Genomic DNA, 144,179 nt, shown 5'->3' on the forward strand with positions numbered 1-144,179 from the left:
AGTAACAGTGGAGGAAGGGCTCTCTGCTTCATGAATCCTAGGGTCCTGGATAGGATGATAGGATGAAAACCACTCTGTTATGTAATGCAAAGCGTTTTTTGTTTGTTTGTTTGTTTTTTATGGGGGGGTGCCATCCCATATATTGAAGCGGTAAGCTTTATAAGAGCGTGTTCTTTGTGAAAAGTTCGTTGTTTTAATTTCAGGTCGGGGTATTTCCACCTGCTGGCTTGGCATCCTAAGATTCAGGCTACAGTGTTCAGGTCCTTCTGACGGCACTCATTGTCACCGTTACTGCCCTACGGCCACACGAGCACTGCACATCGTGCAAAAGCGCTTGGAGACCACTGTTTTAAACCTACAGGGGAGATCATCACCTTCTCCTCAGTGGCTTCCAGCTACAACCCCACGGTTTAATCACGCGGGGCGGAAGGCAGGCGACGAGCCGGGCTCTGGCCGCGAACCTGCCGCCACCTTGACCCGCGGGCTGCCCTCCCCCCAGCAACGGCTCAGCCAACGGCCGCAACCGCCGCGCGCGCACGTGACCCCCCATTTCGAACAGCCGCCCGCCCGTCACACCGAGCATGCGCCATACGAGAGGCGGCGGTCGGGCGAGGGGCGCATGCGCGCTGTCGCAGAGCCAGGGGGACGGTGTCCGCCTGGTGCCTCGGCGCGCGGCTCGCCGCCTTCCCGCAGGCACAAAATGGCGGCGACGGCCGCCTGAGGCTGGGCGGCGGCGTCGGGAAGCCCGGCAGGGGGATGCTGAGCGGGGTCCGGAGCCCGAAAGGCCGCGAGCAGGCTCTGACAGCCACCCGCAGCAGCCTCGGCCCCGTAGCGAGCGTCGCTCCCCGCGAGGGGAGGCGTCCAGGGGGTAAGTGGCGGCACCGTCCCCTGTGTCTGGCCCGCGAGAGAAGGCGCGGGTTTCCCGCAGGGCGTAGGGCAGGATCGGTCTGAAAAAGTGCCGCTCTCCCCGCCCCAACACCCAAACGAGGCCGTGTTTGCTGGGAGGGTGCTGCCGGGCAGCCCCCGGGGTCTCACGGACACACATAGCGTTGCGAAGGGCGGGCGGCGCCTTGGGGAGGGCAGTACCGGCGGTTGGGGGAAGTGCGAGCTGCCGTTAACGGCTGGGGGAAGGGAGGAAAGGACGGACCTCCCTGGTGCGGCTGCAGGACTCCTGGCGAGGGAGCCAGAGGGACCGCGCGTGCTGCGGCAGGAGGCTGCGCTAAAATGGAGCAGTGCCTCGGGAAGGGGGAAACTCGGCTCTGCGCCCGCCTGGTCTCGGGGCTTTTGGCACTGCCAGGAGCCCCGGGTGCGTCCTGCCTTGGAGCAGGAGTTAAAAAGTGGCTGCAGTGCACATGGCATCTTCACGTGGCGTGGCTGAAGGCTCCTCAGCGTGGATGAGGGACTAATGACTTCTTTTGCTCCCCGGTTTTAGGTCGTGCATTCCAGATTCCAGTAGGGCAGGTTTTTAAGCCTTACAGTAGGTAAACTGTTCTGTGGAATGCAGATGTTAAAATTCAGACTTGTCATAATGTTACATGAAGTAAGATGTAGTAAATAACTTACTAGATGGGTTGCAGTAGCTCAACAAAACCTCTCTGTTGTGCTTCTTGAGTAAAAAGCTGTTGCTCAAAGTACTCCCATCTCGACCTGTTCAGAACACTTGGTACAAAAACTTCTTGAAGGTTGTCCTGTATATGTAGAAAACATCAAATAGAGATGGCTTTGTGTTGCTTCTTTCACAGGTTAGAAATGTCTAGAATTCTCTTGCTGCTGTCTTTGTGTATGTTAGGCACTCTTGTCTGCTCCTATTTTCAGTACTGATCTAGAGAAATGTAAACAGAGGTAGGTGTAAAGAACCTGGAGCCTAGGCCAATTTGGTTAGTGCTTTTTCCTTTTAGTTGAGAATATGCTTTCTGGTAAACATAGTGCTTGTAATGCTTTAGTGGCTAGCGTCAAGAGTGGTAATTTGATTTTCTGTGGGGTCTGATGGAGTAATTCTAGGTTACAGTCTCACAAGCCTTTGAGCTGTGGCTGCTGCCAAAGAGATGCAGTCTTGCCTTCCTCTGATGTGTTTGTATATACTCTTGTGGGAAGCTATATCACAGAACCAATTTAAAAAAAAAAAAAAAAAAAGTATTTTTAGTTTTTTCATTGGCTTAGATTTAAACAGCCAGTCTGCAGAGAATCATGAGTTGCATAGTAGGACACCTGCTTTATGTATGGTGTGGGTTATGCCATTTAAAACCATTTATATAAACCAGTCTTTGTCACTGCCCTTATGAAAGATCCTAATAACTTTGCTTGCGAAATTTGTGTGTCAGACCAAAACTCACTGCTTTGACTTATGACCTTTGTAAGACTGCTGTGCAGATTTACTGTTCTGTTTAAAAATATTTAATTGGCTAAGCAAGATGTTCTGTAATCATGTATTGTCATTTTTGGCTCTGAAATTCAACTATTTGTGGATTTATCTTCTGTCCAGGTCTCAGTCATAAACCTAAGATTTATTTATATATTTTTTTAGGAATTTTAATTCTTGCACTTGCTTAAGACTTGTGTTGCTATAAAACTACATCTTCTGAAAAAAAGAATGTAGATAAAACTATGTTCTCTGAAAAGCTTTCATATTAATGTCAGATGATAAAATCATAGTCAAAATAACTTCTTTCCATTTAAAACTTTAGTAATTGTTTGCCAAGTCTTTCAGATAAAATAACATAGCTGGATTCGTTCTTGTGTTTTGAGCACAGCTAATGAATTGTACTTTACTAAAATGGAAGTTGGAAGTTAAAACTACAAGCATTACTTCTCCAGAGTTGCTTTTGCTTTACATTGCAGAGTTACAACTCTGTAAGTAATGCAAGCAACAGTTAGCTGCTTACATTAGTTAATCTAAAACCAGTAACACATCTTAGGTGTCTTTTAGAGGAAAAGTCACCTATTCATTTGCAATAGATTTTTTTTTTTTCCAACATTCTCATTAATGTCCTAGCAACCCTGTTTTTCATAGCAGAATATGTTAATCTTTAACCAAAGTAAGCTGGCTGGCAGTTGCTTCAGTAGGTCCTTACCAGTATTCATTTTAGGTGCTGTCAAGCAACTTTACTCTTGCAAGACTCTTGGTGTTTACCTTGGGTATCCTGAAGGAAGATGGACTGGGATATGGAATCTTTTAACCAGATCCTTTTTTATGTGTTCAGTGGTTTTTTTTGTTTGTTTTTGTTTTTTTTTTTTTTTTTTTTGTTTTTTCCCCAGCCCTTTAGAGTAAGCAGTGACAAGGAATAGGTCATAGGACTGAAAGGATGTTTTTTTAGACAGCTCAGCTGCTAAACAGTTAACCTGTAGTTGAACTGCATGTTTCTATTGTTGCTTAAATTTAATATCAAGTTTGGCTAATAACCACAACTCCAGTTTTTGTCCAGTATTGTCCAGTGCTATTTATTGTTTTTAAAAACACTCGGTTTTCAATGGTCATTCCAATTTTGACTGATTTCTGTATGAACTCTGATTCTCGTTACTTGCTCTGAATAATGCAAATCAGGGTTGCTTAGAATTTAATTCCTGTGTAGTTGATTCTCTGCATTTCTGATTGTTTTTATACACAGGCGTGGAAGAATGGCAAAGAGAATTGCAGAAAAGGAACTGACTGACAGAAACTGGGATCAGGAGGATGAAGCTGAGGAGGTAAACGATACATTTTGATTTTTTTTTTTTTTTTTTTCCCTGCAGCAGGTAGCAGGATAGTTATTTACGTGCGCTATTCATCTTGTGGGTGAAATCTACAGTGAAATTGGTTGAAAGTGTATTAAAGATTATTTTATATAACTTAGTTATTTTTAATAAAGCTTCCAGTATATGCAGACCATGTGGCAAAGCAGCTTTTAACAGTTAAAACGACATTAGTGGCTTAAAGGAAAGCAACTTTACATTTTTAAAGGGAAACCCAGTCATGTTAGAATGTATAGTACTTTTGAACCCTCCAGCTGTGTGATGGACATTTATTCAGTTCACAAGAAAAGTGGTTTCTTGAAATTTCTTGAAATAGTTGATTTTAAGTTTCACTGACATAATCCAGTCTGGATATTTTTCTTCATATCTCTACCAGCTGTTTTATAGGTCAGTAGTAGTTAATTTCAGAAGTATGTTAGTTTGGAGTGCTTAGCAGAATGCCCCTACACAGCCAGGGAGCTTAAGTAAACAGTCAAATGAGACGCTTCATCTGGTTTTAAACAGACTTTCATGTTAGTGTCTCGTATTTATTTAAGACCTGTGTTTCATCTCTAAACAAATTATGCTAGCTTCTATGCTACTAAAAATATTGAATGCTTAGGCTTATAGAATGTATGAAAGAAAACTGATAGTACTCTTTCAGAAATATGAATATAAAGAAACTTAATTTCCTCATTTATTTTGGGGGTAGGAATTAATAATGATCTACCTTCCCTAATAACTGAACTTCCAAGATTGTGGAATATTGTCAATATATCTCAATATGCCTCCTCCAAGCTGAATATTGTTTGTAACAGTGCAATACTGACAGATTACCTTCAGCAGAGATACTATTTTCTTGTTTAAAAAAAAACACACAAAATTTCTTGAATGATTTGTCTTAGAAAAATTGCAGTCTGTATGAAAGGAAATTAGATGTAGAACAGGGAAGACAGAACTGTGACAGTATCAACAGTACTATAATATTTTTATATTTTACTAATCTCAGTACTGTAATTTTTTTCATTCCTCAGTTGTTAGTTTTTGAACACATCTGTAACACTTTTCCCTACCTCAGCATCTCAGCCATTTCTTCAGACTGATACTTTTATGCATTCTGAGAATTTCACTAATGATTTCATAACTTCTTCTCAAAGGTGGGAACCTTCTCACTGGCTAGTGAGGAAGTCCTGAAGAACAGAGCTATTAAAAAAGCAAAGCGCCGAAATGTTGGATCAGAGGTAATGTAATCACTGAACATGATTGTCATAGTTTGACTCAATTGCAAAATATGTCATAAGTGTTCAAATTTTTTACTTTGGGCCTGTAACAGTACTACATAAAATTATAATTTAAAGGGTATATGCAACTATTCAACTCCCTTCGCTTCCAGTCTTTGCAGAGGTAAAAGCCTGGAAGTCAAAAGATACTAGTTAACCATACTGGAGGGCTGGAGGATGTCCAAGGCAGGCATTAAACAAGTAAAAGCCAAATTGTTACATTGACGCGAGAGTGAAAGAGATGTTTCTTTTAAAGAATGATAATGTTCTTTCCCACTGAAGAGCTTTAGTGCCTCCTACTCTTTGCAATAACAAATGAACACAGAAAGGAAGTTGGACTTTGTTGTGGGTCCTTTCAAAAATCCTCGACAGATGCTTTGTCATATATATCTTTCTGTGCTCTCTCAAGAGTGCATGTTCCGTGTTAGAAACAGGGCAGAAATTTTACCTGTCATCATGACTTGCTTTTCAATAGAATCATTAAGGTTGGAACAGACCTTCAAGATCATCTGGTCCAACCATCACCCTACCGCCAACATCACCCACTAAACCATGTCCATAAGCACCACATCCAACCTTTCCTTTAGATAGAACAGGACTAGGCACAGTTACAGGTTAGGTTACTTTCTCTTGTGCTCTTCACTTTCCTTCTGTTCTAGCCAATATAAATTGTGTCGCATCCCACTTCTGCCTATGGTAGTTTTAGCCACGGAGGTGGTAGAGGACTCTGATGTAAGGAAAAAAAAAACAAAACAAAAACCAAAAACCAGAACTTGAACAGGAGAGATTCAGGGACAATAGCAAATGGAAAAACAATTGGTTGAGAAAGGGGACTAGATGATTGCAAAAGAAATAGTCAGAAGGCTGGGAGTTAACTGTTATGGATCAGAGCTGGAAGAAAAGGTAGGGTAGGCTAGACAAAGTCTAAAAAGCAGAAGAGATGGCAGAACAGCTGAGTCTGCATGATAAATCTGTGAAACATTTACAAAAACGAACTTGAAATTTACTGAAGTTCCTAAATGAAGCAAGCAGAATGCTACAGAGACTGCTGTTTAACTGGAATGTCCAGAGAGAGAGGTAGGACTGAACAAAGACAAAAATAAAAATAGCTAACTAGAAATGAGGAATTGAGGACTTAATTGGAAAAAGTAAAGCACGAAGGGAAGCAGAGCCCAGACCCGTGAGGCCAGATACTGGAAATGAACCTACAGTTGCGAAGTTCTGCTATTTCTAAGTAACAAAAGCAGATGAAACTTGGAAATGATTCTCCTTTTCCTCTGACTGCTGTCTAAAGACATTGGAAGTAGAGAATTTCTACTCCAGTAATATGTATGTCCTCACTACCTCAAAAGATGTTATATGTAGTAGCTAAAAGTAGCAGTACCTGTTTGGATGCTAATCGTGCTGTATGACCCTATTCTAAAAACATGTAAGAAACTACACCATAAAATATTATGGTCATAAAGATCATGTTCAGAACTAGGTAATGAAAAAGTCGCAGAAAGCATACGTGTTACTTTATCAAGTTTTCCCATCAGTGACATAGGAATATTTTTTGTAAGTCACTTATGTTACACAGGTGACTATAAAATACACTGTTTTGATGAGTGGTTTGAAGTGTTGGACTCTTAACTGTGGTTGTAAATGTTAAAAGTTCCTGAAAATAAGCCTACAATTATATATTGCTAGGTAATTATTTAAAGAAAACAAAATGCTTTGAATCTCTAAATAGGTAATCAGACACATCCACTGCTCTAAACAGCTTCTAGGTATCCACTTCCTATAACTAGTTTATTTTCATTCCAAACATCTGAGTCTTTTAAAAATAGCAGCAGTATGTGTCATAAGGAAGCTATTAACTCTGTTTACATAGCTGACTTAGAGTAAGGGACATGAAATGACACACTGAACAAGGGTAAAATAAATGGAATATCAAGTGAGGATAGAAGTATAGAGGTGTATGTAACTGGTTGTCTTTTTCTCTTTTCTCCCCAGCCTGAAGGTGGAGGAGCATTTAAAGGGTTTAAAGGCTTTATGTTGCCTTCTGGAAAAGGAGGCAGTGGCTTCAGTGGGTTTGGTAATGGTGCAGGAATAAAGCCCTTAGAAGGCCTGTCTAATGGAAGCAGTAGTATCTCTAGTACTCCTCTGTTCAGCAGTTTGAAGACAACCTCTGAAACGCAATCTGTATTTGGTAAGTTTTAAATAAGCATGTGTATTCATCAGAAAATTCAGCCATAAATTCTGTAGGGTAAGGTAATGATGGAATTTGATTTTTCACTAGCCCTGTAGTTCTGCTTTAATATTTCAAGACTTGATCTTTGTAAAATTTCCTAGAGATTTTTATACTAGTGGAGAGACAAGGTATCAAATACATGCAGTTTTAAGAGGTGGAAACTGAAGTCATTCTTGATGTAATACTGGAGATAAAACCTTTTTAGAGGTAAAGGTGATGGAACACATTTGCTATCGCACACTTTGAAACTGTGCTATCTAGCATACAGTGTCATGATGCAACACACTACACTGTAATAACTGAACAGAACTAATAGATATAATACAGAAGTAATGGAAATATTAGCTTAGGGTTTCATGAGAAATGCAGTTTGTAGGAGAAAAAAAAAAAAACACAACTCTAAACCATGTTTTTCTTTTAATAGGATCAACCATATCAAATGGTCCGGCTACTACTGCATTTACTGAAAAGAAGGCTGCAAGCCCAAAAGCTAATGGTGGCAGCCAACCATCATCTTCTGACTATACTCAGAGTAAAGTCTGCAGCTCTAGTGTTTATCACAAACAGTTAGCAGCTTTAAACTGTTCTGTGCGTGACTGGATAGTTAAGCATGTAAACACAAACCCCTTGTGTGATCTGACACCCATCTTTAGAGACTATGAGAAGTATTTAGCAACTATTGAACAACAACATGGAAGCAGTAGTGATAGTGGATCTGAAAATGAAAGCAGCAAGACACCTGGCACTCAGTCTATTTCCACATTTGGGAATTCAAAGCTACAGCAAGGATCAACATTTTTGTTTAACAACAAAACTGAGAATACCTCGGACAAAAAACCTGAAGTTACAGCAGAAAAAAGAGGCCCATCATTAGGAGCTACATCAACTGTCTCATTTAATTTTGGCAAGAGTGTCGACAGTTCTGTTTTGGGTTCCCTTGGCTCAGGAACACTTAGTAGTTTCTCATTCTCTCCTGGAAATTCAGGTTTGTTTGGAAAAGACACAAACCCAACAAAGTCTCTAACTGCAGCATCCACCAATGTGTTAGAAGCTCAGACAGAAAGTGGGAATAGTGATGATAAAGGTAAAATCTATTTTCAAAAACCATTTTAATGGTAAATGGTGAATGATTGTGACTGTTATTTCATCTGCAAAGATGAAATAACACTAAGTTGAACTAAGTTACTGAATTTGAAAACTGCAAAATTTTACTAGCAATGTGGAATTCTAAGTATTGCATGCTGCTTAAGTAACACTCAAAGTATGATTACCAAGACCTGTGCATGTCTGTCAAATTTATACTCTCTGTAATAGAATGTTTTTTTTTTAGCTGAATATAAGACTTGAAACAATGAAAACTTAAAACAACTGGTATGTTCAGCTTTGAGCCTGTGGGACACTTCATACCTGGTGCCTTTCCCCAATAGATTAATTAAAAGATCCCTCGTGATTTCATATATCTTATTTACCAGACCACAAGAGACAATAAAATTGCATGCTACTTGAAAGTTTTTAGCTAATTTGGGTATAGTCAGCTATAGAAATGCTATAGCAGCTGTAGGGACTGGAAAGGCATAATCCTGTCCCTGTTTCTTGGCTGTCACTCCTGCACCTGATTACCCTTCCCCCAAGTTAAACTTAGTCTCTGGGGGTATGTATAATTTGTAAAGGCTACTCTTGGAAATTTTACAACTGTTTTTCCCTATCAAGAGGCTTTAACTTAAATTTTACTCATTTAACTTTGTATTTTAATTTGTTTTTTGATTGTTTAATGGCTGGGTATTTTCATTCAGTTTAAATTGAAGGTGAGCATGAAGTTGTTTGAGGCATGCGGCTGAATGAAAATAAGGACTTTTTCTGTAGGTAAAGCTTCTTTAGAGCCCACATTGACTTAAAGGTATTTTGGCAATTACTGACAGGCTCTGCATGCTTATGTAACATACAGCATGCATAAACTAGTTCTAATTAACAAGCCAAAACACCTTCCAGATTATATGCTTATGACATTAACATATGGGATGTATTAAAACTTTTTATTTAAAAGATGGAGAAGAGAAGGAAGAAGAGCCACCAAAAGTCATTGTTAATGAAATAAAAGAGGATGATGCTTTCTACTCAAAGAAGTAAGTGACGTTACCTTAGAATAGCAAATTGAAAATATAATTCATATCTATGTTTTGCTATTAACCACTGCAGGGTAAAAATTAATGACATGTTCTTGACTTCCTAGTTAATAAAGTTTCTTAGGAAGCTATGTAGAACAGGAAGTTCCACTTGTAAAAAGGTACTTACAAAGATAAGTAGGATCTTAGTAATATTGTGTCTTGGACACAGCTGTGATCACCATTTGTGATCATTTTTTTTTAAGTGATCGAAAAAATTTCTGCCTTCATCAGCTTTTGTAAGCTTAAATTGTAGGGCATGTACTACAGAAATAACTTACAGTACTTTCAAAACCAGTTGGATGCTTAGTTATTTGTGTAGCCTAAACTACAGCTCTTCAGCTGGAAAATACAAACTGTTGTATGAAGGAGTTAATAAGTTGTACTTCTAATGTTAAAGTGAGATTAACTCCACCTCAAACAGTTTTTCAAATCACGTTTAGTAGTCCAAGTAATTGTATGTCTGCTTAACACTTGGCAGAGAATTTTCATGTACAAAAGCGGTTTAATTTATCTATGAGAAGTTGCAAACCAATTTATTAAGAATGGTGTTAGGTTTGTTGTTTTAAGACAAGCTCCAGTGTTTTCAAATCTTATGTAGAGGTCCTATTATAAGTCCAGATAATACAGTAAGTTTGTAGTGTTTTGCAATCACTGTTTTAAAATAGTGCCTAACAGTAATTACAGCTGCTACTCCTTAATTATTCCTGATAGATCCTGAATACAAGTCGCTGTATGTTGTCTTTTTTTCACCTGAAAGTAACATCTTTCATTTCAGTACTGAAAGACTGACCTTCCTTTTTCTGAACTGATAAGTACCATTGTACCGCATCTTGGGGTGCATTAAACACAGCATAGTCAGCTGATCAAAAGAGATGATTCCCCCACTATATATAGTGTTGGTGTGGCCTCATTTTGAATCTTGTGTGCAGTTCAGGGCTTCACAATATAAAAAGGATGTTAAGGTCCTTTAAAGTGTCCTGGGGATGTCAACAAAGCTGGTAGGAGGGCTGGTAGGCACGTCCTGTGAGGAGAGGCTTAGGACACTTGGGTTGCCCAGTCTGGCATAAAGGAGCCAAGAGGTAACCTTCCTGCTCTCTGCAGCTCCCTGAGGAGGGGAAATGGAATTGGTTGCTGCTGACAGGATGGTAGGCCGTGTCATAAAGCTGCACTAGGGCGGGTTCAGACTGGATATTAGGAAAAATCGTTACTGCAAGTGTGGTCAGACACTGGAAAAGGCTTCCTAGAAAGGTGGTTGATACCCCAGGGCTGTTGGTGCTCCAGACACTGGGATAATGCCCTCAGTAACAGGCTTTAACTTTTGGTTAGCTCTGAAGAGGTCAGGCAGTTGGATTGAATCTTTGAAAGTCCCTTCCAACTGAACTGTTCTAGTGCATCTGTTAGGCAATGAAACAGTCAAGATCAGGAAGAATAAATGTTTATGCTACTCACAGCATGTTAACTGATTATTAAATGGCTTACTGGGAGTCAGGTACATGCATATATCTACATATGTATATATTTGGAGATGTTTGTATTTTATCTCTGCATATCTACACGAACTAGGTTTGCTTTTTTTGTGCACAGATGCAAACTGTTCTACAAAAAGGATAATGAGTTTAAAGAAAAAGGTGTAGGAACATTACACTTGAAACCAGCAGGAAATGAAAAAACGCAGCTCCTAGTCCGTGCAGATACCAATTTAGGTAAGTAAATTCAATCTACTAATAAGTCCTGATGTAAAATTCCCTGCAAAAAATCCCCTGATTTTGTTACACAGTGTAAGTGATAAGGTTAATGAAAAACTTCTTTCTTCTGAATAATCTCAAGCAATTGTATGCCTCCAACAAGTATTCTGAAATAACACACTTTAAGCAGTGCAAGGAAGAAATAGGTTATGATTTCTGTTTGGATACTTTTTTCCCCTTTATGTTTTAGTGGCTGTTCTCTATTCCTGATTTGTTTAAAGGCTTTGAAGCTTGGCTTTAAGATGCCACAATCATGTATAACCGTATCAGAGGTGTGAAGAATGAAGATCAACATATTTCCTGCTAAGATGCAGGCAAACTGTCACATGTTTTGATATTAATTGTTGAGAAAATTTATTGCCTCTTAGTACCTCGCTTCAGCAAATGTGAATATGGAGTTCACAAGTACTTCACAACTTCAGCAAAACAGAATAAATTATGCATATAAAAGATGTGAGAACTTAAGCCATGGTGTACCTGTAGGTCACTGATAAAATCTCAGTTTCACTTTCTATAGTGTTCCGGTAAGCCTATAAAAACCTTCTGCAGACCCATTAGGTGAAGCTTTCAAATGTCTGGTGAGATTGGGATTCCTGTGTCAGTCACTTCTAAATCATTTACTTGTTTTGATGGAGACAAGGTTCCATCAAGGCAGTTCTTCTTAGCAATAAAACTGAAGGCAGATGTATGGCAGAGCTGTCATTGCTCTCAGCATTTCTTTAGGGGTTTGAATGAGTAGAGCAGGGGAAAACTTGTTTTTTCCAACTTGCATGCCCTATAACAGAAGTCTTTGTTTTTACTCAGCTGATACTAATCTTCATTATGTTGATTTAATTCCCTCTACTTTCATCTAAGGTGATGTATCAGGAAATCCCTTTTAAGCTCATACACTTTTAAGACATGTTAGTTTGGTGTCTTCAAGCATTGGTTTGTACAAGCTGCTACAGTCATAGTGGTGCACACTTTCCTTTTTTACTATCTTCACACAGTGCTGTAATCATTTCCTAAAATCTGTGTTTGAAAAACTGAACAGGAAAGGAAGGCAAAGACTGACTTTCCTAAATGCTACTACCATGTTCTGAACTACTTACCAGGCTTACAGAATGGGTCCATCTTCTGTTGAAGTAGATTTTGAGCTTCTTTTCAATTGTTTTAATACACCACTAATACTGAGTGTCTCATACTCATGACAGAATTTAAGAAGTTGACATAAAGCTGTTATTAGTAACTTGGTGGTATCAACAGCAGTTGTGGTGTATGATTTGAGGATACAAAGTACTTATTCTACAGTGGTTTGTCCATTTTTTGTCTGTATGTGTGTTAAAGCTAACTTTTTGCTTCTGCTTATGGTCTATGCTTAAGAATGAATAACTTGAGTAAGCATAAACTAAGTACTGTGACTTAATTCCTTATTTGCTGATTCTCCCTTTTTTCATTTCCTCTTCCTCGAGTGGCCCTGCTATCATCTGATATTCTTCAGATTCCTCCCTTTAAAAAGGGTGGATATAGTATAGAGATTCCTCATTACTACTAAGGAAACAAATCAGGAACAGTGGCTTTGCACAGATCTTTAGAAAAGAATAAGACAAGTTTATATGGCACTTGTCAATTGCCTTCCTTCAAAACAAACTTAAATTGCTATTTAGTAAGTATACTAACATCCATATTACAGTAAAAGATGGATTTTTTTTAACTTTAATTTTTTCTTCTTGCCTATGCAGGAAACATACTGTTGAATGTTCTAATTCCATCCAAGATGCCGTGTACAAGAACCGGAAAAAACAATGTTCTTATAGTTTGTGTTCCTAATCCACCAGTTGATGAGAACAATCCAGCTGTTCCTGTCACTATGTTAATAAGGGTGAAAACAAGTGAAGACGCAGATGAGTTGCACAAAATCTTACTGGAGAAGAAGGAGGCTTAAGTATATTGCAGTCAGTGATTTCAGAAATTATTGCCAAACTGCTGCTGTTCTTTGTTTTTCTTCCATAACTTCACTTGAACACTTAAATCTTACTCTGATGTTAAGAACTGTTAGAGAAACTCTGGAAAAATCTGTGAGGAAAATCTAAACTAGCTAATAAAAGCTTTAATAGAACACAAGTGTTGGACTGTGCTCCCTTCTTTCAACATCCAAATACAGGACCTCTTCTGGATAAACCACATCGATTTAAATTAAAGCATGTTTTTAACACTGGCCAACTTGACTGAACGGACTGAAATCAGAATAGAAAATTATGGTACCAGAGATTCTTCATAGACTGTGGTGCAATGCAAAACCCTCCTGTTTTGAGAGAATGTTCAAATGTAATTGTTTAAATGGTTTCTGTACTCTGATTTTTAACTTTAACATATTATGTTGAGACTAATTTTTTAAACTGTCACTGATGACAATGTACCCAAACAATAATGATATATATTGTACTGTTTTAACTCTTACAGACTTGTGTGATTTTGGGGGACTTGGAGACTGCATCTCCAGCCATTTAAAACAAAGTTTGCTTGCATAGTCTTGTTGACAGTAGTGTTTCTTAGAGAAGAACTGTCTGTTCTGTTCTTTCTGTAGCAACAAGCTAACACTGTGCAATATTATAAGCAGACAACTGGAAGACTGTTTATCTTGGACCAGAAGCACAGATGGCATTTATCTGACAAGTCAGAGGCAAAGGCTTCTGTCTCCGTTATGGTCACTCAGAGGAATTCTTCCCTAATCTGTTTGGCTAAAACTGAAACACAGCAGAGGCAGAGCTGTAAGTGTATGTGTTGTGCTACTTAATTGAAGATAGCTTTTCACAGACAAAATTCAGGATTTTTATAAAACCTTGTCTTGGGCTGCTACTAAGACCGTGTGCACAATTGTATTTCAGTAATTACCCTTCCCCTGTGCTAAAAATACAGTGTGTTACTGTAGTACCTAACACAGAGCAGTAGTTTGCAGCTCTAGAACAAGTTTTCCCTCACAAATAGGGAGCACTTGATATGTAACTGTGTTCAGTAGAGTTAAACCATGTGGCAATAATTCACAGATCAGAAAATTGTTCTGTTCCGAGTTTCCATCTGGGCTTTAGCAGACTTTTTTTTTTTTTTTTTTTTTTTTATCCTTTTCTTTTCAAACCTTGTCCTAGTTGGCTGAAAACTCCTTCCCTATTAAATATTTTTTTTCTGCTTCATTTCCAGCTCTAGAAAATATCAAAGAGCTAGAGGCTAATGGTTAACTTAAACTGTCCTCGTATTTGTCTCACTGACCAGATTTGGGGTGGTGAAAGAAACATGCCAACCTGCCTCTGGCTAATGGGGCATGGGGAACGCAGGTGAAAGCAGCAGCATGATGCAATTCTCACAGGGACTCTGCAATGCCGAATGGTAGGGAAAAAGCAGCAGTACTTCTTGATGAGATGCAGCACACCTGCTTTCTGCTGCTCTCCATGGGAGAACAAATGGCAGCCTGGATTCCTAATTTACTGCATGCTTCAGGTTAAGGCCTTCTACCCCTTAACTAAAGTAGAAGACCTATAGCCTGCTAGACCAAAGTTAAAAAACAAAGGCCTTTGCTCCCCTTTTAGCTATGCTGAGGTCACAGGAATTGCATTTTCAATATTCAAGTGCAAAAGGAGTGGAGATACCATTTGAAGTATTATTTGAAAATGGTGCCTTTTGCCTTTTTTTTCTTTTCATCCAGCTTAGTGTTTAACCATTGCAAATAAGTGAGACTTTTTTTTTGGTCTTTCTGATACCTTGATTGGAGGCACAAAAGCTGACAGCTTGCATGTTAATTGTGTATGAATGAAAAACAGAACATTGCCTGAAAGTTTACTATAGGCTCAGATTTAACGTCCAAGGGCTCAGTTAATAGTGTATTTGTCTTTTGACTGTAGTGTTCTAAACATGCTTCCATGAAGAGGTGTCTTTAGATTAGGTTGCTGGATGGGGTAAGCGGATTTTTTTTATATATATCTCACTTTAAGAACAACTCAGTATGGAGTGTTTCAGGGGCCTTAGTTTTGTGTTTGTTTACTTCCTCAATCTGATGGCTATATAGATTTAATATATTTATTGAGGTGTGGACCAATTAACTGAAACCACTTAGAGACAAACTGAACTTTCTATGTATCCTTAGTGACTTGCCTCCAAATTGAGGCAGACTTGGTGTTTTGCATGCACATCTTTGGCCTGGTTCTAAAACTGGCAAGTGCATCTTTGTTGTATTCAAGGGTGGCCATTCTGAGCATGAGCACAGAATATTAAAGAAAGATAAATAGAGTAATAAATGTGTTGGAAAACAACATCCATGTCAGCAAGTACTATTTTCTATTAGCTGTGCAAAAGACTAATTGAGATGAGAAATCAAGATTCTTTAGCAATTTACATATTTATCAGTAAAGCCTAACGGAAAGTCATAGGAATCCTGTGTTAATAAGAATGTCAGATATATGTATAAACATATGGTTTTAAAACTTTTAAAGGGGGAAGTTGCCACTAAGAGTAGGAAAGAGTTTTACTGCAAATAAGAGATTGAATCAAAACCATTCATAGTGACTGCAATTACCTGGACTACGAAGCAAGAGAAGGAAGTCAAGCTGCACTTGGTCAGGTATAAAGCACAATCCTTCTCTAGGACTGTTAAAAAAAAAAAAAAAATCACAAATCTTTGATGCTTCAGTTTCTAGTTAAATATTGAAATACATTGTTATTGCAAAAAGCCAGGGATTATTTCATAGGGGGAAAAAAAAAGGCCTAAAAGGAGTTAAAAGCAAGTTATTATAGCACAGAAATCAATTAATGCCTTCATAACAAAGTGGCATATGCTATACAAGGAAGGAATTTTGATTGGGATTTCAACTCAATGAAGCATTCCTGGTTGGTGCATATTATATTTAACAGCTGGACATCAAATGCCTGATGTTAAAGATGTAAGGGTCCTCCCTAATTTGAGTTAATGCCTTGACTGCTAAAACTGTACGTAGGTGTTGAAGCATCTAATGGATACTATGCATTCTTCCTTTTGCTGTGATTGTGAAATTTCAGCATCTTAGAGATCTTTTCACTCCCACTTTTGTACTCCCCAAAAAAAGTAAATCAAGATTTCAGTTTCTTTTAATTTTCAGAGTCATCACTACGGGAAATTATTATAGTTGGTGTGAATTTTATTTTAAAATACCACATTGCTATATGTATTTTATTTTTTTGTAGTATACTTAAATGATCGATTTGGGAACACAACAGTGAGTGTCTTCCAATAATCTCTGGCTGATGGACATGAAAGTTCAAGTGAAATTTAAAATTCCATATGTTGTGGAACATAAAACAATTAAGAGGTAGGCTTTAGTAACAACTCCCGTTCAGCTCCCTTTGCAGCACCGTAACACTTAAAATGTCCTTAAAATCTTTCTAATGCCTTATTTGTATTTGCTAAAACTTTGTAACTGGTGCCTGTAGGCAAGAAATAACTGACATTAAACAATTTAAAGTGGCATGAGCTAGTATAAATTCAATTAAAATGTTGAATGTGACGATCTGGTAGAGTTTAATAGATTTCAAACTGCTCTGAATTTTTCAGTGGATATTTAATTTTCACATAACTTGTCATGTAATAATGTTTTCATTAGTTCTAACACATTGAGGAAGTGTACAAAAATCCATGGAAAATGTGAATAAACGAATGGGAGAAATGTCTTGTGTGTATTCCTTTCACTTTGACTTTAAACACTATATGAATAAAATGAATTTTACATTCAGTTGCTTGCAGGTGAACTCCAGCCTTGGAAATCCTGCACATGGCTTTACTGCTGCTGGCACATCAGTAACAGCCAGTTCAACAAAACGCTTTCCTGTTGCAAGGAGAGTGAGCTGAATCAGCTCAGAGGGGAGAGCTTGGGTGACCTTTTACTAGACAGAGAAAAACTGGTTCTTGAACATTAGGAGAATTACTGTGGGGGCTGACAGCTAAAAATCCCTGCAACTTAAACATTAAAAGACTCCAGATTAAAAACACTTTGCCTGTGTTTGCCTGACAAAGTATCCAGAACACGAGGTTTTTAGATCTAGCCTAAAAGCACTACCCAAAAGCTAGGCCATAAGGTGATTCTTCTCTGGTTTTGTAACAGTATGATAAATAGCAAAAATAAATAAAATCAACAACTGTGTCAAGAAGAGTCAAGCGTGGATGATCAGCTTTCCACTGCACTCTGACCTGCTCAGACCACAAGAAAATGGCTGCTGTCTAACTCATGTTAGCCACTATTGTGCTATGTCCACATCTTGGACGTACCTTACTGCCCTCTGCTTAAAAAAGAAAGCACTGCTTCTCCCTAGATTTGGGCAACCATAAAGAAAGGTAACACTAGTTCTCAAGAGCAAAGATGAGGCTCTTATTAGCTTTTATTGCAAATAACAAAGTATAAGTGACACACCGTTAGAACTAATGCTGGGACATGATTTTCCTAAACCAGCACAGAATTTCATGCTAATTTTTCCAAGTTATCTGATGGTAGTTTTTTAAAAAAATCATAAAACACAATTTCCTATTTTTTTTTCCTGATCCTCCCACCCCAGATGTTGCTGAGAACTCAAATCAAGATTATATGACACCAACTATAATCACAAATATTGCAACATGCCACAATGGGAAAAAAAAAAAACAAAGCCACAAACTTTCAGATAATTTAGTGATAAGAAAGCAAAAGTAATATAGTATCTGCTCAAGGTGAAATTATTAGGTTTCTACTACTGTTTCGTTTCCAGTTGAAAGCGTGTAATGTTAGAATAAAATGGTTGCATGAAAATACAAATAGTACATGTAATATTAACACATAATATTCACAAATGTAAGAAATAGAAGATGAAAGATGACAGTATCCTTGCATTTAAAAAAAAATATGTGGCTGCAGAAACTCTAATCAAACCAAGGATTTTACCACTTGCAAAACAGAAAAAGCAAATATAATCTTCCAGAAGACAGCAACTCCTGAATGTCCAGACTACAAATGCAGCACTTCAGGAACAGCGCGTATTAATCAAAATCAGTCGCTTTCCTACTCCAGCAAGAAAATGCTGCTCTTCACAGACTAGTTGCAGTAACTGAGACATATAGAAGTCTGATTCATCCAAAAAGCACATTAAGTATAAGCTAAATGCTATGTACATGACCTAGGCTATAAAAACGAGTGAAGATGAGAAGATAACTTTACCACGATCCTAACAATGCATCACCAGATGACTGGCTCTAAATGATCTAGTGCTAAAGATGGAATTGAAGGCCAAGTGAAGAGCAACAGCCAGCCAAGTAGTTTTGCTTAATGTAGCCTTCCAGATGACACAAGGTTTGAAGCTGTGTATGAATTCAGACTCAAAGTTTAGTAAACTGCTTGCTTTGGTAAAACGCTTACTTCACACAACTGTTGTAACACAGACAGACAAGTAAAGCTCAGGCACAGAAGAGCAACAAACTTCCTTGAATATTCAGTAGCTGCTGACTGGGTTACAAACCTCTGCACTGCTCCACAAGTTATGATACGGAGCTGCATGAAACACAGGAGTGGCACACAAGAATCCACAGAAAGGATGGTGGTGCAACACAAGATGAGTAAAGAGCTATAAGAAAATTAGACTGCTTGACGTAGTCATTGATACACTTTTCCAAGTTCTGGCAGCCTTCTGTTAGGGTAGCACACGGTCATTCTTTAAAGATATACTCATTTAGAAATTCTTATTTGCACCCAAACATCCTGAATATTATTAGTAAGCATTATAATCCAAGTAAGTAGTCATTATCACCAGTTTTGTGAGTATTACTGTTAGGAATGTAACAACCTTTACTGAGAGGTAGCGTAGTAATTTGATCATCTCTGGAAATCTGCATAGGCTTCAAAGACATGATTAGAATTTGTCTGCTCAGGCAGTTACCTCTGTGTAGAAGTTTCTAACTTTGGTTTGTTATCTTCTATCACAAATGACATAATACAGTACAAATTTCTGTCTCAGTTACAGCTAGCTTTGTAGCCCCACCCTAATTGGTGGGTACTCAATGCATTCTTCTTACCTGCGAACGGTAACTCTGTCAACTCCAGTCCCAGGAAAAACTTACAGGGAGTTTCTCCATTGTGAAAAGTAAGTTCCTAACACTGAAGAGAAAACCATAGGTCATATACCAAATTCAGCAATATTGACAGTTTATGACATCAGTGTTTCCTTACCTTTAAAACAAAGTCAGAAATGATCACTGTGAATTACCACCTATGATGACCATATCTATGAGGCAGGTTAACTATGGGAGTACTTACCGGGAAGCACGTGATTCAGAATTCCTCTTGCTGGGAACGGGACTTGCACAATAACTCTTCATGCTCCTTGACACAGCATCTATCACTCAACCATTTTCAAGCATAATCTAATTTGACACTTGCATGGAAAAGCAGGGATGGAAGAGTGGGCTCTGCCAACCTTTTCCTTCAAGAGCAAAGGAATGCCTCTAGATGTAGTGCAGGCATAAGGCAGTCAGTCTACTTCTAAGTGGCATAAGGTTTTGATGAACACATTGGTTGCATCTGAATTAAAGTGTGCATATGAGATTTTGAAGAATTTGGAGACCAGTAGAACTGCTTGCACTGGACTTCCCCAGTAATACTGCTCCGGCAGAAGAAGCAGAGCCAGACATAAACATCCTTTTATGCTGTGAGGAGATGGAAGGAGAAGAGAATGGATCAAGCAATTGCATATTGTGAAATACTGTTATGAATCACCAGACCCAACTGAATGTTGGCATAAACTGATGACAGGGAAAACATTAAAGCAGCTGGAATTAACACTTCAAGAAAAAGCTCTTTTAAAAGTAGAAGCTCTACCCAGATTTGCATAGGGTAACCTGGTCTTTTTGAAAATTTTACTCCTTTGCTTTCTACAAACTTTTTATTACAAGTTTCAGAAACATTTCTGACAGGAGTAAGCAAGCATGGTAACCATTTGTTAGCAAAGATTTTTCTTATTTTTCATATTTTTCTTCAGTCTGCCATGTGTGATTTTACTTTGTACTGATCTTTGGGTATTATAGGACATCAGCCCTTGATGATAAACTTGCATGCCAAGCAATGTTACGGTATTTCTTGGGAGCATTGCTCCAGATGAGGGCAGACAACAGAAACTACATCAGGATGAAAGGAAGCAAGTTAACTTGCCTCTCCAGAGCAGGGACTCTGCTGAACAAGATATACTGGCACGTTGTTAAAACAATCTTCTTCTTTCAACATTTAGGGAAGTTATTAATGAAAGTCATGAACACTTTTCAAAGACGCATGCATCAGTCTTCTGTCCCTACAGCATTTTGATTAAAAGGAAACAAACAAACAAGGCACACCTTTTCCTTCCACAAACTGATGTTGAAAGGCCTACTAAAACAAACAGGTGAGCTTTCTTACCATGATTTGTAACCTTCCACTGTCTTAGTCTTTTGTACTATTTCACCTAATGCATTCTCTTAGTCTGGCTGCCTTCAAAAGCTTTCAATGTAGAGCATTCAAGGAAAGTCTTTGTTAGTTTTCAAGATGTATTTTAGCATTTTCTAACCAGTTAAGATTCCACTTGCACGTGCACACACAGAATGACACTGCCAACAGTCTACTCAAATGTCTATAGTGAAAAACCTAAAAGAACCTAAGTGCCCTGTTCTCTTTCTCCCTAACCTCTATTTTTAATTTTTGCCTCACCTATCGCTGATTACCAAGCTAGCATGCATATCTTAGAAGAGATGTTACACCACACAGTTTGTGAAACAGTCTTGGTCTCTGTTTCTTTGAAATGGAACCATCACCAGGTCCACTTTATAACTGGTGTGTTTGGTATTTCTTTTTCTATATTTTTATATAGAAAAATCCCCTCAAAAAGCCTACTGTGAAATGTTAGTCACATAAATCAGGTGGAGAGGGAAGATGTAGTGCCTTGCAAGTCTTTAAACCAAAACTGATTCAATGTTGGTAAGTACAAGTTATGGTAGTATAAACATGGAAGTGCTAAAAAGTAATCAAATTTTAACAATACTATACAAATCCATATTGAAGTTTTTTCCTGAATTTATCATGAAGAAATCATTATAGCCAACAGTCTCAATATTCCACTCTACACAAACCTAAATACTAATGGTTATATAACTTAATTTGAAAGAAAACACACCTGTTTAGAAGGACCTTTTTTTTTTTTTTTTTTTTTTTTTTTTTTTTTAATGCCAGCATCTAATGGGAACATCAAAAAGCCTTTTAAAACAAATTCAGAAGTACACTGACTTTTACCTTCTTCCCCTATTATACAATGTGAAGTTGCCAGAGGCTGTTCATTGAAAGATTCAGCAAGCAGTCAGAAAGTTAAGTTTTGCCCAAGTGGAAAAAAAAAAATAAAAAAGAAGAGTAAACAGACTACTTTTTCTCATGAGTGTCTATTTGGCAATGCTTATTATGAGTACCACAGAGTGTTATTCCACTGTTCATGCTTGCCACCAGTAAAGAATACATTCAAACTCAAATCCCACCAGGCACAGTAGAGAGTAAAAACTGCTAACAAAATTCATGGTCATTTAAGAGGTCTGTTTATTGGCTGCAGGGTCCAACGCTTTCTTCACTGCTGCCATATGCAAAATCAACTCCGTTTTTGGTGCACAAAGGTTCTCCTTGCTCTTTGTTCAAAGGGCTCAATACAGTGCCAGCATCATTTCCAACCCATCATCGTTTTATCAACACTAATCATCAATGAGGCAAAAAAACATACCATGCAACAAGTGTTAGTTTGATGAAATTAGGTTGAGAGTATTTATATATTTACACATTCAACATTCTATCCTGCTTGCGGTCTTGTATTATTTCGATCAAAGGTCAAAACAGCTACATTCTGGTGTAAAATACTGTTTCATTTAAGGTTTGGTGTAAAAGCTACTTATTTAACAATGCCTTTTACTGGATCCTGCTGCACCTATTTTTGACACAGAATTTCTATATACCAACACCACACACTTTCAGTCACACCTCAAAAAACAAGATAAGGCATTGGCAGATAACTGACTGCTGTGACCAGAAGAAATCCAATTTCTAGAGCTTTCAGTCATAACCTTTGGAGACCATGAGAACCTAACATGAAGGGTGAGTGTGTAGGAGATGGCCAGTTCTTCCAAGAACTATAAACTTGTGATTTTTTGACACTGCTACTCACCACACAGAATTTAAGAGTACTAACTTCCTAAATTAAAAAAAAAAGTTCTTAAACCCCATTGGATTAACAACAGGACCTAGGCACTTTTGAAGACTGTGTCTTATATCTACCTTTAATATGGGGAATCTTTAGACTGCAAAATACAGCACAAGTAATCATCTGGAAAGTCAAAAAAAAACAACACATGATTGGCAAGCAGCAGTTCAACAATCTTAAAGTGCAGACTATTTATGTGGTCTCCATGTCCAACCTCTGTGACTAGAATGGGATTCTGTGCATGAGGATCTGCCAGAAAAGTGTGTTTGCAGAGCCAAGGACCTGACTATTTAAATTAAAACATGGTAAAATAACATACTTTGCGCAAACCATTTTACTGTGAAAACTCATCCTTACAAACAACTCTTTTTAGGAAACCAACCACACCAACTGTGATGAGAAATGCAAAACCAAGTGATCCACATCCCCAACATGCTCAAGCCTTATAAACAATGAGGACTGGGAGAACAAAAAGAGAAGGAACATGAACCCATACAAACTGGGATTTTCAGCTGCCTGCATTAGCCGAGACAGCTGAAAGATTTGTTACATTTTTTAAAAAAGCTTCTTTTAAAAGCAGACTTGGAACCCATCCTGCACTGGCTGGCAATAAGAACATGATTTCACATATGCTGTGGTCTCTAAGGCAAAGCAATAATACGCTAATACAAAATAAGTGATTTAAGAGCTTTCTTTAAAAACCGAAGGCTTTCTACTTGCTAAATTGATAACAGAAAAACCTGTGTAGGGTGAAAAAATTTACAGTCTTGCATTTGACATCTGTCAACATATATCATCGGTGAAGAGTTGAAGTGATAAGCCCCAGGTCTCCAGAGGGAGCAAATGGGTAGAGCGAGGGAAGAAGTTAACTCGGAATGAGGTATGGTGGGATTCTGTAAATAAATAAAAAGGTTCTGCAAAGCTTCCCAAATCTGTTAACTGTGCTGCTTTCTCATACAGAGCTGATGTCAAGTATCAACATCAATATAACTAATGAAAACCGCTGCACTCCAACAGCCAGGATGTGGACAGCTGCACTTTCCTGCACTCTTTATGGTATGTAGAACATTCCGGTTCATTCCTCAGCAACGTAAATGGTCAACAGAGGCTCAAATCTAATGGTTTACTGCTTCGGAGCTACAGAATTAAAACCCCCTCCAAATTAAAAGCGTGAGAGGTTTCTATCTAACATTCCCTTTTCTTTTTTTAGTATAGTGCAATAGCAAGTTAAGGAACCAGCCGTGCCACCTTGACCCAGGCAAAACTTGGATCACCTTCTCTGTTAATCTGTCTGTATGAGGACAATAAATTATAAGGGTTTAAAAGCAAAACAAAATATGCATTTTTTCCCTCCTACCTGATAACAAACTAAGAAAACATGTGCGACACATAGGAACTGCACATCAGTTGTTTAGAGAGGAAATAGTTGAGAGTCTTGTACATCTAACTTGTTTCCAAAAAGCACTACTGACATTCAGTAGACTTTTTCGTTTCCATTTTCCATGGATGTCCATCTGGGCATACCTGTAGCCCTTTTCTACTAAAAAAGTTGTCTTCAATACAGACATAGGATACCTGCTAGCAGGATAAAATAAGCCAATTAGGTTTTTTTTATAGGAATTTTATATTCATCCCTTCAAAAACCAGACATCAGAACTCATCTGTGTACATATAACAAAGCAGACAATATTTCTCATATAATAGACAAGGGATCTGTGCTGTCTTTTCTGTAACATTGCCTTTCTACTACTGTACTACTTTAGAATCTTTCTTCATTTGTTATTTCCTCTGAAATCTTATGTAAGATCTGTTCCAGTCTTTCAGAATGCATGAAATTAAGCTACCTAAATTTAATATACCAATGTCAGAAAAGCATTAAAAATTACTGTCAACTAGGCAGTACTCAGGCACCCATGACTCAGGTTCCGATCTGGATCCGCTTCCTTTCCATGTCTGCTATTTCTCTGTTTAACTAAAAGGTATCAATTGCCACTAGTACGACAAATATTAGATCTCTCTCCCTTCCATCCCTGATGAATATTTGAAGGAAAACAGCACTGCTTTTGCCCAGGCCCATATGAAAATATAGAAAAAATAAAACATCTTCAGAGGCTTCAGAGTAGGACTGGTGTTCTAATTGAAGAGTGGTTTAACTGTTGCCATGGACATTGGGAAGGAGAATCTTTGTGCTGTCTGGCACTAGGCACACTACCCAGGGATCTCAGGTAAGCACCTGGACTGCCTTTGAAGTTCCTAGAGAGAGCTTTTCAGCTGCTCATTTAGGAGTCAGTCTCTCTCCTTGGGATTAGGTAGGAAACCTAGGCACCTGAGTTGCATGCCTCAGGTTAGACAGCGTGAACACCCTCACACACACACAAGCACATACTCCCATGGAACAAGACTCAAAGTCTGCAACATGAGAAGTGGCTGTGCTGGCAATGACCATGTGAACTTTTTTGTAATGCTGTTGCAAAACATACGAAATGAACTAACTACTGGTCAGCTGTCCCTGTTATGCAGTCATGCTGCCAGTATTAGAAATGCCATCACTCTGGACTATGGTGACTACTTCCAGGGCTAGCCTCAAAAACAAACAAACAAAAAAGACCTCCTTACTATACTGGATTCATCATGTAGGGCTGAATGATAAAGTTAGTCTACCTTTAACACTGAAGTGGAGCTATTCCCATGGAACATGGCCTGAGGAAAAAAGGCAGAGTCCTATTTGAGAGGTTAAGTCATCACAGGCTATTAAGAAAGTAACAAAGTACTTTAGGAAGGGCTGGGTGTGAGGGAGACAAAGGTCCAGGCTCAGAGCACATGTAAGTGTGGCAACAGCATTAGAGAGGTTAGGTGCTCAGACTCTGAATAGTGACAAAAAAAAGACACCTTCACTCTTCATAGATTTCTTTGTGCATGTATCAGTGTCACTTGCCATAAGTGACAAGCTACCCCACCCTTTGCTATGCCTGTTAGGTGGCTGTAAATAATGTGAAGTATGACTAGTTCTCACATTGAAGCAATGAATCAAACTGCAGTAGTCTCAGTATTTTATCATTTAGATTTCATGTGTCAAGGAGTGCAAACTTTTTCTGTTTTAAGAAAGCGGCATTTTACCTGTAAACATAAGGCTTTTTTTTTTCCTGAGACCTCCCAAAACACAAATTTCAAACCTCCCACTAATGCTATTTTTAGTCACTTTTCAGAGCAGAATTACATTTAAAACATTTGTCTCAAAACAAAACTTGTTGTGCTTCAGCATGTAACAGTACAGCAAAACAACAGGAAAAGATGAATCTGGGAAAGCTGCCAAAACATTAATCAGCTCTCATGCCCTCCTTGGCCTTGAACACTATCACTAAGGACAACTTTACCTACTTTGGTCCAGTGTGTGCAGGAGTGTGTTGGTTACTGGTAAGGTTTTCAGTTTTTGGAGTCCATTTGTGGCCTCCTATTTTTCCATTTCAGCCTCAAACTAAAACTGAATCAACTAACAGAGATAAGCAGCATTAGTAGTGGATATTAACCTCAGCTTTAGTATAGCAGCACATTTTAGCCTTCTTTTCACTGGCTCAGTTTCTTTGCCAGGTCTTGAGGATGAAAATGTTGCTGTTCTTTGGTAGATACAGAAATTTGTCAGCAGAGTTCTCCTGTCCTAACACTGACACATGAACAAATGGGAACATCTTAAGCCTCTTTTTAAGCTCTGACCTATCCGACTGCACATATCCAAATGGCAATGTATCTTTATGATATCATTTTCCTTTTCCTCCCTCAGCAGGAAATTTTTCTCATCCCTTCAATCCCAACATGCACAGACGCACTCACACAAATTAAGTCAATCCAACAAGGAGAGTATGGGCGAGAGTCCATAATGAACAACGTTCATTAGCACATCATTATGAAATTCTCAAATTGTTTCTCTCAAAGAATATAAAGTTTAACACATTCTGTCCATATTATTGGTTTCTTAGTTATAAAGTAAACACAGTAATAAACTGTTCATAAAGCATTGACTCCTTTTAAACGCAGCCCCTTCTTGTTTTATCTTGCTGAAAGTCCACTTCCAATCGGAAACACTCAAGTGATGTACTGCAAATGTGCATACGGCGTATGACAGCAGAGGAAGGAAGAAAGAGGCACTTTTGATCGGCTGGTATTCTTTGACTTCCCTTTTTCCAGTGGAGGTTTATGTTCCTGACACTAGATGGTAGTGTTAGCACAGAAAACCACTGTGGTTAGGCACTTGGCAACAAGGCTCCAAGGCTGTGCCCACTCTGCTATATCATCAGAATTGGTTTCTGACGCACTTCCAGGATATCTGGGGAAGGGAAAGAAACAAAAAGGAACAGCAAATTTAGGAGGTTCCTGAAAGTAGCCACTGCACAAGGAAGTAAGAACTGAAGATTCATTTCTAGACTGCTGCATAGACCCCTGGTTACAACACTAAAGGAATTTAAATCACAAATAGCAATGAGACTTTGCCTATTAATGAAATCTATTCTAATCCCTCCCAAGGTGCATCCTAGTTGAAGGATGGTAAACTGCAAGTATAACCATCATATAGAAATGAGAGCTGATTTAAGTATCATTAATAGTGGCATGAAACAACATGAGTCAGGCATGGAGATGGTGGCAATCTTCAGAGAAACAAGTGTAAGAAACATTATGCTAAAGGTTTTTTTCCTTCCCGAAAGGAACCATCCCCAAGTCCCTTACAGAGGTTTTTGGCTCAGAAGATGTTGGCGCAAACAATTCAACAGTTTCATCTATTTTATAGCCTGAAGCCTACATTTCTGCACTCAAAAGGCTGCAATAAGAACATTCGTTTTGTTAGCTCCTCAGCCCCATATTGCCCAAATGTGACAGAATATGAACCTGCCAGATAGCTATCATAATGGGCATCTTTCCAAATGTGGATAATAAAACTAGCGCACTGGCACAGCAGTCTGCAGAAGTATCTGGAAACTGGGCTGCTAGGTCTTTTTCCAGGCTACACAAAGAATAAAGAATGTCGGAAAAGGGAGCATATGCTTAATTAACCAGCAGGTCACACATAGCTGCACACAAAGGGCATGACCTGAGTAAAAATTGATCCACACCTTCAGAGGGTTCTAGACATGCTTGTAAAGAATGAAACATAGAGTGAATCCAGTGAAGGGCCATAAAGATGATTAAAAGGGATAGGACCATCTGACACGCAAGGAAAGGCTGAGACCTGCGTCATTTAGCATGGAGAAAGACAAAACTCACAGCAGAGGAAATCTTCTCAATATGTACAAACTCCAGATATTTTTGAATATTTTGATCAGTATCCCTAGCATTTTAATTTTGTAGTACAGACTTGCCTAAACTACTCAAAGGAGATGAATGTCTTTCCCACTGCGTCCTGCCCCATGTGTAATGCTCCTTTCTGCTGGAAAGCTGCCACTGGCACAAATGCATTAATTACAAAAAGGCACTGGAAATGGGTTCTATCCGAAGCACCAAGCTAAAGCAGATAATGAAAAAACTGCAGATTAAAATTCTGCCTTACAGCCCAGACATTTTATGTCTCTTTTCACTGTGTCTCAATAAATACACTGACTCCTGCAATTGTATGTTAAACAAATTAAGTCTCAGAAAGTGCATTCAAGCTAAAAGCAAATATTTGAGCATGGAGGCATTTATGCTACCCACTTGAGCAAGTATTAAATGCCAGCAGGAACAATGTATCTTCTGTGAACTCCAAAATGCCTGTGGTGAGCTCTAGCTAACCAGCTCTAATGGTATCAACGGAATTGTTGTAAGGAGTAATTGTATATTTTGTTGGAACTTTGTTCAAAATCCACCCTTAATTATAGAGGATCAATTCTGACTGGAATTTGTAATTTCTTCTAAACTGAAATCAATTTCTACATAGAGTGAAAGGCCAAATGGTGTAGAAACATCTCTCTGCTAAGTATGTTTTTGCATCTTATCAGCTACAGTTTTCCTTATCTGTAGGGAAGGAGCCAGCTTACTTTTGCAACACGGTCTGAGATCGCAGCCTGCAAAGGAGGACAAGACTGTAGCTATTACTGTTACACTAGCACAGTACAACTAATGACATGAAGAATACACCCATGCTATCTTCCTATCTCTTCTAGCAGTAGATTAATCTGTTTAACAACAGATTTCTCAATTCCTGTCCTGTTAGCTACTTTTTGGGAACAATCTGGAAATAACCACTGAGTTCTCTTTTCAGACCCAGACAAGAAAAAGCTGGCGCTGATCAGAAGTCCACAATCTAGACAAAGCTATTCGTAAGTCATCTGATCTGGTAGATGAAAAGAAAAAAGATTAAGTTCTTAGGTAAATTAAAAGGATCTTCAAAGGTTAGAGACAGGACTTCAAAAATTGCTCTGCGATCATAACTTTATTCCATGTGATGATAACTTTATTCCAGTATAGAATTTGGAGTTGAGCAACAGCTTTGCCTGAGATACTATCATGCACCTGGACCAAACTTTCTTTGTACCTGAGACAATCAATATGTATTTTCAGAGGGAATACATTTCAGGATGTCACTTTCCACAGTAACACTAGTAATGGCTATATGAAAGAAACCGCCACTGTATTTAGACAGAGAAGAGAAACCACTACTTCTTTCCCAATTTTCCTAAGTATCTCAGAGTCCCATGAGCTACCTCATACCATGAACTATACCATTGAAAGGCTAGCATTCCTGCTGATGCAGGCATCTGTTCAAACTAGCCCACCTATATTTGCAGGCAGACAAGGGTTACATGGATGTCATATTTGATACTTCAGTACTTGCCTGCTGTAAGATGTAATTTATTGTGATATTGTAGCCCAGCTGAACAAATGCAGAGTTGGCCATCATCAATGTAGTAACTGGCATAGCTAGACAACAACATGGGACTGACTGCTCCTGGTGCGACATAACCACTACTTAGTTTGATTAAAGAAATTGGGCACCTGAGAGATTTATAGCTATCAGTGTGGGCACTTTGATCAATCCAAGCAATTCATGTGGATAATAAATCTAGGACTCAAAATTGGCAAAGGAGATCATTCCAAATCCAAAACTGCATAAAAAAAAAACACATAACCCTCTTCAGTCACAGGTCTCTGCTACAACTATTGCTGTCAGTGGGCAGGCTCACAATGAGTTGCCCTCCACTCAGGAGATGGATGAACTTTATATTCCAGTATTAAAGCCACTAACACTCTTCCAGAAACAAAACCTACCAGCTTGTTTGAACTCTCACCAAGCAAAATTAGCCCAAAGCCAGAGAACAGTTAGACATCATTCCACTTACTCAAACTGATTTGCTACTACAGTCAGCAAATAAGGTTTGAAGTCATGTTTGCTTTCAGAGAAAGGCTTGTTCCTCTATCTTAATAGCAAAATCCCACAACATTGAAGGCTGCCTGGGAACCAAATGACTCTGTTTATGGGTAATGGACATTAAAATCCACCTGTTAAAATTCGATGCAATGGCAAAGTGATGTAAGTTAAGTGTGCATAGAGTAGAAAATTTTCATCTGTTCTGTTCAGCTTCAGCCACGAGCCCACCAGAGACCGTCCTGTTCCAGATAAGGACCGTGACCTCAGATTTGTTGCACTGTGTAGATCTGTAAGGGTAAAAGACAGCATGTTTAAAATGATTGTACTTTCTGCATTTTACTGAAAGATTCAACGAAAGCTTCTGAAAATAATATATATATATATACACGTGTGTGTGTGTATATATATATATAAAAAACAGAAAGCCATCTATTAATTTTATAGAGAAAAATTGCACACATGTTGCTTATTACTACTATTATTATTTTTTAAATCAGTCAGATCATGCCCAGTACAGAATTCACCATTTACATTGAAACTGATGAGTTATATCAACAACTGGCAGTAGTAGTAAATCAAATCATCATCTACTATCAACCAGCCAGGAGAGGAAATGAAGCACTTGCACAAGCAAAATCTTAACCCAGCCTTCCCTTATATACAAAATATATCATTCTTGAATAAATTAAACTTCCTAGTGTAAGCTATTAATATATATATATATTAAAATAATATTATTTTTTAAATAAGGTCCAGGAACAATAAAGTCAAAACATTTATAACCATAAATATTTATAACCATAAATAAAACCACACTTCTCAGTATTTTATATGTATATTATATTATATGTATGCTATAAAACATTTGGAAAACCTGGAATTTGTTCACTCACATAAATAAAAGAAAATGGAAAATAATAAGGATGTTCTTAATTATGACTAAGTATGCTAGGATCTGATATTGCAAAACTATTGAGTAGACACTACCACCACCAATGAGGGCTTCTGGATGAATGCTTAGAACTCCATTCTATCCTGCACAGCCTCCAGTAGAAATACATCAAAGACAGAAGATTCCATCTGGGAAAGCAGTTCTTCTCACTACGCTGCATAGTAACTGACCCAAGCTCTAGCCTTTTTATAACTAAACATGGAGGCACGCTGGTCTCCAGCTTTCAGAGGGATGCTTTGAAAAAATAACCCCAGTTTCAGAGTGGCACCAGAGATGGACTGGTTGAGACACACCATCAGAGGAGTTTCTGTGGAGCTAGATTTTTCACACTGTAAACCTTTTGGAAAATCCAGCACTGGATTTTCGCTTTCCACAAATGTGTTCCCCCTCCACTCTGAAAGTCTGCTTAGCTGGTGTTATTTCTCTCACCTCCACCATCATCATCTCTGAAGAACTCCTCACTGTCATTTGCTGAATGGGATTTTTTCATCTCAGCAATTCGATTTCGGGGCACTTTTCTCTTGAGGGATGGGGAGAAAAAGGATGGGCGATTGTTGCGTTCTGGTGTTGGTGGTGTACTGAAAGAAGTGACCTGAAAGGAAAAATAAAGGAAATGCTAGGGAAAGTTTTGTTTAAGAAGTTCTGTGCTTCTTGTAGGAAATAAACAGTTTCAGATATGCACCATAAGGTAATCACATGTGAAAATCAGAATCACAACTGGTGCTCAGCTGCAAGTTTTATCAGAGTGGTCTGATAAACTGACTGTGTCAACTGCACAGTCATCTCAAGACACTCATCAAGATGAAAGTATTTTGGTGCATCAGTACCCTCAACTATTATGTAAATAATGAAAAGAACTCTAGAGCTGTCATGTGATCACTTTTCAAAGGGATTTATAATTACAAAGGAATAAAAATGCAGATTAATAATTTATTTAGGCACCAAGAATGTCAGTATTATTTTTATATGTTGAAATTCAGAAGACTTAATAGGCTAAGAATGTACTGTATTGGACACGAAACTGTGCATCTTCATTTCTTTGGTAAAGATTAGGTAGCTGTTTGCCTGGTTAAACAGATGCCACAAGAGATCACTGTGTCTGTGAAGCAGGGTCACAAGACAATAACTCAAGATGCTGATGCAAAAGACAAGTCAATGAGCAACTCTATGTATATTATTTCTCTATAGGACGGACAAAACCAAGCTGAAAGGCCAGTGATGATTTGGTTACAACAAGTGATGACAAATATAGGGATATAATTGTCTATGGTGAAATGCAGGTTAGGCACAGAACTACAGAGACACCGTTCCTTCAGAGCAGCAGTTGCTGTTGGGTAAACCACAATTATAGTCAGCCATACCTACTTCAGAAACAATTTCAATTTCAGTAATTGTGGACTGGTTTTGCTGGTAATATTTTAACCGTTTCCTTTCAAATTAAAAAAAAGGATAACTACTAGGCTAACAGAGGTGATCAACTTTTATCTCATTCTTACTTTTTCACACCGTTAATTTAATGATCCCATAATGCTTCCTGAGACGAGATCACTGCTCAGATCTGTCCTTACAAATAAGGAGGGAGGTGATGTGTGAGTGAGGATGACAGCCAAGCCAAGCTGATGTTGCACTGCAGAAACCCGCTATGTCATCCCTCTATCATTAACATAAAAAAAACAGAAGCATTCTACCACGCAACTGATCCTCTTTTGAGTGCACTTGATCTCTAACCTATGCTTGTCTCAATTTATTTTTAATTCTGTAGCCATTTCATATCACACCTGCAGGGAAAACCAGACACAGACAAATTACCATTAAAGCCATTAGCAAAGAGCAATGATAATACATTATCAAACAGAGGCACTGGAAGTCTTGGAGTCAAAAGCTCAGGAAGTCCCTCCAGGCCTGGTTTCTTCAGGCTGTACCTCTACAGCACAGAGCTTGCACAGAGTTAATGAGCTCTGTGCTGACAGCTCATTTCGCCTTTTAGGAAGAAAGAGAAATCCCATTACTTCCATGGACACCACTGGAAGCAGACATGCTGGCCTTTAAACTCCACAGGTTACTGATGTTACACAGGAAACCAGGCTGGAATCAGTAATCACTCTGCCTGAGTCAGGACACATCTGTATAGGTATTTTAAAGACACATTGCCTAATTCCCAATAACTAGGTAAAATGCTTTAACTGAAATCAATGCTCAAAACTGAAAAAGGGCCAAATCAGGATCTTTGGACAGACTCTTGGTATTTTACTGCACTTGTATTAACATTAAGCATAAGCATAAATATGGTCGTACATCTTGATCCACAGTCTTTGCTTTAATATTATACAGGCTTTGCACTGCTGGTATTCACTCCTCAAAATCTGTGAAGTTTAGTTAGCAACCTACACCACATACAAATTCCCCGTTTCTAGGTAACACCCATCTTGTACAGAAATGGGATCTATTAATTTTCATAAAAATAGGCAGAACCATAATTTTCCTTGGCATCAACATCACCGTTGTTTCAGCAAAACACTCCTCCAGGAGTATGAATCATGCTCTCATCTCTGTACTCATTATTTGATCAATGGAAACTGCGACAAAAATCCATCTGCATATATTGAATAGCTCTGAAATCTATACAAGCAAAACTAAGTTCAGAACCATGATGTGGGTGAATGCCAGCTTCAGTTCATCCACTGGAATTAAACAAAACATCCATGCTTAACCTTAAGTCAGTATTTCTGTCTACTACTTACTCTCTCATGCACTGGGGAATCTGGATTTGAGTCCTCTTCTGTACCATATGGTGAAGTGTCACCAGTAGAAACTCTACTCACTGCCATTTCCGCATGTCCTTTCCCTTGTGGCCCTTTCATTCGGACAAACTCCATGTTGTTATATTTATAGAAGCCAAAAGACATTTTTTGAGCCATCTTTGCTGCAACACTCACCTACAATGCACCAAGACAGGAGAGAAATACATAAAATATCACCTTCAAATATAAAACAATGTTCTCTGAAAGCAGTTATCTAAGTATAAGTCAAAAACATAGCAGATAATAGTCATTATCTTGATTCTTAGGAAACTTTAAGCCAAAGCCTGAAGTGATTTCCAAAGGGGAAGCAATTTTACAGATACAAAAATAGACGCTCAGAGGAGAATCAACTCCTTCAGCTATCCAAAAACCAGTTATCCAATAACAATCTGATATAAAACAAAAGCTTTTTTCAGACCCACACAACGTGGCACACTGAAGCACAGGAAAGCACACACATAACTCAACACAACCCACACAAGGACAATTGTTTGAGCCCAAAAAGTAACAGACACATACAAAAACCAGCAAGGCACACAGCCCAATTCCAGCACTACTGTGTGGCAAGTACAATTCAGACATTTGTGTTCACATTGTCAAACCCAAAGCAAAAAGACAGAGCTCCCATGCACAACTAACCTGTATCACATTGCTCACCACAGAACCCTGACATCTTTTGAACCCTCTCAACAGAGAAAAGGGTTCAATTTCCAGTGAACACAACTGAACTGAGAACTGAACTGAGAACTAGAAAAAGGAACAGACCAATATGAAAACAGTCGAGGTTTTGACAAGTGAAATAAGGAGGACTTACGCATAAGCTTAAGTGGTTTATCACAACTTTCAGCAGTTTATCCCATCAAAGGCCCAGGTTTGTTTATAAGGTAACAATTTATATTGCACTAAGAATTAATACAGACAACTGAAATCAAGTAACCTTCAGAAGTACAGAGAGCTTGCTTCTCTTCTCTTAAGAAGAGTGAAAATACAAGCAGATCAGATTTCAAGTTTTGCCTTTGGCTATAATCAAGTGTTTAAACAAACAATTCTATTCCATCTAACTAAACAATACGAAGCAGAATTTTTATATTCCTGTTCTTTGGAAAAACGACTATAGGAGTATAAACTACTCACATGTGAAAAAATGGAGAAGGTAATTATTCAGGCCCTCTATTGAAGAGGGTAGGAACAAAGGGAAATGAAGGAGTTTACAGTCACAGTAGGTAGTGACTGGCATTCTTTTCTTTTTTTAATCCTTCAGCACTGTCTTCACAGTAAATATTTTGTGAAGTTTATTGGCTCATGCATAATCTTGACTAAATACTGAATTTGAAGCTACAAGTGAACGCATTTCATGTTTCTATAGGAAAGCAATGAAAGCTTCCTTCCAATGCAGTGAAACTACAGTGGCCTTTTGAAAATATCCACAAGTTCAGAACACACTAAACACAAACACATTTTACATTTAACAAGATAGTTATCAGAGTTTAAGATCTCCATGTAAAACATGCCTTCACTGAAGTAACTAGAAAAATCCATGAGTTTTCAGAAAAATGAAAGGGTTCCCAGAATTCTGTTACTCAGATCCATTCTGATGTCATGCTCTTGCATCTTCATCAGCTTCACTCCTTTTGGCAAACACAAGAGCAACAAAACCTGATCTGAGCAACCTCAGCTGCAACCTCAGTGCACCCAAAAGCACTAACTTTGGAGCAGCTTTCAAAACCAAAAAGGATAGGTCATGATGCAGATATCTAACACGACAAAAAGCCAACAGCCTCACAGTAGCACAGAAACACTGTAGTCAGTATCATTGTTACAAAAGACATTGTCTTTCAGAAGCACCCTACCCTGTTGTCATAGACCTTCTTGAGTGCTTCATAGCGGATGGACCCCTGAAAAATCACTCCTTGGAAGGTGTTGCTTTTGTCACTGGCAACCAGCTCCACACAGACCATTTCTCCTTCTCCTACAGTCATGTCACTGAAAACCTGCAAAGTGCAAGACAAAACACTTCAGGGAAAACTGCAGCTGGTAAAAATCAAAAATACACTGAGATTCCCGTGATTCTCCTCAGGCCCAATGTAGGTTTAATGTAAAATGGGGAAAAGTAATAGAGATGTAGGCTCTATCACAGCTTTTCCAAAAACCACAGACTCCAGGAAATGTCCACTGCACGTCGTGTTTGGGTAAGCAGCTCTTACAATCAGATTCTCTTGCTTCAGCCCATCATAAAAATGCGTGCCAAAATCCAGCTCTAAATCCTGATTTCAAACATATTAAAAAATGAGGAATATCAAATAAATCATCATGGACTTGCCCCATAAAACCCCCTGGAATATAACCCTCCAAAAACATTTGTTCAAAAGGTGCCAGAAAACAACCACTCTGGACATAAGACAGGGACAAAACCCTGCTGCAGCAAGGAACTCACCTCTTCAAAACTGTCGATCATGAAAAATATGTTGGGATAGCTGATCTTTGACTCCTCTCCTTTGCTGTCCATTGGGTGTTTGCTAGGAGACGCAAACACTTGCTGAGAAAAATATTGAAAAAGAAAATTATATATATATATATATAGGTTTTAGATTTTATCATTCCAACAATATTAAACAGTTAAAGAGGGAGAAGAATTCATACTGAGTAGCTTTCTTTGCTTCTACCTCTATTTGCAAAGCTTTGAATTAAAGTAACGTGATGAAACTCAACACATTCACCATGGGCTAATTTAATTACGTTAGAAAGTAATGTGACTTGTCAATGTTTCAGGCTTGCCTGAAACAAGGACATCTTCCAGGCACCCTTGTTCTTATGCCATCCAACGTAAATCCAGAAAAAAACACCCCAAACTCATCTCCAGTCACATACACGAAAGGAAAATACAGTTGGTAGAGATCTTATTGTTGAGCCAACAGAAAACTGATATAGTCTGAAAAATAATTTAGGGGAAAGTTAGCCTGTTTTTACACTGGTTTCATGCCCTAGGTACTCTCCTGGTATGAGCACAGTAGCTCTGTCACAGCTCTGGAGTAGTATAGCATGTCATAATCCTGCACAGGATTTCTCCCTATTCAATATCTGGTTGTGCATGGATAGGGTAATATACGCTTTCTAAAGCAAGAATAGAGTAATAAAGATCTTAAAATGTTGGCTTTTCTTCATTTAAAATGAATGGCCTCAATGGTGCATGTTCCAATGAAATGCCTTAATGCAAATATGCTTTCCACAGTACCTAGAATTGCCTTTTTCCTCTCTTCATATAACAGCTAGAAATGTTATTTGTATCTACTGATAAATTCTAATGTGGGTTTCTCCTAGAAAAGGAGAGACAAATAAAAATTTGTAAGCAGCTTCACAGCATAAGCCTCTAAAAATGAGGAACAAAAAACCTTCTCCTTATTCTGAATACTGCTCACATGCTTCGCACAGGCCTCTTATCCTCATTTTCCTAGTTTTCAAACGGGCGTGCAATATTTAGAGATTTCTTTTTCTAAAAAGAACTGTGCAGAAGTTCTCTGGGTGAAATTTGGACTTTTACACAGCAGAAACAGCAATGAGAAATAAAAGGATTGTTGTCAGTGATCTAACATGGTATAACAGAAATGGCAGAAGGGAATAGTGTGCTCAACATACTAATTACAAATAAGATAATCAGCATTGCTGGTTTTCTTTGTAGGCAAAACAACAACTGAGTTCAGTATGGTAAAACAATATTAAAGGATTAAAAAATATTGGCTTATTTTAGGCAAAGCCACACAAGCAGCTGAGTGAGCTAAAGGAATGGAAATGCCTGAGATAAACAGCAACAGAAGCCTTTTGATGTAGAATTTTTGCCAGCTAGGAAAAGTTGTTGCAAGATCTGCTGGAAACTGAAGAACTCTAGCATTTCTTATTCCTACCCATGCTTAATTATTCAGTCTCCTCCACTACGCTAAAACTTGGATTAACTCTATACTGCACACAAATAAGTAATAAAGCCTTCTGTGTAGTGATGGAAGGAAAGAGCAGTTGAAGGGAGAAAACAAGAATCACATAAAACAATAGAAAAAGTGGTAATCAGTAAGTAGTCTATCATTTAATATCCCTACCTTACAGATTAACTCTGAAGGTTTCTTGTAACTCATGTCTAGTACAATTTTGGGTTTACCCTCAGGTTATTTTTAACACTTAGACATACTCCCTCCAGCACACTCTCCCCAAATGCAGTAAGCAATGACACAAATCTTGAGAGCACAGAGAGGTCTTTATGGCTTTCTGCGAGGGGCTATAAAGTGCATTTAGCTGACTGGCAGGAAATGTTAGCAGACAGGCTCGAGATGCTTGACAACGGTGAATCTGTGACAGAACACAGCATGAGAACTGCCGTCCTGGTGTTGATACAGTTTTTAGGATCAGGTAATACTGGATGCTCTTACCCACAGTAAATGTAGGCTAGTCTCACCTGAGATTTCTTTTTGTGAATGTGAATGTCTCCTCCATCGGAGCGTGTGCACACAGCACACGTCACCACATAATCCAGCTAAAACAGCACACCAGATAGACAAATGAAGATTTAGAGTTAGAAAAAATAAAAACCACACATGTGGACGAAGCAGAACACATTCTGCCTTCATTTTTTTCAGCTCTAACTAAAAGTAAACTGTTTTGGTATTGCTGTTTCCTTCATTCTCATTACTATCCCCAAACTCCTTCAATTCTCTTAGTAGTCCACAATATTTTTGTTTATTTACTATATGAGCAGTACTGAAATCTTTTACAAATATACATGAAGGAGTGCACAAGCTATGGGTAAAGTAACTCCTATCAGCATTGTTTACCATTAAGCTTACTGGTCAGCTGTGGAATACGCATGCCACACAGAAGAACGCTTTAAGGTAGGAATGGAAGATATATCCTCCCTTCCAAAAGAAAGAAATTGAAGCAATAATAAACACAAGCAATACACTAGAGAGATCAGAAACCATTAACGTAGCCTGCCAAACAACTTGAAAAAACTTAAAAGGTGCATGTGTTACAACTCTGGACTGCAATGCCAGCTGTAACATTATCTTCTGAATTCTGACTGTAGCAAACAGATTCTGTTTTAATTCATCATTAAATAAGTGCAGAAACTGCTCTCTACAGAGAAGGCTTGCAATGAGAATTTTGGGAGGAAGGGGACAGAATAAAAACAAGTTATTCTCTAGAATGTATGCAATGAGCCAGCAGTCTCTCATTTTGGAATCATAATCAACAAAACTTTTCAGAGATCTAGAATGACTATCATATTGTTCACCTTCCCTAAGAACCAATGTAACGTATGTAATAACTGAAGAACACGTAAGTTAATTAAAAAAAATAAATATAACATGCTAGTTTAATCTTCCCATCAACAAAGAGAAAAGGCTTACTAAAGCTCTGATGTCAAGAACAGCAAACTCCCAGTGCAATACATAACACCTTTACTGTATTTTCACTTCACAGTTTCCTCTCTTAGCTGTACTGGTGTTGTGAACTCTAATGAAAACATTGCTAGTCTAACAGTCTCATTCACTTTCAAACTATTATACTTGGCAAAGCCTTCCATTTTGTAAAACTTTAAGAGAATAAAATTCAGTTCTGCTTCACTGGGTGTACTTAAAGGTTTTGAAGAAAGCTATCAGGACTCTACTAAAAACTATCTCAGGTTTTGTTCAGTTAGACTCTGAAAGGCAAAATAAAAAACATGCTTTGTTTCTGTTCTCCAGAGGTGTTCAGATCCCCAAAGCTACAGAGGAAATAGGTCAGATCAAAGCCTTCCACAAAATCTCTCTAGCATAAATAGCTCATAAAAATTAAATAAGCATCACTGTTACCTTCTGTAGAATGAGGTTCAAGTAGACGCTCTCTTCCCAATCAATGTCAGGGTCTCCCAGCCCAGGAAGCTTCTTAGAATCTCTCCGGTAAACTTCCACTTCAACCTGCTAAGAAAATATCACATCTTGAAAAATATTATCTGAAGGTACCTACATGTATACATAATATTGACATCAGAAATCGCACATTGTGTAGCTTCCTGATATATTTTTCTGTCAGGATCAGATTTTGCTGACCATGCAAGGCCAACTCTTGTGGAAGACTTTGCATAAAAGTGAAGTTTCATTTATTCCTTATGATGGCTATGTTTTAGAGTAAGTGAAATAAATAAAATTTCCCTTCCACACACACACATTTCTGTTAACATAATCCCATGGAATCAAACATGTCACTAGACTAACACCATTGTCAGCTGGTAGCTGTTTGAAGAAAAACACAATGCAGAGGGAAATGGGATCCAAAGCCATCTTATCAGCAATAAGAAACCTTCATCCCAAGGAGCCCATAGATGAAGAATCCCCTTTACCCAAAGCCAGCTGAATGTCACCAGGGATAAGATGAAAATGAAACAGATCTGCACATCACTGTGGAGGCAGGAGGAAAGAACTGAGCTTGTTCACAAGTGCAGTGGAAGACTCTGGGATGATGAAGTTCACAGAAATCATTTAGGTAATCCCTCTTCTACAAGTTACACACTGACAGTACTAACTGGACCCAGTTACGGGCCCAGTATGAAATTTTCATTTGTACTAAAAAAGAAGCAAAAACCAAAAGGCCCAAGTAATCTCAGAAAGCAGGAACAACCCCACAAATGCTAATAAATTGAAGCAACTAAGACAATAACTAACACTTAATGTAGTGTGCAGAGTTAAAGAGCAGTTTTAAGATGCTTTAAAGCATCTTTAACTGCTTTAAAGACACTTTACAAAAAATCTGCAGGACAGCTTACCCTCTGAAATAGTGAGTAAAACAAAATAGGGGAATAGGTAGGTAGTACACTTTTTAGATGCCAAAGCTATGTACTGTCTTGATAAACCTGGAAAAACATTTGTTTCTCTTTGTCAAAAATCTTTTTGGTTAACATTAACATTTCTTAGATATATGTTAAAACATCTGGAATACTGTGACCAGTTAACATAGCTGCAAACAGGGCAATTCCTGAACCTTTTGTTTTGAATAGGGCGGAGAAAAAAGGGTAGAAATAGTTTATTAGAAAACAGATTGTCACAGAAGCCTGAATACATGAATGAAATCAAACAGAGTAGGATTATGTCCTATAGTAAACACGTATTTATTTCAAGTCCTCTGGGAAGGACAAAATTACCAGGCTGAAGTACAGTGAAGATGAACAAAACACCACATTTCAGGCTGATACCATCACTGGATAGCATGAAAGCTGAATGCATTGTTTGTTATGATTTTTTTTCCCACTTACAAATATCTTTTAAAAACATTACAGACACATACAGATGTCATTCCTGTATTTCTAAAACTCCTAACCATGAGTTTTTCTACTGGCAGCATGATTGCACAAAGTATTGAGAGTTACTGTAAAAAAAACGAGACTAAGGTAGGAGCAGCTGAGGGCAATAATCTCATCTAAATTCATCTCCAAATAAACTTCAGGTGATTTTTGCATTTTCTTATCTAACAGCACAGAAACACATAGTCACAGGATTCCAGAAATACCTTGTGAGACAGTCAGGCTGTCTAGAAATGAAGGATTGGATGGAAGCAAGCGTAACTGAGCAATTAAAGGGTACAACTCCAGGTTTAGCTAATACCAGGTTAAATGAGATGAAGCGCACAGCAGGCACTACCTCAGTCCTTTTTCACCTAACACACCTCCCATCCTGTTACAGATAACAACAAGGAACAGCCTCTCTCTAATCAACTGACATTTTTCCCTAGGTTAGGGAAGTTTCTCCACTAACTTAGGGTCTGATTCCCAGGCAGAACAACACACAGGTTAGGGCACCATTTGCTCATAGCAAATCTCTGCCTCAAGTGCCAAGCACTCAAACTGTACTGTAATTCAAAAGGAGATGGATGGTTCTTTTGCCAGACTAGAAACTGCAGGAGGCACAGACCTTAGTTTGACAGGTCACACCAGCCAGGACATGGACGGTCTCTTCCCAGAGAGAAAGCTGGCATCAGAAGGCAGAGGCTACAGAAGCAGTGCTAATTCAAACAGAGAAATGCAGAAAATGGACTTCTGAATGCTCTCCACAATGTGGGCCTGGCTAGCCATCACCTGCCGTGGCAGCCTGTGGTTTCAGGCACCACTGTAGAAGGGATCTGAGGAACAAAATGCAATGAGCTCTTGTCCTTGTGACAAACAGCACCACCACTCCCCACTGGCCAGCTGACGTGCTACATAGTGAAGACACCCAAATTACAAGTCACTTTTGGAAAATCTCATCTGGTATCCTATAACCACAGTATCTGCAACATCTGTCTCACATTCATTTCCAAACAATCACCTTCCAGAAATAGCCAAAAGACATCTTAGGATAGAACAACGTGCTAAATCTGGATCAGCCAACCCAAATGGCAGCTTCCAGGGGCTTAGTTTCCTGTGCAAGTGCCATTGCTCCCAAAATAATTTCATCTCCCTCTTCTGCCATGGAGCCATGTGATGGTGGCCTTTTGATATTATATGAAATAAATCAGAAGGCTTGGTTCAACTTGTAGTAAATGATCCCACTGCCACTGGCACACTGTGTAGTTCCAGGCAGGGCCAAAGATGTAAGGAAGACTGGGGCTGACCCCACATGGAGCCTACAACCATTTGCTTAGTGTTAGCTACTAAAGGAGGCATCTAAATCAATCATTCACAAGAAAATGTTCATTTAAAAAATACACAAGGAACTTTAAACACAATTTCTGTTCAAAATAACTGTTTCATACATGTTAATTACTACTGTTTAAAATCAGCAATCTAAATTCTTTGGCAGGATGACCTAATTTGTTCACTTTCCTGGCAAGCTCATTCAGTATCTGTATGCTTGTTATCCTGGTACTATATAGAAGCAGCATATATGCCAAGAATGTAAAATCAAAACCTGAAGCCCCTATTCCTTTCTCAGGTTACTTATGTGCAAAAGAATAGCAGTTAAGAGATCTCAAATACGGTGCATTTAGCTGTCTTTCAACTGGCATCATGGGATTTTCTTAATTTCATGCAAAAATCTAAAAATCAAGGGTAGGTACTAACCTTCTATATTTAAGTACCTGCAGCACTGCTAGAAGACACTTGGGATTGGCAGTACAGAAAACAGAAGACCAACACATTCCCTGTTCTGACCTGTAAGTGTTCAGACACCAACAAATAGGAGAGCTGCCAAAAATCTCAACTGGTTCCCACATAACAGAAACCATTACATGAATTTAGGTAAGCCAATGCTGACAATGCTGAGCACAGTGTTTCCTGACTGAAGAGAAACACCTGAAGAGGAACACAGAAGTGTTGCCCTATATTTACATACATGTAGAAATCATGCAGTAAATCTTTTGTTGTTGTTGTTTGGTTTAACATTATACCTTTATAGAAATATATAATACATGATATATATGTCATAAATATAACAAAAAATATATTATATTAAACGACTATATAATATATAAACATGTATTTTGTATGCATACAATTTGATTAGGATCTCATGCTTTTCAGTACACAGTTTTGTGATTTTCTGGGCTTTATTCACATTGTCATGTTTGGCTTTCCAGAATTAAGAAATGATACAGACTGAAGAACACACTGGATTTCAGGGACAGCTGAGTCCTCCCATGAAAACATGCCTGTCTCAGACTGGGTCTTTTTCCAGGTCGGCTGCTGATTCACTTGGTCATATCTCACCTTGATGCCTGTTTATTTGGCTTTAGATTAGAGGCACCTTCCTGCACATGTGAAAAAAAATATTAATAGAAAGAATTGCATAAATACTAATTATTTATTACCAACAACATCCAAAAGCTAACCTAGATTTCCCCATTCAAGTCAAGATAATGACCCTTCTACAGTTTCAGCAAGCTGAAATCCATTATGACACCTTTATACAGTTTTCACAGAGTTAGCAAGCTAAGGCTAGGAAGGAGAATTAAATCAGCCAGGATGACCTCCTATGCATCACAGACATTTTGCTCTGACAGATATTTTCTCCATAAAGCCAAGTAAATCACAATTGACTACATAGTGCCTAGGAAAATACCTTGTTTTGAGAACTTGTTCCAATGATTAATCATCCTCTTGGCTAAAAATGTGCAACTTCATTTAATTCAGCTGCTTTCATTTTTCAGCCTCTGGTTCTTGCCATGTGTATTTCCACTATATTAGGAAGCTTTTTAATATTCAATGTGTGTGTGTGTGTGTGTATATCTATATCTCTGTGTGTGTGCGCTTTTTTTTTTTCCATGAAGGAGCGTGCCTACTTTAAATTTGTTTTTCATTAACATTTCTGATTGGATTGTGCAAAATTCTGTTAGGAGGTCTCTGTGCCTCCCACAGCAGGGCAGCTCTGCAGATTGTGCTTTTTTTCTGACTCTCAGTATTTCCCCAGTAATGCAGTTTCCTGGTACTGGCACAGCACTGGCACACATTCCTACTACTCCCCTGTTTACACACCTCAGGATTGCTTCCTTTCTGCACAGAGGATCAATGATCTCATGCTAAATAACTTGTGCATCTTTTCTAGAGCCTGCATGCACTCCTAACACTGACGTGTTGTAACATTAACAAACAGATCCACACTTCTCAGGGATCAGATCACGCAGCCCTATGGTGCTGCCCTCCCTGTAATTCTTGTGCCACCAATCTGTGTCACCCACACATCTGAATCTGCTGTGATGTTACCGTCCCTGCCACTCGTCCCTGCAGAGGTCCCTTACAAACACCTCCACCTGGTGTCATTCCCCTGATTTTGCCTGCTCCGTTCTGCCACTTCAGCTAGCCAGGACACCCTCCTCCATCATCCTGCCATTCCTTACCCCATTTCTTTTCCATGACTGGCAAATATTCTGGCTACCTTCTTGCACAGCTCTTGTATACTAGGCAAGCTATGGACTGTCTCAAGGATTTCACGTCCTTCTGCACTGCAATGTCTGTGCCTGCACCGGTGTGACACCAGAGGCACTGAAGTGAGCGTGGCAGGGCCAGCATGAGCTTATTGCAGCAGAGAACGTGTGTTATTACTGGAGCTGTTGTCAGGAGTGATCACCTGCACAGAAATAACACCCTAAGTGAGAAGGAACAAAGCATCTATTGCAGACAAACACTGATGAGTTTTATTCACAGAAATATGCCTTTCAGAGGGATGTATTACAGGCTGATTATGCTTGCTGAACAACTCCAGTGATAGAAAATCACAGATTTTATACTGGAAACCAATATACTACATTCATTAGTTATATACTTACAGACAGCTGAAACATTTAATCAGAGAAAAAAACAACAACATTTAATCAGAGAAAAAAAAAACTGAGAAAAATCCATCTGAGACTCTAGTCTAGGTTTAAAATATTTGTGATAAAATGGTTACTTTTTCACTATCATGACCATTTGCTCCCCAAAGCTTACAAGAACATGACAAATCTTTTAAATTGATATTAATAATATGAACACTAGGATATTAAGCAACCCCTTTGCTTTCAGCCCCCCCCCCAAAACCCCTCCTGCAAGACAGGATTAATCCCATGTAGTTCCCAATACATTAGAGCTATTTGGTGATACCTGTGCGAATTGAGAATCGCCCTGTTTGCACAGCTTAGCTCATAAGCCCTTGAAAAACTCATCAGAAGAAATCTGTAATCAATACAGGCTGTCAGTTGGGCAGCAGGGAAAGAATGAGATAATAAGAACACAGTTTACAAGAAGCTATTTTGTTGGTATTAAGAAGCCATCGAAAAAGAGCAGATTCTGGTTTTCTTTTAAGAGAAATCCAATAGGATTACAAGCCTAGCTAGTAATAGTACCACTTTTCAGCTTCCTAGACCACATTTACTAAAAAACAGTTGAAGGGGAGGGAGGCAAGCATGAAGAGAGGAGGATGAGACAGTAAACAACACCCAAGATTATTATTATTATTATTTATTTTTATTTATTTATTTATTTATTTACAGAACAACTTACAAGTTCAGCTAGGAAACCCTCATACCATCTTCAGACCCAGCTACCATACAGAGACTGAAGCTTGATTTATAGGATTTTACACTACCAAACTTCGGGGTTCAAAAGATTGGGAAAACCAGCAAAAGAGAAAAGCTTATTTCAAAAACTGCTCCTCCTTCTACACAGTATTATTCACCAGCACATTCACTAGAGCAGTTTTAAAAGGTCCATCACATGGTGCATTCGTCTATTGCAAAGCCCAGAGGCTTTCAACCTTCAAGCATCTTTCTCACATTTATCCCTTTACTAGTTTGTCTCTTTACTATTTTTCCCTGTAATACACAGGTACGATTCAGAAGTGGTTTCTTAAAAATATTAATCAAATTAAATAATTTTCTAAATTCACCAAAGGAACTAATGTCCTCTGCCATGCCTCAGATTCCCTCCTCCCCACCCCACAAGCACATTTCTAGTTTGTTCTGTTCTCTCCTTATGCGCTACCTTCCAAGACTGTGAAGGATGAATAAATTTTACCAGTGTAAACAAACTACAACAATTTTTTTTCATTTAGGAGAATGAAAGATCTCTTAAAAAAAATAAATCAGAGAAAACAAAGTGCAATAAAAAAGTGGTGCCAAATGATAAAATCAAGCAATGCCAAGGAAAAAAAATTACATTAATGTTGCAGTTAGTCCAGTTGGTTAACTATAAATTCAGTTATATTTACAAGCTGTGCAGAAAACTCATTTTCCTTCTGGATCCTTTGAACATTTATGTTAAAAGTAACTTGAAACGCTTCATACAGCACCAATAGTGCTACTGTAGTAAAGCAGTTTATGGATGCAAGAGAGACAGAATTTATTATTACAGCGGCTTTTTATTAGAACCAATTGGTCAGAACAACCTTTGGAGCATAAACAGTCCTCTTTAGCTCCTTCCACCGAAAAATCTATTTTTAATCTATTTTTCCCCCAACATACTCAGAGACATCAATTCTCACTCCCACTACTTCAGCATGTTCTCAAAAACCAATACAGGTTTAGACTTCCACATCACCTCAATGACTAACTTACACAGGGTTATCATAGATATAAATACACTTTGGAGGCAGCACTCAAGCTGTGATGAGGTATTCCAATGCTTAGATGGGTCCAGAAAAGGCATTAAGGACAAAATTCAAGCCCAAGTTCTCTGATAGAAATTCTCTGACTTTATGCAAGAAGGAAAACCCATGGACTTCGATGAGAACATAAAGGGCATGCACTTTTCTATTTGACTTTCACTGTACCCCCTGAAAGACTTCAAATCCCAGTAGACACGGTCCTTACAGTTTTAACAAAACGAACAAAATATGTGCACACATGCTTTAACTGTCAGAATACTATCAAATTTAAAGATGTAACAACCCTAAGTTTTGAATCAGCCTCATAAAAAGTTTCAAGCTCATTTAATATACTGGTGATGGGAAGATAAAGGGGTTATATCAATTTCTGCATCTAAAAAACACAACAACAGAAGTCAATAAGCTCAAGGACCCTGATTCAATGCAGAACATTGTACAGTGGTCAGAACATACCATGGTATTTTTACCAGTAAGTGTCCAGTGTCAGATTAGCAGATATCAGGAGGTAAATTCAGTCTGAACCAAAGTTACACAGTATCAGAAGAGAGGGTTTGTGTGCTGTGAGTCCAGCTCATCTGGCTCTTGGGAAGGGAGTGGAAGTAATTCACACAGATAAAAACAACATGGGAGATGAGACTGTTACCTGAAACCCAGTGGCAACACAGATCTGTGTGACAATGCCAAAATCTTGCAGTGGCTCTGGCTTTATCTCTTCCTCATCAGACCCAAGGCTGGCTGCACAGAAGCCGACCTGCCAAAAATCTTTTAAAGTGTATGCAAACTTTCTCTAGCATCTGGAGTTGCCTTTACAGCAGTGTTTGCCTCTTTGGGCAAAAATTCCTCACCTTCAAAGCACAAAGATACAGGTCACTCTTTGGCTTCTTTGCCCATGCACTATAACAAATCAACAACATGGTACAATTTGAAGGGAAATGACAGTAGTAGAATGATGGGAGCTTCTGGGACTCTTTGGCACAGAAATATGGGATTTTTGTAGAACACGAAATCTCCGACTGTGGCAAGGTCTACTCCAACCTCCAAAGACTTTGGCTTCTTACCTATTTACCAAGCAATTAGTTGTAGTAATACAGACATGTATATGAGGCAGTTTATGTGTTTTGTATCAGGCTGCCAAGCATCGTTGTGGAATATATACCCAATAAGACAGCATGAACTGATCTGAACTAGTCACCCATGAAAATCCATCTGCTCACTCATCTGCTCGGCACCGACAGACCCGTCTCTGTTAAATGGGAAGAAAATCAAAGAAGTCAGGCATTTTCTGGAGCATACAGAGAAGCCCTGTGGGAATGGTGCATCCCTAGTCCTGTCATATAGAGACGCTGCAGAAGGGACAACAACATTAGTAACAGATTACATTATTAGACTTGCCTAAAATATTCATATTCAAAATAATATTTAAAAGGGGACAAGTGTATTTAACAATGCAATTGTACTAAAAAGAAAAAGATTTTTTTCAGATATAATATAGTCTTTAGGATTATTGGCTACTGTAATTTTCATTGGCATTAACTCCACAGGACAATGGTAAGAAAAAGTCCTCCAACACAAAATTCCAATTCCCTTTTCCCAAATACTATTAATTTTTTACAATTAGTACCTGCTACTCCTAGAACACATTCTGGAGCCCACATAAAAGGCAGCATAGTCCAGTACCTATGACAACTAGACAGGCACCGTGGCTGTAAAGCTGAAACAAAGCCCACTGCAATAAAGGAACTATGTACAGTTTTGTGCAAGAGACAAAGTTCAGCTACAGACAGAAAAAATCAAATTAAAACAAAACAAAACTTGTTGCAATGTTACTTAGAATTGTCTTGCCATAACCATTTCGGTATAATCAAAAGCCGTATCAACGGCTTCAAGAAAGAACAGTAAACAATCTAAAAAGCTGACTTTACTTGCCACTGTATCTAGATAAATCAGAACAGCAAAAAGGTATTTCAGTCTCCAGTATCTTTCAGAAGTTCCTTCATATGTCCAAATGGGACAAGTTGCATGCCAACATCAGTTTCTCATCTTTCTGTGATTACCCCAGAGAATCTGTTCATGGCTTTGGACTCTCTCTTCCATTTGTTGGCATGAGAAACATTGAGTGATTAACCTCTCCTACTCACTCATGACCTGCAAGTGAGAAACTTTGCAGCCCACATCATCCCAAAGGACAAGATTTATGACCTTCCTCTGACAACACTGTGTTGACATTTAGCTTTATCATCAACTTGGTTGATTTACTTCAAATAAATGCTACCTGAATTCATAGGCAAAGACATGGGAGGGTGTTTGCAGATGGAATAAGAACCTTAGAGCAGCAGTGGATTGCCCTTCTCTTTCATCACACAAGTTGCAGACTGGCTGATGACAGACAAAAGGTGCTGCTGTCACAGACACCATTCCTACTCCAGCCTGTACTCATCAGGAGCATAGGGTTCAAAGTGGGCTACCAATTTACATGCTTTTAAAATTGGAATGTAAACAAACAATGTTTTGGTACATTTATCTGTAAATGGGAGACCCACTCATGTCAAAGTCATTCAGACTATATTGCAAGAATAGCTCCTGTATTTCCTGTCCTGAAGAAGCTCTGCTGCCTTGAACAAGCAGTTGAACTTCTTGCAGAACATCCTCTCCCTTTAATTTTCTTGCATGTATTTAGGACTTCAGGATAACAGCAATCACCTCATGTGAACATGGGATCACCCGACAGATTCCATCTTAGAGCAAACTAGCTACATGCATAAAAAGGTGTAGGGTTACTGATATAATACTGCATATAATGGGTGGAAAAAATTCAACATTTAGTTTAAGGAGATGGGACTTGCAGAACACATCAACTTCCTTCCTACTCCCACCCATCTTTCAAATGATTGGCCAACTTCAAACAAATTTGACAGAGGTCTCAAGGATTATCTCATCACAACAATCAGCAGTGAGATAACCCCATGTTTTTAGTATTGGTGCAGAAGGGCCAGGGAAACTCAGTCTTTTTCTAACTTTTTGGCAGCCATTTGCTGTGAACCACCAAGAAAAGGTGAAGACTACCTTTTGCTCTGGTAGCAACCAAGAAAAACATATAGAAAAAGGACATACACAGGTAAGAGGCAGGGGACCTTGCTGGTGGGATGCTGGGGGCAGAGATCAACTCTACTCTGGAGACTGGAGGGGCCCAGGGAAGGGACAAGAGGAGAAACAAGTGCAGCTGAGGAGGATTTTTTTGACACCAAATATATGGTGACCCAGCTATATAATTCTGCAGCTCACTGACCAGTTTATTTTAGAACTTTATATTTAATGGGAATGAAATTCTCACCCACTGAAGTTAAAAGAAAAGAAAAAAAAAAAAAAAAAAAAAAAGAGGCAAGGAAAAAAAGGCAAAATTCTCCAGAATTCTCATTAACTTCAGAGGATCTGGGACTTCACCTCAGATTTTTCCAAGTATTTGTAATGTCTATCCACATGCTTCACGGTGTATTTAACACCGTTGTCTCTACACTAGTTTAGATTGTAATGTTTTAAAAAAACAGGCAAGGCACTGTAACTAATCAGATTCCAAAGAGGAATAACTACATATAACATTCATTAATACAAAGATTCACCACACAGGGTCTTTTCTTTAGGACCAAATTTATTTGCTAGATTTATTGTCCTATTTGCAGTCATGTCACTAAAAGCTGCAAACCTCACAAAATTTATTACCCTTCATATAAGGAATATATAAAGCAACAGTAAGGATTACAAAGAAGGTAGTAAGTGCTGGGGAAGCTAGAAAGAAAACATTTGATTGTATAAGAAGTTTCTGTTTGGTACAAAAATAAAGGTTAGTAAAATATTGCATTGTAAAATGAATTTATATTTTGATGTCACTTAAAGGTTCCACTTGCAATTAGAAAACCGGACAGATGCATTTGGGAAATCCTTCCTGGAACACCATAACTATGAACTAGATGGCTTAGGAACCTTTTCTTGGGCTAACCAAGACTTTTTCAGGGAGAAAGCCTCACACAACTGTTATTGCCAGCAAAGCTGAGCTCTGCACTCTACCCCATTGGTCTTTTGACTATAGTGCTGAATAAACGGAAGTCAGGGTATAAACCCATCGTGGGTTTATCCTAACTTCATTCCTAAGGAGAGGAATGCTTCTTCTGCCTCCTGTTTTGTCCCCTTTGAAATCATCTGAACAATAAGATTTCTAGTATTTCTGTTCAGAATGGTTCCACAAACAAAGCTCTGAGCAAGATATGCTAAAACCTATTCTTGCACCATCTCATTACAAAACCCTCTTGTACCTTCCACTGACTAACCTGCAGTGGCACAGAAAGGCTGAGGCTGGAGGATAACAAAAAGGAAACTGTACCTACATGTTGGTTGACTCATCATAGTCACTCTTCACCGAGCAACCTCAGTGTCAGTCCAAGCTTGAAAACAGCAAAGTCAACTTACATGCAGCCTTTATTCCCCTCACATTTCCTTTCTTCTTGATACTCAGTTCTGCAAAGCTGTTCTCACTACTTACATGGGTTTCAGTGCTGCTGTAATTCCCTAGAACCTAATTGTTCTCCCATCATTTATTGATCTGATTGCAGATGACAGCTTAATGGCACACGGCAGCCCTAAAGTCAACATCTTAGTTTATCTTAAAATGAGAAATGTTCTGATTTGTGGAGTCCTGACCCCTGAAATTCAAGTTTTATTACATTGCTCTTTATTCCAACCCCTTTCAGAAAGTATAATGCACAGTCGTGAACATCACCCCACTTTGACTTGTTGGCATCATCACTTTCCAAGTAACTGCGCTCCTGGGGGAGGAACTGAATTTGTTCCATGACTGTTTCCGAACTGAATGGCAAACCTTAAAGTCAGATCTCACTTATTTCTGATGAGATGAGAGCAAAAGGCACAGAGAAAACTATTTAGTTTTCTAAATATATTCTTGTTTCCTTTTTTGATTCTTACATAAGTTTATGTCTCGATACTAAAGAAAACACCTTAAAATTGATTATAGCTCTTGTAACAAGTAATTCTTAATCACAAGGAATTCCTACCAAATGTATTCCATTTTCTTATTTTCAATAAGCACAAGAGATTCTAGATTGGCAAGTCATAATCAGAAAATAAGAACTTAACAAGCCTATATACCTTAGTGTTTCTATTATCTCTATAGTGAATATGAAGAAGCTTAATTTGAAGCAGTAGTAAGAATGAGTAAATTATGAGACTGAAAACAGCTAATGGGACACACACACCTGAAAGTTGACTTCAACCAAGCATGATTCCTGTAAAAAAATCAAAGTCCATTTCTGTCTTTGCAATCCCAGTAATAGCAAAGGTGTTATAAATATATCTGAAAGAGGTATAGACAGAACTAAGCATATATGTATATTGTTATATATATTAAAAATATATATAATAGATCCAAAAATAAAAACTGGAAGGTGTTCAAATTACCGGAACAGTCTGAATGTTTGATTATGTCTATCAAACAAATGAGGGGAAAACAACAACCTGAAAATCATGAGACACACAGAGTGCAGAAAATGTATTTCCCCTGCATAGCTTAGGCACCAAGAAAGCCATTGCAACTGTTCCTAAGCAAGTCAAGGCTGGAATTTAAAACACACTGACTAGAATCAGAAAGGCAAGAAATCGTTACATTTCAGATAATGACACAATAATCCTAGCTGCTACCTGACATTCAGACTCTGTGAATTGCATCAACTTTCATTCCCAGGCTTGAACATTTTATAAATCTGCTAAATGAACATTCACGAACTGAAAGACTAGTTTAAGCATGACTATTTAAGCATTATCAACTGTGGCCCCAGACTATGGAGTAACTGATATTTTCAAATGCAACAGTTTGCTCATTGCCATCTTATTACTCTATTTGCCAGCCTTTCTGAAGTCCTCTACAGAAAAGCATGAGTGCCTGAAGCAACACATGGTGAGCCAATGCAGAATACAGTCAGCAAAACAAGAGGAGACATGCTTCATCATTAACTGAGGCAGCAAAGATGCAGGAGAAGGAAGATTACAGAATGTTAATAAATCATTGCATTTCAAACCATCTCAGCTGGATGTGGAAATGTATAAACTGGGTTACTGAAGAGAAAATAGATGAAAAATGGTAGAGTAGACATACTAGTCTAATGACTAGTGTCATTAGAGACTCGATTATGATATTCCAGACCTTCAGTTCAATTGCACATTAATACAAGTGTGAACACCAAAACCAGACATTTTCACACCTCTCATGAGCAAGCCAACATGGACTGTGTAACCCACAAACACAGTTAAGTCAAACACACTAAGTGCTCTGCTGAAGAAGTAGCCTGATGAGGCTTTCAGGGAGCTCCAAGCAGACACTTGTACCTTTTTCAGGGTGAGCAGCCCAGCCTAGCAGTGTTCATCTGTCCCTCAGACCCCTGGTGCATCAAGTATGCTGCTTTTGTGACACTCATTACCATATTATCAGTTGGGGAAACTGGGTCTAGACTTCTGTTCTTCCTGATTAAATTTCTCCTTGTCACACAGAGAGAACCTTCTCAGCCACAAGACTCAGCATTGCCACAATTTCAGTGTAATTCATATTAAATTAACCTCTGATCCTTGCTTTCTTGTCACCCAATTTGCATTGTTATGAAGAGTTCTTCAGATACATGAATCAATGGAAAAGCAATTCACCAGAAATGTCCCTGCAGACCACACCCCATTTCTGAGTTGGGAGTTTACTGACTGTGATACCAGGAAGGTATTTCTTGCTTTGTCTCAGACACAAACTGACTCAGGAAAAAGGACAAAGTGAAAGCATCTCCAAGCCTAATGCTCATTAGCCTGCCCGAAATGTCACATGCATGTCCTAGGTCACAGACAGCTGGATCCAGTTTGCACAGGAAAAATGTCATTACGCTCATCGTGATATTATTTTTGTTTTTTGCCAAGCAGCCTGTCATATCACACACAGGATATGGATGGAGATGGTCTTCAAAAAAATGTAATATGAGCAGAGACTAGCAAATAGCAACTCCTTTATGTTCGTGTATTTATATAATCAAACATTAGCAAAACACAGGGATTGGGGAGACTTAGTTGTACAAGAAAAGCCAGATCTTTGCATTTCAGACATTGAGTCCCTTACAGAAAATTGTAGTATCAACCCTGTAACACCAGTGTTCCTTTTTCATGTTTCAAAATGAGAGCAGTATGTTTACGTTCTCCTTTTCTGCAGAAGCCACTGTTCCTACTCACTGCAACACCTCCAAGAGCTTAGAAAGGAGCTGAGGCAGAACAGTTGTCTCTCTGTATCGACTTGCACGTCATAATCATTGTTTGTACCTGCATACTATCCATGCACGAGAAGAGAATTTATTGGCAAATAAAATGCAGAATTTGGCCATTTGCTTTCCTGTTTTGTATTCAAATGGTGATGTGGACCAGCCACAAACTGTATCAAGTAGCTTTTCAGGTGACATCCTATTTGCTTACAGTGTTCACAAAGCACTGGTCTGAGAGGTACAATAGGGACAGGAACAGGAGATTTTTTAAAACCTTTCATTTCTGCTGGGTGCTCAGTTCAGATTGTTGAATCTTCCAGCCAGACAGATGGTTAAAGTGAATTAGAGATGCAGCTAAGAAATGCTGTGAATTTCAGTGGGAGTCATGTGCCTAAAGCCATTTAGTTTCAGAAACTCACCGGTCTCCCAACACAGCCAGTATTTTTTGTGTCAGAGGTCCAGATGCACACAAACATTTAAACATTGCTCCTGCTCACTTCTGTTTCTGAAGCTGCAGCCACAACATCAGTAGCTTAAGCTCTGTGAAGATTCAGCAGCCTGAATGATTACCACGTGCATTTGGCAGCAACTTCACTCCTCCATATTTACAGGACACTAAAGAAAACAGGATCTACTCTAAAATCCAGGCACACTCAGAACATATACTGACAGTGTCCTGCATACATTTTTTTATAACTTTGCACTGTAATACAGTACCCTTGTCATGTGACAAAGCAAGATGCCAGACTGAAGGCACTACTACAAACTAGCTCTGCTGATGCATCACTCTGAGAAAAACCCCTACTCAGCCGTTGCCTCTGTTAAGAACATACTACGATTTTTCTTAATCCCCATGGGAAAGTAAAGCTTCTTTCTACAGAAAGATCAGAAGTTTGCAACTGTAACAAAGCATAACCCTTTATTGCATGGGGAAGAGGCAGAGATATTAAATCTTGATCTAATGCCATTTTAAAATCAGAATCCCAAGTCCAACTGCTTTCATCTCTTAAAGCTGTGGCTTTTGGTAATGTACAGAACCCTTTGTAAGTGAGGATCAGGGCCTGCATTTTCCAGTCAGTCATATCAGCTAGTGTGTGAGGCAGCAGCAAAAAAGATTTTTCTAATTTTTACTTAATAGGCTTTTTATGTGCTATTAACTAAGAACTATGCTCCACATTGCTCTGCCTTCACCAATCCTGACATATAGGGTCTGTGATTTTGCTTAAAAACAGAGAGAAAAATTATCTTCTAAACTTGGCAAGAAATACTGCAGGACTGTTACTGGAAAATGCCAAGGAAAAAAAAGGGTACTTCTCTGGGATCCAGGAGTCTGTAATGGATGTAACCTAGAATTAGATATGGCATAAACCATATTAAGGGCTTAATTGCTGTTTCACCTAGATATACACAACTTGGAAATTGAAGTGGAAATGTAAAGACTCTTACACTAAGGAGCCTATGAAACAGGTCATTTAAAAGGCTCTTTAAAATGAAATTTCAGATGATAGGAAAGCTTATCATCATCTACTGATTATGAGTTGTGTTACTTCAAGCTGTTGTCACTACTCAAGCTGAATTCAAAGCCCTTCTCATTCAGCCTTAAAATTGAACCAAGCCTCTCACTAATCTTGCTCCTAATAGTTTTTCTCTGCTACATTTTAATTCAAATGTTATTGCTGATGCTCTCCCGTTCCAATAAGCATAGGGGAAAAAAGCACAAGGATGGATGACTTAAATCATATGGGACGGACATCAAAATCGTCAAGAGTGTAATAAATCAACACTTGTTTCTTGTTGATGTGAATCATCACACCATAGTGTGTAATATGAACATGATGTGTGAGCTTACGTCAGAAACCAAACATCACTATTGGTGTTCAAACAGCCCTTCTCTCAGTTTGTTTTCACTGTCATTGTTATCAGTCCTACAAGAGACTACTGTTCTCAAAGCTCTGCAGGTCTTATTTTTATGAATGTAAACTAATACTGAGATATCACAGGACAATGATTCACCTCATGTCTCTCTACCAGTATTCTTCAGTCAAAATCTACAGTAGCCAGGCAAACGAAGAGCAAATACATGTCTACAGAAAAAAAATAAAATGAACCTTCTTTACTCTATGCTGAAGCTACATAGACCAAATTCTACAAATACCTAACAGTCAGGCTTCTGCGCAGCCAGTGGAGAAATCATCTCCACTGATGGTGATCACCACTGACAGTTCAATACCATCTCAACACAAGGGGTAGGCCATGGTGTAGCTCTTGTTGTACCTCTTCAAGGTCACAAGCAACCTCAAACTTCTCCCATTCTCCACTTTGCCAGTCTATCTCTGGGGATGTAAATGAGAGCACACAGTCTGGTGGGTGGCAGGGATACTTGGAAGTTCTTTTTGAGATTCTAAAAAACAATTGTTCTCTGGCTTTTTCCTCCTTTTAATGATATAACTTTGGTGTTTTGATACCCATCTTACAAGAAAGAGCTGACAAAACTATAAAGTGAAATAAAAATCTGTCTAGTTATAATTCAAAAAACAGGGGTAGTCCAGTGTAGTGTCTCACTGCACAGAACAGGCACAAAAATCAGATACAAGAGCAGCTGGAGCTGCAGAGCAGTCAGTTAAAATAAAACAGAAGGAGAGCTACACAAATATCAAAGATCCACAGAACTGAAGTTTCACGAACTTCAGAACTTCAGATTGAAGTAAAGTACTTCAGAGTCACAGGAAAGGCTCATTTCTCAGAAGCTGAGCAAAATGCAAACAGTCAAGGGAGATATACAAAACACTATGTGCTATAATGCATGCTCCCCAAGTCAGTTGTTATGGCAAGCAATTCACTAACGCCGATTCTCTAATAACCACCACTTATGAAAAAACTCACAAATCAAAATTATTTATGAGGCTTAAATAAAGCTCAGAGCAAATGCAAGGGTTATTTCACTTTCATCTCTCCAAAGGAGGTTCAAACACTTTAAATTGATTAATAAGCTGAACAGAGATTGATCAGGGGTCTGAGAATGAATTTTAAGCAATCAGGTTTCCTCTGAGGTTTGCCTTTCTTGTTGGGAAGAACAAGAGGTTAAATGATCCATGCTTTTATTAGGCTAAATAACGCCACAATGTTGTTTGATGTGAAACAGGAATTTGTAGTCATTCCTTAGATGGGTTCCTTTGTCATGACATGTCATCCTAAGTCACAACTTAGGATCAAAGTTTCCTGCAAAAGTCTTAAAGGTGCAAGTGTGCTATCCTGAATTTGTAGCTGAGGACTACTAAACCACCAATCTGACAGCAAAAGATCGATATTTTACCATCTTCTCCTTACTGGCTGCCATGACCAAACGTGGGGAAGTGGGAAATAGACAGGATTATCTTCTCTTTACCCCGTCTCTCCAACAAAACCTTTGGAAAGTCTTTTAGAATCCTGTTTTCAAGGGAGTTGACAATTACAGTTCCTTGTATGGTCAAATTTTGACCTCAAGAACTTGGGTATACCCAGTTTAAGAAAAAAAACAAGTAACTCACACATATATCTGTGACTCAACATCAGTATGCACTATTTACATATGTCAGGAACTTAACCCCAGACTCTTAACTTAACCCCAATTAACTTCCTTCTTTCAATCCTCTACAGTCATCTGCTTTATTCCCAATAAAATTATAAATTTCTCTTGCTTCTGTTTCCCCCAACTAAAGCGAAAACTGCCACAGCGTGCTGAGAAGTTTCTCTAATCTTTAACCGAAAAATACCCATGTATAATACCCAATTACATGCTTTCAGGAAACAGTACTTCTATAGTAGCGCAAATTGTCTTAAATGTAGTTTTATATATGTGAAAGTACAGTATTTTCTCCACTGTTTGTCACTACTGCATCCCAGTTCTAGGAGTCTGCTTGTATTCTGCTACCGAGTACTTAGTAACTGTTTATTTCAAACACTCCAATATCTTAGGAAGCCTTTTTCTAGAAACACTTTAGTAACCATCTTCCTCCTCCTTTTTCTCCCCCTTTCTATAGATTTAAACTCTTCATTTATAAAGTATTATTAATGAAAAGGGAAACAAAAATCAGTGTGGATGCCCTCCTTTTCCTTTTATGATGGAGACCATCATAAAAGCTTCCAAAAATGTGCAAACTCATTTATCTCACCAAGTCTGTGATAGTGAAGCTCACTTAAACTGCTGCAGATGTTCACTGTTAACCACAGTATTTCCCTATGTCTCATGGTGGGCAGATCTGGAGGTTCCTCATCATCAGTTTGCAATTCTTCAGATGTGGTAGGTACTCCAAAACACCAAACCCCACATTCCATTAAATTTCCCAGATTAAAATATTTAATTACTCACTCACCTTTTTCCCCTCTGTACTATCCCCACTGACATAGGACAGTTTTCGACGGACATAGAAGAGCATATCATCTTGCCGGGGGGCCCATTTCTCCATAAAATATGTTGAAAACATCCAAGTCCAGAACACAATACGATCATCTTTGAAACACCCTAAGAAGCATAAAAGAAAGGAGAAATAAGAGTCATGGAACTACCATGTCACATTTGACTGTGCCTAATACGACACACAATGTCTTTGCAAGGGTGCAGTCAATCCCAACCACAGGAGAAACATTCTTGTACAGCTCATGGTAAGTAAGATCTTCTAAGTTGTATAGCACAGCCACCATTTGGCATGAATGCAGAACCCATCTTTGGCCACTGTCAACCAAAATTGCCTTCGTCCAACCAATCTGCTCCCCTGCATAACAAAAACAGATCAGGGCCGATGAATATATCCTGCTTATGCCTGTGTCACTCAGATTGGATCAATAAATTGGGTCAGAGTTTGTCAGAGATGCATTCAAGGAATGGTCCCAAAGGCATGTTGTGCCAACATATGCTCCAGTTAATGACATGAACCCCTCAGCTGCCAACAGGTTTGTCGTACACTCTTGGAAGTACTGACAGTCCTTCAGAAACTAGCAGCTGCTACCTTTCTTAAACCAATGCATAGAAACAAGAATGTACCTGTGCAGGAGCTACTGTAACTCACCCTCTGACTAGAAACAAAGCCCAGATCTTCCTCAACAAAGTAAAGCATTTTGTAGTCGTGAATCCCAATTAAAGAAAAGAAGGGGAAAAATGAGAAAGGAAGATGCAATTAAGTCTTGCTCAAGGCGGGAGACAAAGTACAACAGCATCAGCAATGGCATGGCACTGATCTCTCAGCAGGAAAAGGAAGCACAGTAGAGGCAACATCACATTTTGTGAAACTCTTCAGCATAGTTAACTATAATAAAACCAGAAAAGATGCTGCATGTTTTCCATGCTAAAATGCCAATTTAAGTCCGTAAGTTACGCAGACAAGCAGAGAAGCCAGTACTGCTCCTGGTGACATGGGAGCTGAAATTCTCCAGTGCTCCTCAGTCCTGCTGGAGGCTTCTTCATGGAGTCACTGCATCCCCTCCCCTGCAGCCCTGCTAACAGATAACTATAGCTGTTAGGTGCTGGCTACCTGTTTTGAAATCTGTGAGGAGAATGACACTAAAAAACCTACATTGCTGAGAAACAGTAAAAAGCTGAAATGCATGATGGATGGCAGGGATACGTACAAGACAGGCATGTGTGTGTGTACACGTGCAGCTGCCAGCACAGCCTCCAGACCAGATATCCTTTACAGTGGCTTATTTCCCTCAAAGCTATATGCTGGCTGCTAGATTTGTACACGTGTGTCGCTCCCCAACCCTCGGCTGCTATTCCCGTCTGTTTCCCTCTCAGCGGTACACTGAGCATATTAAGTATTTCTGCAGGGAGACAAGTCTTGAATAAGTGACATTTATTTATGGTGATATCTGAATTAAGCTTTAGAAGATTTCCCAGTAAATAGCAAAGAAAGTTTACATACCATAGCAATGAACACGATTTTTCTTAGATAATGGTGGCCAACTTCAGGGCTTTATGAATGAAATCAATCGCTCTTCTAATCCACAAGTGTAACTCAGCACATTTTCCTACTTCATTATGTGTGCAATATTTGCAAGCCAAATCTTTCTTCCAATCTTTAATTACTGTGGTGGGCAGGAGGTTAGACTTTCAAAATTTTTTTAGCAGACAAATGGGCAATTGAAATAAAAATGTTATGTCTTTCCAGCTAAATCCAAAAGCAATACTGAAAACAAAATGAAATTCCACCGATAGAACATACACAGAATAAAAGGATGGTATTTGAAAACATGCATATAGTTTACTGTATCTGGGAAAAAACAGTAATGAAAAAGCTGTGAGAGAAGAGGAAGAGGACAAGATTGAGAGTTTCCAGTGCACGTTAATTTCAAGGCAAGCTGCAATCGCTTTATTTGCATAGCTGTGCTGAAGTCTTTGTGATTAGTTAAGCAAGCACAGAACATGATGTGCAATTGTGAATAAAATCTGCACTGTATATAAGTTCTATTTTTACCAGCAGGGAAAGAGAACCAAGCACTGGAGAGATCAGATCCAGGATGCTGTGCTCCTTCTCCGTCTGAAGCCCTCCCTTGGGCACAAGTGAACAGGACTGTATGGCAAAGTTATATTTGTAAGCCTACAGCACAAGAGGAGAATCAAATGTGTTCAGACTCCCAGAAAAAGGCTGAAAAAGACAAGATTATCATCAGTCAGTATATTCACTGATAAACACCAGGAAGAGAGAAGAGCTACTCAGATTTAAAGATGTACTGCCGACACAGGAATGAATTGGTCTGAAGTACCCATCCACCCATATGTAAGCTAGAAATGAGAAATAGATTCTAAAGCATTCAAGCCATAAGGTTCAGGAACAACCTCTTAAGTAGGAATAGTGAAGGCAAAAATCCCTACAGCTGGAAAAAGAGCTTGACTCATTTAAGAAGGCTGTACTAGTGACACCAGAGGACATCATGACCCAGTCCTACCTCTATATTTAGCAAAGAGTAGGAAATAGGGCATGCATTCATCATGATTCATTAACAGTCTCAAAGAAACTTATTAAATCTCAAGGGTTTCGAGTAACTAAATTCCCAGCCTTATTTAAATTAGGGGGATGGGAGGCAGAGCAGGGAGATGAAGCAATGGGGAAAGATGTTTGCCCTGAATTCACATGGAGTTTTAAGAAAATCAAAAGAAAAAAAAAAAGCATCCATGGATTTTAAGAATCATCTCTGAAAAAGTCCTAGTGTTCAGAAGCATACTTTAGTTTTGTGTCACAGACAAACAAAATATGCCTAGGCAAGGCACTCCTAAATTTTTATAGAAAAGTGTTTTTTTGTTTGTTTGTTTTTTTATCAGTGGGAAATATTTATTTTTCCCTTAGAGAAGAAAAATCAACAAGTTAACTAAATCCAGGGTTATAAATGAGGGCTGAATCATTTTTAGATTCTGGTTGTACCTGCAAAATTCTGAGAAGCTGTCACACAAGGTGCTAAATGCTTTACACAATAACATACAAGAGTTAATATGTTCTTTCTGAATGATTTATGGATGCTTATAACAGCCCATTAATATGTGCAGGAGAATGGTGGAACAGAGGAAGATACCAGGACTTTTTACACACTCCTGCCCTTGCTGAAGAACACAGGACAAACTAATTCAATGCATTTATCTATCATTAGTCTAAACAGAAAACCAGGGGACAGAAGTGCTGCAGTAATGCAGCTACTTCTGCACTGCAGCATAATGCAGGGGAAAAAACTGACAGACCTTACAGCAATGTTGGACAGCCATCGATTCAAAACCCTACCTGCAACAGATCAGAATAAAGTTGTCCTCCAAACTTCAGAGATATTTTCAGAACTACTGTATAATTAAGAATGACATGAGGATGTTCTAGCTGTTCTTACAGTGTTGACTAGAGGACTTTTCTTGAAGCCAAAAAGAGCCAAACCACAGCAATACAGCTGCTTTTATTAAATTTTAGTAGAAGCAGGAAGGATGGGGAGCAGCATATAAGAAGAATTAGCCTTTACAATCTACTATTAAATGGCAATAACTTTGAAAAGGAAGCAAGAAAATTTGTAATTGCAACCCAGACTTCCTAAAGCTTAACTGCGGAAAAAACAAAACAAAACAAGAAATAAATTTCAATTTGAAGCCAGAAACTGGCATATCCAATCGATCCATTCAATCTTGTCTTCAACTATTAGATCTTCAAAGCAAGGCATACCGTTACAGATATTTTGGTAATTTACAGCGTATCACTTGAAGCCTTCCAACTCTGCCAAGAAGATGCTTAGACACTGCTTTTAAAATTGTTTTGGGTAATGAAGTGGCCAGGCAGGCAAAATTCTCCTTTTCAATACAGAGGAGAAAGCAGAGGCCTTAATTTTTCAGACTTTGTCACAGTACCCTGTTGAGAAGCCTCAACTGGGCCTGAGATGGTAGGGCTCAGAGGGATTCTGGCCACCGTACAGGACATCCACCAAAGTAGTGGGCGTATTCAGCTCTCAGCTGGTTTGCTGGCCTTAACTCTGTTATATCTGATACTACTCCTAACCACTTGGCAAGGACTGAGATCAAAAAGAGTCCAGTTTTAAATAGCCCAGACAATCCTGTGTTGGCAGTAACTTTCTATCACATCGGTCCATCACTGGTTTGCACAGCTCTCAGCAGATGATGTGCATGTACACACACACAGGACTGTTAAGCTGACAGGCACTTAATGAAACACCTGACACTTAAAATTCCTGGAGGCTTTGACTTCAGTATTTGGGGAGTCTTTTCAAAATGCTAACAGTTTTATTTTTGCCAGAGAATTCAAGCCTTCTGCAACACAAGAAGTAGATAGTATCTGCACAGGATTGAAAATTCCATCTCTAGTTGAGAGCATGTAGCCAGGCGGCCTCTGAAAACACTCCTCCCTCAGTGAATTCTGCTTCTCAATGAATAAAATTGAATTGAGTCAAGAGTATAAATCTCAATACACTAAAAGTTGATTATATAATTATGAGACCTTTGTAATGAATAAATCCTAATTACAACAATTTACTGTAATGATTCATTTACATGGATTTTATCCTCATTAGCAACAAGATTTATGCCAGCTGCTATGAAATAAATAAATCTTTCTTTCTACCTATTAGATTTTTATATTGAGCATTAATTTCAAGGAGCTGACTCCAGATCCAGATAATAAGTTAGATTTTTATTTTTTTTAATTAACGCTTTCAAAAAAAACAACAGTGGATTAAAAAGAAGTGTCAGCATATTACTTTGCTTTGAAGAAACTGGAAAAAAATCACATTTTGTAGCTAATCTTTTTCATCATGTAGCATTCAAAGATTAGAGAAACAATTATTTCAGCTAGACAGGGTTTCCTACACTATTCCTCTCGTCTGCCATGAACTACACTTATCTGTGAAACATTGTGAAACTCGTTTCATCCAATTCTGTCACAGTACCAACATCTATAAAATGAGCATCCTTAGATTTTTAAGGGTTAATTAAATGCTTATGACAATCTTTGCAACCCTAGAATAGAAAGCAAACGAGTTCTGAGCAATCCACACTGTATGTAATTCAATTTTGTTCCGAGTTTAGCCAAGTATTCTGCAAGGACAATATGAGAAGTGCTTCACAGATTAAGTTATGTAGTTAAAGATATTAAAAAGTTGTAGTACAACTGCATAAAATCAGAATGGGTGTCCCCTGTCCCATGACAGTTTCCAGCTAGCTAGATCATTACAAAATCAGTTCAGTCTTCTCCCCATGCATACATAAAATGCCAACAGTTAAACCCTTGAGTTTGGCCTTATTTAAACATGGACTTCACCAAACTTGCAGTTCACTAGCACCACCCCACTATTCCCAACCAGGCACTGCAGAGTGCATATTATCAACTGAGAGCTCCCCAGAGCAAATCCTTGCAGCACATTCATATCTCATAAATACTTGTGCTGTGAAATAAGCACTTCCACTGATGCCAGCTGTAATGACAGAGCACTGTAAGAAGCATGTTTCTGCAAGCACATAAGTCCTAAATCTGTCAGAAAATACATATATACTTCCAACATAAGTTTTTCTGGCAGAACTCTAGCTAGAAAAAGAAGGCATCATGGTAACAGCAGTGATAGGGGTAAGCCAGACACCATAGATTAAACATACGACTCTGCCACAGACACAGCACTCCTCTTTCCTTATCCTAAAATGGAGATAACTGTTCCCCTACCCCACCATGTCGCATGCATTAAGGTCATACAAAGAAGAGAAGCAGAACATAATTAGAGACAAAAAAAAAGCTGTAACAAATAATACACTCCATGCTTCTTTACTAACAGATAGTAATTTACAAGGAGGATAGACGGAAGCTAGTTCAGAAATGAATGAAGATAGTCTAAATCAAATGGAAATGTTGCTACTCTTCCATTACTTTTTGAGCACTTTTTAAGGAATATATTCTCTTATGCTTTCCAACTCACACACATGTATACATGTATTACAGACTTCTTACAGTGAAACTTGTTTTAACTTCGGTTTCATAGTGCATCTATAAAGGAGACAAAAAAAAATTAAACTTCAAGCATTAGGCCATCAAGACTGAAAAGCCATGAAAGAACAGATCAATTATTTTTATAGCTGCTGTGCCATATTTACTTATTTCCCAATAGATGACAGCACATCTCTCTCATTTCTCAACCTTCTTTAAGGATCTTTTTTAGGCATCACTATGATCGCCAGAATCAATATGAAGTTTCAGCATACACCTCAAATTCAAAGCTTGCTGTCACCAAATAATTAACCAACAGGCCCAAAATAACATGAGCCAGAAGCCGCTACTTGTATCAAATGCAAACCTGGTCCTTTGAGAGGAGAGGGGAAGAAACACATTATTATGCTCAGGAGCAGAATACAAAATCTTCCATGAAGGTCTGTGAACAATTCCATGAATAATAGGTCCAAAACACTTGAGATTGAGAGAAACTGTGCTCACTTTTAATTGATAACTTCTATTTCCTAAAGCACAGAAATGGCTCAGAGCTGACTACATATAAATTACACAGAACAAAAACAACAGTGGACAAATGCAATTATATTATAAAAATCAAACACCGTTTGCCCCTCCCAGTAACAGCTTACTTCCTACACCACAGAGCTTTAGAACTCTGAAGTCAAGCCATGGTTGTAGTAATACAACTTCATGGTCTGTATTGGTGAAATGTCTGCCAATCACATCACATGCCTATCCTATCCTCTGCTTGCAAAGTGATGGAATTCACCCTGGAGGAAAAAAAAAAAAAAAAAAAAAGGGAGGAAAACGTCAGGATAAAACCTCTTTTTATTCTAAGCATCAAAGTACAACCTTAAAGCATATTTGACATTCAACAGTGATGACCCTTCTCTGTGCCTACGCTCCTCCTGACTGTTTAGAATTGGAACATTCCCATTTGGAAGGGACCCACAAGGATTGTGGAGGCCAATTCCCAGCTCCACATAGGACCTAAAAGCCAGACCCTGTGTCTGAGAGACCTTGTCCAAACACTCCTTGAACTCTGTCAGGCTGGGTGCCGTGACCACTGCCCTGGGGAGCCTGTCCCAGTGCCCAGCCACCCTCTGGGTGCAGAACCTTTCCCTAACACCCAGCCTGACCCTCCCCTGTCCGAGCTCCATGCCATTCTCTCAGGTCCTGTTGCTGTCCCCAGAGAGCAGAGCTCAGCGTCTGCCCCTCTGCTCCCCTCGTGAGGGAGCTGGAGGCCGCCATGAGGCCTCCCCTCAGCCTGCTCTGTGCCTCAGCTGCTCCTCACACATCTTGATCTCTTGACTTGCTCTTCCCCTCTTAGATCCCACTGTAACCTAATACAACACTTTCATTCATATAATTAGATGCAGACTTCATCTAGATTCTGAAGCTTTCTCTTCTATCCACAGAAGCTGTACTACAATCAGATTAATGCATCACCGTGTCATGGGACATTTGTTGCAGATTGTTTTTAGGAAGTATAGATTCCCTGCACAATAACCATACCGTTACCTAACCTTTGTCTCTTTCACTGGGTGGAGTAGATCCGTGCAATAAATGTTATGATAAAAGGCTTTGGTTTCAACATAACATGATTTCCAAACACCCAAACAGCAGACACTTCACAGACAGTTTATCTTTGTAATCATGATATTGTACCTTCTTCAACACAGCATGCATGTCAACTACAACCAACTCCATGTCTCCCTAAAAATTTGAAGTGGCATATTCACATTGCAGCATCATTGTGATCATCATGAACAATCTCTTCCTTTCTGCCTAGGAGAGAAAATAATTCACACAAATTAAACTTTCACAGTATTTCCCTAGGTTATCAGGAGCGCATATCCTTCCCAATTCAAAGTCATCCATGAATAACTACAATGTCTCAAAATGTACTTTATCATAATACCCAGCAGAATCGAGAGAGATGAAACTCAGACTACCTATCTATCACTTGTTAAAAGTTCCTTGTTTTTTCCCTCCTTCTTTAAGTTGATAACACGTGAGCTGATCTTGATGAGGGTACACTAGAAAGAGTGACACTGATCATTTCAAAAGCTGACTTTGCTGGTTCTGGAAAAACACATTGCAAAAGAGCAAAATGTTCCTAGAAGTCAAAATTCTCCTTGCAGCTTAAAGGAAACTTGTGCATTATCACAGAAATGGATTAGCAATACCAGCCCCTATTTACTGTAGCTAGTGGTAAATATGTAATTTCCAGGGCAATGACTGTAGACAAACAAACTTTAGAGTACAGACAAAATATTCTCCAGATGGTTTTGTGACAGACAACTATTTACATATTGACACAAACAAGTACATACTAGACTACTCAAAAGCAACAAAATACACTTATAGGAAATAGTAACTTTTTTTTTGTTTAAACACATCTAACTTAGAAATCCAGATCCAATTTCCAAGCAACTGCAACCACTTGAAGTGCAAGTTTCATGGGAAGCCAAAGGACTTTGGCTTTTAAGTGTCACTTTGTAATATGTATTATCATTATTAATACTATACACATCTTATTTTCCTCTGCTCCATTCCTTGGCTTTATTTCAGATTCCCCATTTTTTTTCCCTGAGTAAGAAATACAACAGCATAAAATAAGAATATCAAAACAGCTAACTAAGAGTCTAAGTGGAAAAGACCATTTGAACTCTGAACACATTTATGCATGAAATAAGAAAACACTTTCTTCCTCTTCCAAAGCCCTGAATTTCTCCATTAAACATAATTTATTTTAAAGATTTTTCCACAAAAAACAAATGAACATTTTTTTGGTTTTTGTCTTAAATGCAAACATAACCATCTGGAAAGAAAAAGAAAGACTAAATCATGATAAAGTTACTGGAAATGCTAACAGATCTACTGAGCCAAAACAGAGCCACAGATGACAAAACATTTTGTAAGCTGCCATCACTACCTGACTTGGTCTACACTTTAGTCCCATTCCAATAGATAGGGATTTATAATAAATGTCACTTAAGAACACATTATAGTAGCAGACTATTAACAATGTGCAAAAGATAACCCTTTGAATGCATTATATATCTCATGTATTTCCTCCATCTACAAAACAGGAATTTCAAATGGACTGCGATTTGTCATAAATACAGAGTAAATACCTACATCACAAGGTCAAACTAGTGTTAAGAAGTCTTGAATATTTTATAAGATGCAATGCAAAAAAAAAATAATTATGAAATAACTCCTACAGCAAACATGTTCTTCTTTTAAAAATAATCGTAGATAGCAAGCAGTAAAAATGAGGAGATGCAAAACATAATCCTCTTCTGCCAGGGTGTTTATGAATCCTTACATTCACATACTACAGGGAAAAAAAAAAAAGGCTAGTTTTAAAGCAAAGAGCTAACTGAAGGTAGCAACTATAGCTTTGCTCCCTGATGCTAATGAAAGCCCACACCAATCTAGTTTCAGGTGGGAGACTTCAACTTCCCAGACATATCCTGGGAATACAATACAGCTCAGGGGAAGCATTCTAGGAAGTTTCTGGAGAGCATGGAAGACAGTTTCCTGATGCAGCTGGTTAGTGAGCCTACCAGGGGAGGTGCTCCAGTAGACCTTCACAAAGACCCTCTGTTCACAGATGTGTGGGAGATGTAGTTGGGAGCTGTCTTGGGCAGAAATGGTAGAGTTCTCTGTACTTGGTGAAGTCAGGAGGGGGACCAGTCTTGGACTTCTGTAGAGCTGACTTTGAGCTGTTCAGGACACTGGTTGGTAGAGTCCCTTGGGAGGCGGTTCTGAAGAGCAGAGGAGTCCAGGAAGGCTGGGCACTCCTCAAGAAGGAAATCTTAAAGGCTCAGGAGTAGTCTGTCCCCACGTGCCCAAAGATGAGCCAGCGGGGAAGAAGACCGGCCTGGCTGAACAGAGAATTGTGGCTTGAGCTTAGGAGAAAAAAGAGGATTTATGACCTTTGGAAAAGAGGGCAGGCCACTCAGGATGTTGCAAGGCTGTGCAGTGACAAAATTAGAAAGGCCAAAGCTCATCTGGAGCTCAACCTGGCTACTGCTGTTAAAGATAATAGAAAATGTTTTTATAAATACATTAACACAAAAAGGAGGACTAAGGAGAATCTCCATCCTTTACTGGATTCGGGGGGAAACATAGTGACAAGAGATGAGGAAAAGGCTGAGGCGCTTAAAGCCTTATTTGCCTCAGTCTTTAGCGGCAAGACCAGTTGCTCTCTGGATACCCAGTACCCCAAGCTGCTAGAAGGGGAGCAGAATGTGGCCCTCACTATCCATGAGGAAATGGTTGGCGACATGCTACAACACTTGCAAGTCAATGGGGCTGTATGGAATCTACCCAAGGGTACTGAGAGAACTGGTAGAGGAGCTGGCCAAGCCACTTTCCATCATTTATCAGCAGTCCTGGCTATCAGGGGAGGTCCCACTCGACTGGTGGCTAGCAAATGTGACACCCATCTACAAGAAGGGCCGGAGGGCAGACCCAGGAAACTATAGGCCTGTCAGTTTGACCTCAGTGCCAGGGAAGCTCATAGAGCAGATTATCTTGAGTGTCATCACACAGCACTTGCAGTGCAACCAGGTGATCAGGCCCAGTCAGCATGGGTTTACGAAAGGCAGATCCTGCTTGACGAACCTGATCTCCTTCTGTGACAAAGTGATGCACTTGGTGGATGAGTGAAAGGCTGTGGATGTGGTCTACCTTGACTTCAGTAAGACTTTTGACACAGTTTTGCACAACGTTCTCCTCAAGAAACTGGCTGCTCATGGCTTGGACTGGAGTACACTTTGTTGGGTTAAAAACTGGCTGGGTAGCTGGGCCCAAAGAGTTGTGGTGAATGGAGTCAAGTCCAGTTGGAGGCTGGTCACTAGTGGCATTCCCCAGGCTTCGGTACTGGGGCCAGTCTTCTTTAATATCTTTATTGATGATCTGGATGAGGGGATTGTGTGCACCCTCAGTAAGTTTGCAGATGACACCAAGTTAGGTGCCTGCGTCAATCTGTTCGAGGGTAGGAAAGCTCTGCAGGAGGATCTGGATAGGCTGGACCGATGGGCTGAGGCCAACTGTACGAAGTTCAACAAGGTTAAGTGCCAGGTCCTGCACCTGGGGCGCAACAACCCCAAACAGCACTACAGGCTGGGAGATGAGTGGTTGGAAAGCTGCCTGACAGAGAAGAACCTGGGGGTATTGGTTGATAGTCACTGAATATGAGCCAGCCGTGTGCTTAGGTGGCCAAGAAGGCCAACAGCATCCTGGCTTGTGTAAGAAGCAGTGTGGCCAGCAGTTCTAGGGAAGTGATTGTCACCCTGTACTCAGCTCTGGTGAGGCTGCACCTTGAGTATTGTGCTCAGTTTTGGGCCCCTCACTACAAGAAGGACATGGAGGTGCTTGAGCGAGTCCAGAGAAAGGCAACGAAGCTGGTGAGGGGTCTGGAGAACAAGTCTTATGAGCAGAGGCTGAGGGAGCTGGGATTGTTCAGCTTGGAGAAGAGGAGGCTCGGGGGCAACCTTATCGCTCTCTAGAGGTACCTTAAAGGAGGCTGTAGTGAGGTGGGGGTTGGTCTATTCTCCCACGTGTCCAGTGACAGGACGAGAGGGAACAGGCTAAAGTTGTGCCAGAGGAGGTTTTGGTTGGATGTTAGAAAGAACTTCTTTACTGAGAGGGTTGTTAGGCATTGGAATGGGCTGCCCAGAGAAGTGGTTGAGCCACCAATCCTGGAAGTCCTTAGAAGACATTTAGGTGTAGCACTTAGCAATATGGCTTAGTGGAGGACTTGTTGGTGTTAGGTCAGAGGTAGGATTAGTTGATGTTGGAGGTCTCTTCCAACCTAGATGATTCTGTGATTCATATGCTAGCATTCAAATCTTACTCAAATTCAAAAACCAACCATGCAGAAAGAAAGACGCAGCAGCACTTCAAAGCACCACATGGCACAGAGCAGGGCTAACATCACAGAAAAGGCTACATTGCCCACTGACGCTTTGCTTTTGGTTATGGGCTACTCTTGCTACGCCAGGAAGCTGCCCTGCTTGCTGACACGGAAACAAGATAAGGGGCACTTTATCATATGGCATGCACTGTTCATTTAAGTTGCAGAAATGTATCCAGCTGTTGTTGTTCTTTTGTATTGTTTTTCCCTTTTCAAGGCTTTGTACTTCTCTGTTGGTTTCTGAAACCTCCACTATTACAACAACACATACAATGGAAGCTACATTGACTGAAAAAAACAAGACAGAACTGAAATGCATGCCGTCCCTACGTTCATCTCATTCTGTAGGTGTTAAGATACTATTTACAGGCTTTATTCAGCCCTCACTATTTGACACTTGTCTATATGTCAGTAACTGAGTAATGTGCCAAGTAACGGCTTGTGTAACATGGGAATGCTTGCATGTTCTGCCACTGGTTGCTGGGGCACACTAAATGCTGTTTCCCATCCACAGCATAAGTGACACCAGAATTACATGTCAGAATTACACTACACAACCTATGTAAAATTCCTTACACACAGGCTGCAAAAGATATGAAAGGATATCCTTCCTTTTTTTTTTTTTTAAATATATACTTTCTTTTTTTCTTTTTAGCTTTCTGGCTGTGGAACTGGACGAGAAACAAGTTTCCTTTACAGACTTAATCTGTAAATGCTCCAAAACCTAAATCCAACTGAGTTTTTATTGAACACTGCTTGAATGTTACCTGGGCATACTTCAACTCTGAAAAGACAAAGCAGAATTCAATTTAAACACAAACTGTGACGACACTGTCCACAACCAGGGAACTGTCATGGGAGAGCTCTCAACTAGGCTGTTTGCCTAGTAGCCAAACTGCAGATTACATAGCGCACAACAACATCGAATTGTTGGTAAGTTGTATTACAGCAACTGTAACTCACCCTCAGGGAAAGAAGTAGGATAGGGTACAACAGAAACAATAAAAAGGGCAACAAGATTTATCTCATACTTTCTAACCTCTTTTTGTTAGCTTTCTCACCATAAAGCCCAGATTTACAGCTCCATCTCAAAGTGAAAACTGCATCCATTTACCCTCCATGCATATTAGCATCCAGTTTCATCTGAAACCATGGATGTTCCTGTTTGGTTTTGGAAGAACATGAAATCTATCGTCAGGCTTCAAACCCTATTCTGACACAGATGCTTCTGGCTACATGCAACAAATCAATTTCTTGAGTCAACCATTCTTAGCCAAGATTCAGAACACTGCAAAGACCAGAACACGAAAAATAATTTAGGGAGGGTGGAATCTACCATTAAGTGCCATTAATACATGTAACAATTGCTCTACAGCCTTTTGGCATACGATCAGCAGACAAGAAAAATAAAGTACTTCTATTTTTACCGACAAGGAACCTAACCTTTCCAGCTTCTAGTGAAAGAAGAACTTCATTGGAAAATACACATGAGCAGATGTAACTAAGTAAGTGGCTGGTGTTTTGGGCACGTAGGGCAATTGGAAGAAAGACAAGGAGTATGACAGAGTAGGGATAAACACTTCCCCTCCTTAAAGGGGGAAGTGGAAAAAGAGGTACTGCTGAGACCCAACACTTGTGCTTCTTAAACTAAAAACCAAAATTCGTATTTGCTCTCCCACCCAGCTTTCTTTTGTATAGGAAATCTGACATCTCAATACCTTTGACACATGCATCTTTTTCTGCAGGAAAAAAGCTGAGCTTTCTTCATAGAGTATCAGTTGTCAAGATGCCTAACATTCACATCACTGCCACATCACTGCTGTTGTCCTGTTTAAGCACTGAAAGCATTTGTCAGACATTTTCTGTAAAATTAAAATATGGAAAAGAAAACAGGAGAAATCATTATGAACGAGGATTCCCTGCTAGAGAAACAAAAAAAGTAAAGTGAAATTATCTCTCCTATAAGTATTATTAAGAATAATTTTAATACCTGGAATAAAGACAAAATTATTCATAAACCTGAATCATCAGGATGATAAATTTCAATAAGGAAGACACTTCCATTTGAGAGACAACTGTACAGCTAGGTTAATCTCTTGACTAAAACATATAATGAAGAGAACTTGGGGGAGCTTCCCTCTAGCACAACACCTACAGAAAATACCCTAGTGCAGTATCTGGATCACAAATTTTCTTCTGAACTGGTTCAATTGCTAAGCACCAGTGCAGATAATCTTGGGATTGGAAAGAACACATACAGGTATCACCTTTTCACCATGGGTGCACAAAAGGGTGACTCCAATACATTTAGATGCTTGCTGTTGGAGAAAAAAAAAAAAAAAAAAAAAAAGAGGTTGTCATCTGTGGCTGATAGTTCCTTTTTCTACCATAAATGACTGTCCTTGCAGAAAGGAACACAGAACAAGTGTTGGATTTGCACCAAAACAGCTGTAGACTTGAAGTATTGATGTGAACTGACATTGGTTTCTTTCTGTAAGTCTGCCATGCTGTAAGCAACTGAGGAACAGACCCAGTGACCATGCTGCAACCTGTGCTGTGTAGGCAATCACCTCCAGCAAACAATGGGGTGGACACAGCTGGGAATGGCAGCCTCTCAAATCCTCTCAGCACGAGTCTGCTAATCACCTACCATGTCTTTCCACATTTATTCAAAATATCCCTAACAGCCTGAACCTAGAATCACATAGATTAGTGGTACTTACAGGCAAAAACTGTGTTCTAGAGCTCACAAGAAAGACAACCAATTAAAGTCACTAAATTAGTAAATTAGACTAGTAATTTTTTTCCCAGCAAGCACACCATCTCCAGCTTAATGCTCATCCAGAAAACAGAGACAAGACACCCATTAAAAAGGACGCGAAATCTAAATGCAGCCAAGCAAGTGTTGATTTCAAGGCAATCCATGCCTAGAGACCATGCTACAAGCCTGTGGAGTTACAAATTCAGGAAGTCCTCTCGCACTGCCAGTCCCCTTTAACCAAGTCTGTGGCTTTATACCAACCAAACTATTGAGTTAATTTGAATGGGAAGAGGCTGAAAGAGTACAAATTGCCTAATAAAACAGATCATTTGTCTTTTCTTCAGCTAACAGGTAATTTTCAACATGTCCTCCCCGTCTCCAACCAATGGAGATCAAATTCCATCATTCACCCCCTAGGCATTTGTCATGGTTTTGGCTGGGATAGAGCTAATTCTCTTTGCAGAGGCCTCTGTGATGCTGTGCTTTGGATTTTTGATGAAAATACTGTTGATAAAAACCTGCTGTTTTAGTGCTTACAAAGAGCCAAATACTCTTCTACTTCTTGTGCTGCCCAGCCAGTGAGGAGGCAGGGGGTGCACCAGGAGCTGGGAAGGGGCACAGGCAGGACAGCTGAGCCAGCCTGACTAAAGGAGCATCCATACCATAAGGTGTCATGCTCAGCAATTAAAGCTGGGTTAAACAAGGAGGAAGGGGAAAACATTCAGAGGGGTGGTATTGGTCTACTTAAGAAACTGTTCCACCAGATAATCCCTCCTTTCTGGAAGTGGCTGAAGTCCTGTCTGCTGATGGGAAGGAAAAGAATGAATTCCTTATTTTGCTTTGCTTCACGTGCAGCTTTTGCTTTACCTATTAAACTCTCATCCCAACCCACGAGTTCTCGCACTTCTGCCTTTCCAATTCTCTCCCATCCTACCTGGGGTGAGTAAGCGAGCAGTTGTGTGGTGCTTAGCTGGGGTAACACCACAACAGCATTGCATCAGAAGCCCTGACATTCCCTCCAACCTCCTGAACATCCTCAAATAACAGCCATAGACTGACACATTTCAGCACATATGGTCTTCTCAGATCTATGCATTCGCCTCTCACAGGAGATTACCTAGAGCTCTGCCTCACCAGACAGGAATCGTACAGTGCCCTATGATCCCTTAGACATCTTATCCTGCTCAGGATGCCAAATCCTCTTGATCATAGGCACTTTGGGTCTTAAACATAATCGACAAATTCATTCAAAACCTGAAATAAGTTGCACTCAAAGCTTTCCAAAATAAATGAAGTCACTGTAGAAACCACAAGTAACAGAACAAGGAGACAAGTTCTCTCAAAGTTTAAGGTAAATTTACCATCACTGCCTGTCCAGAAGAAAATACTTAAAAAAAAAACAAAGTTCTCTCTCCTTTGCTGCCCAATTCCCACTGATCAATTTATTGCTTGGAAAGCGAAATATGAGGCTATGGTGGTTTTACTTGGGTGGGCAGCCAAGCCCAACCTCAGTCACTCTCCCACTTTCCCTCCTCAAAGGGAAAGGGGTAGAAAATATGATGAAAAGAGCTCAAGGGTTGAGATAAGGACATAGAAATCACTCAGCAATTATCGTGACAGGCAAAACAGACTCAGCAGAGGGAGATAGTAAGATTTATTGCCTATTACTAACAACCTACAGAAGTTAAAAAGAAAGGAAAGAAACCATTCCCCCCCATCCACCCTCTTCCACCTCCTCCACCCTAAGTGGCACAGGGGAACGGGGAAATGGGGGTTGAGGTCAATCTATAGACCTTCATCTCCACCACTCCTTCTCAGTGGCTCTCTGCCCCTGCTCCAAAGTGGGGTCTCTCCTATGGGATGCCATCCTCCCCAAACTGATCCTGCGTGGTCTTCCCACAGGCATCAGCTCTTCAAAACTGCTCCAGATATGGGTCCGTACCACGGAGTCCATCCATCAGGAGCACGCTACTCCAACACGGATCCCTCACTAGCAGCAGCTCCTGCCAGGTCACCTGCTCAGGCTCTTCTCCACGGGCTACAGCTCCAGCATGGGGCCTGCTCTGGTGGGGGTCCTCCACAGGCCGCAGCCTCCATCAATGCAGGTCCACCTGCTTCACTGGGGGCTCCTCCACAGGCTGCAGCATGGAACCCTGCTCCACCATGGTACTCCATGGGCTGCAGGGGGACAGCCTGCTTCACCATGGTCCTCACCACAGGCCGCAGGAGACTTCTGCTCTGGCGCCTGGAGCACCTCTCCCCCTCCATCTTCACTGACCTTGATGCCTGCAAGACTGTTCCTCACTCCTCTCACTCTCCCAGCTGCTGTGCAGCAGCATGTTTTTGTTTGTTTGTTTTCCTTTCTTAAATATGCTCTCACAGAGGCACAAACAACATCACTTATTGAATCGGTTCTGGTCAGCCACAGGGCCCTTAGCTAACATGGGGCAGCTTCTAGATTCTTCACACAGAAGCTACCCCTATGACCCTACACTACCAAAACCTTGCCACGTAAACCAACTACAGAGGCTCAGCACCATGGACAGGAGCCCAGCTTCAGGGCTGCAGCATGCCACTCACTGGTGGGTGCAATAAAGGGCAGCTTTTCAATTTGGGGTTTGGGGGCTGGAAGGACAGGAGCTGCCCTCGCACTGGGCATGAACTTGCATCATAGCACTGTGCTACATGGCCATAGCGATAATTTGCCTTGTGGAAAGGTGCTGTGAGGAAAACCAAACAAACAAATACTATGGAAAAGCTGAAAATAAAACAAAAACGCAGCCAGGAATCTTCCAGCTTCACTTTGCCCAGGAACACAACTTCAGCTTCTCAAGCTCAACTGCTTCACCTCAGGAAGCCCTCCTGAGCATGTTGTGGATGGGTGAGGTGCAGCGTGAAGGCTTGTGCACAATTTGGACACAAGTACTTTGCACAGTAGTTGTGATGGGGGTTACAGAGCCACCACAACACATCACCAGAGACACAGCTGACATTTGTTCACAAACTAAGAAGCCTATCTATCTTTTCCTAAACATCTGCAGGTTCCACCCTAAGGAGAAGAATCCCACACCACATGAGGGTTTGGGGTTAACCTTGGCCATGCAGGGGTCATTCTTGGCAGTACACAAGCCGTGCCTTGTCACACAGGTGGCATCCTTGGCCGTACGCAAGCCACCCTACCTCACGTAGGGGTCCTCTCAATCACACACAAGCAATGAGCCGCCTCCACCACAGAAATCTTCTGGATGGCCAGACATCCTTGGTGCCCCTCAAGCCCCGTTGGGGCTCCTCCACCCTGGCAGGCAGGGATGCTTGGCCATAGCCTCCCTCCACTCCCACTCGCGTTCCTCCTGCCAGTCCCTGGTGGGCAGCACGATCCGCACACATTTGGCATGGCCGCTCCTCTTCCCTTCCCTGTGCAGCATGGCCACTGGGCTGCTCACCACCACGTACTCGAGGAGTGTGCAAAGCCTGGACGTGCTTGTGCCACTCACAATCTGCAGCCACAGAGCTGTCCATCCTGTCACCTCTGTGGTTGTCACAGGAGTGTGGGTCATGGCCTGTGCCTCCCAGCCCCCACCACTGTGATACAGCATCCCCACAGCAACATGCTGGGGAGCAGTACTTACTGGGACGCACCACGGGGACACAGCCCCAGTCCGCTTCCCAGCGCTGCACAGCTTGTCCTGACACATACCCCTGGCTGATCTTCATTTGATGACTGCCAAAAACAGAGGCAGAAACACAAGAGGAAAGATAAAACAAACCTCCCTAAGGCTTCGGAGATGAGTGTTGTCTTTGCTCTCCAGAAGCTGGCACATTTGGTTGTGTTTTCCCAACTTCTGCCATGGCCCTTGAACAAGTAGCTTCTACGATTTCATACACCATTTCTACTCTTGAAACAAACCTTTGGAAGACAGCTGGGATTTCACTGGGGGATCAGCGCAACTGGTCTGGGCACCCACTCCCACAAGGGATTCAGCAGGCTCTGGAGGGGAGCTGTCAATGCCTTATTTCCCGAGGAAGGAAGAACCCCGCAGTGCTCATTATCCCCATCTCCTTCCTGAAATAGTCCCAGGCCGCACAGAGGAACACTGATCTCGGGCTGCCTCCCACTATTAGATATCATTACGGCACTGTTTTCATTATGACTCATTTGTGTAACACTGAACTGATTAACAAGGAGTTTGGCTGCGGAACTGAATTACCAGAACCTCATGATTAAAGACAAGGAGAGCCAGTGCTAATCTAACACGTACACACAGAGTTCCTGACAGATGCCTGTGCTGGGTCTGGCTGGGATGGAGTTAACTTCCCCCACAGCATCCCATACAGCAGTCACTTGCAGCTCAAACAGCCCCGATATTGCACCAGTGTTTTGTCTGTCGCTGAGCTGTGCCCCACAGCACCGAGACTCCCTCCAAACCCAAAGCCAGAAGGCTAGGGATGGGCCAGAGGGGCGGGGAGGGGATATCACCAAAACTGACCAAAGGGATATCCCATACTGCGTGGTGTCACACTCAGCAATAAAAGCTGAGGAAGGGGAACAAGGCTCATTATCAAAATGTCTGTCTTCCCCAACAACCCCTATGTGTACTGAGCCCCTGCTTTGGTTTGCTCTTAATGTTGTTCTGCGATCCTGTTCGATGTGACCTGTGCCATATTCTATCTTTTGCTATGTACCACATTGGAGAGCTTGTTGAAGGCTGTTTGTTTCCTTCAGTTCACTGTGCTGTAAAGTACTGGCCCTTAGCCTTGTCCAGTGTTCATGCCCAGCATTGCTACCATCTCCATATTTTGGGAACCATTTCCTGGAGAGAATGAACAGCTACACTCTTTTTTTCCTCCTTTAGGAACCAAGTGGTGAAGGATATGAGGAATGGTACCTCCTCCTTTCTCTGGGCTAATTACAGCAGCTTTTCAGCACTTTGAACATCCTTAGGTAACCAACATAGTCCCATTGCTAGGTCTCCAGAATGTGTTTTTCATCCCCTCCCCCCCCCCCCCAAGGATAAGAATAAGATTACCACCAGGATTCTGCCCCAAGGCAGCACGGTGGTGAGTGGCAAGGTGTCAGGGAGGGTATGGTCAGGTACCTGTTACAGTGGTCTCCTTGGATGGCTTTAAACTTCATCCCTGAACAAGTGTGGAACCCTGAAAACCTGACAATGTTGGAAAGATGTATGGCCTGACCCTGGCAATGCCACAGAGTTACAGCATGCTGCGCTGTGCTGGAACCTGGCTTGCACCTATCAAATGGTGGTTAACACAATTCAGCACCCTCAAGGGGAAGAGGTCTCTGACAAATATAACACAGTAGCTAAACCAGAGGGCTGACCGTATAGGTATTAGCAGGCTGGAGATGGGCAAGGGGTGGGGAGGGGACATCACCATGGCAGATGACCTAAGCTGACCAAAGGGATATCTCATACCGTGTGGTGTCACATTCAGCAATAAAAGCTGGGGAAGGGGATGAATGCTCATTATCAAAATGGCTGTCTTCCCAACAACCCCTACATGTACTGAGCCCCTGCTTCACAAGATGCAGCTGGACATTGCTCATTGAAGGGAAGTAGAGAATAATTGTTCTCTCTTCACATCTGCAGAGCCTTTACTTCATTTTACTTTCTTTTCCCTAAATTAAATTTAATTTCCCTAATTAAATTATCCTTACCTCAAACTGTGAGCCTTTTTCTTTCCGATCATATTCCCCCACACACACCTTTGAGGAGGGAGAGTGAGAGCGCAGAACCAAGGATGCAGATAAAAGTCCGATGCGAGCAGTCCACATGGCAGATGGTTTAAGGAACACTCTGCAGGCTGGCAGCGAAGAACTGGAGCGATGGAGTGGAACCAACACTGGATTTTATGACTAGCCAGCTTCAGCAATATGAAGAAAAGCTCTCTCTCCCTCAATGAGTCTGCTTCTCAGCTGGGGAGAAACTGTCACAACAAGTCCAACAGCTTGAAGAACACATCTTCCTCCTTACTCATACAGACCAGTATCTCAGTTATTAAGAGTAAGCATTTTTCTACTCAAGGGAGAGAGGACCATGGATGCACAACACACAGTACCCTGGGGCTTTATCCACGTGACTATGGAGAGGACACAAAGAAGTGGGATGCCAAACCTATGTCAACCCTAGCTGCTCAGGTACATGACATGCAGGGAAAACTAGCAGCCTGAAGTTGTTCTCCTAGGAAAACTACTGCTCCAGTTTCTGTTGGGCAATCCCCCAGAGGGATTAGAAGGGCTTATTCCTGACCCTAACAAAGGGACTTCTGCTTTGCATTTGGAAGAACTGAGTGATGGATACTTTGATCAGGACTAGACGGCCTTGCCTCTGGATTTACAGGACTGCGTGGATCCGATGGCCTGGCACATCAGACCCACAGAAGTCTCTAATGGACACTGGTGCACCCTAACGTCAATACGCTATGAAAGGGCAGAACCCATTTGTGTTTCTGGAGCGACAGGGGTATCCCAACAGCTCACTGTATTGAAGGCCTAAGTGAGCCTAATTGGGAACAAGTGGCAAAAGTACCAATTGGGACTGGCCTCCTTTAACAGAGGCAACCACAATTCCACTGGAAGCAATCAATCACTTCAAACCTGGTGGAAGAGGGACAAGTGGTTACATACTTCCTACCACTGCTTTCCAGGACCTGCCAGCAGCAGCCTCAAGCTTCCCAAGAAGTCTCTGAAGACTACCAGGTAACTTACAAAGCATGCTGGCACTACTGACTGCAGGAACCTGTCTGGAACAGGACAAGCACATCCTACATATATACACAGAGCATTTTTGTTCTAAGCCATATCATTCATGCCTGTCAAAGTCTGCCAATACTGTAATTTATGGCATCTAATGTTTCCATTTTCATAATTAATATTCCTGCACTATCTAAGAGACTATTGTGGTAGAGGAGGTAATACCAGGAAATCAAGTTTCAGAAGAACTCCGGTCTTATAAAACTACCTAGTATGTTTGTTTCTTATGTTTTCAAGTACTTGCCTTCCCTAATATCTTCTCCCTACGGCATGCTTCTACTTAACATCACACTATCAAGGCAGAAGGAACGAATTACTACAACAGCAGTTTGTAAGAAAATAGAGATTTCCCACACCTGCCCACAATGATAACACACAAAACCCGGTATTATCCAAATTCAGTCTGTTTTTAAGTAGAAACATTGGCAGCAGCTCTCTGAGTAAGCACTTGGTAATTTCAGCCCAAAAGCTGTAATTCTCACTTGCCTTCCCAACCACAAGCCTGCTCACTTCAAGAAGCTGATGACCAACGCTTCACCCAATCCTGGGGCCAAGATTTCAAAAACCTCTTTGACACTGGATCTGTCAACTGGGTGGTCAAATTGGCACACATATGTAGGAAAACTAGTTTACAGAAGCAGGAAACTTGATATTTCTGGGGGGGGAAAAGGGGCAAATAACCACACTCAAGAGCAAAACAGTGGGGAAAAAATTTTTTAAAAAAATCAATCCTCCTTAGGGCAGCTTTCCTAAAGTCTTCATAATAAAGCAAAGTGGTATTGAATGTTATGCCCAACAAATTGAATGCCTTTGCTAATGCCTAGATATTTTAGTTCACTTGGCAGATCTGCCTTTAGCCTTCCTATTATTATTGACACAGACTTCTCAGATAACACTTTTACCTATTCAACTAAAAATAAAAATGAAGGGTCTCTGCCACTTACACCCCCTAGGAAGCCTCCTCTGACTGCAGAGATAGGCCCCTCTTTAAGCACACCACATCCATACAAAGAAGGAAAAGGTTTCCTCCACCAGCGTATCACTTCACTGTAAGACTGCCCAAAGGGGCAAGAAATCAGCCTCTTGGTGGCCTGTCAGCACTGGCAGAAGAGCAGATCTGTGAACCATCAATCCCCTTGACAGCACACCAGCCTGTTGTGCTACAGCTAACTTGTGATCATGAGGAAAGGTATTGCTCCTTGAAAGCCCTGAGTACAGCACCCTACAACCTCAGATAAACAGCAGCTACTATGAAGCTGCTACTAGGTTTAATTAATGGAATTTTAACCTACCATTCACAAGTTAGCTGCAGAAAACATGCCATCTCTTTCCATTGCTAACCAGCATCACCATTCTAATTTCTCTTCCAGGCCTTTGCACAACTACAAATTCCTGTGGAACTGGCAGGCCTGCACGAGTGTACAAAACTGGCGTCCAGGGAATATGATACTAGACTAAACAGTTAAGAAACTTGCTAGCCTTTTCTCTGACCCATAACATGACTGTGGTTAGACACTTCTGCTCTGTTTCTTCTGCCTTTTCTCCAATCCTGGGTCTCTCTCACAGCCATCACATCTGCTTAGCACCCACACAGCCACTCTTGCTGGATTTAAAAATAGTTAAGAAACACAGTTTATAAAACCAAGAGCAGTTGCAACGTTCATCTGTTGAGAAATCACTACCTCCATCTCATGACAGTTACAAGGGCTCAAGTAGGAGTAGGTGAGTTCTTTCTTTCTAGAAAGGTCTTATTTAGAAAATTCCTGAGCAAAAGCACAAGAGGGCAGTATCTTTTTCTGCTTTCCCCTACCACCAGCCAATAGCTACGTTACAAACACCCTGCCATGGGATTTTGATCAGAGTTCACTGCCTTTCTATGCTGTCACAACAGTTCTCTAGTAAAGATTATATACCTTAATACTCTTCCATTCAATCATAGCACTGCAGCATAGACCTCACATTTGACGAGATGCATAAAAGCTTCAGACAGTCACTGAAATCCAGACTCCACCCCCAAGCCTTTGTGTGTTTTGCAAGCTTTAGAAAATACCCTAAAGCTTAGGCTTAAGAGACAGTGACAACCAAGTACAAGGTCAGTGTTACATTTTTAATTGCTGTGTTTCTCACAGCATTTTGCTGCAGAAACATTTGTGATTCATTTTAAAGTTTCTTGCCAAGAAACTAGGAAGAGGAACATGCCTATGCTTCCCTTTTGCCTGATTCAAAATACCTCAAGACAAAAGTTTGAACCCGTAGTTTTCTTCATCTCGGGCATGTGCATAGGAATACAGAATAATTCAGGTCAGAGAGCTCACAACTCAAGTTTTGACAACCCCCCCACCCAATAACAACAAAACAAGACACTAACAGCCTCGTGTTTATGGGTTTTGTTAATAAAGCAAAATTAAGTGTTATTTACAGGCATTGTTCTTGCTCAGACAGGAAATAAAGCCTTTAAATCCCTGAATGCTGCAGTATACAACCTGTTAGCTCTCTGCTTTCTGCCACACCAGGCAGCTCAGAGCTGCAGAGGACCATCCATGCCGGACAAACAGCATACTCCACCACTATTCCCCTCCTCCAGGGCACTACTGATGGAGAGGGCTCTCAGATCCCAGCCACGCTTTGAACCTAAGACTCTGGAAGAGCTGTCAACCACAGGAGAGTTTTCCCTCTGAGGCAATGACTTATCACCCCATAACAGATGGGGAACACAAGTACAAAGAGTTCCCCAAAATTACACGCAAAATCCACAGACGCATGGAAACTAAACCTGTATCTCTGAAGCTCTGTGTTAATTTTTGGTGCAGCCTTGTTCTTTACAGGGTTACAGAACTCGAGTAGGTTCTAGAGAATGGCTCACTCCTCCCCCTCTTTAGGTAGGGTCAGAAACATCCAGTAAAAACAAAGATAATGATAAAACCTCAGGTTGCTTGAGGACTCAGAGTCCCAAGCAAACATCAGGTAGATGACAGCCCGTAGTGACACTGGAAAACCCCTAGTGACACTGGAAAAACATTTCTGGCTGTAAAATATTGCTGGCTGAAAACGATGCTCCTGGCAGGGTGGCACAGAGCAGACCACAGTTCCCAGAGAAGGGACACACGCCTGCTCTGGGTGCCATACCTACTTTCCAGTATCACTGACAGAGCCAAACCAGGAGGCCTCAGTGCAGAACACGGTGAGCCACCAGACAGGATTCCAAGCAACGTCAAAGCTTTCAATAGCTTCATATTGGAGCCACCTAGTATCGTTAATTTTTAAATAAATGCAAACCCACAAAATTTAAGAAACAGCAAAGAATGTACTTTGGGTCTCACTTTTTTTTTTTCCTTCAAGTATTAGGATCAGCTACTTTTTCAATGACTTCTAGGAGCAGCCAGGAGCAAGGACACACAGAACAGGTAGTAAATCCATCCTTCTGCAATTTTTTTTTTTAAATCTTGTCATAGGAACAACGTGTAGAATTATGCATACGTATACACATACATCTCAACAAATGAACTGGCCTGACAGTTGTGAAATATTTTACTTCTATTCAACAGTTATTCTGATCCTGGAACATTTTAAAGACACCTTCATTCACAAGCACCTCTCCATCCATTACATTTTTAATCGAAAGCAAAAAAAAAAAAAAAAAAAGAAAAAAGCTGCCTATGAGCAATTCCCATATGAATATCTAACTAGTTAGACCAAAGAACGCAACACAATGTAATCTGTACTTATAGGATCAAAAGATAAAGAGTATGAAATTAGTTCCCCTTTATTCATGTAAAACATGGCCTGTTAACAATTCACATGGTGCTTTGACTACAGAGTTTAGTTACCCTTGTTATGAAAACACAGGTCATATATTCAGATCTTCATTATTTACACAGAATTAAGCTTCCCACTAAAACCAAGCAAAAAAGAATTTAAGCATTTCTATGAAGTGTATAAAGCTTTGTATTATGATTATTTAGAAAGCCATATGGGTTTACATAGAGCTTTTATCTCAACGACATGCCACAATGAGCTTGCTGCTTTGTTTTGGGAAACATGGGTGCAGGCAGCAACCAACCAGGAATGGCACTTAGGAGGGAAGAAATTCATCTCCTTAAAACTGATCACTTAAATCAAACCAAACACCCCATGAATTGCAGATCACTGCCATTTACAGAAATTTAAAACCATCTTCAAAGGCCCTTTAAAGCAGGTTAGTGAACATGCTCTTTACTAAAAATATAACAGTTAGGCATTCAAGAACTGCTGTATTTGTTCTCTGGACAGACATACAAACAAACACATTCCCAGTGAAATCTTTCACGTCCCTTAGACTACTGTAAATTCATTTCAAAACATTTCCCTCACCGTGAGGGTGTTTCAGCATCTACATGCCATTAAATCAAACTCTTCACAGTACAAAACCAGCTCTAGCTTCACTGGCATTTTAATCCATCTCTCAAGTACCAGCTGATTAAATGGAGCTCTGTGGGACAGACCCCAGAAGTCCCAACGTGCGAGTATTGGTCGGCAAGCCCCATGGTTGGTGATAACATCGGATTCTTAATGATGAGGCCATGAGGAATGTAGAGTTTAGACGGAACAAGGAAGGGTGAATCAGGAGAAGCCGTGCTGTCTCAAACTACTTGTTCTCCAACCGTTAAGACATGGAAGTTGCTAAGTGTTTGCTGTTGCCAGGCAAGGTTGTTAACCAATGAATAGTGAGTGGGAAAGTACTGCTGTAGAGCTAGTGGTATAAGAAGGGAGCCTGTCCTCAATAAGGAGCTGAAGTTATGTCCTCAATGATAGAAGTTGAAGTTATTGCCATCAATAAAAGACGTTCAAGTCACTGATCTTAAAAGAACCCTGGTGTCCATGTTGTCATTACGCCACATCCCAACACTTTTCCTCTTTTCACCATACTTGGTAGTTAGATATACAGAGACCGGAGCTAAAACTACCTGTATTATTTCCAAATACGGATAACTGGCAGTAATGCATCCTCCACATCCATCTTATCAAGAGAAGCACCACCCAAGCATACAAAAGCTTAGCACTGCTCATCTTTCTACAGAAAACCTGACTCCACAGCCACAACAGAGTGATAAAGCTTCAGCAATGCTTAATGCAAGCCTCCTGAAACTGAGAATCCAGCCGTGGAGGAGGCCTCTGGCAGTTATTGATATAGGGCCTCTCTCCTCTGTGTGGTAGCTCATGAAAAGCTAGGTCACGATTGAGCTGTAAAGATTTTCATCACCCAAAAATTGACATCAAAGCCAGGGGCAGTCTCAGTAAGGCTGAGTGAGCATGTTATGGTTAAAGGGGAAAGACAGAGTCCAATGATACAATTTCCCACGAAGGATACCAGACAGTACAATAGATTGGGTGGCCTCAAACATAGTTCTGGAACACCTGGAAAGCTACAGTTCTCCTACCCTTGTTTAATCTTTAACTTCATGTTTGAAAAGGAAAATAGAAAGGAAAAGGAAAAAGATCCATCCTGAACTGTAATGGCAAACTGTACTTTAATCCCAAAACCAGACCTCCCATTCATTTTAAAGGTCAAAACAGAACCCAGACTTCAAAATAGATTTGCAACCAGTAGTCCCTTTCAAGATTAATGCAGTACACTGCTAGAACAAAACTGTGGTGTTATTAACTAGAACTACATCCATACAGATCGGGATTTTAAAACTACTCCAGCATGCCTTGTTTTAAGAACTAAACTGCCTATTTAGTTGGGGGTAACAGAGATCTAAAGGATATTTTGGTTTTAGCTGTCGATTTTTTTTGTTGTTGTTTCAATCTGCCCTCCTTATTGCAACATCTCCAGGCTGACTCTTATAAATTGAACATTTATATTCTTGAGCAGGACATGGAAATCCCTAAACCATCTCCATTAAAACAAAAATAAACTAATAACCTAGCTGGTCAAAAACATGTAAAAGCTGTAATAGAAAGACCACATTATATTATTGATCTGAGATGATGTCCGTCAAGCTCCTGCCAGACACTAGCTTTCATAGCCAAGTTACAAATCCCTTGGAAACACCGGTGTGTAATGGAAAGCCTGACAGGCTATTAGCTCCAACAGTGTGAGCAGGGTTCTAATAAACCAGCAAAACAGAAATTTTAATGAATAACTAAATAATAATTTTCTTTAAAACAAACAAACAAACAAACAAACTCTGGGGGGCTGCAGCCCTGGGATTGTACCCCAGACTGCCATTCTCCACAGCACAGTAGTCAGTAGGAAACAGATGCAATCAGCTTCCTGAGAGTCCAGAAGCTGTCTTATATGGCTGTCATAAGGTGATATTTTAAAAAGTAGATGAGAAGGAAGCAGACGTTACAGGCTTGATCCTAAGTTAATATTCTTAAATATCCTGTCCTTCAATGAAAGTACGCTTCCCTGCATCTGCCTTTCCCCACTTTGTCCTCACTGATGCATTACAGCAAGAGATGCTACCTGAAAGACCAGTGCTACACCCTGGTTTATAAGATTACTCACTCCAGCCCTGAAGCAAGCACACAGAGCTACCCTCCACCAGATTTTCGCATGCCTGATGTACTGGGAGTATAAACAGAACTCCTTGCACAGATGCTGGTTGCTGAGGTCTGTTGCAGATGAGCACTGCAGGCTCCTCTTACGTGGCTGGCCCTGCTCCTCGCTGCAATACAGAGCAAGGGGATCCCTCACAGGATCTAGGGAGTACATCCTCATTGGTCCTGCACGCAGGGCTGCTGGACAAACAGACACCCCTTCCCACCCCAGCACCAACACGATGGGGTCTCAGAAGGGGTTCCAGCATTGTCTACAGCTTCTCCACCAGCATCCATGTCCAAGCAGTACTACAGGTCAGGTCACATGTACACAGACACGCCTGACTTCAGAATTTTCTCCTAGCTAGTTTTCCCACATGAGAAAAAAAAAAAAAAAAAAAAAAACAGGCAGCTTTAAACTTATCTTCCCCTTCTGCCTTAAAAAAAATTGTATGCGTTGTCTCATTATGTCTCATATGCTTGCTGTTTGCTCAAATTTCTCCAGTGGATCTGAGGTTCAATACCCTGGGTAAGCTGGTTACATCACTGACTTCAAAATATACTCACTTAACTCAGATTCAAATAATCTATTTTATCTTGCATTGGATTCATACTTCCTAGAACACTTCCTAGAAGGAAAAACATTCTTCCTGGCTAGAACACTACGATATTTTTATTCATTAGGAAGCTACTTCATGCACTTCTTTATTTTTTTTTTTATTTTACTATTTTTAAGTTACTTACAGTAACATACGTTTGCAGATTTTGAATATTCATCCTTATTGAACATTTCCCATTCTTAGCTGCAAAAGGTTTTGTCAACAGGACAAAAGCACTTGTACAAATATTAAGGTACAATTAATAAAAGAATATTTTAAACTGAGAAAACCTTCTAAATGTGTTGAATAAAAGGAAAGTTTAGCGATACATAAGTATAATAAATTAACCCATTACAGTGGAACTTATCTGTAAGTTAGTGAATTTGACTGTTTGCAAGCTTTCAGAAGAACAGAAGCAATTTACATACCTTCTTGTTATTCACACATCAAAAGAAAAAGCTTCTCAGCTTTTGTAGTCTCTCAGCTCTGAGGGGACAAGTCACCCAACTAGCTCCAGTTACAAATATGAATGAAGAATGTATTTTCTTTCTGCATCCAAGTTACTCCTGTCAAACTAGTTCTGTAGTGCAGCAAATCCCCAGCAGATATTTCCACCTACTCAGCAGTTACACTTTCTTCAGTTCCAAAAACAAATGTATCCTTTTTGAATATTATAATTTAATTAAAATAGTTACCGCACTATGATGAAGTTAAGGCCTGAATTTAGTACTTCCAAGTCTGAATTATTTGTAATTCTTTTTAATTATTGTTTTAACCCAGTTGGCTTTCCAAACACTTATTTTGCTATGCTTCATCCTTCTGCCTACATTTTCCCACTGAGGTCTTCACGTTCCTGTCATATTTTCACAAGGCTCATGTGCATGAGCACTTAGCATATGCCCCCGTCCTTTCCTTCTCTCTGGAAGGCCAGCGACCTATGTATTTCCAGGATTTATTCATCAAGATCATTTGGCACATGAATCATCCCACTGCCTTTACTCACATGACAAGCTCTGAGGAGCAATGCTGCACAAACAAGTCCACACAATCCTCAGGCTTTAAGGATAAAGGTTCCTCTTTCTGCTGTCCCTCTGCCAACAACACATCCCTCTGCCCTCCCCTTATCAACAGTGGGTCAGAGACACAAAGCATCTCCTCTACTGACAGGAAGCCAAAGGGAAGCACTTCATTACAGATAGGACTATCAGGCTTTCTGCTGGGTCTGGCCTCTTGACTTGCACCTGTAAACACTAGAATTGCAGATCCCCAGTGCCTAGAGACAGCAGTTTTTGACAGCTCACTTATTCCTGAACCAGCTGCCTCCCAGGAGCCTCGCTACAGCTCCATTAACAATCAGCCACAGTTCAAGACATTATTCAGACCTACCTACTGCTTTTTTCCTCCTTTTTAATTATAAATTCCAGTATGTAGCAAGTCACACCTCCATCCAAGCACATTATGCCACGCTGAAGACAGGGCAATTCATCCCTGGAGGGCAGAAGGACACAAAGAAATTAAGCATCTTAGAACACTACACAGCCATTTCAGGCATAACCAAACCCCTCCCAGTTCAGGGCTTTGGCCAAAATACCCTCAGAGCTTTATGTTCAACAAAGTTGAGGAAAGCAAATATAGCACAGGAAGGGATTCCAGACAGAAAGTCAGCAGCTGGAAAGTCCACAGTTAACATTATTTATGTTCTTATCAAGCAGGTCCTAAAAGGAAAGGTGCAGTACTCACAGACAGCCAATGAACCTGTCAGCATCTAAAAGACAAAGCAAGCCCATCACTCCCCCTGAACAAGAACAATTTTAAATGCTGTACCAAACTGCATTTCAGAGCCAGTTTTGACTGCAATGTTGGCATTATGCTCCACACAACTGGATGAAACTGACGCACAGCCCAGACCTCTCTCAGTGGCATCATCCTTCCCTCTAAGCAGTTTGGTACAGAGTCATGTATGAGTCATTATTCTGAAGCATGATGTCAGGGGATTTGCTGTATTTTCTACACTGCACAAACAGCAAAACATGGAAAATCCCATATGAGGGGATTTACACAGCTTTGGACAACATTTTTCTAACCACTCACATGATATTCTTGAGAAAAAGCAATTCTCACCAAAACCCAACATCAGCAAAAATGAGTTTTCTCCCTAAAGTGGGGAAATGGATCACTTAAAGGAAACACATAAAAAGGAAGAGGCTTCACATATTTGACCCCTGAGTCCCTGTTTACTGTAAAGGGGTTAACAACACTCAGGAAAATCCAGATTTTTTTTTTAAGGGATCAAGGCCTTTGCCAGCTGATTTCAAGAGCAAGTAGAACTCACAACAGATTTGGCCTACCATGGTTCTGGACACAGCTGAAAAGGATTTGGCCACTATAAGAAGACAAACCACCCACATAAAATCAGCCACAGCTGTGCTGGTCCTGCAGCCCAGCATGTGACTTGGCCCAGGTAAGCATACAGCCATCAGGGCTGTTTTGGATAATAGCATGCAGAAGAAAGCTTCTGTGTCAGCTGTGTGAACCCATAGGGGACCACAACCAGTTGCAAGAGCACTGAGCTCAAGGGAAAGCCTGTACCTTTATGCCTGCAGTGTTACCAAGGCCAAATGTAGCTAGCTTATGGCTACTTTGGCTCCCTTTCATGCTTTGCACTTGCTATTGCGGTCCAGACATATGTGAATTTCAGCCATGCGGTTCCACCTGATGGCCTTTCCATTTGCAGTGTCTGCTGAGCCCAACTCCAAAAGCTCAGTATTTTTACTTAAGAGAAGTACTTAAACCATTGTCCTAGTAACAAACCACAGAGTAAGGAAAAAGGACAAATTCACAGGGAGTGACAACGTTATGTACCAACGTGCAACACTATGAAATGGAAGTCTTGGAAAACCCTTTGATATACAAGTGTGGCAATTCATAGCACTAAGAGCTTTACCTGCTAGGCCTTACCAAAACTTTCCAATACATCCCTCCCAAACCATAAGGAATAGTAGGTACAAGTTCAAAAAGAAAAAAACTGGTCAGATGTTGCAACAATTTAAGTGTTCAGGTGACAATCTGAGCCTGCATTTCTGATCCCAAGAGAGGTCCCACTCCATATCAACAGCGCCTCTGCCTGCAGGACACCACGACGGTGGGAAATGCACAACAGCTACAGCCCGTCAAGCAGCCATGGTGCCTGCAGGTGGAAGTTCAGCTCCATTCCCTGCATGTAAAAACTGAACACGCAAGACGCTCCTGTGGTGATGTATAACCTATGCTCACACAGCACGGGCACAGGAGAGATCCTGCACAGCTGAGATAAGGCTCTCAGCACGCCAAGCTGAGCAGTTCTCCAGGGTTTTTCCTTACAAGTCTCCAGCTGGCAGGACAGAAGTGCAGTACTGTCCCACAGCTCGCACGGCCATCCCAAAGCAACACAGTTGGGCTTCTCAGGGTAAGTAGCTGTGGATACATGTTCAAACACAAGCGGCGAGGAAGCTTTTCTGTGTTCTTACCAGCTGATTCCAGTAAAAGAAACCAGTGGTAGAATTTCTATTCCAGTGAGCTTTTATTCTTATTCAAACTTGGTATGGCCAAACATGAGCTGACAACATCTTTTCAACAAATGTGATCTCACAGTCATTTTCTCCCCCTTTTGCTTACAGGGTCTTTGCCACAACACTTTATTTGTCCCTATAACATTTTTATACCCCAATATAATCTGGGGATGCAATTCTACTAGGAAAAGTGTAAAGAAACAAGAAAGAGTCATCATTTCTCTCTATTTTCACAAGCTTTCATGACATGCAGGACAAAAATAAAGAGGGGAGAGCCCATTCCTCCCTATGGGGCCCCAGGAGAACCAGCAGGATTTCCCATGCCAACCCACATTACAGAGACCAAAGAAAGACTTGGAAACAGACATTTGGGAAAAGCAAGCTGACGAAGGTTGAGTAATTAACAGAGGCCACATGGAAAAAAATAACAGCACGATTTCACAGACGCTATTGAGAGCCCTGCCTCTTCAAACACTCTTGGGCATCCATCCCTCACAGCACAGGATACACAAGAGTCCCGAATAAGGCAGAAAGCTGTCCTCACGTCGGTGTCTCTTGTCTCCCAGAGTTACAATCTCCACCGTTGCACATAATAACGAGCCACTTCCAAGCATTACCTGGGCTGGGAGAGTTTCCCATAGCGAATGACCTAGGTTAAGGCAGCTGTTGTACGTACCACGTGTCGAAAGCCAACCAAACCTCTGCTTCGAGCTCCCATTTCATAACTCTGTTTTCACCCTCAGCTAAACGGGGGCGTGTTAGGCTACAACACGGGCTGAGCCGTACGCAACCGGGCTGGAAGCCTCCACACCCCGACCACAACAAGCAGCCACCCACTCACCCGGGGGGCTCCCGGGTGGGGAAGAAATTCACAAGGAACCAGGCTAGCAGAACAACAAAATACTCGTATTGAAAAAAAAATACTTTTCGCTGAAAAAAAATTAAATATGTATATATATATATATAGTTGTTACGCGATGCCTGCTGGCTGCAAGGGCAGCGCAGACAATGGAGTCGCCCAGGGCTGCGCCCGCCGGCACCCCCGGAGCCCTCAGGCCGGGTTTGGGCTCCCACCGCCGCCGGGCCGTGCTGGGCCGACCCGTGCCGTGCCACCACTCACCGAGGCCGCTGATCTCATGGCGGAGCCCGGCGCGGCTGCGCTCCTCCGCTATCGCCCGCAGCATGTGCTGCAGGGAGCGGCCCGGCTCGCCACCCGCCCGCTCGTCCCGCGGCCCGCTGCCGGCAGAGGCCATGGTGCCGTCGGCCACGCTCTCATGTCAGCCCCGGCCGCCGCCGGTTGGAGCCGAGGCCGCGCCGTGGCGGCGCTGAGGGAGCGGAGAGCCGAGCCCAGCCCAGCCCAGCCCGGCTCGGCTCGGCTCGGCTCGGCCCGGCCCACCGCGGCTCCCGGGCTCCCCCTGCGGAGCCGCTCGGCCCCGCAGCCCCAGCCCTAGCCCTAGCCCTAGCCCCAGCCCTTCCGCCTCCGGCCGCCCGACCCTATGGGGGCTGCGGCCCTCGAGAAGAAGCGCCCGGGGGGGGGGAGGGGTCCGGGACGCTTTGGTCACCAGCCCGACCCACAGGCAGCCTAGCACCCCCACGTCCTGCTCCCTAGCTGTAGCCAGGCCCTCATCAGTTTGTGGCTGCAGCTGGAGAGCAACACAATCGCCTTTCTTTTGCAAACCAGTCACTGAACGATATTGTTTTATTCCCTCCTCACTTCCTAAAAACATCACGAGGCTTGTGCAACATTCCGACCCCTCCCCCCTTTCCAAAGTCCCATTTGAAACTTAGTCCTGAAGGTGATAATTCGGAGGAGAAAAGAGGTCAGAGAACTTAAGCTAGACATCACCTTAGAGCTTGGCTTTCTGCTAGAGCTTAATAAGGAAAAAAAAAAAAAAAAAAAAAAAAAAAAAAAGCTTCCAAATGATGAATGATTGCTCTCCAAAATAGCAGACATTTATGCCGCATTGCTAGTTTCAATTTCAAGCCAGCTTCTGACACAAATAAGTTATCAATGATATCAATGATAGCTTTTTACAACTATATACTGATTTCCTATTACAGGGGCATAGACAAGAATGCTTTCTGTGGAAGGCCCACATGCTGAAATGAACACGAGAGAAATTTGCAGTCACTGCATTTTTTTCAGCAAAATATTTAGTTTTTACAATGCAATGGGCAGCGTGGACATACAATTAAGGGACTTAAAGACCTCTGCCATTGTTGTATCTGGTTGTTTCGTTTCTCAGCTTTTCAAGAACAAAGGTTTACAGTCCCATGCTGGCTCCACAAATGCACGCTTTAGAGTTATTTATCCCCTGGGTTTACAAAGGGGAGAAGAGCAGAAGACTATCCTGTGCTCTTAGATTCCAGGTTGCTCCTGACGTGGCCAAGATGAGACCCTTCCGACAGGAAAACGAAATCTCTCTGCTGCCAGAGGAATTTACAGTATCCTTTACCTCGTGCCATGGTGTTTTTATATATGGAGTGGTAGTCGTGTCGAGAAAATGGTTGATATTAATAAAGAAGGGGGAGATGTGGGAGTGTGGCCATGGGGGTCAGAAAGCCCCGTGGTTGAAGATAACATTAGACCCTTAACGATGAGGCCATCGGGAATGTAAAAGAGTTTAGAGGGAACAAAGAAGGGTGATTCAGGAGACTCCATGCAGTCTCCGGTTTCTTGTTCTCCAGCTGTTAAGGCATGAAAGTTTCTGAGTGTTTGCTGTTGTTGTTATTTGCAAAGTTGTTTGACCAATGAAAAGTTGTTTTTGAAAACGACTGCTGTGGGGAGAAGGGTATAAGAGGGGAGCCTGCCCTCAAGATAATAAAAGGCAACACGATATAATGAAGTTATGTCATCAATAAAGAAGCAGAAAGAAGGAATGAAAAGGAACAGGCTGGCAGAACGGAGACCAGGACGGGAACAGGCACATCGATTGTCTCATGAAGATAGGTTCGGCCAGACTCAGCAAACTTCTCAGAGAAGCTTGTACTGAAAGTCGCTGGAAATGACACGCTGGAGCTGGAGAGAAGCTCAAGCTGAGAGAAGCTGACCCGCGCACACAACTGCCCCTCGCTGGTAAGCAGTTCTGCATTATGGGGAATCATACGTCCTTAGAAACAAAGACTGTCCTGGTAACCTTACATCTTATTCTCCTTATTAACAATCAGACAGTTTATGATCCTGAAATATGGGACCAAATTGAGGTCAAGGTGTGGGACTCTGCAACTGAAAACGACAGGGTTGCAGTGGGATTGCTCGGCACCTGGCGAGCAGTCTCTGAGGCCTTAAAGAGCCATGTGGGACCACAGTCAGAAACATGTGGTTTGCCAGACAGTGAGGGAGTTGCGGGATCGTTTACTGACCCTTCTGCTACACCATCGGCCCCCCACCGCTATTGCCATCGCAGGCTTTTCCTGTTCCGCCACCTGGTGACCTGGACGTGCCTTTTGACCCAGGCCCTATCGGCTTCGAAAAGGAAATGGATATGCTTTTCTTCGATCCGGGAAGATTAGGATACATAAGGCCCGAAGACCAAGTTGCTTGATGGAGACTTGTTTGTAGTGAAGAAAAGGAATGGAAAATGGAGACTGTTAAGTCATGGAATTTAAAGGATTGTTTGTTATCTTTCCTGATTGTATGTATGTATAGGCATACTCGGGTTTAGTATCTAAAAGCATTGTTCTATATATTTAGAATGTTTGATGATATATTGATGATATGTATTTAGAATGTTTGATGTTCGTGTGTGCGTGTTGGTGGAGCATAGACTCCCTGCACACCCAGTGCTGTTTACTTGCCTTTTATACCTTTTATAAATATTTATTTTATAAATATTACTAAATTCAGATTGAGTTGAGACTTCATTTATAACAGGATCTAAGGATCTAGGATCAGGATCTACCTGATACCTAAGGATCAAGTATTTCCCCTCAGTAAATTACTGCTTGATTCCGGTACCAATATCACGTTAGAGATGCATGGAAATACTTGTCAGTTGTTGTATCACCAGCCAGCAGACAACTTTTCTGCTGTTCCTGTGGTCCCTTAAGCCCCTCTGCTGAGCCTTTACCATTTACCCTATGGTTCCAGCAACCCAGTTTAACAACAGCAATTAAGTGAACCTGTTGCTCCCTCATCTAGGCATTCTGTATAAAGAAATGGTGTACCTGTCTCTAAACAGTTAATATCCCTACCTTCAACTTTTCTTGGCTTCTGTCAAAACAGGCCCACGGACAAAATCCTCAGTTGTGAAAAAAAAAAAGTTATTTTTAAACAGTCTCCCATTGAGAACACTTATACACACAACAAAAAGTTGTATATCCTACAACAGGATACTAAGACCCGGGGAGCACTAATAAACAGGTCTTGATGGCCCTGACCAGACTGACCTGCAGCCTCCACCCATGGGCCGGGGGCTCTGACTTATAATCGAGGAGTTTTGGGCTATGGCTGCTGCTGCTGGTCTAGGCTGATTTCTCAGCTTAGCTGTAGACCTCCCCCATCACTATGGAAGTACCTAATCATAGAATCATAGAATAGAATCATAGAATATCCTGAGTTGGAAGGGACCCTTAAGGATCATCAAGTCCAACTCTTGACACTGCACAGGTCTACCCAAAAGTTCAGACCATGTGACTAAGTGCACAGTCCAATCTCTTCTTAAATTCAGACAGGATTGGACTCTGTCCTTCTGTGTTCCCTGCATTATGTCTCAATAATGGGTTCTTGTGGTTAATGGTGTTGTAATGTACTTTGTGCCCTGATGTAAAAACTGTGTACTGCTCAACAACATGGGTAGGCTGGATGCATTGCTTGGATTTAAGATATATGTGTTATACAGTAGAAGTATAAAACAATGGGCAAGTTTGCTGTAAGTAATCAGCTGTTTTAACGTGAGTTATGTCTTTTGAATTAGTCAACAGTCAGATTTTGCTGCATTTGCATAAATAATTTGTTACAGTTCTATACGCAGCTATGCTTTTCTTACTGCATTTATTTTACTAGCAACTGATAGTGATAGTCAGCAGCTAATAATGATAGTCTATGCTATATGTTAATAAGCTTGCAAGGTGTGTGAGTTTAAAACAAACAAACAAACAAACAAAAAACAATTAAAATGACCTAGACAGTTAGTAGATATGGTCTTATCTAATAACACTTAGATGTACATGTATTTCTAGTGGGTGAGTAAATGCTATATATGCCTTGCAGTGCTGACTGTATCAAGACTTGTGTACCTACTTGCAGCCTGTCAAAAATCTGAGTTCCTCATGTACTTCAAGCTAAGTATGTGCAAGCACTTTTGCAGGAAAATAATGTTCCCTTGAAACTCTGAAGTTTTGAAAGTGCTACTTAACCTGTTACGAACATGCAAAGTGCCTTCATTTTACTATCTTTCTGGACTGGTTATTATTGGTAATAGACTATGAAGAAATTAAATAACTTGCTTGAAAATCCTGATATCTTAATCATATATAGCAATATCCTTATCCTTAACATTTTGCTGTCTTCTGCTGGAGGCATGCACATGATTCAGTGGGCCATTAGGTGAGTTTATATGTAAGCATGAATTCTGCAGCTTTTACTTGCCTCCCTAACTGCATCAAGGCATATACACTCAGGAAACAGCAGTATGGGGACTGGCACAATGAAATGTGTTAAGTTGGGTGGCTTGCAATATGCTTCAAAATTACTTTTGGAACTTTCCAATGTTAAGTGCAAGATCAATTCTGTTCCCAAGATCAAGCCTACAATTAAAACTTCTGGGAGAAAACAAAACAAAACAAAACAAAACAAAACACTATAGAATGTTACAAAACTTCCAGCTTAAAATTATACTCTAGATAGTCCCCTGAATGTACACCAGAGCATTAAGGCCATTTTATTTCTGAAGTTAGAAGTGTTCGACCTGTTCAGCTTTCTTGTGGCCTTCTGTGTCCTCTTTGTACTATTCTTGTCATACCTGTCTCTATTTTCACTAGTTAACTGCCCTGGGATATGCTGAATAGAAGCCAGAGGTGTTCAGCCTTGCACTATAGGAGTGGAAACTTCTCTGAACTCATACGAATATTTTCAAACAAGTTTGATCCATCTATTCTTCATCCAAAACCGAGTCTTCTGTGCCTGAGCCTTTTATCCTAGGTAGCTCCTGTGCTGCTCCTGAGAGTGCAATTATCTTAATTGGAATGAGGTGTGAACCATAGACTTTGTGGTAATAGGCTTCTGGGTTTTATAAGCCACTTGCACAGTATCCGTTTCATTGTTCTCCCTGAACTGTATTTGCATTGTATCTAGGAATACCTCACTATTTACAAACCCTCTCTAACCTTCCCTTGGTTCAGCAAATTTGAAGTCCCAGTAGGAAATTATTAAATTTTGTGGTTATATGGTAAATTCTGGGGTTACATAGCTTCCTATCTCCTAGGAGAAAATGGGCACTCCCTTAGTGAAGGTAATTCCTGCCAGTCTGAATATGGCTTTGTGGTCAGACTACAGGGCTTTGCTGAAAGAGCTGAACTAGCTGGGAAGTTGCTTTAGACAGCAGAGATACCTGGCCTGTGCAAGCTTCATGTTATCTGCTTAGAAGTCTGTCCAAAGCAGTGATAAACTTAGCATTGCTTAGTACTGAAGTGTTAATTGATGTTAATGTACTGTCAAGCTCCTTTAAATGTTTAAATTATCTGTCTTGTTTCAATGAATCTGTGTTCTTTTAGCCTATATTGTAGACTCTGATCACAAGGTCAGCAATAGATAAGGAATTGTCCAGCTTGTAGAGATAATACAGTGGTGCTGGATTTCTGAATTGTATTGCTTATGTCCTGTGTGATGACAGGTCTGGTTAGACAGAACTGGATGGTAAGTCTGTAGTAGTTTGAGAAGAGAAGTCAGATCTGTGAACTGACCCCATGTGTATCACTGGACTGCACCTATCCGGTTACTGCTACTGGGATCTTGTGCTTGCTGTTGGCATTTAATGATGTTTAAGACCTGTGAAATCTGTTCATAACAACCGAACAAGTTTCAGCCTGCTTTAAGAAGAAAGCTAAATCCTAGCAGACAGTAATAGAGGGTGTAAAAGAAATGACTTGCTTACAAATCGTGGACAGTTTATAAAGGATATAATGGTTAAGTTCTCTTGGGAAATGTTGCAATAAGCTTCTAAACTGAGCTTTCAGCAGTATTTCAGCAGTAAATTCCAAAATATATAGGAATTTGGAAATGTGGTTTTGAAGTATACACACAGATACTCAAGACTTCTAGAAATGTAGGAGCAAAATGGATAATAATTGTATGAATACATCTAGTAATGGTTAAATACTTAATTTTATTTTTAAAATTCCATTGCAGAATATCTTAAGCATAACTCTTTTGTAACGTCTTTTTATTTTTATTACAATGAATTACATTAAATATGCTATATTGTGTAGTTATATTAGTATTTCAGTATTTAATAACATTAGTTAATCATAGAATCATAGAATATCCTGAGTTGGAAGGGACCCTTAAGGATCATCAAGTCCAACTCTTGACACCACACAGGTCTACCCAAAAGTTCAGACCATGTGACTAAGTGCGCAGTCCAATCTCTTCTTAAATTCAGACAGGCTCGGTACAGTGACCACTTCCCTGGGGAGCCTGTTCCAGTGTGCAACCACCCTCTCTGTGAAGAACCCCCTCCTGATGTCAAGCCTAAATTTCCCCTGCCTCAGCTTAACCCCATTCCCGCGGGTCCTGTCACAGGTGTTAATGGAGAAAAGGTCTCCTGCCTCTTGACACCCCCTTACGAGGAAGTTGTAGACTGTGATGGGGTCTCCCCTCAGCCTCCTCTTCTCCAGGCTGAACAGGCCCAGTGACCTCAGCCGTTCTTCGTACCTCTTCCCCTCCAGGCCTTTCACCATCTTCGTAGCCCTCCTCTGGACACTCTCCAACAGTTTCATGTCCTTTTTATACTGTGGTGCCCAGAACTGCACACAGTACTCGAGGTGAGGCCGCACCAGCGCAGAGTAGAGCGGGAAAATCACCTCCCTTGACCTACTAGCGATGCCATGCTTGATGCACCCCAGGACACGGTTGGCCCTCCTGGCTGCCAGGGCACACTGCTGGCTCATATTCAACTTGCTGTCTACCACGACCCCCAGATCCCTCTCTTCTAGGCTGCTCTCCAGCGTCTCATCGCCCAGTCTGTACGTGCAGCCAGGGTTTCCCCGTCCCAGGTGCAGGACCCGGCACTTGCTCTTATTGAACTTCATGCGGTTGGTGATCGCCCAGCTCTCCAACCTATCCAGATCCCTCTGCAAGGCCTTTCCACCCTCATTCGAGTCCACAACTCCTCCAAGTTTGGTGTCATCAGCAAACTTGCTCAAAATACCTTCTATTCCTACATCCAGATCGTTTATAAAAATATTGAAAAGTACCAGCCCTAAAATGGAGCCTTGAGGGACCCCACTGGTGACCGCCCGCCAGCCTGACGCAGCCCCATTTACCATAACCCTTTGGGCCCTGCCCGTTAGCCAATTGCTCACCCATCGTATGATGTTTTTATTTAGCTGTATGGTGGACATTTTGTCCAGTAGGATCCTATGGGAAACCGTGTCAAAAGCCTTGCTGAAGTCCAAAAAAATCACATCAGCTGGTTTCCCTTGGTCCACCATATGGGTGATCTTATCATAAAAGGAAATCAGGTTAGTTAGGCAGGACCTACCCTTCACAAACCCATGCTGGCTGGGACCAATGACTGCTTTGTCCCCCAGGTGCGCCTCAATAAGTTCGAGAACCATCTTCTCCATGATTTTACCAGGCACTGACGTGAGACTGACAGGCCTGTAATTGCTAGGGTCTTCTTTCTGACCCTTCTTGAAAATCGGCACAACATTTGCCAGCTTCCAGTCTACCGGGACCTATCCAAATTCCCAGGATCGTTGAAAAATAATTGAGAGAGGTTCCGCGATGATGTCCTCCAGCTCTTTCAGCACCTGGGGATGAATCCCATCCGGACCCATGGACTTGTAGGGATCCAGGTGGAGTAGCAAATCCCGCACACGTTCAGGGTTGGTTGGGAGTTTGTCATCCCCACCGTCCTGGTCCTCCAGCTCAGGGCACCCTGGGTCCCGAAGCCCATCATCGGCATTGAAGACAGAGGCAAAGAAGGCGTTAAGTGTCTCTGCTTTGCCTATGTCATCGTCTGTGAGGAGACCTTCCCTATCAAGGAGTGGCCCTGTGTATTCTTTAGTTCTCCTTTTTCCATTCACATATCTAAAAAAACCCTTTTTATTTTCTCTCACAGACACAGCCAGCTTCAACTCTAGGTGTGCTTTGGCCACACATACTTTCTCCCTACAAACACGAACAGCATCCCTGTATTCTTTCCATGACACCTGGCCCTCCTTCCAGTAGCGAAACACTCTCTGTTTCCGCCTAATCTCCATTAGAATGTTCCTGTTCAGCCACGCCGGCCTCCTGCCCCGCCTGCCTGACTTCACAGAATCACAGAATTTCTAGGTTGGAAGAGACCTCAAGGTCATCGAGTCCAACCTCCAACCTAACGCTAACAGCCCTCCACTAAACCATATCCCTAAGCTGTACATCTAAGCGTCTTTTGAAGACTTCCAGGGATGGTGACTCCACCACTTCCCTGGGCAGCCTGTTCCAATGCCTCACAACCCTTTCTGTAAAGAAGTTCTTCCTAACATCTAACCTAAAACTCCCCTGGCTCAACTTAAGCCCATTCCCCCTCGTCCTGTCACCAGGCACGTGGGAGAACAGGCCAACCCCCACCTCTCTACAGCCTCCTTTAAGGTATCTGTAAAGAGCAATAAGGTCACCCCTGAGCCTCCTCTTCTCCAGGCTGAACAAGCCCAGCTCCCTCAGCCGCTCCTCGTAGGACTTGTTCTCCAGGCCCCTCACCAGCTTCGTCGCCCTTCTCTGCACCCGCTCAAGCACCTCGATGTCCTTCTTGTAGCGAGGGGCCCAAAACTGAACACAGTACTCGAGGTGCGGCCTCACCAGAGCTGAGTACAGGGGGACGATCACCTCCCTAGCCCTGCTGGTCACGCTGTTCCTAATACAAGCCAGGATGCCGTTGGCCTTCTTGGCCACCTGAGCACACTGCTGGCTCATATTCAGCCGACTGTCCACCATCACTCCCAGGTCCTTCTCTGCCTGGCAGCTTTCCAACCATTCCTCTCCCAGCCTGTAGCTCTGCTTGGGGTTATTGCGCCCCAGGTGCAGGACCCGGCACTTGGCCTTGTTAAACTTCATGCAGTTGACCTCAGCCCATCGGTGCAGCCTATCCAGATCCTCCTGCAGAGCTTTCCTACCCTCAAGCAGATCGACACACGCACCTAACTTGGTGTCATCTGCGAACTTACTGAGGGTGCACTCGATGCCCTCGTCCAGATCATCGATGAAGATATTAAAGAGGACCGGCCCCAGCACCGAGCCCTGGGGGACGCCACTAGTGACTGGCCTCCAACTGGACTTGGCTCCATTCACCACGACTCTTTGGGCCCGGCTATCCAGCCAGTTTCTAACCCAACGAAGCGTGCGCCAGTCCAAGCCAAGAGCAGCCAGTTTCTTGAGGAGAATGCTGTGGGAGACGGTGTCAAAAGCCTTGCTGAAGTCAAGGTAGACCACATCCACAGCCTTTCCCTCATCCACCCAGCGCGTCACTCTGTCATAGAAGGAGATCAGACTTGCGATATTTAGGAATTGCCTGATCTTGTGCTTCTAGGAGTCATCGCTTAAAGAATGACCAGCACTGGTGGACATCGAGGCCTTCAAGAGCAGTTTCCCAGGGGACCTTGCTGACTAGTTCCCTGAGCAGCCTGAAGTCCGCTTTCCCCATATCTAGGGATGAGGTTTTGGTGGCACTTTTCCTTCTGTCACCGTAAATTTTGAACTCAACCACTTCATGGTCGCTATGACCGAGGCGGCCACCAATCACCACATCTCCCCCCAGACTCTCTCTGTTTTCTAGCAACAGGTCTAGGAGGACACCTTTCCTAGTTGGCTCCGTTAGCACCTGCACCAAGAAGTTATCATCTAGGTGCTTCATGAACCTCCTGGACTTGCTCGTGTCAGCCGTGTGGCACTCCCAGTTAACGTCTGGCAAGTTGAAGTCCCCCATAAGGACAAGGGGAGTTAATCTCGAGGCCTCTCTTAGTTCTGTAAAGAATAATTTATCGGCACTATCGTCCTGGCCAGGCGGTCTGTAATAGACTCCCACAACGACATCCCCTTTATTCGTTCGTCCCTTGATCCTTACCCAGAGGCTCTCAACTTTGCCATTGCCGACCTGAAGTTCCACACAGTCCAGCCCCTGCTTCACATACATAGTTAATATTTAAAATAAGTAAAATGTGTGAGTGGAGAGCAAAATATAATCTGCAAAAGACTTTTATAGGCTGGACTGCTCTAACAAACGGCATAAATGGCATCTGTAGATAAAGAACTCATTACAGTGAGTTTCCTTTGGATTCATATTTAAGTAACCATTCAGATTAATTCAACTACATTCAAGAAAATTCAGTTAATTTTCTCTAATTTTTACCTCTAGGGCAAAAGTTTTCCCTAGATTGCATGGCTGAACTCTGCTCAGATTCTCTTTCAATGACATCTAATCAGGATATTTCTTCACGTTTGTGAAATATGCCGGTACTCATACAAATATGTATAATCTAAAATTTATATACTTCATGGATAATGGCAATCATGCTTCAAGTTTAGAGGAATTCTCTCCTTAGAAGAGAACTTCAAAGTCAGGAGACTGTATGTGACTAGGTGATCTTGGGTGAAACTTGGCCTTACTGACTCAAGTTTGTAGCAGAAAGGTGCCAGTGAGGTCAGGACTTAATCTCATGATATTGAAAATTATTCAGTACTTTACTATCAAAGTTCTTCAGAGTCATAGAGAAATTAATGTCTTTTATGAAGATGAAGTCACTTATATATGAAGAGCTTAATCTAATTTTCTATTTCTATTAAAGCAAAACAAACTGGAGGCTCACTTTAGTTGAGCATAAACATGCTTAGAGGAAAGCATTTGAAATATTTGAGAGGAAAGGCAACAATCTCTTTTGGTCAAGAGGGTGAGGGAGGGAAAGAAACCTATTAAACATTAGGAATTTTATGAAGACAGGGCATCAACTGTTATGCTAGGTTGATGCTTTTGAGCATTGTATTCATGATGGTATGCATTTTGTCCACACTTAAAGCTTAGATGTTAAGGTATAAAGCCCACACAGTTGGCTACATGAGACTTTGTTGATACCAGCAGTAAACCGAAGATGTGATTAGCTAGTGTAGCTATAGATATAAGCTGTAAAAATGACCTCAATTGTTATTCAGTGGCTTGTGCAGTGTGTAGTGCCAAGTGACTTCTGAGAGCTCTTAGCAATACTCTTTTTAATAAGTTTTTATAAGACATGGAATTAACTATTCTTGGAGAAACTTACCACTTCAGAAATACAGGTATAATTTCCTAACTGGGATTCTTCTAGTGAGCTCAATAAAAATGTATGATAATTTCAAAACAACTTTTGTTCAACCAGTTTGTTTATAAGCAATTGCTCCATAAGCTTCAGACAATATTTTATGGCAGTTTTACTGCATAATACAAAAGAAGCATAATATTTTATGTGCAGCCATCAGTGACTGGAAAATGTTTATTTAAATTTTATCTCCATGAAAATGAACATCTATAAAATAAAGCAAGTTCATCCCCGGTAAGTGAAATATAAGCTGGATGAAAAATGTAACAGCTGGATGATTCAAGAAGCCTGGGACCTTATTTGCTCAAGCAGAGGACTCACCAGCAAAAAATTAGCCCTTGCTATGCAATCCTTAATGAGGCAAAGGGAAGGACAGTGACCTTGAGGTAGGGAAAAGTCAGGAACCAAGAAATCTCTGCCAGGCTAGGACCTAGCCTCCGAGACAAGTACCTTTGTCAGATGTACTAATATCATGCCCTAGTTCTTAAATTCTTACCTGGACAAGTCTCTAGCTGGTGTAATTCCTTTTTTTTTTTTTTTTTTTTTTTTTTTAACAAGGACACAGGCATTGAAATGTCACTTGCACTCTTTAATCTGGATTGCTTTAGACCAATTATTTTACTTCAGTGGTTGGCACCAAATCCTTCAGGTGGATATGCAAGAAGCATTGTATCAATGGCACAAAGCATGGTATCAATGGCACAAAATGCCTATCAGTTTAGCTTGCTGTGACCCATACCACTTATTTTGCTGGAATAAAATAATCTGAAGTTCTAGAAATGACTATAAAAAAAATAGAATAAAGTCAGTAGCCTTCATTAAGACCATCTGCATACAATGAAAGGAATCTGGAATTACACATCTGTAATCTGTGACAGCAAAGGACGTGTTTTTAGAGAGCTAGAAAACAGAACTGGCGGGCAAACAAAGCATAAACTCTTCTACATTTTGACACTGATAGACTATGTCTTTATAAATCATAATAACAAGGGTATTTGGTGCTGCCTGCCTTTTGGGGAGCTCTGGGTTCCTTATCCATGTAAAAGTATGTGGTATCATTAATAAACAAGTACTTCATTACTGGTTGCTGATATTTTCAAATTTTCTTTAGAAGCAGGCTATTGAGGAAGGAAACATTTTGAACGCTTTTAAAAAATGTTTCTGGATTTCCCAGAAGCACAGTCAATATGAACTGAACTAGATTTTCATGACCTGTTCTCACCTGTAACTTTTCCCTTTACCCAGCCTATTGATATGAACAGAGCTAAGCTAAGTTCTTAGTGTTTCCTGTCAGCCTTGTATTTCAGCTGGGGATGATAATATCTGATTTATTTATTTATATATATATTTTTTTCTGGACCAGCTTAGTGTATGCTGCACTTCTTGGGAAAGCTGGAGAAAGTGGAACTAGTCTTATTACAAAACCTGCTTTTCGACATTTTCATTCAGTAAATATCTACATTAAGACTACTTAATTGTTACTGTAAATTGTGCAAACAAGTAATCAAATTAATGGCTGCTTTATCTTGCCACCTGTCTACTGATGTTTCTTGGGGAACCTATAGGAGAGTACTTTTAAATATTAAAATAATATCTTTGGTTTAATTTCTTCCTCTCACTCCCTATGCTTCTCAAGCCCTCCTTGAAACAATCTTCTGATCAACATTTTACCCCTTTTGCCCTGTCACTTTTACTCTTTATGTCCATATGGCCTCCTCTTTTGAATGCCAGTTGCTTCCAACTCCTGAAAATCCACGTCCTCTAGCAAGGAATTGTTGCTTTCCAAGTCACTGTTCTTTTCTCACTCCCCCTTCCTGGACTTGATTGTCTTGAGTCATTTTGCCCTAGACCCATGTTCTGCATACACTTGCCCAGGTGTTCAACTTTAATCACCAAATATTAAACAGTGACCAGGTTTAAGTGGACCAATCTTTTGTATCAGCTTATTTCATCTACTTAGGGTGAACATCGACATGCTCATTTCATTGAACATGTTTACGATAAGGATTCTTTGAAGGATAAAGGCTAAAGCTAGAAATATATACAACTGGCATCTGCTGATCAAACAGTTTGCTCTTTTATTTGTTCACCTTGCTGTTCTGTAGTCACAGGTTTAATGATATATAGAAGTCTAGGAGAAATCAGGCCAATAGTTCATGTTTAATTGTCTATATATTTTGAGCCATTACACTTCATGCAGTTTCAAATAACTCCAAATTATTTGAAATACAGTAGATCTTCTTTATGTGGTTGAACACTGTGACTTCATTTCTGAAGGGTGTATATGGTTTGTCTTGTTGTTTAGACAGTCTCCTGGTAAAATTAAATAACACGTTAATCTTAACTGGGCTTGTAGCTTCTTTTCCAAAGGGTATTCTAGAGAAATAAGCTTTTCTTTTTCATAGACAAGATTTCCCTCTGTAAGGAAACTGGGTCACATCAGCAGGTTGTTTTCCATCCAGTTGCATGCCCTCCCACACACCAGGGAATGCTGAGCTTGGATGAGTTATCCTAGCCTATGAAATGCATGTTAAGGTTTTTCTTGCCAGGATTAATAGTAAAAGCAAAATAAGTACAGGTTAAATAACTGAGTTGAGGTAACCTGCTTTGTCACAGCTGTGACTATTTGCCCATCTCTGCCTACTGTGGGTACTGAGGAGTGAGGCTGATCTAAGGCTGAAGGAGTCAGAAGGGGAAGAGATGGCTTAGAGTCTAAGGCATAGTTTCTGGGGCTTCCCCCAAGCAAAGAACTCCATACAGTATTGTTCTTCCTTAGCCAAATGTTTTAGACAAAAGTGCTCTTTGAATCAGTTTAAATGCAGTGACATCTGTTAGGTTTAGGGAGCTTATGTGCTTATCTTGGACAGAAGGCTATGGGATTTCTTTTTCATGATGCACTGTAACAGAAAAAACAGGAAGTGAGATGCCTTTCTACACTGGAGGAAATAATGCTTTTCATAGCATCAACACAAGCTGAAGAAAAAAAAAATGCATTTCACAGTCCTAATTATTCATAGAGCGTGGAGTGATTACTTGAGGTCATGAAGTTAGGCAGAAGCTTTTTGCTCTTGAAAAGTAAATTTGTCTCCTAAAGCCAAAAGGAAGAGTGTTATGGATGTCTTTCCAATCCATCCAACAAATACTGTAGTTATCAACTTATCTCCTGGGAAATCCTTGATCTAATCAGTGCTACAGGTCAGGAATGCCAAGGGGTGCTGCTATGGCTGCTGAGTGGAAGATTTTGCCGTGCATTGCCCACTCTTACATAGAGTCCTAGCTACTTATAGTGACTGAAGTTTTGTGAACATCAGATACCAAACGTGCAGAAGTATATCCTGCATCTTCCTAACTCTCTGTGGAAACACTGAGAGAAAAGTAATTTCCCGTCAGGAAGAGCTAATGTCTCTAAATGCAAGCGTTAAGTCCCTGCAGAATGGTGACTTTGCATGCTGAATCTACTTGCCAAACTCAATCAAGTAGATGGAAAGACTTGGTAGGCAATTAGCTCATGCTTCATTGTCTGTTCATGGATGCCTGCTTGTGTATTAGTTCAGATAAATGTTTTCATTCAGCAGTAATTGATAACTGCCAGAGTTTCTCTTGATGATCTCGTCTGATGTCAGTAGCTGTACTGGTAGCTTGCCTGCACCTTTGTAGACAAGCTCAGGTAAAGACTTCCACTGTATGGCTGATATGTTCAGAAATGTAAGTGCATCTGTAGAAGTTTGCAATAGGTGAAGAGGCTATTTCACTCTGGAAGACCATATTCTTTTGTTAGGCTCTATGGAAAAAGTACATTTTTTTTTTCTCCAAATTAAACTAAAGGAAAAACACCATGTATATAGCTTTGAATGTTTCAGTCTTGTATGCAATACCTACAGTCTCTAAATGATGCTGGGGTCTATTTATCATGCATACACAAGAGTTCCTGTCCTGGGGAGATTAAACAGTAATATCTTATGCATAAAGCTTTGGAAATAGATGTCAGATGTCTTTTGAAGGTTTTCAAAGACTAGGCTTGACAGAAATCAGAAAGAAATTGTTATAATGAAAATGTCTTTGGGATGTTCTGCTGTAACTTGGATGTGACCTGACATTCAGTCCACCAAAGTCTGCCTTCCCTACATCTGGCTACAGGCCTCATTTCCATTTTATTTTTGCCTTTTTGTCCATTCTCCAACTTGTTTCTCAAACCTAGCTGAATCCTGCAGCCCAGCAGAGAAGAAACCCCTTTATGGCTCTGTCTAATCACTTTTGGGATGTTTCATTACCTCTGTACCAGCAAACAAACCAAACACAAGGTTGGTCCTGAAATGTGGCCCACAACTCTTCTGTGCTGGTGGTGCTTTACTCTAGGGAAATAATTCCCAGCTGTGGTCCAGGTAATTGCATGGGCTGGTGATTTGTCTTAGAGGATAAAGGAGTTTAGCTGCCTGGATGTCAGCTCTGCCAGTTTGTAATGGGGACAGCAGGATGTCTGTCCTGTTTGATACATTAGCATGTCTGAAGCTGCAGAGAGTTTGGAAAGAATTTGGGGTAAATAGTTCAATGGGAGAAGTTCAAAGTTGTGAGCAGTAAGACTTACTGAATATGTCTACCAGCAGAACCAGTGACAGGAGAACACTGAAATTTAATCAAGAAAATATCATGGAATCACTTATAGACTGGGGAACTCGCTGAAGTTGGATTCAAGCACTGTGTATCACAGCAAACAGTAAAAAATCAAAAATGTAAACAGACATAAGACCCCAAGGGACCAAAGTATCTCTTGTCAGAGAGCTGACGTGGCATAGAAGTATTGAAAAGCTTCAACGGAGCTCTTGGGGCCTAAGAGTTTTGGGTGCCTGAGCTTAAAGCTAATGTAGGTGGTAGTCTTGAAAGAAAGGGATGGAAGCAGCCTCAGGAGATGCTCCTCTGAACATCTCCTCTAAGTAGCCTTAGCAAGGGCTGTCCCTCCTTTTTTTTGGTGTCAGCTTCTTTTAAGCTGAGACTGTTGCAGTTAGTAGTCTGTGCTCTGTTGCAACCCTGTGGCAGCTGTGCTTGACCACATACCCTAAAGAACAGGGCCCAGGCATGCAGTCTTGACTTCCTAGCCTGTCACCACAAATCTACTCGAAACCCTGTGTTGGTGTTGGCCCAGGGCACCCCCCAACCTGTTCTGCTCACTGTTTGGGGTTGGTGGGACAGGCTCTGGCTGCTGAGGACCCAGCCTTGACAGCCCCATGGAGTTTTCCCATGGCTCATGGCTATCCTCTTGCACCCACCCACAGGAGCTACTTGTGGGAGTCTTTCAATAGCATGTGGCCCTGGAGATGTTTTCAGTCATGAAGAACACCAGCCAATGTAAATTTCTGATGCAATGCTGGAGTGTCCCCTTAGAGCCCTAAGGAGCACACGGGCCTGATGTCATTGCAACATGTCATGATCTTGCATCATAAGAGCTATTATTGCAAGTGGTGGTTATATGTAACAGTCTAATACTGCCGGATGGATAATGACATGGGTTTGCACAGTAAATGTTTTTTTCTAACACTAAAATACATCAACCTAAAAGTGTCATACTTTAGTTTGGAACTAACATTGTGGTATAGAGGTGTAGGAGTCTGATTCTCAAATGGTCCAGCACTGAGACAGTGCTATGACTGTGTGGCCTACATGAAATATTTGTTACTAATTCATCAGAAAGTTTTGGTTTGAAATTAATATATTTCTTTTTAGTTACCAAGAGATGTTTATTTTAAATATGGCTGCAGTGGACTGTTCTGGACAGCTGACACTTTCACAGAAAATCCCTTATCACTCTCCACTCTTCATAATGAGAATCAACTTTGTCACAGAACCATTCAACACTTTCTGCCATGGTGGTGGCTTCATAACATGGTATTTGATACACCCTGAAAGTGTCCAGGGGTTAAGGAGTGCTCTGAAAATGTGCTGTCATCTCACAGACTGAGATACTTCTTGAAATAATTGGATGAGAGTGCCTAAGGTCTTTTATAAGCAACTAAAGATGGTGCATATGTAATGAAAATGACATGGTGAAGAAATGGAAAAAGAACAACAAAAAGATGGTTTTGAGAGATACCAGGTAATTCCCTGGCTGTAATGGAGGGGGAGGGGGAGATTGTTACCATTAATGGTGATTATTCACAGAAATGTTCTTTGCCAGGTATTGTACAAATAGAACAGCAATGCAATGTCTTCCTCAAAGAATCACAGAATCACCTAGGTTGGAAGAGACCTCCAAGATCATCTAGTCCTACCTGTGACCTAATACTAACAAGTCCTCCACTAAACCATATCGCTAAGCTCTAAATCTCAATGTCTTTTAAAGACCTCCAGAGATGGTGACTCAACCACTTCTCTGGGCAGCCTATTCCAATGCCTAACAACCCTCTCAGTAAAGAAGTTCTTCCTAATATCCAACCTAAACCTCCCCTGGCACAACTTTAGCCTGTTCCCCCTCATCCTGTCACCAGGCACATGGGAGAATAGACCAACCCCCACCTCGCTACAGCCTCCTTTAAGGTACCTCTAGAGAGCGATAAGGTCACCCCTGAGCCTCCTCTTCTCCAGAGTGAACAATCCCAGCTCCCTCAGCTGCTGCTCATAAGACTTGTTCTCCAGACCCCTCATCAGCTTTGTTGCCCTTCTCTGGACTCGCTCAAGCACCTCCATGTCCTTCTTGTAGTGAGGGGCCCAAAACTGAGCACAATACTCAAGGTGCAGCCTCACCAGAGCCGAGTACAGGGTGACAATCACTTCCCTAGTCCTGCTGGCCACACTGCTTCTTACACAAGCCAGGATGCTGTTGGCCTTCTTGGCCACCTAAGCACACTGAATGTGCAATCTAGTCATAAAAAGAAAAAATGAACACGTGCAAAACAATTGCGTGGCCATTCCAAAACACTTGCAATCCATCCACAAGTGTCTACACAAGAACTTGAAGTTGCTATTAGGTAACCTAATAGCCTGGTTATTAGCATAGGCTGAACAAACATTCAGGGCAGATCCATTCACAGATCTAATGAGGAACAGAAATTTCACCTTCTATGCAAATGCACCTGGTGTTGGTGCTCGTTGCAGCAATAGAGAACTTTCTAGTCTTCACGAGGTATTACTGGCTACCTAGCAGCATTTGCTGTTCTGCTGGGCATGTAATGATTTTTGCATTATAGCAATTAATAAGGCTCAACACTCTGTATGTGGCAAAGATCAGAAGATACTGTCTCAAGCTACGAATGCAGCAATTCTAGACTCCACTACTGGCTGTGCAGCTGACCTGTTGGGTAATCTTACATGAGTCAGTTCACACCCTTGTGCCTCTGCTTCCAGCTCCTTCCACTGCCGGAAAGAGCATGATCTGAAACTGTACCATCCAAACCGTATAGAAAGTAGTCCTGCCTTATATTTGGCCTTTATGAAGTGATCAAAATGACACTTGATGTTAGTGAAGCAACTGCATCCATATGTTTTGTGTGTTTGGAGTCAAGAATGCCTCACATAATGATGTTTTCTGCTTGGTTTCGAAACACCCAAACAGTTGACAGGAAGTGCCATTCTGAGCTTGAAGACCTTAGAGTTTAGAAAAGAGACTTTAGAAACAGAAGAAATGAGCACAGCATTTGTGGTGATAGCTACTGAATGATAGGGACAGGTATGCAAGGGCAATCCATTGTGCTTGACTATTCAGTTTTCCCATGTTGGCCTGCTACCTAACACAACTAATTTTAGAGCAGAGAAAGTATTGGAAATTCTGGCATGGTAAAATTCAGAAATCATAGCAATAATGAAATTAATTTGTCCTAGCAGGCTTATGAAGATGCTGCATCTTTATCCCACAGTATCTACTGTATTTAAGGAAGTCAGTCAGTCATAGGATTTCTTTAAAGGTGAGATTAAACAACTGAGAACTTCATATGGATCTTGAGTAGGTTTTCCCTTTATGAAGTTCTGTAGATAGCAGAACTGGTCCCCAGACCTTACCTTGCTCTTATTGATTAGCTTTGGTGGAATGGTGCTAGATAAGACCTTTTGAAGGTGACACTGTAGTGTTTTCCATGACATGTTCAATGGACAGGGTCAGGCTAAGAGCAGGAGAGCTCACTGGCTCTATGAATATGAAAACAAAAACTGAGTGGCTTGAATACATGACTAGGAAGACAGGAATTGTTTGGAGAAAATGACAAACTCAATGCTGAGCAGCCACTTATTTCCTCCCCTTCGGGAACAGGCATGTGATACCTTTTTAAGCAAACCATCACTCGATATTTAATATTGTTATATACTTAATTACCAGGGTGCATGTAGTGGGCTATCTACAACACCAATTCCACACACCATCATATAACTAAACTATTTTTTAGTGAACAGCAAAGGCTAGATCTCACCTTGCCATAACCAAAGAAAAGCAAAGCAGAGCTTTCATCTTCTGTAGATCCAACCTGCAGTAAGTGACAGAATCTGAATAAAGCCACTAATGAGCAAATGCACAATTACCATTAAGACACCTGTGAATTTATTCATATTCACACACGTGGCTTTCTCGTGAAAACGGACAGAATATATGCAATGCCATAATATAACAGTTGAAAATCAGCAAAAATCCCAGGTGGTTCTGATGTCTAATACTTGTGTTGTATCAGGAAAAACAGACATACATGTAATACTTGTCTATGTTCAAGAGTATTTTGTGAAGTTCTGAATTTGTCTGTACTTCCTTCCTGAAGTTATTTGATCTATGTAGTATCAAAAAAGATTGCCTGAAGCTACTTAGGTATGGGGAAAAAACCAAATGTGATGGGTCAAGATGGTTTAACAGCTGAGACACCCCAGATTTAGAACCTAGGCTCTGACAATTTTGAGTTTATTGTCCCCTTGATTTTTTTCATAAGCCAAGTTCTATGGATTTGAAGGGCTTACTGGTTACATCCGTACTGGCAAAGAATATGGGCCAGGGACTACTTTTTGGATTAGAGGGTCATTATGTCATGGCCTGCACTAATAAAGCTAAACAATTGTCTTTCAAATATGGACACTTCCAAATTCCCTTACTAGTAATGGTCTGAGCTGTGTTGACTTGCTTGTGATGTCTGAGAGACTGCTGCTGCCCTGCACTGGAAGTGTGTATTTGACTGCACTAACAGTTTAATTTAGGGACAATTGTGTGCCAGTACTCAGGGCTATGTCCTCACCATGTATTCTCACTGTACCTACAAACACTATTTTTGTTCCACCTAGTCTGGGTTATGGCTTTCTGTGCCTGTCCAGTATATTTCAGTAGAAATATAAGGCATGGAAGGAGAAGGAAAAATCAAGTAAGAAAGACAAACAACATCCTAAACCCGGAAGGAAATCAAATTTGACTTGCTGTGACTAGTGCATGAAGTTAACATCAGTACAGAGACCCAGCACACTGCTTAAACCATTGTTTGGCTAGGACATTCAAAGTAACTGCCCACAGCTAAGCTGAGTTTTTAAATATATATATATATATATTCCATATATCTGGCAGTAATTTCATCTGGAAAAAGCAGTGGCAAGCATGTTACTTGTTGTCACTGAACTCTGAAAATCTTAAGAAGTTGCTGGTGTTGGTCAGCTAAAGCTCTGATTCTCAGCCTTTTTAAAAATCTAGTTGAACTTTGAAGGGCTTATGTGCTTTTATACTTTCATTGGTTTGTAGACATAACAAGAAACTTTCCACAGAAGTAAATATCCTGTGTGCAAAAATATGGAATAATGCATTTTTTGTTCTTAAATGTTACAGTAGATATATGCTTTTCTTTAATCTGATGTAATATATTCATGTATTTCTTTACTGTAATGAAATAAATCAGATAATAAATTAGATGCTAATAGCTGCTGTCAGATGAATCTGAGGCAAATGTTATAGCAAACCTGATCAAAATAAATGGATACACTGAGACAGAAGAAAAATTTCCCTCCCCATGGTAGAGAATTGCAAACCCTGAAATGTCTGCTGAAGATAGTTCTGTGTTTTGTGGATTGTAGTTAAAGTTAACATATTTTATAGCACAGTGTATGTGAAAGATGCTATGAAAATCAACAGAAAGCTGCGTGAAACATGGAGAAACACCTTTGTTCTTCCTGCTCAAAGAAATCGTTAAGTCTAATATCCCTTTACAGACTTTGAGATTGTGCATAAACAAGATTCCTCAAATATACATTCCTTATGACATCAATACTTGATTCACATAGAAATAAACCTGGAACTCTGAATTTTGTCTCTTTGTGAAACATTAATTTTCTATATGCTGAGAAAGAAATGCATGATGGTTTCTGGTTCACATACAGCTGAAAAAAAAAAAAAAAAAAAGACATCAGCTCTGTGCACAATTTTTCATTATGGAAGTTTGACAAATAGCAACAAATCAAAATGTCTGTTATTTAACCAATGTAGAATAAATGTATAAAAGCAGTGCTGAATCTGGCTTAGCTCCAAGATTTTTATGATTTATCTTCAATGTATAATGGTGCACATATACCTCAAGTAGCCTGAAACAAGCTAGTCCAGGCTTTGCTGCATTGGCAGGAAACTCTGCCTGAGCAAGTTCACCCTAACTTTATACTAGGTTGGAAATTGCTCTGCCACGCATTTCTCTGAAAAACGTAGCCAGACCTATACAACCAAGAGCAGTCCAGACTCAGCATTTAGTTTATTAAAGAGGACGATAGCTCTGCATGTTTTCTCTTATTAGCTGCTTATAAAATTACAACTTGAAATGTGATGAGATCAACAACAAGTGAGATCAGGTCTTGACCGAGTATTGTCTAAATAAATACATTTGAAAGGGATAATGTCCATCTTTTCATACTGTTTCAAAGAAAACTGAAATTTAATGTGCTCTTCTGGTGCTGAGGTTGAAGTGAGAACTCCTCCCCTGTCATCTGTATCCAGATTCAAGCCATGGCTGCCTTCCAGTGATGGTTCAGCTCTTCTCTCGCATCTGAACAGGATATTGTAATGTAAGCCTAGCCTGTGGGCAGTGCAGGAAGTGCTCTCTTCCTGCTCTGATATCACTGGTATGATAAGCAGCCCAGAGCGGTGTATAATTGCCTAATGGCATCCATGCTGCATTCTAGGCATGGCTTTAAAGGAATTACAGTACATAGCTCTGAAGCAGTTCAGCTAGCCTGTTATGATTAAGGCAGAAAATTAGTTTTTTTTTTTTTCTTTGCAACAGAAAGAACCTTGGAAAAAAAAAGCCAGAGCTTTTCATCTTAGAATTAAAATTGTTCAGTGGTGAGATGCCACATACATTGCTGTATCATATCTTTATTGATATTGGTTTTTAATTTTAGAACAGTCAATATCTTAGTTGGACAGCAGAAATAAAGGTCAATTATTTAATGCAGTGCCACAATATCTCTGAAATGGTTGCTTAAAGTTATAATGTAATTTATAGAATGAGTGATTCTAGGAAAAGTCAATGAAAAGATAAATATTTGTCAAACACTCGTGCATGTACATGCATACATACATCCTCGTTCATTGCTCTTGTGTTATTCAATTTAAGATTTCTTTCTTCTGCTGGTTTCTTGTTTATATATGTGTTTTTCTTCTGGTAAATAACTCTGAAATTTTAGCTTTTCAGTTTGGGTAATAATATCAAAGGTAAGATGATGGTTTTTTTTTGTTTTTGTTTTTTTTTAAAGACTACATCATTTTTTTCTAAGCCTTGGACAGTGGGCTGCAGTTTGAGTAGCTCCAGACCTTAGGCTGGCCAGGGAGCCATCTAACCACCATATTGGACTGGAAGGTACAGAAATCACAGATGTAGTGATTGTCATTATCTTTGCCTGTTATAGCAAATTATAAGGTGCTGGTGTCAGGTGGCTAGATGAACAAAATGAGCTGTATCAGGATTGCTGAATGAATGAGAGCAGGTGGGCTGTCTGTGACTGCAGTAGAATATTGCCCTCCAGACAGGTCCCACTCCTGTCAGCCCTTTTGTTCCCGTCTGCCCACAAATGCTGTTGAACCTACTGTCAAAGATCAGTGTTATCCTGTCAACAGAAGGTCTGTATGAGGGATGCCCACCAACTACAGTGGTGATCCTTCCAGGTGAAGTGGCAGAGTGCTCTGCTGCATATTGAGATGTTCTAAACTTGATAATGACTTGTGATTACAAATACTATGTAGTCATGTTGTTGGGTCTTGGTCATGATTTTAAATCATTTTGGTCAACACTTGCAGAATGTTGGGAATGGCAGAAAGGCATGGAAAAAAATAGCACAACTGCTCAGAAGTTTTGCAATGCTAAGCTTCACTTAATTTGCACAGCCTGAGAACAGCCTTCTTCAGTTTAAACATCTATCTTTAATACTTAACCCCAACATGGACCTGCTCTTGAGTTGGTTTAGGATTGTGTCGAGAACTAGCTTGTCTATAATCACTGTACTTCATGTGTTGCACAAACTGGTAATGCATGTAGTAAATGAAGCAGGGGAGTTACAGTGAAAGAAAGGAAAACCTCTCAGTTGAAGCTGCTACATGGTATCCTGAAGACAAACTCAGGTAAGTCTATGCTGTTTGTGCCTGGAACATAAGAAATGTCACAAAATGCAATAGCAGTGAAAAAAATATATAGCTCTTGATCTCTCACGCTGGGTTCCCCAAGATGAATGTAATTGTTTTTAACCAATTCTTTCTGTGACTCAGCCTTCCAATGGTAAGATGAATATTTATCACCATCTCACATGAAAATTGAATGAAAATGCAGTCACTGGTTTTAAAATAATCAGATACAGTTATGATGAAAACTTTAAGAATGTCTGTAAGAATGCTGTTTATTCATAGAAGCATTTACATTGGAGAAGATATCTAGATCATCTGGTCCAACCTTTAACCTAGCACTGCCAAGTCCACTATTTAAACCATGTCATTAAGAATGACATCTGTGTGTTTTTTTGGAGACTGCCAGGGATGGTGACTCAATTACTTCCTGTTTCAAAGCTTCAAAACCCTTCCAGTGAAGAAATTTTTCCTATTATCCCACCTAAATCTCCACCGGCACAGCTTGAGGCCATTTCCTTTTGTCTTATCACTTAGTGCCTAGGAGAAGAGACTGATATACACCTTGCTAATATGTAATTGTAAAGTACGATATCTCCTCTGAGCCTCCTTGTCTAAAAGCTAAACAACCCCAGCTCTGTCAGTCACTCCTCATAAGATTTGTTTTCTAGACTCTTCACCAGCTTTGTTGCCCTTCTCTGGACACACTCCAGCACCTCGATGTCCTTTTTGTGCTTAGGGGCCCAGAACTGAACACAGTACTTGAGACGCAGTACTCAAGGTGCAGCCTCACCAGAGCAGAGTACAGGGAATGATCACTTCCCTAGTAGTGCTGTAGTTCTGATACAATTCAGGATGTTGTAGGCCTTCTTGGCCACCTGAACACCCTGCTGGCCATGTTCAGTTGGCTATCAACCAATACCCTGAGTCCTGTTCCTCTGGGCAACTTTCCAGACACTCTTCCCCCTGCAGCACAGCATGGGGTTGTTGTGCTCCAAGCGCAGGACCCTGCACTTAGCCTTGTTGAACCTCATACAGTTGGCCTTTGCCATTGATCCAGCCTATCCAGATCCTTCCTACCCTCAGGCAGATCAGCACTCATGCCTAACTTGGTGTTGTCTGTGAACTTACTGAGGGTGTAATCAATCCCCTCATCCAGCTCATTAATAAAAATATTGTAGAGAACTGGTCTCAGTACTGAGCCCTGGGGGACACCACCAGTGACTGGCCTCAACTCCATGCACCACGGCTCTTTGAGCCTCGCCACCCAGCCAGTTTTTTAACCCAACAAAGCGTACACCTGTCCAAGTCTTGAGCAGCCAGCTTCTTCAGGAGAATGCTGTGGGAAATGGTGTCAAAAGCTTTACTAAAGTCTAGGTAGACCATGTCCACAGCCTTTCCCTCATCCACTGGGTGAGTCACCTTGTTGTAGGAGATCAGATTCATCTGGTAGGACCTGCCTTTGATAAATCCATGCTGACTGGGCCTGATCACCTGGTTGTCCTGTACGTGCTGTGTAATGGTACTCAGGATGATCTGCTCCATAAGCTTTTCGGACACTGAGGCCAGACTGACAGGCCTGTAGTTCCCCAGGTCCTCATTCCAGCCCTTCTTGTAGATGGGCGTCACATTTGCTAGCTGCCAGTTGACTGGGACCTTGTGTGATGGCCAGGACTGCTGATAAGATGATGGAAAGTGGCTTGGTCGGCACTTCACCCAGCTCCCTCAGTACCCTCAGGTGGATCCCGTCTGGTCCCATAGACTTGCATACATTTAAGTGGTTTAGCAGTTTGTTAAACATTTCCATGTGAATTATGAGACCCAGGAGTTGGACTTCATTACCCTTGTGCGTCCCTTCCAACTCGGATATTTGATGTTTTTATGAGGGCTTCATGCTTCTCCCTGTCACTTTCTACTAGCTCAGGGGACTGAGTACCCAGAGAACAACTTGTCTTGCTGCTAAAGACTGAGGCAACGAAGGCATCTAGTACCTCAGCCTTTTCCTCATCCTTTGTGACCCCCCACATAAAATAAAGGAGGGAGGTTCTCCTTAGTCCTCTTCTTGTTTATGCATTTATAAAAACATTTTCTAGTGTCTCAAACAGCAACAGCCAGATTAAGCTCAAGTTGGACTTTGGCCCTTCTAATTTTGTCCCTGCACAGGCTCATGATATCTTTGTAGTCCTTCTGAGGGGACCGCCCCTTCCTCCAAAGGTCATAAATTCTCTTTTTCTTCTTGAGCCCTAGCCACAGCTCTATGTTCAGCCAGGCCAGACTTCTTCCATGACAGCTCATCTTTCAGCACATGGGGACAGCCTGCTCCTGTGCCTTTAGGCTTTACTTCTTGAGGAGTGCCCAGCCTTCCTGGACTCCTTTGCCCTTCAGGACTGCCTCCCCAGGGACTCTGCCAACCATTCTCCTTAACGGGCCGAAGTCTGCCCTCCAGAAGTCCAGGGTGGCAGTTCTGCTAAACCCCCTCTTTCCATGTAGAATGAGTTTGAATTTACCCTGGTAAGACAGAGGGTGAGTAAATGATCAGTGAAGATACAAGAAGATATCAGAATCATTCCATTTACTAGTCATAATTCATCTCGTTCTCTGAATGACTTTAGGGCCCAAGGAGAAATGGAAATTTGAAACTTTTGCAATCTGAAAAATTATATATATATTTGCAATTAAAATACACTCTCCTGTTATACATAAACTCAGAGAATGCAACTAAATGTAAGAACATCACATACATACACCATATACATTTGTTTCATACATAACCACATACAATTAGGGCCTTCCCTTTGATAAAAAATAGAGAAAAATTGACAGAATGAAGAAAGAAAACCTTGTTTAAATCAATAGTGACTTCTAAAACTGTCCTTGGGAAGGGACTTTGAAGGCAGGTTTATCAGCTGGGATTTATTGGCTGTGTACCAATGGAGCTGTGCCAGTCTAAAACTCCTGAGGATCTGCCCATGTGTTAATAAATACCATAAATCTTTAATATAATGATCTTGGATAGACTATCTGCTTTTTATACCACGCATTGTACTTAGGGTTGGTTGTAAATGAAGGTGGAGTAAAATTTCACAGCTGATTTTCTAAGAGTCTTGTGAAAGTCAAAACTGAAAGGACAGTTATGGAGCAATACAGTATTTCAGAAATGAAGCTTGCATTGCACCGTAATTACCATTTTCTTTTTGTGGTTTTCTGACCTGTGTCATTCCTAATAGGACCCTCTACGCAGTAATACTATACTGCAATGGTATGTCATTTGGTACTATAGTAAAATTCAGCAATAAATCAAAGTAACGTCTACCATGGAGTGTGTATGTATGCACCCACACAAGCAAGCACACTGGTTTTGAAAGCTAGATGAGGTCATTTCAAAGATGATGAGGCCACAAAGATGATCAGAGGGCTGAAGCACCTCTCATATGAAGAAAGGCTAAAAGAGATGGGGATGGTCAGCCTGGGGAAGAGAAGGCTTCAGGGAGACAGCAGCCTTTCAATACATAAAGGGATCTTATAAAAAGGGAGGAGAGGGACTCTTTGCTCATGTAGATAATGATAGGACAAGGTGGAATGGTTTTAAACTGAAAGAGGGGAGATTTAGATTGGATGTTAGGAAGAAGTTCTTTACTCTGCAGGTGGTGACGCACTGGAACAGGTTGCCCAGAGAAGTTGTGGATGCCCCATCCCTGGAAGTGTTCTGGACTGGGCTGGATGGGGCCCTGGCAAACCTGATCTAGTGGGTGGCATCCCTGCCCAAGGCAGGGAGGTTGGAACTAGATAATCTTTAAGGTCCCTTCCAACCCAAGTCATTTTATTTATGTCAGCCAGTCCCTTGCTTTCCATTTCCCCCAGAAGATTGTGTAGGGCCTGGTTTGTGGAGAACTTTCAAAACAACAAAGTAGTTTGTACAACTCTCCCTTCCCATTTGCTGATGCACTTACTGCAGGCAGCTCTCCCCTCCTGGCTGGCTGGCAGTCGACAGTGCTGTGGGGTGGCCAAGGACAGCCACGCTTCGTGGTGCTTCCTTCTCTCCCACAGGATATGGGTCATGGCAGAATGGGGCTTCTGGCCCAGAGTTGTACCAATTTCCTTGCTGTCTGTAAGAGGATCCAGCAGCCTAGTGTATAACCTTGTACTGTGTTTTTTATTGTCACAGTCTAAGCTCATTAATGACCAAGAGAAACATTTCCTTATAGTCATTGCCCTACACAGACATCTTTCTTTCTCTGTGCCGTCTGTGACAGAGAAAGGTGGGATCAAGCCCAAGACATTAAGTGCCAGAGCAATACTTTGCCTCCTTGCCCTGTTATTGCAAGTAATGAGCCTCAACAGACCATCAGCACTTTTCATTCCCCTCCCCGCCCTTCAAGTCCTGCTTACACCTTGTGCTAAAATCCTATTTGAACTCTGCTTTCTGAATTGGCAATGGAAGCTCCAGAGGCTGGTGACCCAGACTGACAGTCTGAGGAACTAGACCTGACCCCTGGCCAGCACCGATGACTTTGGTGAAATCATCTCAACCTCTTTGTGAGTTTTCACAAAGCTTTATGGACTGTTTCTTCTCTGCCAGACAAAGCTACAGTGTACAAAACCAGCCAAAGACAAACCTCACAACAGATTTGTTTCTTCCATGAAGCTATTAAGTCTTTGCTAAAATTAGAAATCACAAGAAAAGCTGACCCTAGTGTGACTTGCGCTGAGCAATGCAAGGTACAGAACAGTTGGGAAAAAAAAAAAAAAGTGACATCGCTCAGCTTTCAAAACACAAGGTTAGACATAGGCATCGCTTTTATTTATGGATACACTAATTTAAGAATACCTTTTCCAAGTTTTTATATGGGAAAAGACAGGGCTGCAAACATGACCCGTGACATTTCCATCACTATTTCAGCAATCCCACTTGTGCCCTCTGCCTGGCCATGCTCAATCCAATAATGACTCAGGCTATTCCAGTGCATCTGCGTTTGTGTCTGTACATCTGTTTGTATGTGCCTGCATGGGAGTGAGGTCTTTTTACACATAATGTTTACTCCTTTTTCTTATGGAACCTTTGATCATGGAAATATTAGGGTGGGGTGCTTTTTTACATGGGCTTTATTGCTTTATTTTGATTTCTAAGAATAGCTCTATAACTGCAACAGATGCTTCTTTTCCGAGATGAGATTCAAAGTGCTATCACGATTTCTCAGTCATACCCAGTGGAAAAAGAAAGACCTGCTTTTCACTGTCATGACTGCACAGATGGAATTAAATGACTGCAGAAGAAATAACATAAAACCAGCCAAACCGTCATATCTCTCTAAGAAATAAAGACAGTGTCTAGGAGTCATATTTCAAGACAAGTTCTGGCTGGATATGTGCTCCCTTTTCATTTGGAAAGAAATTCCCAGATAGTGCCCTTTCCATGCAGTTTGAGAAATGCACTCAGCCTGCTGCTGTGCAGCCTTTGGATGATTTCATTTTCTATAAAAAAAAGATGATCTCATCTTCAGTTCTTAAAGATGCATCACCTTGTCTTTTTCCCTTGCCTAGTACGAAGGGGAAATTGAATTTACAAAGCCTGAAGCCTGGCTTGACTGTAAAAGGACTGACCTGAATGACAGAAAGGCATTAGCTTTAACCCCTTCCCCACTTCTAGCATCTACAGTCACTTGAGGCAGCCAGGAGTGGAGGCTGGTACAAGGTTTGTACAGTGTGCTGCAGATGTGCTGCTCCTTTGCCTCTTCCTCAGAGCTACCATGCTGCTGACCTGTGGCCATGCCTGGGTTCAGATCGCACGGAGCATGCTCTGCTCTAGAAAGAGAGGTCAGGATACAGGCTTGGTGTGATACCTGGATGGAGTGTCAGGGGACTGAGAACATCCCAGATGAGGGATTTTATATTTCAGGGTTTTATCAACATTTACAAAAAACAGAAAAATACAGTTTGAACCCTGAAGTTGTATTATGGTGCGCTGACTATGATCCGATTATCAGAGAACCTATGGCACATATTTACATCAGGGAGAAATCTTTAAGATACTTAGGCTTTTGCCTAAATACATCTTGATGCAGGGTACCTGAATTTGAATGGAGGATTTAGGAACCTAATTCAAAATGTAAAGTTGTTTTGGCCTGTCTGTATGTAGTAAGGGCAGCTGCAGAGTAGCCTTTTCACCTTAGCTCCCTGCTTTTATTTTCATATTACAGGGATGCTTCTATGCAGGTTAATTTAGTAAACTTATTCTAACTCCAACAGAAATTAAACAAACAAACAAAGAAAAAAAAACAACAAAAACACACACACAGAAGGTTCATGTAACTGAAAATGCAAAAACATGTAAATGTGAAAAATTTGTGAACCATATCTCTTGCACTGTACATGCAGACTTTTGTGTATTCCATAGTAGTTTACCATGAAGACAAGACCCAAGAGGACATGGACTGTAATGCAGAAATGGTCACCAGTATCGTACTCATTTCATTTTCTAGCTAAATATTTAACTCTTTATGTTTTATCACCATTTCGTTCCATGCTACAGCTGAGAGCACATGCCTCAGAATGTAATCCAGCCCAATGTTAACATTTCAATTCCCTCAATTGCACTGCTACTTTAAGGAGACACCTTAAGAACTTCATCCAGTAGTTTTAAAATGGGCCAAACAGGTGCTGAACTTCCCTGAACACAAAAGGTGTACTAACAAGAAAGAAATTTGCCAATATCCCAAACCATCTTTTTTCTTTGTTTTTCCCCTGGAAAACATGAAACTTTCAGACTGATTCTAATCAATACGGTTTAGTCACTTCAATTTACCTCAGCCAGTGCCATGCTCAGTTGTTGTTCTATATCAAAGTTCATTTTCTACTGCCTACAAGCCAAAGCTCAGGTCTTGCTGCCATGGGTGGCACCTCTCATTAGGATTATCATTGTTAATCCATTACTGCGACAGAAGAGACAGCTTGACTGTCAGCTCACATGGAAGGACTGAAGAAAAGGGTTATTTCAAATGAAATTGTTTTACACTGTGGGCAGTAGCTGAGCTGATGTTATGATGCGTATAGATTTTATTTGGAGGGGAAATTGGATTGCTCTTGCACGAAGCCCATTTTCCCTTAGGTTTCTCATTACACGTTTCTCAGTCCTGTCACAAACAGTTCAGAAGCTTTCCAAGCACTCCACAAATGACTGAATTTAACATCCTAGAGAAATACATAAAGGAATAAAAAGGGTCTCAAGTAATAACAAATATAAATAATACTTCGTGTTTGTATAATGTCTTTCAACAAGACATTTCAAAAAACCTTTTTAAGCATTAATGAAGTCTCTAATACCTCTCGAAGGAAGATGTATGTACCCAGTTTACTGGTAAAATACAGATGCTGTCAATGCAGAAAAAAAAATCCATCTACATAACTTACTGCACCTTACAGTTCAGAAATGGAGGTGTAAGGACTGTGCAACTGAAAACACAGGGTGAATTAATAGGGGTAAAATACAGAATACTCTTAGCTGCAAGTTGTCCAGAACTTCGGGATTTACAGTTCTGTGAGGTCTTCAGTGACTGACAACAGTGAACAGGCAAGATTATTGTTCTGTGTTACATCCTAATGGCTGTAATGGACTAATGGACATGGCTAATGCTACAACCAAACAATAGATCCCTTCAGATTCTGAGTAGAGACCCTACTGATCCCTTTCTACCAACAATACCATCACCAGAAGAGAACAGATACATTATTAAAATACAGCTTGACATGTTTATGGAGAATAAACCCATCCTTTAACCCTACTTTTGAGCTTGAAGTCTGGAAGTTCGGACTTCTGCAAATACCAAGATAGTGGATCCTATATAGTTGCTTTGGGGCTAGCTGGTGAAAAGTTTACTAAGGAACAAACTTTGAAGCACCAAACTCTTTGCAAGTTTGAAAAAAGTTACAGAAATAATTAAAAAAAATAAAAATAAAAAGGACAATATTCAAAAGTTGAATTTGCAGTAAACTTTCCAATTAGAATGCTGTATTATTTAAATATCACTCACTGATATTGAGTGATATATATATATATATAGTGTTATGTATATATTATGTGTTATATATATATACATGTATAGTGTTTTATATATATATATTGTGTTGCTTTCTCAAGAGATTCTTGGACCTATAAAGAATTGGGACTTCATCTGCAAGTGGGTCCTCTCTGTTTATACTACAGCCAAAACCTCTATTCAGAGCATTTCCCATTTATAGATTGCTAAAAATCCAGATGCAGATACCATGAAACAAGATATCCCTTAAAACTGGCATCATGCTTTACTGTGCAAATGTGGTCTCCCTAAAATGTCAGTAAACTGGAAGGTGACTGAAGCTATTGCATGATAAATTTAAATTTGAAATTTAAAAAACAACAACAACAAAAACACACACACAAAAAAAACCACACTTTTATCATGTGATTTGTAAAATACTTTAGGTTATACATGTTAATGAAAATAATAAATAAACATGAGAAGGCGAGCCAGCTTCCTGAATTATCCTTCTGCCTTTCATGGGGGGTCATTCCCAGGTAAGCTTCTGAGGGCCTACTGCCTGCCATCTTACAGATGCCTAAGGCTGCATCTCAAGGGATGTTCTCTGAAAGAGAGGTTTTTGTGGTGGACCTTGAAGCATGATTCACATTCAAGAGCAATCAGAAAACCTGGGATATAAATGGAGACAGTAAGCCCTGGGCAGCACCCTTGAGGCTTTCTTCTATTAAGACAATCCCTGGTGACTACTGCTATGAGGTTCCTGACAGCCCTGGACTAAAGCCTAGGCATACTCAAAGTCTCGTTTTCTTGCTTTTATGCATTTATTTTCAGTCTAAAATGAAAATTTAACTCTGTCTTGTTTGAATAAACTTCATTGCTTTCATTTGGAGCTTCTTTGCCATTTAAAAAGAATTCCAGTGAGACTAATGAATAAGTGCTTTTGATTTCTCAAGAGGTTCACCCCTAAACGAAGGCAAAACAGTGCTGCAGATAAAGCAGGTGAGCTTTGGAGGAACTGGGGTATATCTTCACCAAAGCTGAAATGTCAATGTGAGGTAGAGAGTCTCAAGGGCTAGAAGGGGAGAAGCCATCCCCAGCAACTAGGAGAGAGACAATCAAAAGCTTCAGAAAGCCCCATATCATCTAATACAGTTTGGGCTCACCTCCGTACAGTACAGTGACATGTCAGAGGACCCAGAATCAGTAGTATTATTATCATCAGTACCTGTTTGTCATGAACAAAAGAAAAAAAAAGGTTGTTTTGTTTTTTTCACCCTTTCTTCACAGCTTTTTCTCCTTTAAAACCAAGAAGAATGACATCAATATTTTCTCTAATTGCAGAATCTCCAGAATACATTATACTACATTACCTGAATAATGATTTTAAAAATAAGTGTGAGTCACACCATAAAAATATGAGTACAAACTAAGTCTGCCAATTGTAGGAAGAGTATAAGAAGGCATAAAATAAATCTGAGTTGTAGGGAGAAAGATTTGTTTAAATCCACGAGAAAGACAGTTTTTAGTAGTCATAAGCTCTTGTTTATATTAACTGGAAACGCAGGTACCCCACACTGCTAAGAATTAGTTCTTAGTCATGTAGTTCTCATAAAAAGTAAGCAAAAGTAATCTGTTATAATATTTACAAAGCTTTGTTTTGAGTTCATGAAAGAAGACTATTGTCAGAAATTTGATGGGTAGAAGAGTGCATTTACTGTGGTAAAAAGTCTAGCATATCTGTGTTAATGCTGGGCAGCAAGTTTTATTATTTTCACATTTCATGTCCACTGGCCGGCAGTCATTATTCATACAAATCCTATAGAACCAATTCCTTGTTTGTGGACTGGCGAGTTCATCCTGGATTGCCAGCTTATTAGGAGAAGCCATTTTGAGTTTGTTTTCTAGGGACAAGCTATGGGGCAACCATTTCTTGAAAGACAAAATCGAGTCTTTTGCTTATTTTCTATCACTTCATAGTGGAAGTCTACAGTGATGTTGATTGGGAAAAAATATTAGTTCACTTTCATTTCACATTCAAGGTTTTTTATCTTCCATTAAAATCAGAGGCAGTGAGGTGTACCAATGGCAGCCTGGTCTGACAGTTAAACATGAGGTCCAAGGCTGTTCTTAGTTCACCTCTGCAATTGCCCACACTGTTTGCTTGTAACTACACATTTGGACTTAGCTGAAGAGCACCCTGCAGGGAGTCCGAGTATGTTCAGCACCTTCTGGCAGCCTGACCTCTCCATACAGACCTGACAGTTATGTTCATGTAAATACCAAGGGAACAGCTGCTTAAGTTAACAGTATTTTTTTGATGTTGTGCTTTTAAAGTGAGCCATAGACCTAGTTATGGCACTACTTTATTAAACAAATTAATTGTTTGCTCATCAAATAAGGGGAAATTCCTAAGATACTCAGGCGCAAAAGTATCTCGCTCCCAGGTCCTCTTTTGTTGCTCTTTTTCAATTTAATTTTTTTCAGGTTACCTAGGAAGTCAATACATGGCTCTTCATGTGGAATGTACTTCTCAAGCCTGTAAATATATTGTCTCACTGTAATGAGTGTGAAATGCAAATTCATCATTCACTGCGCAATGCACGTATCATAGGTGTTACCCAGTGATGGAGATATTTTATTGAGCAGATAGAGTTCTGAATGGATGCTGCTTTCGATATGCCTGCAAGTCCAAGCAGTGTTAAGCTGTAAGCATTTAAGCTTTAGAAAGCTGTTGTTATTTTGCCTACTTAAATCCCCTCTGAATGACCTTTATTACTGTCAATTACATCTTTCAGAAAATTTGCATTGAAAGTTGTTGAGTTCTCTCTAGATTTTTTTTTTCACTGCTAATTATTAAGGCTAACTTTCTGTAAACTTTTCTTTGGACAAGCTCTTTTACAACCATGTTGGTAGGGTAGTCACAGTATCATCAGCAAAATCTAAATCTCAAATGAACTGTTATTAAGCTATTTGGTGCTATATAAAACAACTGTCAAATTATTTCCTGCATATAATTATCCATTTGCATAATGAAGCAACCAAGCAAGCAATTCCGTAAAGTTGAAACAAGGGAAGACATTTTCATTTGACACTGAGTTCTATGCTACACTATTCACTGAACTATGCTTACTTGAAATATAAAGCTAAGCCTTGCTATAATGTTTATAATGTATTTAATTTTCATTGGATACCTTAACATTTCAAGATCTTCCAGAATAACATTGATGCTGAAGTCTGACAAATGCTTTCTTAAAATATAAGTCTGTGAATGGCTTTTGCTGTTTGATTTTCACTATTTGTTTCTAACATTTTCCTCTCTTTATTTGTAACAAGTCTTCCAGTTGGTATAAACTTGCTAGTGAGAACACTGCTTTCCTTAATTGTTACACAGTGATGCCTTTCAGAAACTGTTTCAGCTTTGGTGACAATATTAATTCACACATTTGCTCATGTTTCTCCTAATGCTTCCTTTTCAGGCTGTATGTTATAGATTTTATTTTTATTTTATTTTTTATTTCTTGCTGCTTCTTCAGAACAGTTTTTGAGACATGGATGCTTGCTTCATCTTAAAGCTCTTCTTTCACACAGCTTAGTGTATCTTCACTCATGTGAAGATACTTAGTGTATCTTCAGACAAATCTGAAGTTTTGTCTAGAAAATAATTGTAATTATTAAGGCTTCCTCACTATTGTCACAGCAAAGGTGCAATGGTACTGGTCTAAGAACCTCAAAACTTAGTATTTCATTCTTTGGTTCAATTTGATATTTTTGTTGTTATGCTTTTATGTTAACCTTTCGCCCTCTGTAGAATGTTAGAGCTTTGAGGATTTATCTATTTTTTAAAAATTCATCTCAAATCTTACCACACATTAACTACTTTCATTTTCCATGACAGCACCTGCATTTCCTCAGACATTCCTGGAATGTTTCTGCAATAAACCTTTTCAGGGAGGTGGTCTAGATTAATAACAGCCATTTGTTTTCATTGGTTTGTTTATAAAAAAGAACCAATTCACTATTCACCTCATGAATGCCTGTGCAGTCACAAGAGACAACAGGCACTCAGTGACAGGCACAGACAGCAGAGCAGGTAGGGTGGACACCTCTACACAGCTGCAATGCTAGTTTATGCCAGCTTGAACAGTTAGTGAGCTCCAGCATGAGATGATCCTCTCAGCAGAATCACCTGTCAGGACCTGAAGGCATCTCTACAACTGAGCATTTACATGCACAGCAGCACAAATCATTTTGCCTGTGTCATGGGCAGTAAGTCACACAGGTCTCATGGGCTGGTAGCTAGCTGCCAGGTGGCAAGCACTTCTCTGTTCTGAAAATCATAATCAATGATAGTCCTACTGAGTTTTTCTTCCTTGAAAATTTACAGCTCTATTGTCACCTGTCACTGACTTTTACTAGCTCCTGAACACTGATGGTAGCTTCCTCCAACAGTCTGGAAACTACAGTTGTATGGTTTTGCCACCTCATAACCTTCTCTGTTGTACCCAGTTTTCTAAATTCCTCAAATCTGGTTTGCTTTGTCTTTAAAGTGAGGGATTCTCAACTCTGTGATTACTTAGTAGCTTTTGCGGACTTATCCAAAAATAAACACAAACAAACAAACAAACAAAACCCAACCATTATTTAAGCAGGCTGCTTGCCAGAATGGCTATCTTATTGTGTTCTTGCATCTTAATTTGTTTCTACTGGGATAGTCTGTGAGTTTATGGTTGAGCATATGACCTTGACAACCAGGGTGCTTCTGGTCCCTACTCTAAAATTATACAGTTTTTATGACTCTGTCCAAGCTATACGTCCTGCTAGCAGAGAAACCGATAAGCATTTTCACCATGATAGTGCATACTCTAAAGAAAGAGTAGTATGTGTTGAGCTGTAGGACTCCTCTTGTAGAAGGAATGGGAAAGTTACAGCACTTTTTGAACACTCGATCCCATATGTTGGAGTAAAGGAACAAAATTTTTATTTTTTCTCTTTTATAATTAGCTGAGACATTTGGGGCAACTTAAAAACACTTGTCAGGCCCAGACCTGCTGAGATGCACTGGAAATATTAAATGTATTTGTATAGATGAACCCACCTCTGTCTATGTCCCACTCTCCCTTTTCATAGTCAGTGATGTACTCTACAGTTTCCAACTTCCACCATGATACAAATTCTGGCACATTTCATTCCTAGAAAATGTATACATTTAGTTCATACAGCAAGCTCAAATTCCTTGTCACATGTGAAAAACAGAGCTGCTCATAAAAATAGTTTGGTTAAGTCTTGGAGAAAAATGGCTTTCCATCAGCCCTGAAAACAGACAATGTAAGAAGCTGTCTAACTTGTCAACAGAAAAGTAACTTATCTTAAGCAAAATGCACCAAACAAATAATTTTCAATGGGGAAAAAAAAAAAACAAAACAAAAAAAAAGTTTTGACAGAAAATTTTCATCAGCTGTTGGGTAAACTCTCTTGTTACAACTCCCACCTCCTGTCCACTGCCTCATCTGCTGCCTGCTTGCGTGTGAGCCTTCTATGCGCTGTTTGGAGCACAGAACATGACGGCCGAGCACTTACAGGCAAGCGAACAGCACAGGGCTCCTTCTCTTTGGGAGAGGGCCTCACTTGGCCTTGACAATCATTTTGTTTCAGAAAGTCGGAAGGCTGCAACAAGGCTTGGTTGAGGAGGCTGTACAATGCCTTCTTGTCCCTTCTTCTTCTGTCAGAAAGAGGTTGATCTCACACACAAAATGCAGAAACACAGTAGCAGCAGTTAGTCTGAAGTTACAGTGCATTGAAAAACTCCAAGAAAGGGCTGTTTATGAGAGCTTTTGAAACTGAGGTACTCTAATATCCACAATGAACCCTCCTAGGCTTCATAAAACATTAAGACACTTCTCAGCTTATTAAAGAACAACCTGTTCATGGGTATCTTCCCTCAGGCCTTTTCAGATGGATTTGCTGAGAAGTAGCTATGGAGGAAGTCATAAATAGGAGTTTATCTGGGGAAACACAGACCAGGAAGAGTAGTTGTAGAACTGAATGAAACCTCACTACTGTCCTGGTTTCAGTTAGAACAGAGTTAATTTTCTTCCTAGTAGCTGGTAGAATGCTATGTTTTGGCTTAGGATGAGAAGAGTGCTGATAACACCCCGATGTTTTAATTGTTGCAGAGCAGTGCTTATACCAAGCCAAGGACATCTCAGCTTCTTGCTCTGTCCTGCCAACGGGCAGGCTGGGGGTGCAGCAAAAGCTGGGAGGGGACAGACCCAGGACAGGTGACCCAAACTAGCCAAAGGGGTATTCCATACCATCTGACGTCATGCTAAACAATATATAGGGATGGCTAGCTGGGGGAGGGGGGCCGGACTGGTCAGGGTAGGCTGGGCATCAGTCAGCGGGTGGTGAGCAATTGCAATGTGCATCACTTGTTTGTACTCAGTCGTTACTCTTGACACTGCCATATATCAAGTAATCGAGGAAGGTGGCCTTCATGACAGGTTCATCTCTCTGTAATGGCAATCCATTTCCTCAGCTACTTCAGGGATTAGTTTGGCAAGGCACGTACAGAATAATTATCAAATACTGGCTCAGACATGCAAACAAAGCAAAGAATCCCTCTCTGAATTCTTTGGGAGCAGCTGACAGAAATAGCATAAGGGCTTTCCTGAGTAACAGTTCAGTCATCCAGCTGTGCCAGAAACACAGGTCTCTATAACAAGATGTGAAAGAGCTGGGATATTCCATTACTGAGATTCCAATTAGATAAAATGGGGATAAAATTGGTTAATACTAAGCTGATTCAATAAGCCACCTTTAAATTTAAAAGCCAGAATAGTAATCATTTCAAGCATGTTCCCAGTCATGCAAACACAACGGCCTGAGGATGAGCCAATTGCAAAGATTCATCTAGTGAAGCTTATCAAAAGCTGGTTGACACGCATTGTTCGATTTCTATTTTGGCTTCTCTCTCTTGAGTCAATCATTTTTGTGCTGAGAATTTACAGTGATGTACTCATTGATGCATTAACTGCCACCACCATATAGAAAGATATACAAAACTCTTACAATACCAATAGCAAAACCTTTCTATTTTAATTTTGGCTGTAAGAGTAGGGCATAAAGAATCTGAGCATGTGGCCTCTGTCCTAATTTTTATAGCTATCTCGCTGTGGTTATGGACACAGAGAGCTGTGTTTCTTAACCTCCTCTCCAAGTCACCCAGAAAATGATCCAGCTCCAGTCTGGCAGCCAGATTTCAGCATTAACACGATGCAGTGCCTGAGCTGACCTGCTTGGTTCTCTGCAAACCTCTCCTTAGACTCAATGGTGCATTAACAGGAACTTCTTTGCATATTAGTCATTTGTAGACGACAGGCAATATCCTTGTTCTGAACACAAACTGAACACAAGCTGGAAACACTCTCACTCTTTCCATTTGTGTGTGAGGCACTTGGAGCACCTCAGGCAAGATAGCACATGCATTAGGAATTGTCCACTGATTCCACATCACTATTCTCCTTAGTCTGTCATTTAGTCTGGCTTTACTGGATAAACCCAAAGAAACTGTGAATAATTCAATTGAGAAAAATCACAAAATAACCTATCAGAATACTTTCTCTCTAGTTTGTGATTGGTTTGGGTATTTCATCTCCCAGCACAGGTGTTGGTGTTTCATTGTGCATTTTACAGCTGAAAGAGGGGAAATTAATAATAATCATAATAGTAATAAATTTAATTTAATAAGTAGGCAGACAAATCAGTCTCTTTGTACTTAAAATAACCTAAATCCTCCTCTTCCAAATATCCCTTAGCTGCTTACTATGGAGAGTTTGTACCTTAAGAGAATGTGTATTGTGTTTCCAGTGATATCTTTGATATATTCTTGTGGTTAGCATCTGTGCTTACTTTTTGAGCCAATTTATCTAGAACTGATCTAGAGCCAATTATCTAGAAACACAATGAATCTTTTGAATGTGCATTTAGCATTGAGAAGTATTTCACATTTATTCATATATACTCCAATTATTCTTTGAGAAATGATTAGAGGTGCCATGCATTAGTTTATTGTTCAATGACTCAACAACTACTCTTCACTCATCTGAAATTGTGACATGCTATGGCACATGTCTATCTGCTCTAGAAGCTGTCAGATCTCTTTTAAGGAGGATGTGTATTATTTTTTTGAAACTTGCAATGCATTAGATATTATGTCTCCACTGATAGCTTTATTTATGTATTCATTCCAAGGCTTCAAATCCATCAGTAACATCCCCCTGATACTGCATAGTACTATCAAATATAGATAAAGTACCTCTCAGTCTACATTTTCTGATAGTTCTCCAATACATCTTTCCAAATTCTTTTTGAACTAGTAAGTGTCAAGTACAAGATGGAAGATGAAGTTTCCTGTGTCTATCTCTGAGTACAATTCCCTAGAGCAATCACTTATCAAAAGCCTTTCCCTATTTTTCATTTACTTACATTTGCTTTTTCTATTAAGGATAAACAGTCCCATTTTAAAGAGATATCCCGTGCAATGCATTGCAGAACATACTTTGCTGGAAGACCTGCAGTCCTGAATCTGGTGTCTGGCTCTTCTACTGACCTCCTTTGTCTGTTGGGATTTTTTCCTTTTTTGTGTCTCACTGGGTCACTTTCTCCTCCCACCTTTTCTCCAGGATCTCACTTCAGACCGTACATTAAAACAGACTCTTAATCTGTGCGTGCGTAGTAATCAAAAATAGGTTCTCAGGAAATGATGAGCACAAAAGGCCTAAAACATGCTTTACATGCACTGAAACGTAGGATACAACAAAATACTATGCAACACCAACATATAAAATCTACCCTGACACTACTTAGAGTTCATGTAATTATTTCTGATGGTAATGTTCCGTCCTCACCCCCTCACATGACCCTGTGGCACACAGAGATGGATGACATGATTTTACTTCCCAAAACAATAGAATTTGACTTGTATTAATAATTTTTGCTTGTCCTTTAGAAAATCTGGACACTATTCACTTCTGTTAGTTCCTTCTGTGTTTTGTTATTAAAAGATTTCTACATGGCAGAAGTCAGACTGTTACTTTTCAGACTTCTATTACAAAGTCCTCTTCCATTTCATGGAAACACTCTTGATCATTTTAATAGGCCAAACTACAGTAAAATGTATGATTTGTTCTACCCCAGATGCTTTACATTATCATGTGGCTTCCAGGAGCAACAGCTTGGGAAGTGTCAGAGCTGAGTAAGAACATGCTAAAACAAAGGGATAAAAATAAAGTATGAGGGAGATAACACAAGTACAGGAAAAAAATAGAAAAAGAAAATATTTGTCTTTTTTATGATCACAAAGAAATAAAAGGCAGAGTACTACAATCATGACTACAACACCCACTCATTTCATCATTGCTTCATTCATAACCACAAGTCAACCATATTACACACAGTTTTAAGGTGTAAAAGCTGCCTATTTAGAAATATCAGCTAAAGTACCAGTCCAAAGGTGCATCTGCTGCAAGGAATGAGTGTTTTGTGATGTGCGAAGCACCCATACTTGTAACTAAACACACAGTAGCAACTAAGCTGTGCTCAGGCAGGACAGACTGCTACAGGAAGCTGTAGAGAAAGTGTTCAGAATGACTTTGAACCTGAATCTGGATGGTCGAGTAGTTTTTCTCAAACAGTGCCATCGTTAATGATTCTCATCTGAAATAATTTCCCTAGTTAATGCCTTCTTAATCAAAATCAAAATCAACACAATGGAAGAACTCTGCTTCTTGAAATGTGGTCAGTAAAACCAGAAGAACACTTTTACTTCACTTCTCCCTGGGCTGAGGAACATGGCTGAGGTCATGAAGGAGGTTCTTCCATCCCTGTTAATCCTGGGCCACGCTTTACATGTTTTGGTGGTGGTTTTACTTGGGTGGGTGGCCAAACTCCACCACAACCACTCTCTCGCTCCCCCTCCTCAAAGAGGAAGGGGGAGAAAATATGATAAAAAGGACTCAAGGGTTGAGATAAGGATGGGGAGATTGCTCAACAGTTGTAGTGATGGGCAAAACAGACTCAGCATAGGTAGACATGAAGATTTATTGCATATTACTATCAAGTTAGAGAAGTGAGAAAAAACACACACACACACAAACAAACAAACAAACAAACAAAAAAACACAAAAACACCTTTCCCCCATCCACCCTCTTCCACCTCCTCTCCCCGAGCGATGCAGTGGAATGAGGGAATGGGGGTTATGGTCAGTCTATAGCCCTTCATCTCCGCCGCTCCTTCTTGGTCACTCTCATCACCTGTGCTGTGGAGTCCCTTATGGGATGCAGTCCTTCCTGAACTGATCCTGCGTGGGCTGCCCACAGGCAGCAGCTCTTCAAGAGCTGCTCCAGATATGGGTCTATACCACAGAGTCCATCCCTCAGGAGCAAACTGCTCTAACCTGGGTCCCCCATGGGCAGCAGCTCCTGCCAGGTCACCTGTTCCTGCGTGGTCTCCTCCACGGGCTGCAGCTCTGGCACGGGGCCTGCTCTGGTGGGGGTCCTCCACAGGCCGCAGCCTCCATCAATGCAGGTCCACCTGCTCCACTGGGGCTCCTCCACAGGCTGCAGCATGGAACCCTGCTCCACCGTGGTACTCCATGGGCTGCAGGGGGACAGCCTTCTTCACCATGGTCCTCACCACAGACAGCAGGGTACTTCTGCTTCGGTGCCTGGAGCACCTTTCCCCCTCCTTCTTCATTGACCTTGGTGCCTGCAAGGCTGTTCCACACTCCTCTCACTCTCCCAGCTGCTGTATAGCAGCATTTTTGTTTGTTCATTTGTTTGTTTGTTTGCTTTTTTGTCATATTAATTAATTGATTAATTAACTAATTTATTAATTTATTTATTTTCCCCTATCTTAAATATGCTCTCACAGAGGTGCAAACAACATCACTTATTGGCTCAGCTCTGGTCAGTCGCGGGGCCCTTACCTAACATTGGGCAGCTTCTAGATTCTTCTCAGAGAAACCACCCCTATGGCCCCCTGCTACCAAAATATTGCCACGTAAACCCACTACAGTTTCCTAGGGGACTGCAATCAATACACCTTCCTCAGTATTGTTCAAGGGAAGAACTCTTGACTGACCTCTTTCCTTTTATTCTTGGACTGCCCAAAGGCATACTTGCCACAGTAGATACTTTGGTTTCTCTTCCTTTGTGTCTCAGATCTTCTCTAGGTAAAGCTGATGTGACAATCTCAATATTTACTAGGAATTCATTATATTCACAGACAAATGTTTTCCTGGAGTACTTGCCTTCAAAAGGTATTCCAAGATTTTTCATCATAGTCATAGATAAAGGGAAAAATAACCTTTGAGTTGAAGATTTATAATTCAGTCTTTTCTTTGCAGACTCTGTAATCTCTTTGAAGTTGACAACACTGCTCATGTGATTTCCTTCCTTCCTCACTAGCTTTATTATAAGCTACCTTACTACCTAATTCAAGGTGAAAAATGTTACTGTACACCTATGTTAAGAAAAAGACCAAGTTTATGTTGTATTTAATTTACTCCTCATTCAACATTAACTGCATAATTCAGCTCAGCATTTTCTGGAATCTCAGCCCTCAGATTCTCTTCCACCTCTCCCACGTGTCTTCCCCTCCCCACAGTGGGCAAGGCGGCCCAAGAAATTTTAAGTTTCAGTGTGTTTAATTTTGTCCAATACCACACAAGAAGGATGGGCGAGTCTTGCTATATCCATAGTCACATTCAAATTGTGTATCACTTATGAAAGATGCCACAGAATCATTTGTTGAATGGTGCTGGTGGGTGGTAAAGACATTTATACCTCTCTCTGGGACAAAGCTCAGAATTACTTTGTTAGCCTTAGAGATCACGGCAGTTAAGTTTGGGCAATATTATTTCTAGATTAGCTATTGACTTCTGCTCCAGAATCAGGGGAATATTAGCTTTCCGTGACTGCTTTACATGGAGTGTGTCATTCAGTACTTCACAGAAAGTAATATTAATTAATTAATATCAATTCAGAAGGGAAAACCAATAAAATAACTTGAAAGCTTTCCGTATTTATAGCCACATTATGAGATTTCCAAAGGAATTAAAAGCCGCACAAATGGTAATAGTCACAAAGACACAATTCATATCCCTATGCTCAGAGTAACTGGTTCTTTCTCTCAGAACTTCATCTTGAATGACAAACAGAAACACCAGTTTTCTTTAGTTACTGTTGTACACGTTATTTGCAGAAAATGAGTGAAAGGAAGGCTCAAAGCCTGTAAAGAGAGGAAAAAGAGAGGCAATATTAGCTGACATGACAGAAGAGAACAGGTTGTGCACTGAAATGAACGATCTGAAAGGCAGAGGGAGTCCTTAAGATGTTGACGGTTAGGCATCACAGTTTGACAGCTTCTGCTAAAAACCTTTTCCTTTATTACTTTTTGGACTCCTTTCCCTCTTTCCAGAGAAGGAAAAATGAAACTGAGGTCCCTTGGGCCTGACCTTCTGTCGTTTGTGAGCGAGGGCAAAATATGAGCCTAACTGGAGCACCTGCAGACTCCTCTTCAAGCCAGTTCTTATCAGTGCTGGATCAGGAAGCTGGATGGTTTCGCATATTGGCTGTAGGATAATGGCTTGGTTCACTGGCCCAAAGCCATGCTGGCACAACATAAAGAATACAGCTTCATACAGTTAGATACAGATTAATTTTAAGCTTTTCTAGTCATTTTTCTAATTATTTAGAACTTAGTGTTTTATTTTGCAATTCCTATTTGATAGTACTGGATCTGAATTTTAGAGATGTTCTAGGGAAAAAAAAAAAAAAAAAAAAAGGAGTGTCTCGGTGGCTACACACCTGCGTGAGTGTTGTGTGTTGGAGTTCAGTTCACTAGAGGGAGCCATTGCCATTTCATTCCTGTTAGAAGCTCCTTCACCAAAACTAAAGAACCAGAGGAGGAAAAAAAAAGAAAAAAGAAAAAAGAAAAAAGAAAAAAGAAAAAAGAAAAAAGAAAAAAGAAAAAAGAAGTACAAAATAGTAACTTTCTATTGATGTCACATCAGTGAATAATTTTCTTCTGTATGACTTAGACATGTTTCCCACTTCTGACAGACAGATAGGGTAAAAGGCAGAAGGAGAGAATACTGGATACAAGAGTCGTAATGTGAGAGCAAGTACCTCACCTCACTCCCATTTGAGAGTCTACTCTTTCATTATCTTTCCATCCAATTTGTCCATTTTTATATGCAACATATTCAAGATTCTTCCTATAAAGGTACATTACAACCTTATCTAGAAAACCTCTCCTACAATGTATCCCAAAGGTTGGGATAGAGCAGCTGAAACACATGACAATTTAGTGACTTGCTTAAGTCAGACAAAAAGTTAGAAGAGATTCAGGAACTGAATTAAATTCCCAAGATCCAGTTTATCACCCTAGCCAGAAGTTATCTTTGTATCACGGCTCTTTTCTGACGTTTCAGGGACCACAGCTGGTGTCAGGATTAGGATCGATCATATGGGAGTTTCACTTTTACTGCCAAAATACTTCACAGATACTGAAGGACATATTTGGTTCTCAAGCACAACTTGGAGAAGAGGTTCTGAGTGGGAGGGAGACAACATGAAGACCAAGATTTGAAAGGATGAAGGGGAATAGAGGCAGAGACAAAGAAGAAAGAAGGCAAAATAAGCTAGGTACAAGGGCTGATGAGAAGAAAGCTTGTTGTACTAGGAGAATAAGAAGCAATAACATATCCTAGTGTAATGGTGAGGTACCAGGCAACTAGTCTGGATTCAGAGAAATATGAATAAAAGTCTGTCAGTCCAGGAGCACAGAAGAGCTTCCATGAGTTTGCCTGCTTGGACATATATAAAAAAAAATCTGCCAGCAAAGCCTCTTTCCATTCCTTATCTGCAATGGTTACACTTCCTAAGCTTTCCCTTTGTTTTGTTTTTGTCTCAGAAAACAAGCTAATAAAGAAAACAAAACAAAACAAAAAAAAAAAAAAAAAAAAAAAAGAGAGAGAGAGATTGAAACAAACAAACAAAACAAATGCAAAGCAGTCACAAAATCACCTTCGAATTCACTAGGTGGCAACAGGAAGTAAGAAATCAGCACTGGAGTCTTCAACCAGAACATGTGGTTGGATCTTCACAGCTCTACCACCTCTTCATCCCCACCAAACAAACTCAAGTTCTGTTTAATCAAATGACCACCTTCTAAACACTAAATAAAATACACTCCCTGCAGATGTATAAATATTGTCTCAGTTGGTAAGTGCTCATGCTGACTATCACCACATTTATCTGGTTTCACTCACAGCCACCTTTGTGTGACTTTGATGTGGCATTGAGGCTACCAGCTTTGACGTAAGCCTTGAATCTGTAACTCTCTTTGCCTCCTGAAAGCAGAGCAATTACTTTCCAATCAAGCAGCTTAGGAGTGGGGAGGAAAAAAAAAATCATTCATTTTCTTGAAGTATAAATCAATCACATATGTTGAAATGTTCCCAGTTTACTGAATATGGATTTCCAAGAGAGGCATGGGCTTTCTCCTCCCTTGTTCTCCTAGGGTAATAGCAGCTTTAAGTAAGTAAACAAAGTGGTACATGATTAAAGTGTGTATTTCTCTTTCACTTAAAATATACAGTTTTCATTCTCTATGTAAACCTCTAAACCGAACCATTTAAGAAGAACTAAAAAACAAAAATAATAATACCAGCATGGCATCTTTCAAATGTAATGCTTTTTCATTGTCCCTGTAAACAGAGGCAGTTCTACTGAAGCATCAAAGCCCTGAGGGCATTGAGAGGCCTTAATATCCCTTGCAAGCCTTACCTGGCTCCCCCCCCCTTCTCCTGAAACCTGCTGCTGATGGCAATTTGTTCTAAGGACTGGGTCTCACAAGGACTTTGTAGCCTTCTCTCCAGCTGTCCCCCTTATGTGGGTTTGAACTGGGAAAGTATGTCAATTTCCCAGGGAAGGGCTGGGGCACTTCTGGGCTCAGTGCCAAGCATGGCATGTGGCTGATCTTTGGATGTCACAACAGGGCCACTGGTGCCTAGGAATAAGTGCCTGCACTATCTTGAAAGATGCAGCAGTGTGAGTTAGAGGCTGTGAGCTCCTGGTTCCCCCTGTTTCCAACTTGGCTGAAGTTACTACGTCCTACAAAGGCAAGCTGTCACCTCTCAGCTGAACAGGTTGGGAGCATCTCAGAGCTCCTCCGGGCTTCTAGCAGTATGCCAGCCATGCATCCAAGGCAGAAAGATTTCTGTTACAAAACCTTCTCTGTCAGCCTCTTGCCTACTCATCTCACAGCTGATGAGGGATGGAAGAAGAGACGTGTTCAGTTCCATTGTCATCCCCTTAATTCCTGTGCCATCCTCCTGCATGCCTGTCAATTTACTCTGTGCATTGACTCTGCAGCTATAAAATGGGAACAGCACTTCTCAGCTTCATACATCTGTGATCCAAACCCACACTGTCTATGGGACTTGCAGGTAATATCCTCTGTGTACTGTGTAGCTGGGTACATCAGCAACCAAGTTCATATGGTGAGTGATAATGAAAACTGTATACCAACATTTTTTTTTTTTTTTTTTTTTTTTTCAGATGCAGTTCTACAACCAACATTTATTTTGCCAATCATTACCTAACCCCAGTGTAAAATGTCAGCTTCCCTTACCATGAACTTGGTAAGGGCACTGCAATTTAAAAGTGCAAATTCAGTACAGGTTGGTGTCTCATGCTAGATTAAATCTAAGCCAGAGAAAGATGGTTTAATTCTAAATGGGATAGTAAGAGTACTCTTTATCTGTATTTCTTCTCTATCTTCACTTGATAAATATTTAGTCCTCCCTATCTCAAATTGCCAGTGCTATTAATGTTATGGACATCCTACTCAAGGTGCTTATGATGTTGATAAACATTGCATTGGTTTCACTCCCAGCTCTCTCTCTGACCTGATGACTGTGTGCTGCATTTCTCACTTCAACCATGAGTAAGCACAATGATATTTTCTTTCTGTAGGATATCTTGAAAGATATCCAGAGAAGCTAAATCCATCAGCCTTGGAAAAAATTGCTCGTTGATTTCAGTGGACATAAATCATATAAAATGTTGTACAAGTAAAATAATAGTTACTAATTGATATTCTGCTGTATTACTAATACAGTACTATGTCAGGGCTTATGTTTAATGAAAGACTTAATCACTTAAGTGCAGTGATTAAGCAATGCAATAACCATCCTGGTTGTTAGGGTCTTCTGATTATATTTTTTTATTGCCCTGCTTCCTAGTTCTCAACTAGGCATACATTATCTGAAGACAATTCCCCTTCTAAGCTTTTATTCCACATCTCTCAATTGTCTGAAACTCTTTAAGGAACACTAAGAAGCTTGAAGTGCTTAATTTTCTGCAAGTGCAACAATAACAAGCAGACCTTTCATCAGCTGTGACCACATAGTCACTGTATATTTCTTGAAGTATGCACCTGCAGGTGCATAAGACACCACCAAGGGGAAAATGGCAATTTAGGAACACCTGTTCTCAGAATCTCTGTGCCATAATTCATCTCCTTCTGTTATGCTTTTATTCCAGCAATAACAGCAATTGTAAGTACTGCCTTCCAAGTTAGATCAATGCCATCTGCAGGGTTTATTCAGAAAGACAGGAGAAATGGGCTCTCAGGAAGAGGCAGATTAATGAGGTCAAGACTGAAATCAGGGGATGTATCAATAAAAATATTTCCCCTGAGCACAGACAATGGATAATGAACATGATGTGTTTCTCTCTATGCATGGTGTAAAACCATCCTGTGCTATTCTGAGTAACTCATAAGCTTTAGCTGGAGGGAAGGAATTTTTGTGTGAAAAGTGACCACCTTGTCTTCCTCTAGGCTGTAATGGAGTTAGACTGCATGAAAGGAGAGGCGTGTTGCCTGCACAGTTTCTCCACAGACCATACTATCATGGAGAAGAAGGAGCCTGGGTCAAAATGTTCATAAATCAGTATATAAAAGAAAGTTTAATTCCAAGGGATCATTTGGAAAGCAAATTTCACTTTGACATCCAGAGCTCTTCTGACAATGTCACCAAGGGGACAACAGTATTTCAGAAAACGGTATTCAGTTTGGTAACACCTAGACTCTGCTTGTCTATTCTTCCTTACCTATTCTTACTGCAAACTTTTCAGGGTGGAGGTTGGTATTCTGTTTGCATAGATTCTGGTGCAGTGAAGACAGCATCCCTCATGGAATTTCTATGTCCAGCTGAAATATAATAAAAAGATAAATACAAATTGCAGCAACTTAAAATATAAACAATGGAGTGCGTGCATTTTTTTATTCAATGTGCTTCACCACCCCCCCCCCCATGTTATTTGACTATTTGTATTGTATAATATGCCTATTCATAAACATTATGTCACTTCAGGAAGACTTTTTATCCTAAAATGCAAAGCTTGTCTAGCTCAATATACAAAATCAACTGGTAGTAAAACAGACTAAAAATTCTTTGGCTAGTATAAATAAGCCTCATTTGTGATTTATTTTTACTCCTTTGACTCATGCTACAAAAACAAGAATTGTATTTCATTAAATTTCTGTATATAAAGATTTAGAAGCCCAAGTTTCAATGACTTTAGATCTCAGCTGAAGAGCTGGAAGATTGAAAGGAGCTGCAAAGACAAGCAGGAGAACTGTTCTTGCAGGTCAAGCTGAAGTATAAGAACAAATAAGTGCATGCACCTGGTCACACACAAATGCACTCTTAAACTAGGACTGACCAACAGTTCTCTTCAAGTTATTGTAATCTTGACCATTTTCAAGAACTTCAAACTAGCTTGTCAAGCAAGTTGGCTAGTGACCTGTTTCATCTGGATGAGAAAGTGCTGTATAAAGGTGAGAGACTGCTATCACTAAGGCCTGGGTCATCAGTGCTCAAGTTCTCTCCTTTCCATCATCTGGTATTTTGGTGCAATGTGGGGAGGGGAGAATATGAAAAGCTAATGTGAACGCCAACTTTGCTCATAAATATTTCAGTGAATAAAAAAAGAATGTTTAAAAGAATCAGTGTAGTTAATATGACCTATAAAAACAAGTATATATGTTTCCTTAGAGATAGTTTTATATTTAGCTGAGGCCTTTCACAATGCTGGTAAGATGCATTACAGTCTACTTGTTATGGTGCATTTTTTTTCAAATAATTATAAATTCAAATATTTTTAAAGACATATGATTTTTTTTCATTTTAGAAGACTTCAGATTAAGACTTTATTGCTTCAATCAAAAAAAACCCAACTATTTTGGAAAAAAAAAAAAGGGATTTTCCTGGGATGTATTAACCTATACTGTCATTGCAGTGTAAATTCCAACATGCAATGCTTCATTAGTTTGATATCCCCAGATGCCTCTAAGACAGAAGAGTATCAAAAAAGGGCTGTTTCTAAGCGGGCTGTTGGGGAAGTTAGGCAAATTAAGCTATACATAAAGACTAGACTTCAGAAGAGATCCTGATGACTTGTGGATCTCTGTGGGTTCATTTCAAAAGGCAATGGATTGAAGGGCTACAAGCCAGAACCCTATTTTGGAAATCTCATTTCTTAAGCATTCCCCAAGAGTTATAAAAGGAAGGAAGATGGAGAGAAGGAAGAAAAAAAAAAAAAAAAAAAAAAGATAAATACATGTAGGCTAAGAAAAAGTGTGTTTATGGGTAATATAATGCAACTCATTAGAGTACTATTGCCTGTCACTGTCTCCACGTTTAATAGTGGTCATCATTAATTATAGTACTCATTATTCCATGAAATTATTTAGACATTGGAATAACTACTGCACATTGTTTTAGTAATTATTTTGAGTATGTTAACACATCTTAATGTCTCTATGCATCTTTGTCTGAGGAATAAGGGGAAGCTTTGCTTAAAGTGCAGATGATGCAACAGAGCCCTCTGTTAGATCACAGAATCATCTAGGTTAGAAGAGACCTCCAAGATCACCTAGTCCAACCTCTGACCTAACGCTAAGAAGTCCTTCATTAAACCATATCACTAAGCTGTACATCTAAACATCTTTTAAAGACCTCCAGGTACGGTGACTCAACCACTTCTCTGGACAGCCCATGCCAATGCCTAATTTTTTTGCCTAGATTTTTCTTTCTTTCTATTTCAAAAAAATGTCTGACTGAAGTTAAGTGCAATTTAGTTGTTGGTAAGATTAAATGGGGAAAAATGGCTTGGATCTATAGTAATAATAAGTAGCACTCATAAGTACTTAATCATCATTAGCAAATTCTATAAAAACTATGTAGTATTATTTCTCAACCATTAATAATGGACTTTATTATTACAAATTAATCAGAACATTATATAAAGCCATGTCCTGGTTTCAGTTAGAACAGAATTAATTTTCTTCCTAGTAGCTGGTGGAATGCTGTGTTTTGGCTTAGGATGAGAAGAGTGCTGATAACACCCCGATGTTTTAATTGTTGCAGAGCAGTGCTTATACCAAGCCAAGGACATCTCAGCCTTTTGCTCTGTCCTGCCAACAGGCGGGCTGGGGGTGCAGTAAGAGCTGGGAGGGGACAGACCCAGGACAGGTGACCCAAACTAGCCAAAGGGGTATTCCATACCATCTGACGTCATGTGTTGGGAATTGGCATAATTGTTCGATCTAAGCTTGCTTTAAGCAACCAGGAGTATGCCTTAGAAATCTCAGGGCCTGCTGTAGCTGAGCAAACCAAGCTGCCAGAGTAACTGTGAGAAGCTCCCACTGCAATGACTCCCACATCACCCAATTAAGGAACTCAGATAATATTGTTATCAGCAGCTGGCCTCAAGGACTAGGTCTACGTGGCCGTTAAGCACAAAGGGGGTTGTTTTCCTAACTTCTAATCAAAAGGGGGGTTCTTTTCTTGCAGGTGGTGTTATTTTCTTAACGGTTTGTCTGAGTGCTTTTGACCAATAATCTTGTGTGAAACACTGTCCACCCCTGTAAAATTCACTGTAAAAGTTGGGCTATTCGGGCAATAAAATGGTGAAGCATGATCTGACTCTGCTGGTGTCTGTCATGCTTTCATCCGTGCTTCGCAACAGTCATGCTAAACAATATATAGGGGTGGCTAGCTGGGGGAAGGGGGCCGGACTGCTCGGGGTTAGGCTGGGCATCGGTCAGCGGGTGGTGAGCAATTGCATTTTCTTTATCCTGTTTGCCAGCATTACTACACTTTGTAACTCATTCCCTCCCGTCACCATCACAGAATGCTGCCACCATGTCTGCGTAAGGCGTAGACCAGTGCTCTCGGCCCATATCATTCTCTCTGGATCTTTCATCAGAAAGCATCTTTCTGATTATCCACTTTACAACTGACTATCTAAAATGAACTAAAGGCTGTCTCAAATTAGAGGACATGGAGAGAAACAGGGGCATTGTGCCCCAGGAGGTCCTGCCACAGCTCTTTGGACACAGCTGAGCCTCAGGCTTGCAGTGCCAGCAGGCAGAGAGGTGCTGAGATGTGGTGAAGCAGAGAGGAGAGGGTGGCCATGAGGCACCAAGGAGCCACCTCTGAAATGTGGCAGGAGGGGGCAGGCAGTGTCTCTGGATGGTGTACAACACCTGGGAATACTATACAGAGAATAAAATTTCAAATAATTTTTACATTCTTTTGTTTCTATTTTGATACTGATTGTGGTTTCAGGCAAACATGATATAATTACAAACTCTTGTCCTTGGCTATGAATGCATTCAC

The 144,179-nt window shown here is 40.5% G+C and overlaps 2 protein-coding genes across 4 annotated transcripts; one reads left to right on the top strand and one right to left on the bottom strand.

The window, feature by feature from the left end:
• The first annotated feature begins 580 nt into the window (after positions 1-580).
• On the top strand, positions 581-13,234 carry NUP50 (nucleoporin 50). The gene is made up of 8 exons (XM_084531840.1): positions 581-868; positions 3,606-3,684; positions 4,866-4,949; positions 6,984-7,179; positions 7,646-8,305; positions 9,266-9,344; positions 10,971-11,089; positions 12,853-13,234. Exons 1-8 carry the CDS (start codon positions 582-584, stop codon positions 13,053-13,055), a joined length of 1,707 nt encoding a protein of 568 aa, XP_084387966.1. The 5' UTR covers position 581; the 3' UTR covers positions 13,056-13,234.
• Positions 13,235-21,684: 8,450 nt separating this feature from the next.
• Positions 21,685-91,778, bottom strand: KIAA0930. Of its 3 annotated transcripts, none has more exons than XM_084531863.1 (10): positions 91,502-91,778; positions 58,152-58,300; positions 39,275-39,379; positions 37,882-37,959; positions 35,875-35,976; positions 35,291-35,431; positions 33,381-33,575; positions 31,069-31,231; positions 29,819-29,974; positions 21,685-26,675 (listed from the first exon to the last, which is right to left on the bottom strand). In XM_084531863.1, exons 1-10 carry the CDS (start codon positions 91,632-91,634, stop codon positions 26,635-26,637), a joined length of 1,263 nt encoding a protein of 420 aa, XP_084387989.1. In that variant the 5' UTR covers positions 91,635-91,778; the 3' UTR covers positions 21,685-26,634. The 3 variants fall into 3 exon arrangements, with proteins under 3 accessions (XP_084387989.1, XP_084387988.1, XP_084387990.1); XM_084531862.1 differs by having other exon boundaries at positions 39,275-39,382; XM_084531864.1 differs by lacking the exon at positions 91,502-91,778 and adding an exon at positions 60,249-60,412 and having other exon boundaries at positions 39,275-39,382.
• Between the last annotated feature and the right edge of the window lie 52,401 nt (positions 91,779-144,179).

Source organism: Aythya ferina, assembly GCF_964211825.1.
Source record: "Aythya ferina genome assembly, chromosome: 1".
NCBI lineage: Eukaryota > Metazoa > Chordata > Aves > Anseriformes > Anatidae > Aythya > Aythya ferina.

Bases quoted from the DNA above. Each gene is read 5' to 3' on its own strand.
- NUP50 (XM_084531840.1), top strand. From the start codon at position 582: ATGCGCCATACGAGAGGCGGCGGTCGGGCGAGGGGCGCATGCGCGCTG. The intron at 7,180-7,645 runs GTAAGTTTTAAA...TTCTTTTAATAG, and splicing joins TGAAACGCAATCTGTATTTG to GATCAACCATATCAAATGGT. The intron at 9,345-10,970 runs GTAAGTGACGTT...TTTTGTGCACAG, and splicing joins GATGCTTTCTACTCAAAGAA to ATGCAAACTGTTCTACAAAA.
- KIAA0930 (XM_084531862.1), bottom strand. From the start codon at position 91,634: ATGGCCTCTGCCGGCAGCGGGCCGCGGGACGAGCGGGCGGGTGGCGAG. The intron at 58,301-91,501 runs GTGAGTGGTGGC...TATGCTTCTTAG, and splicing joins CCATGAGATCAGCGGCCTCG to GGTGTTTCAAAGATGATCGT. The intron at 26,676-29,818 runs GTGGATTTTAAT...TCCCTTCCCCAG, and splicing joins ATTGCATCGAATTTTAACAG to ATATCCTGGAAGTGCGTCAG.